This window comes from Nicotiana sylvestris, chromosome 8 (assembly GCF_000393655.2).
Source record: "Nicotiana sylvestris chromosome 8, ASM39365v2, whole genome shotgun sequence".
In the NCBI taxonomy this organism is placed as follows: Eukaryota; Viridiplantae; Streptophyta; class Magnoliopsida; order Solanales; family Solanaceae; genus Nicotiana; species Nicotiana sylvestris.
The window spans coordinates 104,239,548-104,383,726 of NC_091064.1; positions in this window are offsets into that span (position 1 = coordinate 104,239,548).

Genomic DNA, 144,179 nt, shown 5'->3' on the forward strand with positions numbered 1-144,179 from the left:
GAAAAATTATAAGTTAGTACATTATGTTAAATTATATTAAAATAATAACCTAAACATAGAACATAATACTTACATTCAAAGTAAATGCTAAATCTATCTTTTTCTTCAATTCCTCCTCTACCCAACAAGAAACATCATAAAAAGTTCTTTCTGGATAATTTCTTCTTTCATAAAACCAACATTGTAGCTTCACTTGAATGAAATCCATCATTCTTACTATAGGCAGCTCCCTTGCTTCTAATAGGACAGAATTCATTGACTCAACTATGTTTGTTGTGAGCATGTCATATCTTCGTCGTGGACTACAAGAACGTGCCCACCTTTCCGGTGGTTCTTCCATCAAGTAGTCATAAGTCTTCTTATCTATTTTTGCTATATCTGACATGTAAAGATCAAATTCTTTACGCTTGTATACTTTTGCAGCAATTTAAAAAAGTTTTATGACCTCACTTTTTACTTTCCTTCGCTTTAGGTTCAGCTCCAAATGATAGATACAAATCCCATGGCGGCTTTCAGGATATACCTTTGTGATGGCATATGCAATAGATTGATGTCTGTCTGATAAAAAAAATTAAATTCTTACGGCTCCCAATTGCATTGCAAAGCTCAATAAAGTACCACTCATAGGAATCGGTATTTTCAGATTCTGCTATTCCAAAGGCTAGTGAGAAAATTTAGTTATTTGCATCCTTTGAAACTGAAATCATTAAAACACCACGAAATTTTTATTTCAAAAAATTTGCATCAAAAACAATCACTGGTCTAATGAATTCAACCAGATATTGATGATACATATGCATAAAACATATAAAGAAACCTGAAAATATAGTATAAAACAAGGTTAACAGAAGTTAAGGACATGTAGTCCTTAACTTAGACTAACAAGGTCAAAAGTTAAGGACAGATAGTCCTGAACTTCAGGTTACAAGACCAAAAGTTAAGGACAAGTTGTCCTAAAGTTAGACTAACAAGGTCAAAAGTTAAGGATAGACAGTCCTTAACTTATAGTTACAAGTTATAAAGTTAAGGACATGCAGTCCTTAACTTAGAGTTATAAGTTATAAAGCTAAGGACATGCAGTCTTTAACTTAGAGTTATAAGTTATAAAGTTAAGGATATGCAGTCCTTAACTTTGAGTTCAAAGTTCAAAAATTAAGGACATGGAGTCCTTAACTTAGACTAACAAGGTCAAAAGTTAAGGTCACCATGTCCTTAATTTTATAACTTGCAATTCTAAGTTAAGGACCAAGTGTCCTTAACTTTTTGACTGCACACATGAAAGTTAAGGACAACACGTCCTTAACTTTTTAACTGGTTAATGATAGTATGTCCTAAATTTTATAAAACAGACTAATAAATTCTTTTTTGATTGTTTACATGTTGTTGTCGTCTATATTTATGTTAGTGTATGTTCCCCGGTTTTTACTTCTCATCATATACAAGTATGAAGACAATAATTTATAATTCTCTTCAGGAGTTCCTCTCATTAAAGCGGAAGCACATTGAATAGCACGCCACGCCTTGTGATACCCAATGTCTAGTCCATAAGATTTTTGCATTTTTGTCGTGACAAAAGCTGGTATAACTTCAAACCTTGGGTCTCGAAGATTGTCGATAATGTAACCACTAATCAACTTTGAAGTTGCATGCCTTTGATCAGCTTTCATAGTGTTAACAGAGCAGTCATGATTTTTTTCAATCTTTGCTATCTTGAACAGTGTTGAATCTTTAATTTTGAAAGCATGCACACATCACCCACACCTATCATCATTGCATTTCAACATTATCTATTGGAATTTGTTTTGATTGTCATGTTGAGTTTCTCTGTTGACATGTTCAAAGGTGTTTGTTGATCCAAAAACGTTTTCCGAAATATCAATAATGAAACGACAGCCCTTGAAGAGTGAATGACTTTTTAGTAACTCTATACATGTATGAAGATCTAAATATCTGGATACAAGCATTCCCTTACTTGTTCCAAGGTTGATATCAAACCATATCACTGCTTCAAACTTGTCTCTATCCAATTCAATAACTCTAAAGATCTATTTAATAAAATCTTCAAACCGAATTGCCTCAGGTACTAGAACAAGCTTTGATTGATGATCAAGATACTTATAGTCTTCAGTCCATCTACCATTAAAAGCAACTATAATGCATATTGTTTCCATCCTACAAGTCAAGAGAATGGAAAACATAGAACATATTTTATAGAGCAATCTTTGTATAATTAAGAACATGTACTATAAGTTCAATACCAATTTAAGGACCAAGTGTCCTTAACTTTTGAACTTGGAATTCAAAGTTAAGGACCAAGTGTCCTTAACTTCAGGACCAAGTGTCCTTAACTTCAGGACCAAGTGTCCTTAACTTTTTAACTTGGAACTCAAAGTTCAGGACCAAGTGTCCTTAACTTATGCACTTGGAACTTAAAGTTCAGGACCAAGTGTCCTTAAGTTATGAACGTGGAACTGTAAGTAAAGGACCAAGTGTCCTTAACTTTTGAACTTGTAAATAAAAGTTCAGGACCAAGTCTCCTTAACTTTTGAACTTGGAATTCAAAGTTAAGGACCAAGTGTCCTTAACTTTTGAACTTGGAACTTGAAGTTAAGGACTGCTTGTCCTTAACTTTTTAACTTGTAACTCTAAGTTAAAGACCAAGTGTCCTTAACTTTTGAACATGAAAGTCAAACTTCAGGACTAAGTGTCCTTAACTTTTCAACTTGAAACTCAAACTTCAGGACCAAGTGTCCTTAACTTTTCAACTTGAAACTCAAACTTCAGGATCAAGTGTCCTTAACTTTTTCAAAATAATTTGCAAATCTATGACAGTATGTCCTTAATATTCAGAAGAACAGCAAAAAAGTTAAGGACATTGTGTCCTTAACTTTTTCAATTCAATTTGCAAAATCAGGACACTATGTTCTTAATATTAGTAAAAACGGTCATGTTAAGGACACCAAATCCTTAACATTACGTGCTCAATTTTTATAGAATTATCACAGGACGCGATGTCCTTAACCTTATCAATCCAGAAATTCAAAAAAAAAAACAAATTCCTAGTAACGAAATAAAAAACAATAGAAACACACAAAAGCATAACTTATTGTAAATTTATGTCGATTTTTTGATGAGAAAGTTGAATTTTATAGTTTCAAATCGGAAGAGAGGCTTCTGCAATTCTAGAGTTTGAAATTCGACGATAACAGTCTGCTGCTGCTACTGCCGCTGATCATCCAGTCAGGTAAAAGTTAATAAAAGCGTAGGTATAAGTTATAGCAGAAGGGTATTTTCGTCCAGTCAGATAAAAATTTATAAACCAGTGGCTCATGACTAAAGATATTTAAAATACTGGCTTTAAAGTAAAGACATGTGCTATTAATGGCTATTTGTGCACATCGCCCGTCAAATTACCTTATACGATCGATGTAGGTATACAAAATTTTAGCCCAATGAACTAATTTGCAAGTATATCATTGCTGGTTGGGCTAAGCCCATGAAGAGCAAAAACTTATAAAACCTAAAGCTTACTCGTTTCAATTTCCACAGTAGTAGACTGGGGTCACTTCTCATCGAGTTAGCTCATACATGCATCACAGATGTTGTACCGTCTGCTTCAATATTCATACTTTACATTAACGAGAACTTAGTATAATATGGTTAATTCCTTTTTTAAATTTTCAAGTATTGATATTACTTTACTACTTTTTCCAAAGTTCCTTCCCCTTTTCATTTCCCCCCAAAAGAAATTACCCCTTGTGTTTCTGGAATTCGGTGCCTTTCTGTGAACTCCTCTTTGGAAGCATTAGTTACTACATTAGTGGGCTGATGGCCGACCCAATTTAGTAGTAAAAATAGCACGATATAGCCAGTTTTCGGACTGGTCATTCAAAAATAGCCAGCGTTGACGAAGTCAATGAAAAATAGCCACTATTTTGCCGCAACAGAGACCGGTCCAGCATAATATACTGGAGTTCGGTGCACCTCTGTATGAACTCCGGCATATTATGCTGGACCGGTATACTGGGCTGACTCCAGTATAATATACTGGATATTGGAGCACCGGTGCTCCAAACTCCAGTATATTATACTGGATAATTATACTTACTGGAACTCCAGTATATTATGCTGGAGTTCTAGTATACTTATGCTGGAACTCCATCATATTATGCTGGAGTTCCAACATACTTATCCTGGAACTCCAGTATAATATGTTGGAGTTCAAGCATACTTATGTTGGAATTCCAGTATAATATACTGGCGTATTTTCCGGGTTTTGAACAATATTTTCGCTCAAATTTATCTTTACATGAAAAGTGGCTAAATTTTGATTACTTTTGAAACTGAGCTATTTTTGAACGACCAGTTGTAAATCTGGCTACTTTTGAATTTCTCCCAATTTAGTGCTTTGGGTTCTCCAGCCCATTGATAGAAAAGGCCCATAACTAATTCTTTCTCCTTTTTCGAATGAGTCGAGAAATCAAGGGTAAAAACTTGCTCGAACTGGATGTTTAACAAATACATGACACATGTCTTTATAAATATGATTGTCACTAAACCATAGTTAATTAATGCACATTCTCACCTTAATTTATCACTTACAATAATACATTGTTATAATTTAATTTAGTTTAAATACCCAATGCGTGTAAGTTTTACTGGAAAGCAAGTCCAGGACGAACAAATCATGAAAGAGGAGAAGTATTAGTTATTAAGATCCTAGGTCTGTTCATCTGTAAAATTAAGGATTGAAAAATTAGGTTTGCTGAAGTAACTATACTTGTGGTTCTCCATTGTGGAAGAGGTAATTGAGACAATTAGAACCTGCAGATCTTTAATCTCCACTTAATTAACATAAATATTTGATTGAAAGAAATGGTCTCGTGAAAGTTAATTAATAGCAGTAGTATTTTACAGTCTTTTTACTTGGAAATTCGAATCTTTTAAGCTCAATTACTCGTTGCTTTTATTCAATCAGTTTCATAAGCTTAATCGATTTTTACTACTTTATAAAAGATTTGTTTACTTGCTAGTTGCTAAAGTATACGTTCCTTTTAACTCAATCAAGTAGAAAATTCAAGGGTTTCTCATTTATATGCACTTTGTTTTCCGGTGCTCAATATCTGAAATTCCTAAAATGCATGCAGTTATAAACAACAGATTACTAGAATATGATATAATTTACAATCATCATTCACCATTAATGTAGAAGTCTTTCTTTTTCTTTTCTCGTTTCCTGGAGAAATGTACAAGAATTATGGAACTGTAACTAAAATGTAACTACTGGAAACAACTTTTTTGGGATATTGAACAAAGATATTGCCGCATGGTTATCTGAATAAATTCTTCTTTTCCTTCCTATTATCTCTCAAATGAAACAAATGAATTAATAAAAATAGATATAACATATCCACATTTATACAACCTTTTATTCTAGCTAATATGGAAAAAAAATTATATTCTTATCTAAGGAAATAAGTTATAAAATTATGCGATCTCCTCACTATCAAACGTCTCTTTAAAACACCAAGTGTTAGTGACCCCAAATGAAAGAGAAGCTACTTTTAGTGAAAAGTTTGTTGCATCAATCGAAGTCAACTTGTAAGTCATGCTTAGACTAAATATTAATTCTAACACCCCCCCCCCTTCCCCCAACTACTCCCCCCGCAAAGAATTCAAAAGAAGAAATATCGGGTTGAAGTTTCCTTAATTAGGTCAATCATGCATGAGCACAAGCTAAGGTGCTGACCTAGTAAAGAAGCTACGGATTCATCCGAACATATGACTAATTTTGCTTAGATCTTCTATATTTTTAAAAATTCTATTAAATAAGCAGAAATAATTTATTCTGAATCCAGTAAATTAAATATGATTTGATAGATTTCCGAATAAAAACCCATAAAATTCAAATCTTAAATTCGCTTTTATAATTGTCACACCCTTTTTTTAACCAAACCTCACTTAACCCTCTTAAAATAATACAAAGATTTAGTAAAGCTCGAAAAGGGTTTTCCAATTAGAACGTGACAAAATTGTATTAAAAAGGAAAATAACTCAGAGTCGTCACCTGACATTTGATTTCGGTGTGTCAGGTCACCATTTTTCTTTAAAATGATTTTTCCTTTTAAAACATTTCAGACTCTAAAACCAAGTCCGCACCGGAGATTCGGGTAAGGGAGTTCATTTGACTCGGGGAGAAGGTGTTAGGCACTCCCCAAGTACCTAAAAGTAAAACAAAAAATGAAAATAAAATAAAAATACTACAAGTTTCTACTTTTGGCCTCCATTTACAAATACTTCGGTGCATACCCCGGATAAAAATATATACAAATTCCTCGAGGCATTCCCCGGATAAATTTAACTAAGGGAACAACTTCTCGCCTCGAAACTAACAAAATCCTAAGGCTTGCCTACCCGGGATGACGGCCTAAACATGTTACTATCGAATAATTAAACAAACAAAAATGAGAGTATGGTAATTTTCTAAACCTACAACAACAACAACAACAACGACCCAGTATAATCCCACAAGTGGGGTCTGGGGAGGGTAATAGGTACGCAGACCTTACCCTTACCCCGAAGGGTAGAGAGGCTGTTTCCAGGAGACCCTCGACTCAAAAAAGCAATAGGAGATGATATATTAGTACCATAAAAATGCGTAATAAAAATAACAACAATATATAAGAGATATGAAATATGAAATACAGGATACGAAATATGAAATACGAAAATAGATGGCTGGTATAGTACAACTAGAAGGTAAAGCCCTGCATCAATAGACGACCAATGACATTCCTAGTCTAACTCCTAACTAGATAGTCTTCATCTATTGTGCTGTAGAAATATTCACACTCTCCCCTAACCTACAACCTTAATGCTCGACCTCCATAATTCCCTATCAAGGCTCATGTCCTCAGTAATCCTAAGTCGCGCCATGTCCTGTCTGATCACCTCTCCCCAATACTTCTTAGGTCTCCCTCTACCTCTCCGCGTGCCCACTACAGTCAGTCGCTCACACCTCCTCACCGGTGCATCAGTGCTCCTCCTCTGAATGTACCCGAACCATCTGAGTCTTACTTCCCGCATCTTGTCCTCCATGAGGGCCACACCCGCCTTCTCTCGAATATCTGCATTCCTAATCTTATCCATCCTTGTATGCCCGCACATCCACCTCAACATCCTCATCTCTGCTACTTTCATCTTTTGGGTGTGTGAGTTCTTTACCGGCCAACATTCAGTTCCATACAACATGGCAGGCCTAACCACTGCTCTATAAAACTTACCTTTTAGTAACGGTGGCACTTTCTTGTCACACAAGACTCCCGACACTAACCTCCACTTCATCCACCCCACCCCTATACGGTGTGTGACATCCTCGTCAATCTCCCCGATCCTCTGAATAACCGATCCAAGGTACTTGAAACTACCTTTCTTGGGAATGACTTGAGAGTCAAGCCTCACTTCAACTCCCGCTTCCGTCGGCTCAACTCCAAATTTGCACTCGAGGTATTCCGTCTTCGTCCTACTCAACTTGAAACCTTTAGACTCAAGAGCATGTCTCCAAATCTCTAGCCTCTCGTTGACGCCGCCTCTTGTCTCGTCAATTAGAATAATGTCATCAGCAAATAGCATGCACCATGGAACCTCCCCTTGAATATGATGAGTCAGTGCATCCATCACCAGGGCAAATAGGAATGGGCTGAGCGCAGACCCTTGGTGCAACCCCGTAATAACTGGAAAGTGTTCAGAGTCGCCTCCTACTGTCCTAACCCGAGTCTTAGCTCCATCATACATGTCTTTAATCACCCTAATATAGTTACTCGGGACCCCTTTATCCTCTAAGCAGCTCCATAAGACCTTCCTAGGAACCTTATCGTACGCTTTCTCCAGATCAATAAACACCATGTGGAGATCCTTCTTCTTATCTCTGTACTGTTCCACCATCCTCCTAATAAGGTGGATAGCTTCTGTGGTAGATCGTCCCGGCATGAACCCGAACTGGTTGTCTGAAATAGCAAAGGAGAAGAAAGGATGACCTCACTGTAGAGCTGAAATCGCAAAACAAGAAACCAACAATTGAGTTAGGACCGAAAATTGAAATCGGCAAATAGGAACTCAACCCGAACCTCGACGGACAGTGACGAACTCAAACCGACCTCAGCTTAGACTCCATTTTTGAGGCAAAATTCAGATTTGAAATGAAGAAGCCGAATATATTTTCTTTTTTATATTTTCGAAATCCGGATCTTAATAACTTAGGAACAGATTTTTTGTTCTGTTTTTCGTATGGTTTTCTTGGTTCAGCAAGTGCGTGTGTGCGTGTGTTGTGGTCAGATTTGGGTGGTGAAGAGGTGACGCTGGCGGGCTCTAATGGCTGAAGAAGAAAAAATCAAAAATGGGGGGGTGGAGATGGGTTGAAGAAGACGACGTGAAAAGGGAGGGGTCTAGGTTTACGGGTGAAGCTCGTTTTTCCGGCGAGCTGCTGGTTCAGTGAAGGTCTGGCGGCGGTTCTGGTGTGGAGGAGGGGCTGGTATGTGGAGTTCTGGCGGCGAGAATGGCGAGAGTGACAGCGGCGGAAATGTGTGTCCAACTAGGGTTTAACTAGTCTAATTTCCATTGTTGTCTTGTTGAAGATGGCTCAAAGTGCTAGGCTCTTTGTTTTTTGATTTTTTCTTGTATATTATCTTAAATAGGTGATTAGGTTTGGGCTTTTGAGTTAATGGGCTAAGGGATTGGTTTAATTGGGCTGCAAGCAAGATTAAATTGGTCCAAAAATTAATTCTATTCTCTCCTCCTTTTTGTATATAAAAAATAATATGACAAACAAGATAGTTATTAAAAATACTATTTAATCTTACTTAAGAAAATAACTATTAGAATAATACTAACCATTTAAAACAAACCTATTTTTTTGGTATTTTTCAAGATTAAAAATGACTACAAAATCTTAATAAAACTATTTTTTTGTAATTTTTATTTATGTGATAAAAAATAATATAAAACAGTCAAAATTAGTTGAAATAACTATATTAGACCTAAACTAAGTATTTAAGTGCTAAATATATAAAATCTTGGGGAGGGTCAAAAATCACATGTCTACAGCTGCCCCTCTTTGACTGGAAATACAAAGTATTTTCAGACAAAGAACGACTAGACAGGTTTTTGACCCGACCCTTATTTAGAAAGACCAAAAACTAAGAGAAAGGAAGAGAATGTGACCGAGCCCTGGTATTTGAGCTGCCTACATATCCTTGGCTATAAAGGAGTCAGGCCATGTGTAGTTCATAAGTGAGAAGGACGATGGAGTACCGAGGTGGAGAGTCGAGTGAAGTGTCGTCGAGGTTCCGGTCCGCTGTTCCTGCCGTCACATCAAAAATAAAAGGAAAAATTACAGCAAAGTAAAAGAAAAATACAAGATCATATCTACTTCTTGTCTTGAATCTTCCTTGAATCTCTACTTATCTTCAACATGAGACTGAAAAATGAACCTTGTTCTTCGAGCAGGATCCTGATGCTTCTTGAACTTGGAAATTAAAAGTTGACCCTGTTCTTTAGGCGGGGCTCCTGGCGCCTCTTGAATTTGAGAATTGAAAGTAACTCTGAAATGAATTCCCTTGTTCTTCTGGTGGGCGCCTGATTGCTAAAACTTTGAATTGTATTCCCTCGTTATCCAGGTGGGCGCCTGATTACTAAAACTAGAATTGTATTCCCTCGTTATCCATATGGGTGCCTAATTGCTGTAAGCACGTGATTTTTACCCTATATGAGAATTACTCCCAAAAAATTCAAAATAAAATGATTTTCCTTGGTGTGCAATTTTGTGACATTTTTGGATAATTATTTGTATTTGTCTATGCATGTTTATTTGTTAAATTAACAAAAAAGTACAAAAATATGTCGCATTTGCATGTAGGATTTAATTCTATAATTGTTACTAATTAAGTTTGTTTTCAAAAAATAAAAATTACAAAAATAGGCATTTTTTGCATTTTTAGCATTTAATGTCCAAATATACAATTTTATGCTTAATTATTACTTAATTGTGCGTTAATTGTTATTGGGAGTTAATTTGCGCTTTTATAACTTAATTTAGTCCTTAATAATATTTTAAGTATTTTTATAATTTAGTTTTAGAAAAAATAAAAGGAGAAAAGAGAACAAAAATACAAAGAAAAATCGGATTGAGCCACTTCTTCAATTTCAAACCACAGGCCCAAATAATTGCCCAACCTTCCCCATGACCCGGTCCACTTCAAACCGGGTCAACCCGGTCCGCCCCAAATACCCAATACCCCTTCTTCATTTTTTGTCCAACACAAAACAAAACAAAAAAATAAAAAAAAAATAAAAAAACCAAAAACCCTAAAAACACAAAACACTCATCCCCCCCCCTCTCATTTTTCATCTTCTTCTCCAAACCTTCCAAACCCCACCTCCCATGGTTGCCCTTCATCCTCACCATGGACGATCGAGCTGCGTCTTCAGCTTCACCAACGTTCATGGCTACTCTTCCTCCTTCGTTCTTCGTCAAGCTCGAGCTTGAGCTCGACGTCCATGGCTGCCCTCCTCATGAAGTCATGTTTTACTAAGTTTCAAACTGGGCTTTGTTCTAGACCTGGCTTACCCGAACGGACAACTCGAGTCGAGGAGGGGGCTACGTACCGGGGACCCGCGGGGTCATCCGGCTTTGTAACTTATCCGAGCCTCTTTCTTATTTCAGGTATTGACACTAGAATAGGGAGTCTCGGCCAGCGAGCTTCTCCCCGGAGGTAAGAAGAGAAGGGTTTCGGCACAGTTTATATACAGTTCACATAATATCAAAGCGGTAAAGGCAATTAATTAGCACATTTAAGTCAAAATATGTAAATTAAATTAAATAAATAAATAGAGCCAAATAATAACAATTATTCTATGCTCGAATTCTTGAACCCTGAACCAGAGATTCTGGGTTCGTATCCCCAGCAGAGTCGCCAGAGCTGTCACACCTCCTTTTTATCGCCCCGCGAGGGGTGAAGGGAGTTTTTCCAATTAAAGGACGATCGAAACGGGATTTATTTATTTATTTCAGAGTCGCCACTTGGGAGTTTTAGGGTGTCCCGAGTCACCAATTTTAATCCCGAATCGAGGAAAAGAATGACTCTGTATTACAGTCCGCGAACCAGAAATCCGGATAAGGAATTCTGTTAACTCGGGAGAAGGTATTAGGCATTCCCGAATTCCGTGGTTTTAGCACGGTCGCTCAATTGTCATATTTGGCTCATTTATCTGATTTTTAAACAATTAAGAACTTATATGCAAATTTAACTTTTAAAACCGCTTTTATCATTATTTATTTTATACAAAATTGCAACGTCGTGAAAACGCATCTCGAACCACGCCACAACCAGTGCACACGTGATTTGTTGACGCATTTTGACTTCGTCAAGATCGTGATTTGGGTTACATAAATGTACACCCGTATTTAAGAAAATAACCTTATTAAATATGCGCTAAAATACTACGCGTTATGATACTATTAGGTAGGACTGTGAATTTTACTAAATCGCCCATCTCGGAATCTAGGTATTTTCTTATAAAAAAAAATAAAAAAAAATAAATAAGATTGGAGGACTGCAATTTTTTGTATTATTTATATTTATTTATTTTTTAGCGAGATCCTCCCTTATTTTATGAATACCCTTTAATGACTACATCTTTATTATTACTAAGTTTGTCTATAATTATGAAGTCAATCTCTACATACTTAAAAATAACATATTAATTACTAATTTAAAACAAATATTAATGGAAAGTAATATTACTAAAATTATAATTACAAACAATATGGAATTGTCAAAAAATAAAAAATAAAAACTAATTATCCCATAGTTGGATTAAAATTCATATTGTTAGTATGACTTAAGCTTATTGAAATTAATTATTTACAAATACTGAAAATTGGAAAAAAAACTTGATTACTAAACCATATTTCTAAAAATTAAACAATTTAACCTTAACTAACCTTGTTTTAATTCACATCATGTCCTAATACTTGATTCGCAAACTAATTCATGTTTTAACTGAAATTAACTACATGATTCCGATTAACTTAACGTTGACAAAAAAAACCTTATGAATAAGGAACTTAGTCAATTTTTGCCAAACTGATTCAATAACGCCATTTTTACGTTATTTCTTCTATTTTGATTATTAAACAGTTTTAATTAGTAATCAGGCTTAAATATATTTCCTAATAATCCGGTTAAGGCGTTATTTAATATATCGCTATAACATGCCTAGTTATGCCAAATGACAGTGATTTACAGAATAATAATACATGAATAATCTAAATACAATACAAAAAAAATTAAAACTAAATTAAAAATTTAACACTCCATTCTTCATTTCAGCTTACAAAATGCCAAAATTACCGTTGTGTACCTGATATTGTCAATATAAGAAGAAGAAAGTCAGCAATGTAATACGTAACACAGCAACAGCAACAATAACCAGCAATAACCAGTCAACGAAAACCTCAGTGACAGATTTGAAAAAATTCAAAATAAAATCCAGGAATGCCGAAAATAACGGACAGAAACCAAGGGAAATTTTCAGATTTTTGAAAGGCTAGTTAATCTTCAACCCTTAATTTATACACCTGTATACCAGAATATTTATCATGTGTGTACTACTCTCTCTTCTAATTTTCAACTTTTTTTTTTCTTTGTATGTTTTTTCTTTTCTTGAGAGTTTCAATGTTTTTTCGGAATAAATGTTCAACTCTTTTTTTCTCTCTAATCTGTTCTCTCTCTATTCTCTGTCTGTCTCTTTTTTAAAATCTGATCAAGCCTTCTATATATATCACATACCCAAACCCTTAAATCAATTAATAAATCAACATTTTCTCCTACCAAACCCATTATCTTCCCACTCATCCCCATTACATTAAATAAATATATCAACCCCACCCCATTATATTTTGTCCCCCATGCCTACCATAAACAATTACCATATTCCCTTCAGCTACATTTTGTCTTGTCCCCCATTTATATTAAACAACTATATCACCTACACCCCATTACCTTTTGTCTCCCATGCTTAACATAAAAATTACAAAATGTATAATTCCTAAACTACCCCTCCGACTTTATTGCAATTACTATTTTACCCCTGGACGTACTGCAATTTACCAAACTACCCCCATCAGCTCTAAACACTCAATTAATCATAACTTAACCAAAATATAGCCAAGATGACCAATTTCTCAACAATCTTCGAACAACAAATCACATGAACACGATGAACAACAAAGAACAACTAAAATTTTGATTGAACAATATTTTTAGCAACAAACAAACCTATTTTCAGATTCAACAACAACAACAACAAACAAGTATATTCAGATTTCTAAATTCAATAATATTGAACTTAAAATCAACTCTAACAACATTACAACCAACAATTCCTATATTAAACTTAAACAAGATTATGAGACAAATTCAAGAAATAATCATAAATGATAAACAAGAAAACAAGAAATCAAACTATACAAATTTCGGATTCAAGATCAACCAAACAAAGTATGAACATGAATGAAAATATTCAATAACAATAACAAACAAACTTTATTCAAACTTCGAATTAAACTTAAACAAAACAAATAAACATATTCAAATCACTAATCTTCAAATAATCAACTAATCTTTCTTAAATTAAATCCAACAAAACTTATAACAAAGATACATGATCCAAAAATTAAAACCAAAACATAACTTCGCATTAAATAACTAAATTAAAAACGAACTTCAAACAAAGATGAACATGAATTAAATCAACTTCAACAACAAAACATGACGGATTCAAATGATTAAACCAACATATTTCCCTATTACAACTAAATTTTTTTTAGATAAATAACAAAACAAAACCGAAGAAGAAACAATTATGAATTTAAACTTGAATCTAACAACATTAACAATTTCTGAAAAATACATAAAACACATGAAACAACTAAAAATAATTAATTAAACTTCAATTTGAATCTGACAAACATTAAACTAACAAATTTTTACCTAAACAACAAAACAAACATGAAATAAACAGGAAAAACAACTAATTAAATTTCCATTTGAAATCTAAAAATTAATTCAACAAAACATATGAACAAACTAAAAATTAATTCAAACGATAGACATGAACAAAACAAACATTTGCCGATTTTAGATTCGAGAATATCAAGACGAAATACGGACAAACATAAAACTCAAAATCTACTAACCAGATCGAAACGAAATATGTACGGACTGTTTTGACGAGCCTCGACCAAAACTCGAACAAACGACGACGAACACGAATTTAAGAAGTTGACGCCGAAGTGAAGCAATAGCAGCAGTTGACACAGCTGAAACGATGAAACAGAAACAGCTGGGGTGCGTTTGGGAGGGTGTTCGCGAAGAAGATGAAAGCAACAACATAGCATGATGGGTCTGTTTGGACACAACAAAAGCAGCAAGAAACAGCTGGTCGTTGGTGAGGCAGAAGGAGATGAAGTGAAGCAGCAGCGCGGCAGCAGCAGCTCGGAGGAAGGCAGCCATGACGATGAGCCTCGATGAAGAACGAAGAAGACGAAGCAGCCATTACTGGTTCCTTTGGCCGTAGCAGAAGCAACAAGAAGCAGAAGGGTCGTTTGGGTCGTAGCAGAAGCAGAAGAAACGAGGTAGAGGAGGGCAGCCATGGACGTCGAGCTCAAGCTCGAGCTTGACGAAGAACGAAAGAGGAGGAGTAGCCATGAACGTTGGTGAAGCTGAAGACGCAACTGGGTCGTCCATGGTGAGGATGAAGGGCAGCCATGGGAGGTGGGGTTTGGAAGGTTTGGAGAAGAAGATGAAAAATGAGGGGGGGGGGGATGGTGCGTAGGGCTGGATACTTTGGAGACCCATCAACAATAAATGAGACTCAGCGGTCGACATGTGTATGACCTCATCTATGGGTAGCCACTCAAATGCCCATTCTATCTGGTTTGCTGACACCGACCGCAGCAGCGTGACCCATTCGGTGACCCCTTCTGGCAGTTTGAAACCGTCGACCCTGGTGGGAAACTCTTCTATACAAGTCTTTTGTGATGACCCATATCTCAGCAACTGAGGGCGATGACATAGATGCTCTATCATCCACATTTGCAGTAGTATATTACATCCCTCAAAGAAACCTCCTCTGGTTTTGCAAATAGTGAGTGCGCGGAAAATATCTGCTATTATCATTGGTGCCAGAGTGCTGTTTTCTTGCTTGAGCAAAGTGCTGGCGACCCCAGCGATTTGTATGTTAATTTTCCCATCCTTTCTAGGGAACACCAGAGAACCCAGAAAGGCTATCATAAAAGCAACACATCTATGCCTCTCCCATTTCAACCGGCTTTCCCCGCTGCAAATCTTACTCTCAGGATTGGTGAGCCCTCCCAGATAACCGTACCTGTCGTACAGAAATGCCAAACTACAAAACCCTTTTGATAACTCTGGGTTATGTACAGTTCTGCGGATCTTTACGATGTCCAGGAACTTGTGTATAGTCACGGTCCTTGGTGCAATGAGATACTATTCTTTCATAGGGATTTTAGGACATCCAATGTACCCTGCTAACTCCTCCAGTGTCGGTGTGAGTTCAAAGTTTGAGAAGTGAAATACATTGTGTGCCGAGTCCCAAAATGAAATTAAAGCCCTGATAATCTCCCCTCGCGGATCGATGTCCATCAATCCAACCAAATTTCCCAAGTATATTTTGACTGTATCTCGCCTTGATTCTTCTAAGTCGTTCCACCACATGCGTAAGCCCAAAGGAACTCTGTTTATAATGGCCTCAGATGAACTCTTACTCGTGCTCATTCTGCACATTTATTAAAACATAAATTTCTAGAAAAATTCTTTTAAACAAAGAAATGAAAAGATAGAAAAAAAAGAAAATCATTCTGAACAAATGATTGGGGAAAAAAATGAACTTCTCTGGGTGATATAACCGATTCCAACGATCATGTTGTGCATTCCGTATTAATCAACCCAGTCTATTTGTGTCGATCAATCTTTCTGATGTCTTCACTTGCTGGGGATAAATAGGTGCCCAATTCTTCGTAAAATGTGGATCCTTTCCGCCAATCTATCTTGTCGCCTCATAGTGCCCTTCGCGGGGTTTTCACTAACAATGCTCTCTCATTTCTTACAACTCCCGTCGCCTTATGGTGCCTGTGAAGGTTTTCACCGATAAGACTCTCTCATTTTGTATTTCTCAGCTTACGTCGCCTTATGGCGCCTGTGAAGGTTTTCGCCGATAAGACTCTCTCATCTTATTTTCTCAGCTTGGGATTGGAGTGTTGCCGATAAGATTTTTCTATGCTGGGAATTCTTATGGCTATCAATTCTTTCAACTCATGATCCTCATTCAGTCGAGGATCGGCACATAATAGAAGAAGTGGTCCGACAACTCTTGAGTGTCGGACCACTTGAGTGGATCATGAGTTGCCGATGCTTTGGCCACTTTAGCATCGATGTTGCACCATCCAGACAAAATCCATGTTGACCCGTTGTATATTTCAGGTTCGTGATCAGCATGCCTACTGCAACATAATAGAAGAAGAAATGGATGGCGAGCCATGGTTTTATAATATCAAGGAATACCTCAGGATGGGGATATACCCGGAGCAGGCAACCGGAGATCAAAAGAGAGCCATTCGACGACTGGCAAATGGATTTTTCCTCAGTGGAGGAATGTTGTACAAAAGAACCCCAGATCTGGGATTGCTGAGATGTATTGATGCAGGTCAAGCCACGATAGTGATGACAGAGGTACATGCTGGAGTCTGTGGGCCCCATATGAGCGGATATGTGTTGGCAAAGAAGATTCTGCGAGCGGGATATTATTGGCTCACTATGGAGCATGATTGTATCAGTTTCGTACGAAAATGCCATCAGTGTCAGATACACGGAGATCTGATTCATTCTCCACCAATGGAATTGCACACAATGTCCGCACCATGGCCATTTGTAGCATGGGGCATGGATGTCATTGGGCCTATCGAGCCGGCAGCTTCGAACGGTCACAGGTTCATTCTGGTAGCCATCGATTATTTCACTAAGTGGGTTGAAGCCAAAACTTTCAAGTCTGTAACCAAGAAGGCAGTGGTGGATTTCGTCCATTCCCATATCATTTGTAGATTTGGGATCCCAAAAATAATAATCACGGACAATGGTGCTAATCTTAACAGCAACTTGATGAGAGAAGTATGTGAACAGTTTAAGATTACACACCGTAATTCCACCCCGTATCGGCCCAAGGCGAATGGAGCAGTTGAGGCAGCCAACAAAAATATAAAGAAGATATTGAGGAAAATGATTGAAGGATCCAGACAATGGCATGAAAAGCTACCATTTGCGTTGTTAGGATACCGCACTACTGTTCGTACTTCAATAGGTGCGACTCCTTATTTGTTGGTATACGGAACCGAAGCAGTAATACCAGCAGAAGTTGAAATTCCTTCCCTTCGAATTATCGCTGAGGCCGGGATTGACGATGATGAATGGGTCAAAGCCCGACTAGAGCAGCTGAGTTTAATGGATGAAAAAAGATTGGCAGCAGTATGTCATGGCCAGTTATATCAGAAGAGAATGGCAAGAGCATACAATAAGAAGGTGCGCCCCAGGAAATTTGAAGTAGGGCAACAAGTATTGAAACGGATCCTCCCACATCAGATTGAGGCAAAAGGCAAGTTCGCCCCGAATTGGCAAGGGCCGTATATTGTGACCAGAGTATTATCCAACGGCGCTTTACGTCTGACAGATGTTGAAGGAAGATGCGTCGACATGGCTATCAATTCTGATGCAGTCAAAAGATATTATGTGTAATTTCTTTTGTTGTTTATTTGTTTGTTTGTACTTAGTGCTTATCGGATAATGAAATGACGGAGGCAATTCTTTCTTCTATCCAAACACTTTTAACCTTTGCTTTACCCCTTTGAGCCATACTTATCTTTTTATACCCCTCTCTTGGAATCATTAATGAAAAAAAATATATGAAAAATATATGGAAAAATTGAAGGTCGCGAGAAAACAAAGGAGTCAGTGAACTACGTTTGACCTGATTCCTCAAAGAGGATACGTAGGCGCCTCACGGCTCGGTTATAAGGCGCCAAAAAAAAATTCAAAAGAAAAATCCCTAAGCAAGAAAACTGGGGCAGAAATTATGTTTCTAAATTTTGAAAAAAAAGAGTTTGATTCCAAGAGTTGTAATACTTTACCCATCAAAGTTATTTTGAATTTTATATCATTTTCTTCTAAAACCTATATTAGCCGTTGTTTCAGGCTCACGATACGCAGTACTATCCCCCTGAGCCCACATTCCATGCACCAGAATCCCATACCTACAATCCGCACTTGGAGGTACCGGCAGAGATTGAAAAGCCGGTTAAGGTCCCAAAACAAGATGAGGTAATGAGGAAGTTCAAAAGCCTGGAGCAGTCCTTCAGGAGCCTGCACGGATTGGGCAACCAGGTCAGCGTGGCCTACAAGGATCTATTCCCTTTCCCGGACGTCCAACTCCCGGCTGGGTTCAAGATGCCTAAGTTTGATTTATATAAAGGGCACGGTGATCCCATGGCATATTTGCGGGGCTTTTGTAGCAAGATGAGAGGGGCAGGCAGCAGAGACGAGCTACTGATAGCTTATTTCGGCCAAAGCTAGAGTGGATCGACACTAGAATGGTATACCAGGCAGGATGCCAGCAGATGGTACACTTGGGATGATCTGGCGCAGGCTTTCGCAGGTTACTTTCAATACAACCTCGAGATAGTCCCTGACCGTCTCACGTTGCTGAGGACCGGAAAGAAGCCTGGGGAAAGTTTTCATGAGTTTGGTTTCCGCTGGAGAGAACAAGCAGCCAGAGTTGATCCTCTCATGAGAGAGGGAGAAATGGTGGACTACTTCTTGCAAACACTGGATCCAACTTACTTTGGTCACTTGGTGACGACGGTTGGAAAATCCTTCAATGAAGTAGTGAAGATAGGGGTCATGATAGAAGAGGGTCTGAGGTCTGAGAAAATCTTGAATTACTCGGCACTCAAGGCAATAACCCAGGCTATTCAGAGCGGCACCGGAGGTGCGCTGGGAAGGAGGAAGAAAGAAGAAATTGCCACGATTGAGGCAAGCAGTTGGGCCAGGTCCGGCAAACCATACTACAACCGTCTAGGGAGTTATCAGTAGCTCGTCTCTGCCGCCTGCCCCTCTCATCTTGCTACAAAAGCCCCGCAAATGTGCCATGGGATCACCGTGCCCTTCATATAAATCAAACTTAGGCATCTTGAACCCAGCCGGGAGTTGGACGTCCGGGAAAGGGCATAGATCCTTGTAGGCCACGCTGACCTGGTTGCCCAATCCGTGCAGGTTCCTGAAGGACTGCTCCAGGCTTTTGAACTTCCTCATTACCTCATCTTGTTCTGGGACCTTAACCGGCTTTTCAATCTCTGCCGGTACCTCCAAGTGCGGATTGTAGGTATGGGGTTCTGGTGCATGGAATGTGGGCTCAGGGGGATAGTACTGCGTATCGTGAGCCTGAAACAACGGCTCGCTGGTTTATCTTTACAGGGTGGCTGATGTGGGTCCCATAAAAGTGGGAACATTTGGTGTTGGGAGAGGTTGATGGGGTGGTGGTGCTTGGGAATCATGGGGGCTTCTCTCCTGAAGATAACGGTGATTCGGGAGGCTTGTTGAAGGGCCAGAGTGAGGGTATTCCGGCATATGCCCCAGTGGCTCAGGGCTCTTTTGTGCTTTGGATAGAGCTAACTGCATTGCATTCATCTCTTGTCCCATCCTTTCTATTTTCTCCATCGCTTCTTTTAACAACTGGCTCAACGGCCTTTCTTCCCCGGTACTATTTTCTGAAGTAGTCATGCTCGTTGTCACCGGTCCTTTGGATCTGGTTTGGTAAGGGTGTGTTGCCAGAATGCTTTAACAACTAACTGTCTGATATTATGGAAAATAAAAAACTTGTTAGCGTTAGAGCTTTAACAGATTTGATAACAACACATTGGGGATGCAAATGCTCCTAGGCAGTTAACCGTTTCTAACATGCTTTGCTTCGACAACATGCGTCATCCCGACTTGCTTATTTGTCCTTTTTAAAGTACTTTGGGAACCCCTGTATTTTATTTTATTTTTCTATTTTCTTATCTTTCTTTTTTTTCTTTTTTTTTTCTTTAATGGCGGCCGAATCTTATGTGGATTGCCTACGTATCACGTCCCCGCGTGAATCAGACCGGGCGTAGTTCTGCCACAAAGTAAAGACACACAAAAATTCTTTTGGAATCATTTAATTCGTCAAAATTTTTACTATTACAAATTACTTCAAACAAGGAACAACAATAGTACAGATTCCAAAGTTTTTAAAATGACTTGATTAAAAGAGAAAGACAACAGCATATGGGAGGACAAACAAGACAACTAAACAAGACTCGAAAAAGATTAAAATTCCAACTTAGGGGTCCGCGAGGCATCATTCGGCTTTTCCGCGGCTCTTGGTGCAAGGTCTTTCTGCAAGCTCTTCAACTCATTCATGATCCGGTGGACGCAGCCCATGATGGAAACAAAGAGGGTTTTCCGAGGTATTTGCTCACATGCTAGGCATCTCATGTAGATGTAGTGCCCAATCTCATCAATTCTTCCTCGAATGTTGTCCCTTTCAACGAACAATTGCTCTATTTGCCGGTTCTTTAATCCCAGTGCTTGAGCATTGTCGGCAAGTTGATCCTGGAACATCTCCATTTGTCTTTCCATTCTGGTCATCGCATCGTAACAACGTCTTCTGTCGTCCTGGGCATCTCGTGCTTGTTTGAAGATCCGTTCTTGAAGCGTGGAGTTTGTTTTCCTTAGTATCCCGATGCTCATTTCATAATCCTTTATGACTTGTTGCAGACGCTGCCTCCGGGCCATTGTACCTTTTGCCCATCTGACCTTCATCCTTGCTATGCAAGCTTCTGATCTCTCTAATTCTTCTCGGCTTTGGCCGACCTGATTTCTCAAATCTTCTATCAATCTTTCGTTGGAGCGACGTTTCTATCGGTCGTTGTTACTCTTACTGGCTTGGCGAATGCGGGCTTTTAGTGTCAGGTTTTCTTGGGCTAATTTGTTCTTTTCACCCCGCTCGGAGGCGACTTGCACGTTGTTCTTAAATATAAGCCTTTCGACTTGTTGCTTTAGCCTCCCGATTTCGGCCCGGTAGCCTTCCTCTCTTTTTAACCAGCCCCACTGTGCATGTGACGATTCCGCAAAGTCTTGGATGTGAGCTCTCTTAGTTGGTCTCTGATGCTCAAGCTCTCTTCTGTACCACGTGAGATATTTTGGCGACACTTCGCCCTTGGCCCGATCTTGTACACAAGTATCTTCTTTCAGGGTTTGACATTCATTCCATATTCTCCGGACGACCGCTTCAGGGAACTGCCCACCAGGCCCGATTTCGATTACCTGGCTACTGAGATCCTCTTCCTTCAGGATTATTTGATATTGCCCCAACTGTCTCAACACTCTGCATGGTGCGTAGGGCTGGATACTTTGGAGACCCATCAACAATAAATGAGACTCAGCGGTCGACATGTGTATGACCTCATCTATGGGTAGCCACACAAATGCCCATTCTATCTGGTTTGCTGACACCGAGCGCAACAACGTGACCCATTCGGCGACCCCTTCTGGCAGTTTGAAACCGTCAACCCTGGTGGGAAACTCTTCTATACAAGTCTTTTGTGATGACCCATATCTCAGCAACTGAGGGCGATGACATAAATGCTCTATCATCCACATTTGCAGTAGTATATTACATCCCTCAAAGAAACCTCCTCCGGTTTTGCAAATAGTGAGTGCGCGGAAAATATCTGCTATTATCATTGGTGCCAGAGTGCTGTTTTCTTGCTTGAGCAAAGTGCTGACGACCCCAGCGATTTGTATGTTAATTTTCCTATCCTTTCTAGGGAACACCAGAGAACCCAGAAAGGCTATCATAAAAGCAACACATCTATGCCTCTCCCATTTCAACCGACTTTCCCCACTACAAATCTTACTCTCGGGATTGGTGAGCCCTCCCAGATGACCGTACCTGTCGTACAGAAATGCCAAACTACAAAACCACCCGAAGACACGAGGGGTTTTCGCGCAAAGATAAAGCGAGCGATTTTTGCCCATCCGAGTACTCCGTGTGAAGCATTTTTTGAAAGATTTTGACCGAACCTTTGCTTCAGAGGTTTCCTACATATCCTGGGCTGAACAGGAATCAGGTCAATGTAGTTCGGGAAGTCTTGGTAGCTGGGACTACCATGGGACTGCAATGTTACTGTTGTTGCATGCTACTTTTACTGTTTGCTGACCTCCTTATTACACCATGCTTAAAAAATAAGAAGCTAGACTAAGCTAAAAATTACAGAATCTTATCTGTCTTCCCCCTTTGCTCTGGTTGCCTTGCTTTTTTGTCGGCTTGTGTTTCCTCCGGTGCCTTTCTACCAAGATTTCTGGCCCTTCGCTTTTCTGAATACTAGTTTTCATCATTTTTGTTTGGTCCGCTGGGGACAGGGCTTTCTTCATTAAGCTTTTTGGCGGTTCCTCTGGGGATACGATTCTCTTCATCAGATTTGTTATGTTGGGCATGATTTAATGTTCACACGCCATTTTTCAAGACGCGCCTTTTCTTTCTTTTGACTCATGCGCTTGAATTTGCGCTGGGACTTTTTGTTGCCACCTTCTGCCTTCCGGTGCTGGGATTTTTATTGTTTCCTGCTGGGGATTCTTGTTGTAACCTTCTGCCTTCCGGTGGGGTTACTGACTTCAAAATCTGCAGTATAAGACTGAAAAGTATTCCTCTCGTTATACAGGTGGGCGCCTGGATGCAACAATATGAAATGTATTCCCTCGTTATACTGGTGGGCGACCTAGGACATGAAATGAAAATGTATACCCGCATTATACTGGTGGGCGACCTAGAAATGAAAAACTGAAATGTATGCCCGCATTATACTGGTGGGCGACCTAGCACATGAAATGAAAAACAGAAATGTATTCCCGCATTATACTGGTGGGCGACCTAGAACAGAAATGAAAAGACAGAAATGTATTCCCGCATTATACTGGTGGGCGACCTAGAACAGAAATGAAAAGACAGAAATGTATTCCCGCATTATACTGGTGGGCGACCGAGAAATGAACAACTGAAATGTATGCCCGCATTATACTGGTGGGCGACCTAGAACATGAAATGAAAAGAGAAATGTATACCCGCATTATACTGGTGGGCGACTTAGAACATGAAATGAAAAGAGAAATACATACCCGCATTATACTGGTGGGCGACCTAGAACATAAAATGAAAACATAAATGCATACCCGCATTATACTGGTGGGCGACCTAGAACATGAAATGAAAACATAAATGCATACCCGCATTATACTGGTGGGCGACCTAGAACATGAAATGAAAACATAAATGCATACCCGCATTATACTGGTGGGCGACCTAGAACATGAAATGAAAACATAAATGCATACCCGCATTATACTGGTGGGCGACCTAGAACATGAAATGAAAACATAAATGCATACCCGCATTATACTGGTGGGCGACCTAGAACATGAAATGAAAACATAAATGCATACCCGCATTATACTGGTGGGCGACCTAGAACATGAAATGAAAAGAGAAATGTATACCCGCATTATACTGGTGGGCGACCTAGAACATGAAATGAAAAGACAAAAATGTATTCCCGCATTATATTGGTGGACGCCTAATTGGTAAAGAATAATTTGAATTTGTTTCCTCGATTCTCCGAGAAAATTTTCACTTGTGGCAGAAAATTTTCTGCCCCAATTCTGGCGATCTTTCTTATGGCATATCTTTAGGCCATCATCAACACTTTATTTTCCTGTTCAAATCAAAGAAAATTTAGTTAGTTTTTTTTTCTTGAAATATGGCGAGTGGTCATGTCACTCCTGACGGGGATGATTGTTCCCTTTCCCTTATTCCTGTTTGGCGTTCTCAAAACTTGTTGGGGATGATGTTATTTGCTGGGGATAACATTCTGCTGGGGATGGTTTTTCCATTTATCCCTTCCCCATTTTGTATCTCAAAAATTTCTGGAGGTTATTTTGCCGAAGATGGATTTTCCTTTCTTCCCTTCCCATTCTGTGTTGTCCGACCACCTCGGAGCTTGGTCGATATTCGGTCGGAGTCCTCTGGGGATCGTGTTGGAACTTGGCCCACAATTTCCTCAACATGTTTTTTTCCGGCTCTTCCCCGTACTTTCCTTGCCATTTTAGGACAGTATTATTCGGCCTGGCAACCAACGTCTTTTGTCTTATTGCCTTGTCTTTGGCCTGCCCTTTTCACATTTTATGTTGTACCATTTTGGCAACTGGTAGTAAGCTCTGAAAGACCTTCCTTAAAACATAAATTTCTAGAAAAATTCTTTTAAACAAAGAAATGAAAAGATAGAAAAATGAGAAAATCTTTCTGAACAAATGATGGGGAAAAAAATGAACTTATCTGGGTGATATAACCGATTCCAACGATCATGTTGTGCATTCCGGATTAATCAACCCAGTCTATTTGTGTCGATCAATCTTTCTGATGTCTTCACTTGCTGGGGATAAATAGGTGCCCAATTCTTCGCAAAATGCGGATCCTTTCCGCCAATCTATCTTGTCGCCTCATAGTGCCCTTCGCGGGGTTTTCACTAACAAGGCTACGCGAAAACCCTTCGTGTCTTCGGGCAAAGAGGGGCAGCTGTAAGCACGTGATTTTTACCCTATATGAGAATTACTCCCAAAAAATTCAAAATAAAATAATTTTCCTTGGTGTGCAATTTTGAGAATTTTGTGACATTTTTGGATAATTATTTGTATTTGTCTGTGCATGTTTATTTGTTAAATTAACAAAAAAGTACAAAAATATGTCGCATTTGCATGTAGGATTTAATTCTATAATTGTTACTAATTAAGTTTGTTTTCAAAAAATGAAAATTACAAAAATAGGCATTTTTTGCATTTTTAGCATTTAATGTCCAAATATACAATTTTATGCTTAATTATTACTTAATTGTGCGTTAATTGTTATTGGGAGTTAATTTGCGCTTTTATAACTTAATTTAGTCCTTAATAATATTTTAAGTATTTTTATAATTTAGTTTTAGAAAAAATAAAAGGAGAAAAGAGAACAAAAATACAAAGAAAAATCGGATTGGGCCACTTCTTCAATTTCAAACCACAGGCCCAAATAATTGCCCAACCTTCCCCATGACCCGGTCCACTTCAAACCGGGTCGACCCGGTCTGCCCCATTAACCCAAATACCCAATACCCCTTCTTCATTTTTTGTCCAACACAAAACAAAACAAAAAAATAAAAAAAAAACCCCAAAAACCCTAAAAACACAAAACACTCATCCGCCCCCCCCCCCCTCATTTTTCATCTTCTTCTCCAAACCTTCCAAACCCCACCTCCCATGGCTGCCCTTCATCCTCACCATGGACGACCCAGCTGCGTCTTCAGCTTCACCAACGTTCATGGCTACTCCTCCTCCTTCGTTCTTCGTCAAGCTCGAGCTTGAGCTCGACGTCCATGGCTGCCCTCCTCCACCTCGTTTCTTCTGCTTCTGCTATGACCCAAACGACCCTTCTGCTTCTTGTTGCTTCTGCTACGGCCAAAGGAACCAGTAATGGCTGCTTCGTCTTCTTCGTTCTTCATCGAGGCTCATCGCCATGGCTGCCTTCCTCCGAGCTGCTGCTGCCGCGCTGCTGCTTCACTTCATCTCCTTCGGCCTCGCCAACGACCAGTTGTTTCTTGCTGCTTTTGTTGTGTCCAAATAGACCCATCACACTATGTTGCTGCTTTCATCTTCTTCGCGAACACCCTCCCAAACGCACCCCAGCTGTTTCTGTTTCATCTTTTCAGCTGCGTCAACTGCTGCTATTGCTTCACTTCGGCGTCAACTTCTTAAATTCGTGTTCGTCGTCGTTTGTTCGAGTTTTGGTCGAGGCTCGTCAAAACAGTCCGTACATATTTTGTTTCGATCCGATTAGTAGATTTTGAGTTTTATGTTTGTCCGTATCTCGTCTTGATATTCTCGAATCTAAAATCGGCAAATGTTTGTTTTGTTCATGTCTATCGTTTGAATTAATTTTTAGTTTGTTCATATGTTTTGTTGAATTAATTTTTAGATTTCAAATGGAAATTTAATTAGTTGTTTTTCCTGATTATTTCATGTTTGTTTTTTTGTTTAGGTAAAAATTTGTTAGTTTAATGTTTGTCAGATTCAAATTGAAGTTTAATTAAATATTTTTAATTGTTTCATGTGTTTTATGTATTTTTCAAAAATTGTTAATGTTGTTAGATTCAAGTTTAAATTCATAATTGTTTCTTCTTCGGTTTTGTTTTGTTATTTATCTAAAAAAACATTTTAGTTGTAATAGGGAAATATGTTGGTTTAATCATTTGAATCCGTCATGTTTTGTTGTTGAAGTTGATTTAATTCATGTTCATCTTTGTTTGAAGTTCGTTTTTAATTTAGTTATTTAATGCGAAGTTATGTTTTGGTTTTAATTTTTGGATCATGTATCTTTGTTATAAGTTTTGTTGGATTTAATTTAAGAAAGATTAGTTGATTATTTGAAGATTAGTGATTTGAATATGTTTATTTGTTTTGTTTAAGTTTAATTCGAAGTTTGAATAAAGTTTGTTTGTTATTGTTATTGAATATTTTCATTCATGTTCATACTTTGTTTGGTTGATCTTGAATCCGAAATTTGTATAGTTTGATTTCTTGTTTATCATTTATGATTATTTCTTGAATTTGTCTCATAATCTTGTTTAAGTTTAATATAGGAATTGTTGGTTGTAATGTTGTTAGAGTTGATTTTAAGTTCAATATTATTGAATTTAGAAATCTGAATATACTTGTTTGTTGTTGTTGTTGTTGAATCTGAAAATAGGTTTGTTTGTTGCTAAAAATATTGTTCAATCAAAATTTTAGTTGTTCTTTGTTGTTCATCGTGTTCATGTGATTTGTTGTTCGAAGACTGTTGAGAAATTGGTCATCTTGGCTATATTTTGGTTAAGTTATGATTAATTGAGTGTTTAGAGCTGATGGGGGTAGTTTGGTAAATTGCAGTACGTCCAGGGGTAAAATAGTAATTGCAATAAAGTCGGAGGGGTAGTTTAGGAATTGTACATTTTGTAATTTTTATGTTAAGCATGGGAGACAAAAGGTAATGGGGTGTAGGTGATATAGTTGTTTAATATAAATGAGGGACAAGACAAAATGTAGTGGAGGGGAATATGGTAATTGTTTATGGTAGGCATGAGGGACAAAATATAATGGGGTGGGGTTGATATATTTATTTAATTTAATGGGGATGAGTGGGAAGATAATGGGTTTGGTAGGAGAAAATGTTGATTTATTAATTGATTTAAGGGTTTGGGTATGTGATATATATAGAAGGCTTGATCAGATTTTAAAAAAGAGACAGACAGAGAATAGAGAGAGAACAGATTAGAGAGAAAAAAAGAGCTGAACATTTATTCCGAAAAAACATTGAAACTCTCAAGAAAAGAAAAAACATACAAAGAAAATAAAAAAAAGTTGAAAATTAGAAGAGAGAGTAGTACACACCTGATAAATATTCTGGTATACAGGTGTAGAAATTAAGGGTTGAAGATTAACTAGCCTTTCAAAAATCTGAAAATTTCCCTTGGTTTCTATCCGTTATTTTCGGCATTCCTGGATTTTATTTTGAATTTTTTCAAATCTGTCACTGAGGTTTTCGTTGACTGGTTATTGCTGGTTATTGTTGTTGTTGCTGTATTACGTATTACGTTGCTGACTTTCTTCTTCTTATATTGACAATATCAGGTACACAACGGTAATTTTGGCATTTTGTAAGCTGAAATGAAGAATGGAGTGTTAAATTTTTAATTTAGTTTTAATTTTTTTTGTATTGTATTTAGATTATTCATGTATTATTATTCTGTAAATCACTGTCATTTGGCATAACTAGGCATGTTATAGCGATATATTAAATAACGCCTTAACCGAATTATTAGGAAATATATTTAAGCCTGATTACTAATTAAAACTGTTTAATAATCAAAATAGAAGAAATAACGTAAAAATGGCGTTATTGAATCAGTTTGGCAAAAATTGACTAAGTTCCTTATTCATAAGGTTTTTTGTCAACGTTAAGTTAATCGGAATCATGTAGTTAATTTCAGTTAAAACATGAATTAGTTTGCGAATCAAGTATTAGGACATGATGTGAATTAAAACAAGGTTAGTTAAGGTTAAATTGTTTAATTTTTAGAAATATGGTTTAGTAATCAAGTTTTTTTTCTCCAATTTTCAGTATTTGTAAATAATTAATTTCAATAAGCTTAAGTCATACTAACAATATGAATTTTAATCCAACTATGGGATAATTAGTTTTTTTTTATTTTTTGACAATTCCATGTTGTTTGTAATTATAATTTTAGTAATATTACTTTCCATTAATATTTGTTTTAAATTAGTAATTAATATGTTATTTTTAAGTATGTAGAGATTGACTTCATAATTATAGACAAACTTAGTAATAATAAAGATGTAGTCATTAAAGGGTATTCATAAAATAAGGGAGGATCTCGCTAAAAATAAATAAATATAAATAATACAAAAAATTGCAGTCCTCCAATCTTATTTATTTATTTTTTTTTATAAGAAAATACCTAGATTCCGAGATGGGCGATTTAGTAAAATTCACAGTCCTACCTAATAGTATCATAACGCGTAGTATTTTGGCGCATATTTAATAAGGTTATTTTCTTAAATACGGGTGTACATTTATGTAACCCAAATCACGATCTTGACGAAGTCAAAATGCGTCAACAAATCACGTGTGCACTGGTTGTGGCGTGGTTCGAGATGCGTTTTCACGACGTTGCAATTTTGTATAAAATAAATAATGATAAAAGCGGGTTTAAAAGTTAAATTTGCATATAAGTTCTTAATTGTTTAAAAATCAGATAAATGAGCCAAATATGACAATTGAGCGACCGTGCTAAAACCACGGAATTCGGGAATGCCTAATACCTTCTCCCGGGTTAACAGAATTCCTTATCCGGATTTCTGGTTCGCGGACTGTAATACAGAGTCATTCTTTTCCTCGATTCGGGATTAAAATTGGTGACTTGGGACACCCTAAATCTCCCAAGTGGCGACTCTGAAATAAATAAATAAATCCCGTTTCGATCGTCCTTTAATTGGAAAAAACTCTCTTCACCCCTCGCGGGGCGATAAAAAGGAGGTGTGACAATTGCTAAAACTTAAATTGTATTGCCTCGTTATCCAGGTGGGCGCCTGATTACTAAAACATGAATTGTATTCCTTCGTTATCCAGGTGGGTGCCTGATTGCTAAAACTTAAATTGTATTCCCTCGTTATCCAGGTGGGCGCCTGATTACCAAAAACTTGAAACTGTATTCCCTAGTTATCCAGGTGGGCGCCTGATTGCCAAAACTTGAAACTGTATTCCCTCGTTATCCAGGTGGGCGCCTGATTGCTAAAACTTGAAACTGTATTCCCTCGTTATCCAGGTGGGTGCCTGATTGCTAAAACTTTGAATTGTATTCCCTTGTTCTCTAGGTGGGCGCCTGATTGCCAAAACTTGAATTGTATTTCCTTGTTCTCCAGGTGGGCGCCTGATTACCAAAAACTTGAAACTGTATTCCCTCGTTATCCAGGTGGGTACCTCATTGCCAAACTGTATTCCCTCGTTATCTAGGTGGGCGCCTGATTGATAAAACTTGAAGCTGTATTCCCTCGTTATCCAGGTGGGCGCCTGATTGATAAAACTTGAAGCTGTATTCCCTCGTTATCCAGGTGGGCGCCTGATTGCTAAAACTTTGAATGGTATTCTCTTGTTCTCCAGGTGGGCGCCTGATTGCCAAAACTTGAACTGTATTCTCTTGTTCTCTAGGTGGGCGCCTGCCATTACAACAAAACAGACAAAACAAAAGAAATTTTTTTGCCCCAGTTTGGAATCTGGGCACATCTGTGAGTGTTAATCGAATCATGTTACCTAAAAGAGCTTTAATAATTTAAAAGCTAAATCCCATTATCCAGGAGGGCCTTGAAAAATTTTAAAACTAAAAACTATTATCCAGGAGGATCCTAAAAATTTAAAAACTAAATCCCATTATCCAAGAGAGTCCTGAAAACTTTTAAAATTAAGTCCCATTATCCAGGAGGGCTTTGAAAGCTTAAAAACCTAAATCCCATTATCCAGGAGGGTCTTGAAAATTTGAAAACTAAATCTCATTATCCAGGAGGGTCCTGAAAACTTAAAATTAAATCCCATTATCCAGGAGGGTCCTGAAAACTTAAAATTAAGTCCCATTATCCAGGAGGGTCCTAAAAACTTAAAATTAAGTCCCATTATCCAGGAGGGTCCTGAAAACTTAAAATTAAATCCCATTATCCAGGAGGGTCCTGAAAACTTAAAATTAAGTCCTATTATCCAGGAGGGTCCTAAAAATTTGAAAACTAAATCTCATTATCCAGGAGGGTCCTGAAAACTTAAAATTAAATCTCATTATCCAGGAGGGTCCTAAAAACTTAAAATTAAGTCCCATTATCCAGGAGGGTCCTAAAAACTTAAAATTAAGTCCCATTATCCAGGAGAGTCCTGAAAACTTAAAATTAAATCCCATTATCCAGGAGGGTCCTGAAAACTTAAAATTAAGTCCATTATCCAGGAGGGTCCTAAGAACTTATAATGAACTTACCTGAACTATGCTCTCATCTTGGAGGATTCTGAACATAATTTCTTGCTCTCTGAACCATGCTTTTCCATGGGAAGTCCTTGTGGATTAAAAAAAAATTCTGCCCCTGTTTCAGAAAAATCTTGTTAGTTTGAAAACGTGGTGGTTAGTTTGTGGCATCATTGCTGAGCGTCTGCTTCCGCCACTGCCATGCTTCATTCTGATTAGTTATTTCGGGCTAGCAAGGAGTTGTTTGACCTTTTGATTGGAACTGGGCCACAAAACCTCTGCAGGACCTGAATCTTTCACCCTCACTTGTTGCATTGTGTTTTCATTTTGAAAGTTGATGAATCCTTGTATTTTCTCAAAAATCAAGATTCACTTGATTGTCTGAACCTCAGTTATCACCATACTGCTTATTCTAAATCAAGTCAATTGTGATGTGCCTGGCCGGACTCCGCTTTGTGCATTTAGAAGCTGGTAGTAGGCTTTGAAATCCTTTCCTGCTTGTTCAACAAGGGCTGACTCAAAAGAGACCCATAAAAATAGACTCAAAGAGCAAAGTGAAATGATTTTTGACAAAAGGAACAAAGGAAAATTTTGAGCACAGATGACTATATGAAGAAGATTGAGAAAAAGAAAACTTATCTAAGGGAAGCAGCCAACTCCAATGATCATGACATGCATTTCAGACTGATTAGCCTAATCCACCCAACCAATCATATTTTCAGTTTATGTCATGTCTTCATACCTCAAAAACCGGGCTTTCACTTATCCAATTCCCCTGTGAAGTCACAAGCCTCATTCGACTTGCAGTGCCCCGAAGGGTTTTCACCAACAAGCCTCTCTCATTTGTTCATCTCTCAACTCACTATCACCTTACGGTGCCCGCGAGGGTTTTCACCAATAAGACTCTCTCATTTTAAATTTTCTCTCAGCTCACCATCGCCTTACGGTGCCCATGAGGGTTTTCACCAATAAGACTCTCTCATTTTAAATTTTTTCTCTTGCGCCCATGAACAAAGTGTTACCCATGATGTAAATCATACATCTATCTCGCTTGACCTGGCATCCTCGAAGATTAATCAGAAGGTCTTTCTTTGGACCGTAATGCAGGCTTTTGGACAGGGTTGGAAAGAAAGGATGGCATGAAAGCTCAAACTAATTTAAGATGAAAGGGGTCAAAATTACAACTTTTGGAATCAGATCTTTTCAAAACCAAAACTCCTGCCCCAGTTTCTTTAGGTTTGGGGATTTTTGATTTTTATTTTGATGGGATCGAACCGTAAGGCTGCCTACGTATCCTTAAAAGGAATCAGGTCGAACGTAATTCAAAAGAAAGTTTTTTGTTTTTGTTGCTTTTCTTTTCTTCTTTTTTCTTCTTTTCATTTTCTTTTCTTTTTTCTTTTTTTTTTCTTTTTTTCCTTCTTTTTTTTTCTTCTTCTTCATTTTTCTTATTTTCACTCATTCATCATCATTTTTTTTCATTCTTTACTTCTACTACTGATTCCAAAAGAGGGGTATGAAAGAAAATAAATAAGGCTCAAAAAGGGTGGCAAGGGATGAAAGTGTTTGGGTAGTGGAACAAAATGCCCTCATTATTTCAACTTTGAACATGCCAAGTACAAAATACAACTGAAGGTAAGCAAACAAATCATACATAGTACCTCTTAACTGCATCAGAATTGATAGCCATATCTACACATTTACATTCTATGTCCGTTAAATACAAAGCACCATTGGGCAACACTCTTGTCACTATGAATGTCCCCTGCCAGTTTGGGGCGAACTTGCCTTTAGCTTCAACCTGATGAGGGAGGATGCGTTTCAATACCATCTGGCACACTTTGAATTTCCGAGGACGCACCTTTTTGTTGTATGTTCTTGCCATTCTCTTCTGATATAATTGACCATGACATACTACAACCAATCTTTCCTCATCAATCAAACTCAACTACTCGAGCCGGGTTTTGACCCACTCATCATCATCAATTTCAGCTTCTGCAACGATCCGAAGGGATGGAATCTCAACTTCTACAGGTATAACTGCCTCAGTTCCATATGCCAGCAAATAAGGAGTTGCACTTACTGAAGTGCGAACAGTAGTGCGATAACCCAGTAAGGCAAACGACAACTTTTCATGCCACTGTGTAGAACCTTGAACCATATTACGAAGTATCTTCTTTATGTTCTTGTTAGCAGCCTCAACAACCCCATTTGCCTTGAGGCGATACGGAGTGGAGTTCCGATGCATGATCTTTAACTGTTGGCATACCTCTTTCATCAAATAATGTTGAGATTAGCAGCACTGTCTGTGATGATCACCTTGGGAATTCCAAATCGACAAATGATATTTGAATGAACAAAATCCACCACTACCTTCTTGGTCACGGACTTGAAAGTTACAGCTTCGACCCACTTGGTAAAGTAATCAATGGTTACCAGAATAAACCTATGCCCATTTGATGCTGCCAACTCAATTGGTCCAATGACATCCATGCCCCAAGCAACAAAGGGCCAAGGTGCAGACATTGTGTGTAACTCAAATGGGGGAGAATGAATCAAATCACCATGTACCTGGCATTGATAACACTTGCAAACAAAACTGATACAATCCCGTTCCATGGTGAGCCAATAATAACCTGCTCGAAGTATCTTCTTTGCCAGGACATACCCGTTCATATGCGGACCGCAAACTCCAGAATGTACTTTGTCCATGATGGTGGAAGCTTCTTTAGCATCTATGCACCTCAGTAGTCCTAAATCTGGAGTCCTCTTGTACAAGATTCCTCCACTCAAGAAAAATCCACTAGCTAGACGTCGAATGGTTCTCTTTTGGTCGCCTGTAGCATGTACTAGATATACCCCCGACCTGATGTATTCCTTGATATCACGGAACCAAGGTTCGCCATCGATTTCCTCTTCAACCACATTACAATAAGCATGTTGATCACGAACTTGGATATGCACAGGGTCGACATAAGCCTTGTCCGGGTGATGTAACATTGATGCCAGAGTAGCTAAGGCATCGGCAATCTCATTATGAATCCTGGGAATATGTCTAAATTCAACCCACCTAAATCGTTGACAAAGATCATGCAGACACTGTCGGTACAGTATGAGCTTCAAATCTCGAGTCTCCCATTCTCCTTGAATTTGATGAACCAACAAATTTGAATCTACCAGAACCAGTATTTCCTGGACTCCCATGTCTACAACTAACCTCAAACCCAGAATGCAGGCTTCGTACTCAGCCATGTTGTTGGTGCAACAAAATCGAAGTTGGGTTGTTACAGGGTAGTGTTGCCTTGTTTCAGAGATAAGTACAGCCCTTATTCCGACACCTATCATGTTAGCAGCTCCATCAAAAAAGAGTTTCCAACCTGGCTTTTCATCGTGGCCATCCTCGTCAACACACATGACCTCTTCATCAGGAAAATAAGTCTTCAATGGCTCATATTCATCATCCACCGGATTCTCGGCCAAGTGGTAGGCCAAGGCTTGGGCTTTTATCACGATCTGAGTCACATAGATGATGTCAAACTTTGTAAGTAAAATCTGCCACTTTGCCAGTCTTCCCGTGGGCATAGGCTTCTGAAAGATATACTTTAGTGGATCCATGCGGGAAATGAGGTAAGTAGTGTATGACGACAGATAATGCTTCAACTTTTGTGCCACCTAAGTCAGGGCGCAACATGTCCTCTCAAGAAGAGTGTACTTAACCTCATAGGGAGTGAACTTCTTACTGAGATAATAGATTGCTTGCTCCTTCTTTCCTGTGATGTCATGTTGACCCAATACACAGCCAAAAGAATTATCCAAGACTGTCAAATAGAGAATTAAAGGTCTTTTAGGCTCTGGTAGGACCAGCGCAGGTGGATTCGACAGGTACCTCTTAATCTTATCAAATGCTTCTTGACATTTGTCAGTCCACTTGACCGCAACATTCTTCTTCATCAGCTTAAAGATGGGCTCACAGGTTGTCGTGAGCTGAGCAATGAACCTGTTGATGTAATTTAACCTTCCAAGCAAACTCATCACCTCTGTTTTGTTCTTTGGCGGCGGTAACTCTTGAATGGCTTTGATCTTCGACGGATCTAACTCAATGCCGTGTCTACTAACCACGAATCCCAGCAGTTTCCCAGACGGGACACCAAATGCACATTTCACTGGATTGAGCTTGAGGTTGTACCTGCGGAGCCTTTGGAAAAACTTCCTCAAGTCCTTGACGTGGTTAGACTGCTTCTTTGACTTTAAGATCACATCATCTACATAAACCCCGATCTCCTTGTGTATCATGTCATGAAATATGGTGGTCATCGCCCTCATGTAAGTTGCCCCAGCATTCTTCAAACCAAATGGCATTACCCGATAACAGTATGTTCCCCATGGCGTGATGAATGCTGTCTTTTCTGCATCTTCCTCATCCATCAAGATCTGGTGATATCCTGCGTAACAGTCTACAAAAGACCCAATCTCGTGCTTGGCACAATTATCGATCAGAATGTGAATGTTCGACAATGGAAAATCATCCTTTGGGCTTGCTTTGTTAAGATCACGATAATCAACACAGACCCTAGTCTTACCATCCTTCTTTGGTACTGGCACAACATTGGCTAACCAAGTGGGATATCGAGTGACTCGAATGACCTTTGCAGTAAGCTGCTTTGTGATTTCTTCTTTGATCTTCACACTCATATCAGTCTTGAACTTTTGCAACTTTTGCTTGACAGGAGGGAATGCTGGATCAGTTGGCAATTTATGAACTACCGGATCGGTGCTCGGGCCCGGCATATCGTCATATGACCATGCAAAGACATCTTTGTACTCAAACAATGTTTTGATTATTTCCTCCTTAACTTGCGGTTCTAAATGCACACTTATCTTGGTTTCCCTAACATCATCCTGGTCCCCTAAATTGATTGCTTCAGTCTCACTCAAATTAGGCTTTGGTTTTTCTTCAAATTGTTTTAGCTCTTTACTGATTTCCTCAAATGCTGATTCTTCATCATATTCTATTTCATCATCATATTCTACTTCTTGGATTGTTATTTCAGAATTAGATTGGCTTTTAAGACTCGGCTGAAAACTCTTCATGCATGTCATGTCACTACAACCAGCATAAAAAGAACTGTACAAAAAAAAGAACAAAATAAAACACTATTAAGAATAACGAAAAACGGAAAATTGCATTTCATTGAAAATAAAAGGATAGAAGGGTTTGAACATCAAAACAAGCAAAAACTAAAAATCTGGATTACAACCCTGGAATAACCAGATAACATAAAGGAAAACAAAGCAAACTACCAAAACTTCTTCCTGGTGGGGAGAGGAGTAGCTTCCCAATTGCTAAGCTTCACGTTTGGGCCAACGAGCTGCACATTTGCTTTACTAGAGCCTTCACCAACTTCTACCATATTGACTTATTCGAACAGACTTTGGAACCTCTTGATCAGCTCTTCATCAACACCGACCACAGGTTTTGGGATTGAGGAGGTTGGAGGTTTTTCGGTCCTTGGCTTGACAAAAGACTTAGAGATGTGTGGGATGGGCTTGGAGAGCGACCATACCTTCTGTTTTAGATTTTTAACCCTTTTCATGTCCTTCTCTGTGGGCATGAATCCCAAACCAAATGTACCAGGATTGCCACTAGGGCGCACTGGATGCACAATACCCTACAGAGATGATCCCAAACCCTTGCCCGGCACAAAACCATTCTTCAACATTTCATTCGCAACCATGACGGACGCGGAGGATAGCTTAGGACCTGAATGCATTTTCCTTTAGAAATTTTCTCAACAGACACTGTTTTGAAAGTTTGATAGACCCAAGGTCCCTTATCATCTTCAACTTCGATAAACGGAACAATTGTGTCATTACAAGCTGACAAGTCCTCATCACCGTGCACAACTATTTCCTGCCTCTCTCATTCGAACTTCACCATTTGGTGCAGAGAAGATGGAACTACCTTAGCAGCATGTATCCAGGGCCTGCCCAACAACAGATTGTAGGAGACAGCCACATCTAACACTTGTAATTCCATGGTAAACTCAACTAGCCCTATCGACAATTCGAGCATTATATCTCCAATAGAATCTTTACCTCCCCCATCAAAGCCTCGGACACATACACTGTTCAAGTGGATTCTTTCGGTGCCAATCTTCAGTTTTTTCAGGGTAGACAAGGTACAAATATTCGCACTAGAGCCATTATCAACCAAAACCCTTGAGACAACAGAATCTTCGCACTTCACCGTGAGATAAAGAGCTCGGTTGTGTTTTGTACCCTCCATAGGAAGTTCATCGTCCGAGAAAGTGATCCTATTTGCTTCGAAGATCTTGCTAGCTATCTTTTCCAAGTGGTTCACTGTGATCTTATCAGGAACATGTGCCTCATTCAAAATCTTCATCAAGACCTTGCGATGTTCATCTGAATGTATCAACAAAGACAAAAGAGAAATCTGAGCTGGTGTTTTCCTTAACTGCTCCACAATGGAATAATCCTGCACTTTTATCTTTTTCAGGAACTCCTCAGCCTCTTCCTCGGTGATCGATTTCTTTACTGGCATTTGGCTATCCTTGAATGGCTTGGCTTTCCTTAATTCTTCTGGGGTGAAACATCTCCCAGAACGAGTCAATCCTCCAGTTTCATTAACTTCTTCCTCTATTTCTTTTCCTTTATATGTCAATATCACTTATTTATAATTCCACGGAACAGCCTTGGCATCCACCACTGGCAGCTGGGTTACTAGTTTAATGAGGGGGGGGGTAATAGGAGCCCCCTTCACAACTATGACAGGCTTACTTGGAATCCCTATTACTACCACTTTTGAACTTTCCGGTCTTGCCCCGATATCTTTCGATAGCCCTTTCACGACCAACACTGGTGGTTTCGAATTGAGTGAGCTTGGCTTCTCTGTCACCCCTTCGACTGTCAAGGGCGTTTCTTTGGTAGAGTCCAAAGCTTTAACCAAATTGCTTTCACTAGCCCAAATCATCATGACGGACTTAGAAGACTTCTTGGGCTCCCCATCCTTATGAACTATTTCAATCATATGCGTCTCTGCATGGGCTGGCAAAGGGTTTTGGTTGATGTTTGGCGCGTCTGGGCTTTGGACTACAATTTGGTTTGTACCAATGAGCTCCTGGATTGCCCGTTTCAAATGCCAACACTTCTCTGCGTTGTGCCCTGGAGCATCAGAACAATAGGCGCACCTTAGGGAATAATCGAGGTTCTTTAGAGGGGGATTTGGTATCTTTGACTCAATTGGCCTCAAGACGTCCAACTGCCTTAACCTTTGAAACAGACTAGCATAGGATTCTCCAAGCGGGGTGAAAGATTGTTTCTGCTGCTGCCTCTCTTTCCTATACTCTGGCCTTGATCGAAAATTTGAACCAGTGGGGTTTTGATAGGGTTGTGGGGGTGGATAGGTATTTTGTGGAGTTGGGTGTCACACCTCCTTTTTCCGGCACCGCGAGGTGCGTAGGGAGTTTTTTCCAATTAAAGGACAGTCGAAATGGGATTGGTTTAATTATTTCAGAGTCGCCACTTGGGAGATTTAGGGTGTCCCAAGTCACCAATTTTAATCCCGAATCGAGGAAAAGAATGACTCTATATTACAGTCTGCGTACCAGAAATCCGGATAAGGAATTCTGTTAACCCGGGAGAAGGTGTTAGGCATTCCCGAGTTCCGTGGTTCTAGCACGGTCGCTCAACTGTTATATTCGGCTTATTTATCTGATTTTTAATACAATTATGAACCATGTGCAAATTTTATCTTTTACCGCTTTATTATTATAATTATTATTTTTTAGGAATGTGAACATCGCTTAAAACATATCTTTGGATTGTGTCACATGAAATGCACCCACAATACGAAACATATTTTATTTGATGTTTTAGGATTTAGATTTGGGTCGCATGAAATGCGCATCCGAGTTTAAGAAGGTAAAATTAATTAAATCGCGCCTAAAGAGTCTAACGCGTCATTATCTTTGGGGAAGGAAGTGAAATTCACTAAACAATCCATCCCAAATTCTAAGTAATTTTTTTTTAATAAATAATTAAATAAATAAATGAGATTGGAGAATCCTATACATTTGTATTATTTACATCTATTTATTTTTAGCGAAATCCTTTAATAATATCCTTTAATGACTACCTTTTTATTATTACTAAGTTTTTTATAAATATAAAATCAATATCTACATTCTTGAAAATGACATATTAAATAGAAGAGAAAAACAAATATTAGCAGAAAGTAATAAAATTATAATCATAGATACAACATGGAATTATCGAAAAGTAAAAAATAAAAATAAAAAAAAACTAATTATCCCATAGTTGGATTAAAATTCAAATTATTAGTAAGACTTAAGCTTATTGAAACTAATTATTTACAAATACTGAAAATTGAAAGAAATAAAAATAAAAACTTGAGTACTAAATCATATTTCTAAAAATTTAAACAATTTAACATTAACTAACTTTGTTTTAATTCATCATGTCCTAATACTTGTTTGCAAACTAATTCATGTTATAACTGAAATTGACTACATGATTCGGATTAACTTATCGTTGACGAAAAACCTTATGAATAAGGAACTTAGTTAATTTTTGCCAAACTGATTCAATAACGCCATTTTTACGTTATTTCTTCTATTTTTTTTATTTAAACAATTTTAATTAATAATCAGGTTTAAATATATTTCCTAATAATCTGGTAAAGACGTTATTTAATATGTCGCTATAATATGCCTAGTTATGCCGATGACAGTGATTTACGGAATAATAATACATGAATAACCTAAATACAATACAAAAAATTAAATTAAACTAAATTAAAAATTTAACACTCCATTCTTCATTTCAGCTTACAAAATGCCAAAATTACAGTTGTGTACCTGATATTGTCAATATAAGAAGAAGAAAGTCAGCAACGTAATACGTAACACAGCAACAGCAACAATAACCAGCAATAACCAGTCAACGAAAATCCCAGTGACAGCTTTGAAAAATTCAAAATAAAATCCAGGAATGCCGAAAATAACGGACAGAAACCAAGGGAAATTTTCAGATTTTTGACAGGCTAGTTAATCTTCAACCCTTAATTTCTACACCTGTATACCAGAATATTTATCAGGTGTGTACTACTTTCTCTTCTAATTTTCAATTTTTTTTTCTTTGTATGTTTTTCTTTTCTTGAGAGTTTCAATTTTTTTTTTTCGAAATAAATGTTCAGCTCTTTTTTTTTTTCAATCTCTTTTTTTTCTGTCTGTATTTCTTCTTCCTCTTGTGTCCAGACTTCACATATATATATATCCCATCCCTTTAATCAATTAAAATCAATCCCTTTCTCTACCAAACCCATTATCTTCCCACTCATCCCCATTACATTAAATAAATATATCACACCACCCCATTATATTTTGTCCCCCATGCTTTATTTAAAATAATGCAAGATTCCCCTTTAATTTAAATCTTGTCCCCCCTTTATATTAAATAATCATATCACAACCCACCCCATTTCATTTTGTCCCCCATGCTTCAAATAAACAATTTCAAAATGTACAATTCCTAAACTACCCCTTCCGACCTTACTGAAATTACCAAACTACCCCTGAACGTATTACAAATTTACCAAACTACCCATCAGCTATAACACATCAATTAATCAAACTTAACCAAAATATAGACAATATGATCAATTTCTAACAATGTTCAAACAACAATATGAACATGGATGAACATCATAACAACAATATCACATGAACATGATTTTAACAACATTTCAACAACAAATCACATGAACACAAATTGAACAACCAAGAACAACTAAAATTTGATTGAACAATATTTTAGCAACAAACAATCCTATTTTCGGATTCAACAACACAACAACAATCAAAGTATGAAGATTTCTAAATTCAATCATATTGAACTTAAAATCAACTCTAACAACATTACAACAAACAATTCTTATATTAAACTTAAAACAAGATTATGAGAACAATTCAAGCAATAATCATAAATGGTAAACAAGAAATCAAACTATACAAAATTCGGATTCAAGATCATCCAAACAAAGTATGAACATGAATGAATCTATTTTAAGACAACAAACATGACGGATTAAACGATTAAAACAATATATTCCTTTAATACAACTAAATTCTTTAAATAAATAACAAGATCGACGAAGAAACAATTATGAACTTAAACTTGAACTTAACAATATTAACAATTTCTAACAATACATAAACACATGAAACAAATTGAAGAAATATTTAATTAAATTTCAATTTGAATCTGACAAACATCAAACTAACAAATATTCACTTAAACAATAATACAAACATGAAATGAATATGAAAACAATTAATTAAACTTCTATTTTAAAATCTGAAAATTAATTTTAACAAAGCACATGAACATGAACAAACTAGAAAAATGATTTTAACGATGAACAACGAACAAAACAAGAATTGAATTCTTTAACGATTTTGGATCCGGAAAATACCAAACAAAAATATGGACGATAAATGAAATTCAAAAATCAACTAACCGGAAATGAAACGACGAACGACGATTGTAAACAAATCCGTCCGGGCTTCGACTCAACGAAAAACCCTCGACCTTTGACAAATCGAAGAAGACGAAGCAACAACGAAACAATAGCAACTGCTGCGACGAGCAGCAGTCCGTCGAGAAGCAGCAGAAACAGACGTCCTGGCAGCAGCGCGACGGAGGAAGAAGAAACTGCATGAAGCAGTAGCAGTCCGTCGAGAAGCAGCAGAAACAGACGTCCTGGCAGCAGCGCGACGGAGGAAGAAGAAACTGCATGAAGCAGTAGCAGCTGGGAGCCGAACGCAGCAGTAATGATGGAAACGGGCAGCAGTGGCGCGAGCAACATCCATGGCTGGAGCTCGGATCTTCGACCACCCAATTTGAAGTCGACGAAACAAAGAAGATGAAACAGTAGCAGTAGCGCGAGAAGCATCCATGGCTGGACTGTTAGGACGTGAAGTTGAGGACTGATTCTGCAGTGGAAACGATGATGGTGAAAGGGAGTCGACGGACTGGTCGTCGATGATGAAGACACAGCAATAGCGACCATGGTTGTCGAGTTCGAGCTTGAAGGTGGTTATGTGGTTTTAATGGATGACGGGGGGGTCGTTTGGACGCGAGGGTGTTTGTGCGGACGAAGAAGAAAGTAAAGGGAAGCCATGGGAGGTGTTTTTGAGTTTTGGGGAAGAAGAAGGAGAAATGGGGGGGGGGCGGATGCTTAGGCATTTTTAGGGTTTTTTCTTTCTTTTTTTTTTTGTTTTATTTTGTTTGTAAAATAATAGGGGTGTTGGGTTATGGACTGGGTCGACCCAGTTCGGAATGGACTGGGTCGTAGGGAAGATTGGGCCATTTTTGGGCCTGCGGCTTGAAGTTGAAGAAGAGGCCTAATTCCGATTTTCTTTATATTTTCGCTCTCTTTTCTTCTTTTATTTTTTAAAAACTAAATTATAAAAATACTTAAACTATTATTAAGAACTAAATTAAGCGCAAATTAACTCCTAATAACAATTAACGCACAATTAAGTATTAATTAAGCATAAAATTGTATATTTGGTCATTAAATGCTAAAAATGCAAACGATGCCTATTTTTGTAATTTTTAATTTTTGTAAAACAATTTTAATTACTAACAATTGTAGAATTAAATCCTATATGCAAAATGCGACATATTTTTTGTATTTTTTATTAATTTAGCAAATAAACATGCACAAACAAATACAAATAATTATTCAAAATGTCACAAAATATCACAAAAATGGCACACCAAGAAAAATTATTTTATTTTTGAATTTTTTGGGAGTAATTCTCATATAGGGCAAAAATCACGTGCTTACAGCTGCCCCTCTTTGCCCGAAGACACGAAGGGTTTTTCGTGCAAAGATAAAGCGAGCGATTTTTGCCCATCCGAGTACTCCGTTGAAGCATTTTTTGAAAAGGATTTGACCGAACCTTTGCTTCAAAGGTTTCCTACATATCCTGGGCTAAACAGGAATCAGGTCAATGTAGTTCGAGAAATTTTGGTAGCTGGGACTACCGTTGGACTGCAATGTTACTGTTGTTGCATGCTATTATTATTGCTTACCGATCTCCTTGTTACACCGTGCTTAAAAAAACAAGAAGCTAGGCTAGAGTACAATTTATTTTTGTTGCCTTGCTTCCTTGTCTGCTTGCATTTCTTTCGGTGCTTTTCTTCCGATGCTTTTCTTCCTTTTGACACATGGACTTGAGTTTATGCTGGGACCTCTTGTTGCAACCTTCTGCTTCCCGGTGCTGGGGGATTTTATTGTTTATTGCTGGGGATTCCTGTTGTAACCTTCCGCCTTCTGGTGGGGTTACTGATTCCAAACTCTGTAATACAAGACTAAAAAGTTACTTCAATGCAAAATTATGAAATGTATGCCCGCATTATACTGGTGGATGACCTAGAACTGAAATGTATTCTCGCATTTTACTGGTGGGCGACCTAGAACAGAAAAATATTCCCGCATTATACTGGTGGGTGACCTAGAACTTAAAAGTATTCCCGCATTATACTGGTGGGCGACTTAGAACCTAAATGTATTCCCGCATTATACTGGTGGGCGACCTAGAACTGAAATGTATTCCCGCATTATACTGGTGGGCGACCTAGAACATGAAATGAAAAGATAAATGCATACCCGTATTATACTGGTGGGCGACCTAGAACATGAAATGAAAACATAAATGTATACCCGCATTATACTGGTGGGTGACCTAGAAATGGAAAACTGAAATGTATGCCCGCATTATACTGGTGGGCGACCTAGAATATGGAATGAACAGACAAAATGTATTCCCTCATTATACTAGTGGGCGACCTAGAACTGAAATGTATTCCCGCATTATACTGGTGGGCGACCTAGAACTGAAATGTATTCCCGCATTTTACTGGTGGGCGACCTAGAACTTAAATATATTCCCGCATTTTACTGGTGGGCGACCTAGAACTTAAATGTATTCCCGCATTTTACTGGTGGGCGACCTAGAACATGAAATGAAAAGATAAATGCATACCCGCATTATACTGGTGGGCGACCTAGAACATGAAATGAAAACATAAATGTATACCCGCATTATACTGGTGGGTGACCTAGAAATGGAAAACTGAAATGTATGCCCGCATTATACTGGTGGGCGACCTAGAACAGAAAAGTATTCCCGCATTATACTGGTGGGTGACCTAGAACTTAAAAGTATTCCCGCATTATACTGGTGGGCGACCTAGAACCTAAATGTATTCCCGCATTATACTGGTGGGCGACCTAGAGCATGAAATGAAAACATAAATGCATACCCGCATTATACTGGTGGGTGACCTAGAACATGAAATGAAAAGACAGAAATGTATTCCCGCATTATACTGGTGGGTGACCTAGAACATGAAATGAAAAGACAGAAATGTATTCCCGCATTATACTGGTGGGCGCCTAATTGGTAAAGAATAATTTGAATTTGTTTCCTCGATTCTCCGAGAAAATTTCCACTTGTGGCAGAAAATTTTCTGCCCCAATTCTGGCGATCTTTCTTATGGCGTATCTTTAGGCCATCATCAACACTTTATTTTCCTGTTCAAATCAAAGAAAATTTAGTTAGTTTTTTTTTTTTTTTTTTTTTTTGAAATATGGCGAGTGGTCATGTCACTCCTGATGGGGATGATTGTTCCCTTTCCCTTATTCTTGTTCGGCGTTCTCAAAACTTGTTGGGGATGATGTTATTTGCTGGGGATAACATTCTGCTGGGGATGGTTTTTCCATTTATCCCTTCACCATTTTGTATCTCAAAAATTTCTGGAGGTTATTTTGCCGAAGATGAATTTTCCTTTCTTCCCTTCCCCTTCTGTGTTGTCCGACCACCTCGTAGCTTGGTCGATATTCGGTCGGAGTACTCTGGGGATCGTCTTGGAACTTGGCTTACAATTTCCTCAACATGTTTTTTTTTTTTTCCGGCTCTTCCCCGTACTTTCCTTGCCATTTTAGGACAATATTATTCGGCCTAGCAACCAACGTCTTTTGCCTTATTGCCTTGTCTCTTGCCTGCCCTTTTCACTTTTTATGTTGTACCATTTTGGCAACTGGTAGTAAGCTCTGAAAGACCTTCCTTAAAACATAAATTTCTAGAAAAATTCTTTTAAACAACAGAAATGAAAAGATAGAAAAATGAGAAAATCTTTCTGAACAAAAAAATGAACTTATCTGGGTGATACAACCGATTCCAATGATCATGTTGTGCATTCCGGATTAATCAACCCAGTCTATTTGTGTCGATCAAACTTTCTGATGTCTTCACTTGCTGGGGATAAATAGGTGCCCAATTCTTCGCAAAATACGGATCTTTTCCGTCAATCTATCTTGTCGCCTTATAGTGCCCTTCACGGGGTTTTCACTAACAAGGCTCTCTCATTTCTCACAACTCCCGTCGCCTTATGGTGCCTGTGAAGGTTTTCACCGATAAGACTCTCTCATTTTGTATTTCTCAGCTTACGTCGCCTTATGGCGCCTGTGAAGGTTTTCGCCGATAAGACTCTCTCATCTTATTTTCTCAGCTTGGGATTGGAGTGTTGCCGATAAGATTTATCTCTGCCGGGAATTCTTTTGGCTATAAATTCTTTCAATTCATGATCCTCATTCAGTCAGGGACCGATGTTTTATTCTTGGTTTTCATTTGCCTATCTTAACACCTCTCGGATACTGATCGGGAGGTCTTTTTTGGATATCAATATAGGTTTTAGAAGAAAAGGATATAAAATTCAAAATAACTTTGATGGGTAAAGTATTACAACTCTTGGAATCAAACTCTTTTTTTTCTTTTTTTCAAAATTTAGAAACATAATTTCTGCCCCAGTTTTCTTACTTGGGGATTTTTCTTTTGATTTTTTTTTATTACTTTATGACCGAGCCGTGAGGCGCCTACGTATCCTCTTTGAGGAATCAGGTCGAACGTAGTTCACTGACTCCTTTGTTTTCTTGCGACCTTCAAAAAGTTTTTTTTTCATACATTTTTTCATTAATGATTCCAAGAGAGGGGTATAAAAAGATAAGTATGGCTCAAAGGGGTAAAGCAAAGGTTAAAAGTGTTTGGATAGAAGAAAGAATTGCCTCCGTCATTTCATTATCCGATAAGCACTAAGTATAAACAAACAAATAAACAACAAAAGAAATTACACATAATATCTTTTGACTGCATCAGAATTGATAGCCATGTCGACGCATCTTCCTTCAACATCCGTCAGACGTAAAGCGCCATTGGATAATACTCTGGTCACAATATACGGCCCTTGCCAATTCGGGGCGAACTTGCCTTTTGCCTCAATCTGATGTGGGAGGATCCGTTTCAATACTTGTTGCCCTACTTCAAATTTTCTGGGGCGCACCTTCTTATTGTATGCTCTTGCCATTCTCTTTTGATACAACTGGCCATGACATACTGCTGCCAATCTTTTTTCATCCATTAAACTCAGCTGCTCTAGTCGGGTTTTGACCCATTCATCATCGTCAATCCCGGCCTCAGCGATAATTCGAAGGGAAGGAATTTCAACTTCTGCTGGTATTACTGCTTCGGTTCCGTATACCAACAAATAAGGAGTCGCACCTATTGAAGTACGAACAGTAGTGCGGTATCCTAACAACGCAAATGGTAGCTTTTCATGCCATTGTCTGGATCCTTCAATCATTTTCCTCAATATCTTCTTTATATTTTTGTTGGCTGCCTCAACTGCTCCATTCGCCTTGGGCCGATACGGAGTGGAATTACGGTGTGTAATCTTAAACTGTTCACATACTTCTCTCATCAAGTTGCTGTTAAGATTAGCACCATTGTCCGTGATTATTATATTTGGGATCCCAAATCTACAAATGATATGGGAATGGACGAAATCCACCACTGCCTTCTTGGTTACAGACTTAAAAGTTTTGGCTTCAACCCACTTAGTGAAATAATCGATGGCTACCAGAATGAACCTGTGACCGTTCGAAGCTGCCGGCTCGATAGGCCCAATGACATCCATGCCCCATGCTACAAATGGCCATGGTGCGGACATTGTGTGCAATTCCATTGGTGGAGAATGAATCAGATCTCCGTGTATCTGACACTGATGGCATTTTCGTACGAAACTGATACAATCATGCTCCATAGTGAGCCAATAATATCCCGCTCGCAGAATCTTCTTTGCCAACACATATCCGCTCATATGGGGCCCACAGACTCCAGCATGTACCTCTGTCATCACTATCGTGGCTTGACCTGCATCAATACATCTCAGCAATCCCAGATCTGGGGTTCTTTTGTACAACATTCCTCCACTGAGGAAAAATCCATTTGCCAGTCGTCGAATGGCTCTCTTTTGATCTCCGGTTGCCTGCTCCGGGTATATCCCCATCCTGAGGTATTCCTTGATATCATAAAACCATGGCTCGCCATCCATTTCTTCTTCTATTATGTTGCAGTAGGCATGCTGATCACGAACCTGAATATACAATGGGTCAACATGGATTTTGTCTGGATGGTGCAACATCGATGCTAAAGTGGCCAAAGCATCGGCAACCTCATTGTGAACTCTCGGGATGTGTCTGAACTCCACTGATCGAAATCGCTTGCTCAAATCGTGCAAACATTGTCGGTATGGTATAAGCTTCAAATCCCGTGTTTCCCATTCACCCTGGATCTGATGTACTAGGAGGTCCGAGTCTCCCAAGACCAAGACGTCCTGAACATCCATGTCTGCAGCCAATCGTAGGCCCAAAATACATGCCTCATATTCAGCCATGTTGTTGGTACAATAGAAACGTAGCTGAGCTGTAACAGGATAGTGATGTCCTGTTTCTGAAATAAGTACTGCTCCTACTCCAACTCCTTTTGCATTAGCAGCCCCGTCAAAGAAAAGCTTCCACCCTGGTTTCTCATTCAGTTCTAACTCCTCTATATGTATCACTTCTTCATCTGGAAAATACGTCCTCAAAGGCTCGTATTCTTCATCAATAGGATTCTCAGCCAAGTGATCGGCCAATGCTTGAGCTTTCATGGCCGTCCTCGTCACATAGACAATGTCGAACTCTGTGAGTAATATCTGCCATTTTGCCAATCTTCCTGTGGGCATAGGCTTCTGGAAAATATACTTTAATGGATCCAGACGTGAAATAAGGTAAGTAGTATGTGACGACAGATAATGCTTAAACTTCTGTGCTACCCAAGTTAGAGCACAACATGTTTTCTCAAGTTGAGTGTACTTATTCTCATAGACTGTAAACTTCTTGCTGAGATAATAGATGGCTTGCTCTTTTCTTCCTGTGATGTCGTGTTGACCCAACACGCAACCAAACGAATGATCCAGGACCGTTAGATAAAGGATTAATGGCCTCCCCGACTCAGGTGGAACCAATACAGGTGGATTGGATAAATAACCTTTGATCTGGTCAAATGCCTCCTGACATTCTGCCGTCCATTCTATCGCGGCATCTTTCCTCAGCAATCGAAAGATGGGTTCACAAGTTGTTGTGAGCTGAGCGATGAATCTGCTGATATAGTTCAATCTTCCCAACAGACTCATTACTTCTGTTTTATTCCTTGGTGGCGGCAATTCCTGGATGGATTTGATCTTTGACGGATCCAACTCAATGCCTCGCCGACTGACGATAAATCCTAACAGCTTTCCAGATGGAACACCAAATGCACATTTGGCTGGGTTGAGCTTAATGTCGTACCTTCGAAGTCTTTGGAAAAACTTCCTAAGGTCTGCTACGTGGTCTTCCTGACGCTTGGATTTGATGATCACATCATCTACGTACACTTCGATCTCTTTGTGTATCATATCATGGAACACAGTAGTCATTGCTCTCATGTATGTTGCCCCAGCGTTCTTCAAACCGAATGGCATTACCCGATAACAATAAGTCCCCCATGGCGTAATGAAAGCTGTTTTCTCTGCATCTTCTTCATCCATCAAAATCTGATGATACCCAGCGTAGCAATCCACAAAGGAGCCGATTTCTCGCCCGGCGCAATTGTCGATCAAGATATGGATATTGGGCAATGGAAAGTTATCCTTTGGGCTTGCCCTGTTCAGATTACGGTAGTCGACGCATACCCTGATCTTCCCATCTTTCTTTGGTACTGGCACTACATTAGCCAACCAATCAGGATATCGAGAGACCCGAATAACCTTTGCTTGCAGTTGCTTGGTTACTTCTTCTTTAATCTTCACACTCATATCTGTCTTGAACTTCCTCAGTTTCTGCTTGACGGGGAGGCATGTCGGGTCAATGGGTAATTTGTGAACCACTAGCTTGGTGCTTAAACCCGGCATGTCGTCATACGACCATGCAAAAACATCTTTAAACTCAATGAGTGCTTTGATTAATTCTTCCCTGATGCTAGGCTCAATGTGGATGCTGATTTTGGTTTCTCGGACATTATCCGCATCCCCTAGATTTACAGCCTCGGTGTCATTCATATTAGGCTTGGGTTTCTCTTCAAATTGGCATAGTTCTCGGTTTATTTCTTCGAAGGCTTTATCCTCATCATATTCAGACTCATAATCGATCTCTTGTATCATTAAATCAGAGCCAGATTGATTTATTAGACTAGGTCGAAGATCCGTCGTGCATGCCATGTCATTAGAACCAGTAAAAAGAGAACTGTTCAGAAAGAGAAAAGAATAAAACAAAATTAAAATGAGACAAGAAAAGAATTTTATTAAAATGCGGGATAACAGGGTTCACACTTTTACAAGATAAAATGAGATTTGGATTACACCCTGAATAATCCGAAAAATAAAAAAGCAAAAATCAAAGCCTACTACCAGGACTCTCCCCGAGTAGGAAGAGGAGTAACCGTCCAATTGTTGGTTTTGGCCTCAGGCCCCATAAACTGTATGTCTGTTCCACTGGAACCCTCTCCGACTTCTACCATATTGACATTAGTGAACAATCTTTCGAAACTCTGATTCAGATCCCCGTCAATCCCAATCAATCGCCCGAGAACTTTCGGGACTGGTGACCCCTTGGCGCTTGCTCTAACAAAAGATCTTGAGAGACGTGGCACAGGTTTGGGAAGAAACCAAACTTTCTTCTTCATTTTCCGAGCTCGTTTTACATCTGCCGCAGTCGGTTTGAACCCCAACCCAAAGGTCTCCAAATTCTTGGGCAAGGAAACAGGTTGAACAATTCCCTGAAGTTCAGCTCCCAAGCCTTTTCCTGGCATAAACCCATTACCCAGCATTTCTGAAACCATCATAACCGTTGCGGAAGCTATCCTAGGATGCTGAATGATTTCACCCTCGGGGATCTTGTTTGCCGACACTGCATCAAAAATCTGGTAGACCCAGGGACCTTTGTCATCATTAGTCTCTATGAAGGGTACAATGGCGCCTCCTACGGTGCACGCAGTGTCCTCGCCGTGCAATACGACCTCTTGTCTATCCCACTCGAACTTGACCATCTGATGCAAGGTGGATGGCACTGCTTTGGCTGCATGGATCCACGGACGTCCCAACAGAAAGTTATAAGATACCGTAGCATCTAATACCTGGAATTCCATGGTAAACTGGACTGGACCGATGGTCAACTCAAGTACAATATCCCCCATGGTGGCTGTTCCATTTCCGTCAAATCCTCGGACGCAAATGCTATTCTTTTGGATTCTTCCGTGGTCGATCTTCAATTGGTTCAGGGTGGATAATGGACAAATATTGGCACTTGAGCCGTTATCCACTAATGCCCGAGTAACTGCCGAATCTTCACATTTGACAGTTAGGTAGAGAGCTTTATTATGCTCCGTGCCCTCCACTGGCAAATCATCATCTGAAAATGTTACCCTGTTCACCTCGAAAATTTTGTTGGCAATTGTTTCCAGGTGATTTACAGAAATCTCATTGGGCACATGAGCTTCATTCAGTATCTTCATCAGGGCCCGACGATGTTCATCCGAATGGATTAGTAATGATAGCAGTGAGATCTGGGCCGGTGTTTTCTTCAATTGTTCGACCACGGAGTAATCCTGCACTTTCATCTTCTTTAAGAAATCCTCAGCTTCTTCTTCTGACACAGGTTTCTTTATTGCAGCTGGATTGGGTCTTCTCAACTCCGCCGGAGCAAAACACCGTCCTGATCGAGTCAGTCCCTGCGCCTCACAACTATTCTCCTCCACTTGTTGTCCCTTGTACATCACCACTGCCTTCTCATATTTCCAAGGCACAGCCTTGCTATCAATCATTGGTGTTTGGACTACTGGTTTTATGATGACCGGTTCCCTGCAGACCCCTTTCACAACAACCACGGGTGCAGATGATGCTCCCGTTATTACCAACTTGGCTGGTTCTGGTTTCCTTGTAGCGGCAGATGGATTCTTCCCCAATATCACCACTGGCTTGACATCTTCCCCCTTCAACTGTACCCCTGCTTCCTCATTGATCGATTTTTCTTTTGGAGTGGCACGGATCATCATCACTGTCTGTGGGGGTTTCTTCGTCTCCCCTCCTTCGTGCACAAGCTCGATCATGTGGGCTTCAGGGTGCTTTGGCAATGGGTTCTGGTTAATGTTGGGTGCCTCTGGTGCCTGTACCTCGATCTTGTTGGTATCAATAAGATCTTGTATTGCATGTTTCAGCCTCCAACATTTTTCGGTATCATGTCCGGGAGCTCCCGAACAATACTCACATCTTACCGAGTGATCCATATTTTGGGGTAAGGGATTTGGTAATCTAGGCTCAACAGTATTTAATAAACCCAACTGCCTCAATTTGTGGAACAAGGCAATATAAGTTTCCCCCAACTCAGTAAAAGTTCTTTGCCTCTGCAATCTTTCATTTCTGGCGGCCGGATTTCCCCTGAAACCCATCCCTGGAGGGTTCCTGTAGGCTCTTGGTGGTGGATAGGTGTTTTGTGGTGGTGGGTATGTGTTATGTGGAGGTGGGTATGTATTGTGGGGAACCGGCGCGCGCCATTGTGGGCGAACCGGAGGTTGGGTGTATGTCTGGGCTTGATGGACGGTGAAATGTTGTTCTTGTGGTTGGTAGTAGGGTTGTGGAGGGTAATTTGGAATGTGTGGGTAGTTTAGACGATGGGGTCTGGGTTGGTAATGAGGGGAAGGACCTCTAGATCTGGACCAATTGTCGGCCTCTAATGTCGTGACCTCCTCTCTCCTTTTCTTCCCTAGCGCACCTCCCGTGCCGCTCTGAATGGCCTGAGTTGTTGCCTTAATTGCCGAATAACTCAGGATCTTATTGGACTTAAGTCCCTCTTCTATCATACCTCCCATTTTCACAACTTCATTAAATGATTTGCCAACTGACGTCACCAAGTGACCAAAGTAAGTTGGCTCGAGAGTTTGTAAGAAGTAATCCACCATTTCTCCTTCTCTCATTGGGGGATCAACTCTGGCTGCCTGTTCTCTCCATCGGAACCCAAATTCCCGGAAGCTCTCTCCGGGTTTCTTCTCGAGCTTTAGCAATGTGAGACGGTCTGGGACTATCTCAAGGTTGTATTGGAAATGTCCTGCGAAAGCCTGTGCCAAGTCATCCCAGGTGTACCACCTGCTCGGATCTTGTCTTGTATACCACTCTAACGCCGACCCGCTCAAACTCTGGCCAAAGTAAGCTATTAATAGCTCATCTTTGCCCCCTGCTCCCCTCATTTTGCTACAAAAACCTCGTAGATGTGCCATAGGATCACCATGCCCTTCGTATAAATCGAACTTGGGCATTTTGAACCCTGCTGGTAATTGAACGTCAGGGAAAGGGCATAGATCCTTGTAAGCCACGCTGACTTGGTTACCTAACCCGTGTATGTTCCTGAAGGATTGCTCCAGGCTTTTAAATTTCCGCATCACCTCGTCCTGCTCTGGGCTCTTAGCCGGCTTTTCAATCTCCGCCGGGACCTCAAAGTGGGGATTATAGGTATGTGGCTCGGGTGCTTTGAATGTGAGTTCAGGGGGGTAGTATTGTGTATCGTGAGCCTGAAACAGTGGCTCACTAGATGATCTGTGCAATGGGGCTGGGGGAGGTGCCACAAAGACGGGAACATTTGGTGGAGGAGGGTTTTGAGTGGGTGGTGGAGCTTGGGAATCATAAGCCTCTCTTCCCTGATAATAGTGATGGCTTGGGAAACTTGTTGAAGGACCGGGAGAAGGGTATTCCGGCGTGTGTGTTGGTTGGAGGGTAGGAGTAACGGGTAGTTCTTGCCCCTTCTGGGCTCTAGCTAAGGCTATCTGCATTTCATTCATTTCTAGCCTCATTTTTTCCATTTTCTCCAGGGCTTCTTTCAGCATCTGATTGGCCGTTTTTTCTGACTCAACGCTGTTGTCTGACCCAGTCATGCTTTCTGGTATAGGACCTTTTGATCTTGTCTGATAATGGTACGGTGCCAGTACGCTCTAACAACTAACTGATATTGATTGGAAAAACAACAAACTTGTCAGTGTTAGAGTCTTAACAGATATTGTAATTGCACGTTAGGGGGATGCAATGCTCCTAGGCAGTTAATCATTTCTAACATGCTTTTGCTCCGACCGTATGCATCATCCCGACTTATTTTTGCTCTGACAAATATATATTCTTCCTTTTTTTTTCTTTTTAATTACGGTCGAATCCTATAGAGATTGCCTACGTATCGTGACCCCGCACGAATCAGACCAAGCGTAGTTCGGGCCATAAGACCAAATATTTTTTTTTTATTTGCTCAAAAATAATGCTATTACAAGCCATCAAAAACAAAAAATACAGACTTTATATATATATATATATATATATATATATATTTTTTTTTTTTGAGAATGTTTGAAGAAAAGGAAAAAAAACATATGGGTAGACAACAGACTCGAAAAACAAACAAGTGCAAGATTGAACTAGGGATACATTAAAGCTTTGAATTTTGGTGCCCGCGAGGCATCATTCGGCCTTTCCGCGGGCTTGGGGGCCAGGCTTCTTTGCAAGCTTTTTAGTTCCTCCATGATCTGATGGACATAACCCATGATTGAGGCAAATAGGACATCACGAGGCATCTCTTCACATGTTAGGCACTTTGTGGTGATATAGCGCCCTATATCATTGATCCTACCCCTGATTCTATCCCTCTCTATGCACAGCTGTTCTATCCGTTGATTCTTTAGTCCCAATATTCGAGTATTGTCAATGAGCTGCTCTTGGAACCTCTCCATTTGTTCTTCCATCCGGGCTATCGACTCATGGTAGTGTTCTCTATATGTTCTAGCATCCTGGGCTTGTTTGAGGACCCGATTATTGAGAATGGAGTTTATCTCTCTCAATGTCGCAACACTCATTTCGTAGTCCCTTTTTACTTGCCATAGGTGCTCTCTCCGTGATGTTGTAACTGTAGCCCATCTGACCCGCATTCTTGTTATACAAGCCTGGGATCTCTCCAAGTCTTCTCGGCTTTGGCTGACTTGATTTCTCAATTCCGCTATCAACCTTTCATCAGATAGACGTTTCTGTCGGTCGCTATCACTCTTACTGACTCGGCGAATTCGGGCTTTCAGTGCCTGGTTTTCTTTGGCTAATTTGTTCTTCTCACCCTGCTCTGAGGCTACTTGAACGTTGTTTTCAAACATAAGCCTTTCAATTTGTCGCTTCAGCTTCCCGATTTCAACCCGGTAGCCTTCCTCTCTCACTAACCAGCCCCACTGTTCCTGCGAATCATCCGTAAATTGTTGGACGTGAGCTCTTTTGGCAGGCCTCTGACGAATCTGGAACCTTTTCCCGAACCAAACATCGTATTTTGGGTCTACCTCACCCTTAGCCAGCTCTCGAACCATAGTCTTGGGTTCAAGGAATCTACATTCGTGCCACAACTTTCTAATTTTTCCTTCGGGGAACACGACTCCTGGACTCAACTCAATGGCGTGCTTGCTTAGATCCTCATCAGTGGGAATTACCTGAAATCTTCCTAGTTGGCGCAGTACCCGATGAGGAGCATATGGTTGGATGCTACGAAGTCCCATCAAAAGAACATGACATTCCTCGGCCGCCATGTATATTACCTCAGTATCATTCAACCACCCAAATGCCCATTCAACTTGGTCGGCTGTTGTTGACCTCAATTGTGCAAGCCATGCTTCGACGCCTTCGGGAAATATGACGCCTGTCATTCGTTTCTCAAAGCCGCTAATGCAGTTTTTCTCAGTCAACCCGTGGTTCATGTATCCCACTCGGTGATGGAGGTGTTCTTGCATCCACAGCTGGAGTAACAGATTGCATCCCTGAAAGAACTTGCCTCCTTCTCGGCATATAGTTAAAGCTCGGTAGATTTCAGACAAAATCAAAGGAACCACAGTACTGTCGGTTCTTTTGATTGCAACATCGGCCATCCCTACAAGGCCTATCTCTATTTTTTTATCTTTGCGGGGACAGACCACAACTCCCAGAAATGCTGTGATAAATGCCAAAGTACGTCTTGCTTCCCACTTGATTCTGTTCCCAGTGTGAATTAATCTGAGGTTTGGTTCTTCCAAACCCTGAGGAATTCCGTACCGTTGATACAAGAATTGGAGAGTACAACATCCCTTCGACAAATCATCATTCTGTACCTTCCGACTAATGCTTAGCAAATCCAAGAACGCGTGCGGAGATACTGGTCTTGGTGAAAGTAAATACTGCCCTCTTAGTTTCCCATTCAACCCCGCATATCCGGCGACTTCCTCTAGTGTAGGTGAAAGTTCAAAGTCAGCAAAACGAAACACGTTGCGTGTTGGATCCCAGAACGGTATTAGAGCCTCGATGATATCTGTCCTTGGCTTGATATTCAACAGATCGACAAAACCTCCCAAAACTCTTTCCACTATCTTTATACTATCCTTTCCCATATCATTCCACCACATGTGGAGTTGCGAAGGGACCTCGCTACACACTGAGAATGGTTCATTTTGACTTGTGCTCATCCTGCACATTTATTATAGTGATTAAAGAAGGAAAAACTTTTATTTGACTTAAAAACTATCTATATTCTAAAGAAATATTTTTTGGATTTTAATAAATTTTTTTTTCTTGAAAAAAACTTTTAAGGAGAAAGGAAATATTTTTGAACCAATATTCTGAATTTATGAAAGAAATACTACAAAAAAAATATTTTTGAATTTTATTTTGAATATCTTTTAAACAAATAATTGGGATTTTGAGATTAAAAGGAAATATATTGTTTTTAAAAAAAAAAATTGGGGTCTAAAAGAAAAACTTCCTAAAGAAGTGAGTAATGTTAAATATTTTTGGATTTTTTTTTTGAATATGGTGAGCCGAAACCAAAGATGTTTGCCTCTGATCTCACATCCGGTGAGAATCATACCCGCGTAGTTCAGGCTATAAACTAACTAATTTTTTTTTTTGAAAACAAACAAATTTTTCCTTTTCCTTTTATATCAAAAAAAAAAACTATTTTCCCTTTTCATTTTTTTTTTAATAAAGCAAATTAAAATAAAAGACTTACTCCTACACACTTTCTGCTTTCTAGGCAAACCAACAATTCTAAAAGTAAAAATATATATGTTTTTTTTTAAAAAAAAATTCGGCAGCACTTCGACAGTACTTGGACACTGATTTTTCTAAATTAATCAACTAACTTTTCACTTGCTATTTTTATTTTATTTTATTTTTTACACTCCCGAGACTCAGAAGCCGGTCAACATGCAAGACCGAGCAAATAAATGCACATAAAACAAATAAGATGCATCAGGATGGTCATTTTCATTTTTGGTGCACCTGTCCTAGACAGACCCAACCCCTGTGTTGAGCCTCCAAAGTCAGATGCACGTGATGCAAACAAACGTTCCTACTAGGGATCCGACATGTGGTTTTGTTATACTAGGTTCAGAACCTGGGTGTTTGTTCTAGACCTGGCTTACCCGAGCGGACAGCTCGAGCCGAGGGGGGGTAGCGTACCGGGAATACAGAAGCTTCACCGGCTTAGCAACTTGTCCGAACCTCGTTCTAAATTGGGATTTTACACTATACAGAAAAGAAGTCGTACGAAGTACACCCTTCTTCATGATTTAGAAGACTCAGAGAGGAGATGGGTTTCGGCACAGTTTATACACAGTTCATGTAATATCAAAGCGGTAAAAGCAGCATTTAGCATATTAGGCTCAAACATGTAAAAATCAGATAAAACCAAATATAACAATTTATATGAGCTCGAATTTCTAACCCTGAACCAGAGATTCTGGGTTAAGAATTCCCCAGCGGAGTCGCCAGAGCTGTCACACCTCCTTTTTCCGGCACCGCGAGGTGCGTAGGGAGTTTTTTCCAATTAAAGGACAGTCGAAACGGGATTGGTTTAATTATTTCAGAGTCGCCACTTGGGAGATTTAGGGTGTCCCAAGTCACCAATTTTAATCCCGAATCGAGGAAAAGAATGACTCTATATTACAGTCTGCGTACCAGAAATCCGGATAAGGAATTCTGTTAACCCGGGAGAAGGTGTTAGGCATTCCCGAGTTCCGTGGTTCTAGCACGGTCGCTCAACTGTTATATTCGGCTTATTTATCTGATTTTTAATACAATTATGAACCATGTGCAAATTTTATCTTTTACCGCTTTATTATTATAATTATTATTTTTTAGGAATGTGAACATCGCTTAAAACATATCTTTGGATTGTGTCACATGAAATGCACCCACAATACGAAACATATTTTATTTGATGTTTTAGGATTTAGATTTGGGTCGCATGAAATGCGCATCCGAGTTTAAGAAGGTAAAATTAATTAAATCGCGCCTAAAGAGTCTAACGCGTCATTATCTTTGGGGAAGGAAGTGAAATTCACTAAACAATCCATCCCAAATTCTAAGTAATTTTTTTTTAAAAATAATTAAATAAATAAATGAGATTGGAGAATCCTATACATTTGTATTATTTACATCTATTTATTTTTAGCGAAATCCTTTAATAATATCCTTTAATGACTACCTTTTTATTATTACTAAGTTTTTTATAAATATAAAATCAATATCTACATTCTTGAAAATGACATATTAAATAGAAGAGAAAAACAAATATTAGCAGAAAGTAATAAAATTATAATCATAGATACAACATGGAATTATCGAAAAGTAAAAAATAAAAATAAAAAAAAACTAATTATCCCATAGTTGGATTAAAATTCAAATTATTAGTAAGACTTAAGCTTATTGAAACTAATTATTTACAAATACTGAAAATTGAAAGAAATAAAAATAAAAACTTGAGTACTAAATCATATTTCTAAAAATTTAAACAATTTAACATTAACTAACTTTGTTTTAATTCATCATGTCCTAATACTTGTTTGCAAACTAATTCATGTTATAACTGAAATTGACTACATGATTCGGATTAACTTATCGTTGACGAAAAACCTTATGAATAAGGAACTTAGTTAATTTTTGCCAAACTGATTCAATAACGCCATTTTTACGTTATTTCTTCTATTTTTTTATTTAAACAATTTTAATTAATAATCAGGTTTAAATATATTTCCTAATAATCTGGTAAAGACGTTATTTAATATGTCGCTATAATATGCCTAGTTATGCCGATGACAGTGATTTACGGAATAATAATACATGAATAACCTAAATACAATACAAAAAATTAAATTAAACTAAATTAAAAATTTAACACTCCATTCTTCATTTCAGCTTACAAAATGCCAAAATTACAGTTGTGTACCTGATATTGTCAATATAAGAAGAAGAAAGTCAGCAACGTAATACGTAACACAGCAACAGCAACAATAACCAGCAATAACCAGTCAACGAAAATCCCAGTGACAGCTTTGAAAAATTCAAAATAAAATCCAGGAATGCCGAAAATAACGGACAGAAACCAAGGGAAATTTTCAGATTTTTGACAGGCTAGTTAATCTTCAACCCTTAATTTCTACACCTGTATACCAGAATATTTATCAGGTGTGTACTACTTTCTCTTCTAATTTTCAATTTTTTTTTTGTATGTTTTTCTTTTCTTGAGAGTTTCAATTTTTTTTTTTCGAAATAAATGTTCAGCTCTTTTTTTTTTTCAATCTCTTTTTTTTCTGTCTGTATTTCTTCTTCCTCTTGTGTCCAGACTTCACATATATAACACATCTCATAAACCTTTTAATCAATTAAATCAATACTTTTTCTCTACCCAACCCATTATCTTTCCACTCATCCCCATTACATTAAATAAACATATCACACCACCCCATTATATTTTGTCCCCCATGCTTTATTTAAAATAATGCAAGATTCCCCTTTAATTTAAATCTTGTCCCCCCTTTATATTAAATAATCATATCACAACCCACCCCATTTCATTTTGTCCCCCATGCTTCAAATAAACAATTTCAAAATGTACAATTCCTAAACTACCCCTTCCGACCTTACTGAAATTACCAAACTACCCCTGAACGTATTACAAATTTACCAAACTACCCATCAGCTATAACACATCAATTAATCAAACTTAACCAAAATATAGACAATATGATCAATTTCTAACAATGTTCAAACAACAATATGAACATGGATGAACATCATAACAACAATATCACATGAACATGATTTTAACAACATTTCAACAACAAATCACATGAACACAAATTGAACAACCAAGAACAACTAAAATTTGATTGAACAATATTTTAGCAACAAACAATCCTATTTTCGGATTCAACAACACAACAACAATCAAAGTATGAAGATTTCTAAATTCAATCATATTGAACTTAAAATCAACTCTAACAACATTACAACAAACAATTCTTATATTAAACTTAAAACAAGATTATGAGAACAATTCAAGCAATAATCATAAATGGTAAACAAGAAATCAAACTATACAAAATTCGGATTCAAGATCATCCAAACAAAGTATGAACATGAATGAATCTATTTTAAGACAACAAACATGACGGATTAAACGATTAAAACAATATATTCCTTTAATACAACTAAATTCTTTAAATAAATAACAAGATCGACGAAGAAACAATTATGAACTTAAACTTGAACTTAACAATATTAACAATTTCTAACAATACATAAACACATGAAACAAATTGAAGAAATATTTAATTAAATTTCAATTTGAATCTGACAAACATCAAACTAACAAATATTCACTTAAACAATAATACAAACATGAAATGAATATGAAAACAATTAATTAAACTTCTATTTTAAAATCTGAAAATTAATTTTAACAAAGCACATGAACATGAACAAACTAGAAAAATGATTTTAACGATGAACAACGAACAAAACAAGAATTGAATTCTTTAACGATTTTGGATCCGGAAAATACCAAACAAAAATATGGACGATAAATGAAATTCAAAAATCAACTAACCGGAAATGAAACGACGAACGACGATTGTAAACAAATCCGTCCGGGCTTCGACTCAACGAAAAACCCTCGACCTTTGACAAATCGAAGAAGACGAAGCAACAACGAAACAATAGCAACTGCTGCGACGAGCAGCAGTCCGTCGAGAAGCAGCAGAAACAGACGTCCTGGCAGCAGCGCGACGGAGGAAGAAGAAACTGCATGAAGCAGTAGCAGTCCGTCGAGAAGCAGCAGAAACAGACGTCCTGGCAGCAGCGCGACGGAGGAAGAAGAAACTGCATGAAGCAGTAGCAGCTGGGAGCCGAACGCAGCAGTAATGATGGAAACGGGCAGCAGTGGCGCGAGCAACATCCATGGCTGGAGCTCGGATCTTCGACCACCCAATTCGAAGTCGACGAAACAAAGAAGATGAAACAGTAGCAGTAGCGCGAGAAGCATCCATGGCTGGACTGTTAGGACGTGAAGTTGAGGACTGATTCTGCAGTGGAAACGATGATGGTGAAAGGGAGTCGACGGACTGGTCGTCGATGATGAAGACACAGCAATAGCGACCATGGTTGTCGAGTTCGAGCTTGAAGGTGGTTATGTGGTTTTAATGGATGACGGGGGGGTCGTTTGGACGCGAGGGTGTTTGTGCGGACGAAGAAGAAAGTAAAGGGAAGCCATGGGAGGTGTTTTTGAGTTTTGGGGAAGAAGAAGGAGAAATGGGTGGGGGGGCGGATGCTTAGGCATTTTTAGGGTTTTTTTTTTTTTTGTTTTATTTTGTTTGTAAAATAATAGGGGTGTTGGGTTATGGACTGGGTCGACCCAGTTCGGAATGGACTGGGTCGTAGGGAAGATTGGGCCATTTTTGGGCCTGCGGCTTGAAGTTGAAGAAGAGGCCTAATTCCGATTTTCTTTATATTTTCGCTCTCTTTTCTTCTTTTATTTTTTAAAAACTAAATTATAAAAATACTTAAACTATTATTAAGAACTAAATTAAGCGCAAATTAACTCCTAATAACAATTAACGCACAATTAAGTATTAATTAAGCATAAAATTGTATATTTGGTCATTAAATGCTAAAAATGCAAACGATGCCTATTTTTGTAATTTTTAATTTTTGTAAAACAATTTTAATTACTAACAATTGTAGAATTAAATCCTATATGCAAAATGCGACATATTTTTTGTATTTTTTATTAATTTAGCAAATAAACATGCACAAACAAATACAAATAATTATTCAAAATGTCACAAAATATCACAAAAATGGCACACCAAGAAAAATTATTTTATTTTTGAATTTTTTGGGAGTAATTCTCATATAGGGCAAAAATAACGTGCTTACATTGGGTAGATATTCTGCGGAGCTGGAGCATGCCATTGCAGGTAAGGAGGGGGTTGAGCATATGACTGTGCATGGTGAACAAGGTATTTGGATGGCCTGGCTGAGTATTGGGGGTTTTGCGGGAAAAGTAGTAATGTTGAGGTGGATTATATAGAGCTTGGGCGTAGGTTTGAGGTCGGGGTCGAGGATGTGTGTATTGATGAGGTGAATCCCTCTGGCCATGCCATGATCCGGAGACAACCATAGCGACATCTTCCTTCTTCTTCTTGCCTAGCAGACTTCCGGTACCACTCTGGATTGCCTGGGTGGTTGCTTTTATAGCAGAATAGCTCATGATCTTACTCGACTTGAGCCCCTCTTCCACCATTTCTCCCATCTTCACCACATCATTGAAAGACTTACCAATGGTTGAGATCAAGTGGCCATAGTAAGTGGGCTCCAGGGCTTGAAGAAAGTATTTAACCATCTCGTCTTCTTCCATCGGAGGATTGACTTGTGTAGCTTGCTTCCTCCATCGGAACCCATATTCTCTAAAGCTTTCACTGGGTTTCTTTTCAACCTTGGTCAGAGATAGGCAGTCTGGAACAATGTCTATATTGTACTAAAAGTACCGGGCAAAGGCCTGAGCCATATCGTCCCAAGTGTACCACCTGCTGGCGTCCTGGCGAGTGTACCATTCTAAAGCTGCCCCACTCAGACTTTGGCTGAAGTATGCCATCAGTAATTTGTCTTTTCCCCCGGCGCCTCTCATTTTATTGCAATAACCTCTCAGATGAGCTACAGGATCCCCATGTCCGTCATACAAGTCAAACTTGGGCATCTTAAACTCGACAGGCAGTTGGACATCGGGGAACAAACACAAATCCTTTTAGGCCACACTCACTTGGTTTCCTAACCCTTGAATATTTCTCAATGATTGCTCCAGACTCTGTACCTTCCTAAACATCTCTTCTTGCTCTGCATTCTTAGGTGGTTTGTCAGTTTTAACATGAGGCTCAAATTGGGGAGTGTAAGAGTAAGGATCTGGGACTTTGAAGGTGGGCTCCGATGCATAGTAGTGGGCATCTGTAGCGGGGAATGCGGGCTCACTAGAGGATCGATGGAGGGCAGCTTGTGGAGGGGGTACAAAAATAAGAGCAGATGTCGGAGCAGGGTACGAGGTTGTTTTGGCTGGCGGAGCATGAACAGTTTGGGCTGAAGTGCCGGGGTAGTTGTGGTAAGGGGTAAAGCCAGGTGCGTGTTGTGGGGAAAGATCAATGGTATTGGGCATTTGGGATTGAGAGAGTGGTGGGATGGAAGCATGGTTTTCTGTGTAGTTGGTAGGGAACGAGGGTGGAGGGTGTCCCTTAATCCAGGCTTGATACATTTCTGCCATCTGATGCTTCAACCTCCGGACCTCCTCTTGCAGTTCCGATTCCGATTCAACAATCTCCCTTGGTGGGTCTACAACTCCAGTGTCTGTTTCCTTGCTAGCCATGACTGTTTGACGCTTTGATTGTGTATTGTATGGATGACTTGCCAGGATGCCAACAAACTAACCACCTTCCTGAAACTTAATAGAGATAACAGAGGACAACAACACAAAACCACCATGTTAGCGTTAAAGCATTTATCAAATAATAATATCACATTACGTGAAATGCACCTAGCAACGATTAACGGTTCTAAAATGGCTTTGAGGGTCGCAGGGTCATATGGTATCATCCCAATTTTCTCATTTCAATCCTTCCTTCTCTTTCTTTTCCAACACCTCTTATCACTCCTTTCTTTTTATTTCTCTTTCTTATTCTGAACCAAAAATGATTTGATCGAACCCGATGTAGGTTGCCTACGTATCATGTCCCTCATGAATCAGACCAAGCGTAGTTCTGGAGAAGTGATGGAAAATAAACTGAAAACAAAATCTTTTTGGGATTTTTCATTTAAAACTTTTTGATATTAAAATACAAAGGGAAATACGATAATAAAAGACATGACAGACTCGACTACACTATGACAGACTCTAACACTACCTAAAGGACTCAGTACTCCTAGACAAGACGCGAAAGTAAAAGACAACATAAGACAATCTCAAAACATCTAAATAGAATGACTCCTCAAGCTGCTCCTGAATGCAACGATCCTGGCCGGGACGGGTCCAATGTAGATCCGGATGGCCCCGTCAATCTTGTCGAATCTAAGCTCTGTATTATACCCTGCAAGGACACCTCGAAGCTGGGAATGAGAATCCTGGAATGCACGCCTGCATCTGGAAGGCTGACTCTAGTAAGGTACTCACGGTGCTGTCCCATGTTCTCTACCAACCCTACCAACTGTGATCTCAGTGACTGGAGTGTAGCTCAGACCCCAACCCTTTCTGCTGCATGGGCCTCCTCTGCCTGGGTAAATCGATCCATCAACTGTCTAAGCAATATTCGTGAGGTGGCCTCCTCGTCAAATACTCCTCTAACACATCGGGGCAACGGCATGCTAACCCCTCGCTGAGTAGACTGTATCCATATGAAGTACTCATGGGTATACCCAGGTGAATGTGGGTCAGCTGCTAAAGTATCCCTACCCATCTTCATTGCATGACGCCAATAGGTCTGGATGTCGACCTCCCTGTGTGGCATAGTGTCAAATTCCCTGATAAAGTCACGAGAATTAGGAATGTAGGGGACTTCTTGCCGCCTCCCTAACTGACGCATCACTCTAGCAGGGGTATATGGTCTAGTACACTAAAGTCCAATCAGTACCAAGAAGTCTTGCACGCGAGATCCTACTAAGATCACGTCCAAATCAATCCATAGGTATGACCACAAAATCATCTCTTCAGTCAAGGATCCTAAATAATCAACGCAATCCTGAACTCCGAGTGGTAAGGCAAACCTATCGAATGTCATCCTATGCTCGATGCACTTCACTCGATCTCTCAGACAACGGTCAATCACATCTTTCTCAAACATGGTGGCGGGATGTAAGTGTTCCATCATCCACAGCTGTAGAAAAAGGTTGTTTCCCTCAAAGAACCTCCCACCTTCTCGAATCCTGGCCAAAGCACGATAGATCTCTGCCAAAATTGTCGGAACCAATGTGACCTTACTACTGTGTTTATCATGGAAGAGTGCAAAGGCTATTAACCCCAGACGCATGCTAATATGTCTACCCTCCAAAAGAAATACCAGGAGACCCAACAATGCAATAGTGAAGACCATAGGGCGCCTCTTCTTCCAAGAATCATATGATATGGAAAATTCATCTACGAAGGTCTCATATCCAGTAGGACGAGCAAACCTCTCGAATAAAAAGTCCAAAGGTACCCAAGATTTCTAGACACCCCATGTGATTTTCCAAATCCATCCCTATGATCTTAAGGAACTTGGTGCTTGAATGAGCCCTTGTGTAAATCAAATCCTTGTCTAGGTATGGCAGGCGGGTTAACCCGGCTATCTCAGCTAAGGTGGGTGTCATCTCAAGATCCCCAAACTTGAATACCATTCCCTGCGGGTCCCAAAATGTCAACATTGCTTCTACAAGGTCGGGACGGGGAGTGATGTCCATCAAAGAAATAAGAGTCCCTAATTTTCCCATCAAATCATGCTGCTCAAGTAATGTGAACATGTTCCACCATTTTACTAGCCTTCTAGGGACTTTGACCACCATTGATACTCTAGCATTGGTGAGTGGATCCATACCTGAATGGGAAAAACATGGTTAATGACTCAAGACATTATGTGACACCACAACATTTCCTAGGGGACGACTGGGCTATTTCTGCAAAATGGCCTGAGGGGCCAAAAGTGGCTAAAAATGCAAACTCAAGAAAGGTGACCTCAAAGACATGGGAATACCTCACTAAAGCTTATATTAATTCTAACTCCTAATAATCATGGCCCAAAATTAATTTGCAGAAATGACCTATTTTGCAAAAACGGCCGATATGGCCAGAAGTGGCTAAATATGCAAACTTGAAAAGGACGGACCTTAAAATAATATGACACCTATTTGTGGACTCAAGATCCTAAGACATGGGTTATTGAACCACTTTTGCGAAAATGACCCCAATTTGCAAGAATGGCCGATGTGGCCGAAAGTGGCTAGAAATGCAAGATATGGCTAAGACCCCGCAAAGCCAAGAACCTAAGACACTAGGAAGACCGGACCCTATGTGGGTTGCCTACGTATCATGTCTCGAAAGACGAGAATCAGGTTCGCGTAGTTCGGGATGATCGGACATGGAGGAAAGCTTTTTAAAAAAAAAGGCAACTAATTTGGGGAAAACCATTTTTTGTCTTTTTGGATTTCTTTTCCTCCCTTTTTTGAATTTTTGAAAAATGATAAAAGATGTAAAATGTTTTGGATTTTCTTTGTCTCTTTTTTTTGTTTGAATTTTTTGGAAAATAATGGAAAAGTGTAAAATCTTTTTGGATTTTCGAAAATAACGGAAAAGTGTAAAATCACCTACTTCATTTTATATTTCACCCTCAAATATTCTTGGTCCGTCAAATGACCTTTTTACCCCCTAAAGAGATGCAACATGTAGCACATAGGGATGATCAAATGTCTTTTTAGGCCATAAGCCCACTTTGACATAATTTGGATAGGCCTTCTACAACGGGACACAGTGCCTGGGACCTAAACCTAGCCAATGCACATAAGTATGACCTAAAGGCTGACCTACGGTTGAGGTTCACTAGACAAGGCAATTCGGGGCGGCACGTGGTCGATGACGGCTGCTCTAGCTGTCCGCCCACTCCACGCTCCCACGCCACCCCCCTAAAGACACGAGTGACTCACAAAAAGGCCGTGTACGCTCAAACGTACTCCGGAAGACTTGTTGCAGAAAGAAGACTCGGGGTTATGCAAATGATGACAGTTATAAAGCAGTAAACACATAAAGTAAAAATTGTAAACACGTAAGCAATTAGTAAATAATAACAAAAATATAAAAACATAATAAAAGTCAAGTAAAGCTAATGTAAAAGCATAAAAACCTCAACCAAATATTCTAAAAGCCAACAAAATCAAGTACTAGCTCGAACGTGCAGGTCCCCAGCAGAGTCGCCAGAGATGTCACATCCTTTTTTTAACCAAACCTCACTTAACCCTCTTAAAATAATAAAAAGATTTAGTAAAGCTCGAAAAGGGTTTTCCAATTAGAACGTGACAAAATTGTATTAAAAAGGAAAATAACTCAGAGTCGCCACCTGACATTTGATTTCGGTGTGTCAGGTCACCGTTTTTCTTTAAAATGATTTTTCCTTTTAAAACATTTTAGACTCTAAAACCAAGTCTGCACCAGAGATTCGGGTAAGGGGGTTCATTTGACTCGGGGAGAAGGTGTTAGGCACTCCCCAAGTCCCATGAAAATTACGGTTGCGTACTCGATCTAGTTTGCTTTTAAAACATTCAATTGAGGTAGAAAACACAGAAAAAGAAAAATAAACACACAAGAGGCTCGAGGTCGTCCCCGCCTAAATAAAAGTAAAACAAAAAATGAAAATAAAATAAAAATACTACAAGTTTCTACTTTTGGCCTCCACTTACAAATACTTCAGGGCATACACCGGATAAAAATATATACAAATTCCTCGGGGCATTCCCCGGATAAATTTAACTAAGGGAACGACCTCTCGCCTCGAAACTAACAAAATCCTAAGGCTTGCCAACCCGGGTCGATGGCCTAAACATGTTACTATCGAATAATTAAACAAACAAAAATGAGAGTATGGTAATTTTCTAAACCTAATAGCAAAAATATTGTCAAACACTACAAATCTGCTTTCAAAATCCAATCTCGTGACCCAAGATGGCTTAAACCTTAATTAACTTTCACTGCCCTTTTAGTCGCTCAAATCAATTCAGACCCAATTCATATTTCTAGCCACCTAATACCACATTAATGTTTGTGTAAGCTATAAGGATTTATCGTTAATTAAAAGTCCTTAAAATAAACCCAACAACGGAATACTCTAATGCTATTATCCAAGTATGTTTAAGCTAATAAAGAAAATCAAGCACATTCTTCACATGGAATACCAAGAACATGAAAACAATCAAAGACAAGCATTTGTTATTATCAACTGAAGCAAAGGAGAAGAAAGGATGACCTCACTGTAGAGCTGAAATCGCAAAACAAGAAACCAACAGTCGAGTTAGGACCGGAAATTGAAATCGGCAAATAGGAACTCAACCCGAACCTCGACGGACAGTGACGAACTCAAACTGACCTCAGCTTCGACTCCATTTTTGAGGCAAAATTCAGATTTGAAATGAAGAAGCCGAATATATTTTCTTTTTTATATTTTCGAAATCCGGATCTTAATAACTTAGGAACAGATTTTTTGTTTTGTTTTTCGTATGGTTTTCTTGGTTCAGCAAGTGCGTGTGTGCATGTGTTGTGGTCAGATTTGGGTGGTGAAGAGGTGAGGCTGGCGGGTTCTAATGGCTGAAGAAGAAAAAATAAAAAATGGGGGGGTGGAGATGGGTTGAAGAAGACGACGTGAAAAGGGAGGGGTCTAGGTTTACGGGTGAAGCTCGTTTTTCCGGCGAGCTGCTGGTTCAGTGAAGGTCTGGCGGCGGTTCTGGTGTGGAGTTCTGGCGGCGAGAATGGCGAGAGTGGCAGCGGCGGAAGTGTGTGTCCAACTAGGGTTCAACTAGTCTAATTTCCATTGTTGTCTTGTTGAAGATGGCTGAAAGTGCTAGGCTCTTTGTTTTTTATTTTTTCTTGTATATTATCTGACTAAGTTTGGGCTTTTGAGTTAATGGGCTAAGGGATTGGTTTAGTTGGGCTGCAAGCAAGACTAAATTGGTCCAAAAACTAATTCTATTCTCTCCTCCTTTTTGTATATAAAAAATAATTTGACAAACAAGATAACTATTAAAAATACTATTTAATTTTACTTAAGAAAATAACTATTAGAATAATACTAACTGTTTAAAACAAACCTATTTTTTTTTTGTATTTTTCAAGATTAAAAATGACTACAAAATCTTAATGAAATTATTTTTTTGTAATTTTTATTTATGTGATAAAAAATAATATAAAAGAGTCAAAATTAGAAAATAACTATATTAGGCCTAAACTAAGTATTTAAGTGCTAAAATATGTAAAATCTTGGGGAGGGTCAAAAACCACATGTCTGCAATAATACACTTATATGTATGAGCTAAGGGTAGAGTTTTAATAAGCTTGAAAGCAATGACATTAATGAGCTCATGAGGCAAGAATTCTTTAATATATATCATACTTCTAATATACAAAATATTATAATTCTTTCTTTTTAAATTGTATTTACTTAACGCTCTCTCTTAACTTCTCAAAGTCCACTCTAGCCACATTAAATCTCTAATTGACTTTATAACGAGTCAATTTTAGACACCTACTAGCATAATCATTAATTAACATTTAGTATGAGATTAAAGAACTAGAAATACAAAATAGTTAAGCTAAGCATGATCGCTTATGACTTGTTTAAAGTGGTTTACAGATGCATTCAGGGCCAACTGGCATTTATTTGGATTTGACTTCTCTCTTTTATCTATTTTTTTTCATATGTTTATTTATTTTTGTTATTTTTTATGTTAGCATTAAGTTGCTCCCTTGAGTCATCCTGGTTTAAGCTGTAAATTAATCTCCCTTGAGAATGTTGGTATTTTCATTCCATTTACAAATGAATTTTCCTTAACTTTTCTAATAACAAAATCTACATGGAAAATAAAAGAAAATGTTGAAAATAATAATTAATGATCATACACTATATATGATACAGTATATACAAGTTGTACACAGTACACTCAAAACATTTTGTCGATACGTAAAACATCTTTAACAAATAAAATAGTCATTGAGTTAATAGAGATAATCCGTTGACTACGAAGAAGAAAAAAAGAAAATCATAGCCCATTTCCTCACAAACATTTTTGGCCATTAGCGATGAATTTTTCAAATTTATGACTAAAATTTTAGAAATTATAGAGTATGGACAAACCTATAGCGTGACTAATTAGGCCTATTACGATATAAAAAATTGGGAAATTTTCGTTCCTATACCATATAGGAAACTATATTACCAAATATGTTCATAATTTGCATATTACCCTTCATGCTAATAGTATTTCTACGTAATATAGACAATGCATTAAATAAGGAATCATTGTAGCTGTAGGCTTCCTTATTTAGGCCCGCTAAAATTGGGGGATTAAATATTCTTCCAGATCTTCCACAACGCAAATCACGCACATTAATCTTCTTCGTCAGTTTCGTTTCAAATTTAGCGTCTCTACTTTTTCAATACACTGTGTTTCAAACTTTTTTCTGATTTCACAAATCAAGAACGACTAAATTTTCTACAATTCTTCTACATCAAATGCAATTATGACCAAATTTCAGTAATACAAAGCAAAGGAAAATAGAGCAACAATTCCACCATTGACAGCCATTAAAAAGCTTTGAAACTTTGAATTCAAATTTGGGTTTTCAAAAATCATTATTTGTTTGGATTGGGTGTTGTTGCAAATAATTGGGAATATGGTTTGGAATTTAATTCTCAATTTTGAGGGATTTTGGTGAATATTAGACTTGGTTTTGGCTGAATTTCGGATTGAAACTCGAAGAAGAAGAAGAAGACATGCCATACATTATATTGCAGAAATTGTAGATAAATTGTAGAAAAATTGTATTCAGTTGTTTGTTTATTTTTCTTTTATTCATTTAACTATTGTACTATTGTATGAAAGTTGAACAACATTGTATAAAAATTATATTTAAGTGGTATTATATTGTAGTTGTATAGTAGAAATAATGTACGAAAATTGTAAATAATTTGTATATAAGTTGTATAATATATAATTAGTTGTATAAAAATTGTTTTTACTATGTATAAATCAGATACAAAATATACAAAAGACATATTGTATAAATTTTGTATAAAATTTGTATGTAAGTTTTATGTTATTGTAGTTGTATTTCACTGAGTGGAAATAATGTGTGAAAGTTGTAGAAAATTGTAGATAAGTTGTATTCCTTTATAACGGGAGATGTTGGCATATCAAGTAACTTTAGTGTTGCAGACGAACATGCATGAAAATAAAGATAAATTCTATTATGAATAGTTTGTAGAAATTTGTAGAAATATTGAAATTCTGTATTTTCATATTAATTTTTCAAATGATATGCAGTTTTATTGTAGAATAAATGTAGAAAATAAGCCACTGTGAGTCTTATTTGACTCATTCCTCACATTCAATCTATTCTACAAATTCACGCATCTTTAAATACAATACAACCATATTTCTTGAATTTAAAGGTATAACAATATATATAACTTAAAAAACATCTTCTCCACTGCACAAGTTAGCTCCAAAATAGACGAAGTGGAATAACAAGCTCCCATCAAAACTTTTAACACAAAAACACAAAGCTCAAATTTTATGTTATTGTATTTATATTTAACTGGGTGAAAATAATGTGTGAAAGTTGTAGAAAATTATAGATAAGTTGTATTCCTCTATAACGGGAGATGTTGGCATATCAAGTAACTTTAGTGTTACAGACGAACATGCATGAAAATAAAGATAAATTCTGTTATGAACAGTTTGTAGAAATTTTGTAGATAATTTGTAGAAACATTGAAATTCTGTATTTTCATATTAATTTTTCAAATGATATGTATTTTTGTTGTAGATTAAATGTAGAAAACAAGCCATTGTGAGTCTTATTTGACTCATTACTCACATTCAACCTATTCGATAAATTTACGCCTCTTTTAATACAATACAACCATACTTTCTTGAATTTAAAGGTATAGTAATATATATAACTTAAAAAACATCTTCTCCACTGCACAAGTTAGCTCCAAAACAGACAAAGTAGAATAACAAGCTCTCATCAAAACTTTTAACACAAAAACACAAAAGCTCAAAAATAAATAAACAACAGTCTACAATTTTTCTACAATTTATCTACAATTGCTGCAATATAATGTATGTCATGTCTTCTTCTTCTTCTTCTTCTTCTTCTTCTTCTTCTTCTTCTTCTTTTTCTTCTTCTTCGAGTTTCAATCTGAAATTCAGCCAAAACTAAGTCTAATCTTCATCAAAACCCCTCAAAATTGAGATATAAACTCCAAATCATATTCTCAATTATTTACAACAACACCCATTCCAAACAAATAATGATTCTTGAAAACCCAAATTTGAATTCAAAGCTTCAAAGCTTTTTAATGGCTGTCAATGGTGGAATTGCTGCTCTCTTTTCCTTTCCTCTTATATTACTGAAGGAACCCGAAATCATAACCATCAAATCGACCAGGCTTGTGCTCATCTTCCCCTTGCACAAAAATATTGGGACAAGATTGCAGAGGTGCCGACAGTGCCTTGGCTATGGAAGAAATAATGGGATTTTGATACAGAAATCAAGGGTGTGGGAGGGAAACGTGGGTGAAGCTGTGGGAATTGGAGAGAAACATGGAGGGAGTGGTATTAGAAGGAATATATGGTGCCATTAAATTAGGAGTGTAATTAATACCCTTAAAAACCACTAATGATATATAAATGGTAATTAGGTATACTAAATATAATTATATCAAACCTTAAACATTGACGTTAATATAGTTTCCTATATGGCATAGGAATGTAAAAATTCCTAAAAAAATTGATTCAATCCAACATAGCCAACTGGCTAATCTGTTGGATTTGACTCATCTTCAGTACTAACTTAGTAAGGTGTTTCCATGAATACTCCTAGTATATATATAGTATGATATAATTTTTTAATGCTAATCTTATGATAAATTAATTAAAGGATGCTTCATGAGTTTTGACATTAATTGCTCAATAATCTATATGTACGTAATACGTACATGCATGAGTACTGGATACAAGAGAACGTGTCCACGGCTGCATCGATTCGACGTCTTAATTAAACTAAATCTATCGCCTTCCTTCAAAATTAAATAAATGATGAAGTAGTGTTAGAGGACAAACTTTAGGACAAACTTTATTCATTTTCCGTTTGATTTCAGGTATTGATTATTTTTCCTTTGACTTTAATTAAATTTATATACTTGAAAACTATAAAAACTTATTAGCCACTACTTGTATAATGTTACATGTATTCAAAAATATGTTGAAAAAGCTGTCATCAAAAAAATATTAGCACGACTATCAATTATGCAATATAAAATAGAGCAAAGAAAAAATACATAACGCGTGCCTCAAACATGACTGGTTACACATCATTTTTGAAACCAAAAGGATATGTTGATACTTTTTAAAGGGTCCGACTTTTTATTGACCTTCATCTTAACTAACTATTTATTTTACACAAAATAATGTAAAATTAGGAAAAGCTAGAGTGCCCTATGACACTACAATAACAGGTAAAAATGAAAGTGATAGCATCGAAATAATCATAACTCTTTTATAGGATTCTCTTAATTGTGTGAAACATGTTGCGAAAAAAAAATACATGCATAACTAAAACGAACAATATCAATTCATATCAATAAGCATATATAGAATATATTAAGACTAACTTAGCACAACCCTCTACCACTACATGACCTACCATAAACATACACATTATATATACATCTCTAAGTCTACATATATATTTTATGCTTTGAGAGTCAAAATTGATTAAAATGAACTCTTGCTTGTTACCTACGGACAAGTTCCCGGTGATGAAGTAAATCATGAAAGAACTTAAAGAAAGAAAATAAATAAATAAATGAACACTGTTTCAATGGATTTGATAACATCATCTTATAAAAGGTGTTTCTGGAGTGATTTCCACTCCCACAAGTTGTAAGAAAGAAAAAAAAATTACAAGAAAAGAATAATGAGAGTATTAATTACTACTAATAACAATGTGGGACCAAGAAAAGAAGAAAATCCAGTTTGATATGCGTATAATTTTTTCATTACTTTCTCTATACATATTGTGCATGCATGGAGCATGAATTCAAATCCCATCCCATCTTTCATTGTCTCGTTCCAATAATTAAACTAAATAAACCAAGAGAGAGCATATCATTTTCTTTTATTACGAGTATTGTATTATGGTCAGATATGGGGGTTGGAAGAAGGGGGGTTGAACATTTATATTCACAAAGACGGATCCGGAATTTGAATTTTATAGGTTCAAAATTCTAAGATAGTGATCAAAAGTTCTAATATTAGCTTTTGAATTTAATTTTTAAAAATATTTAGTGAGTTTATTAATATTTATGTAGAATTTTGGACCGCAATTAATGAGTTCTGCCGAACGCATAATTAAAGTTTACATTCACCCCTGATATTTAATTCATAAATGTGTGAGCTAAGTAAGTTTGTGGCAAGCCAAGGTGTATCACAGAATGAGTTCTCCGAGTTCAACGGAAATTAAAATACTAATTTCGTCTCGAATTATGTATAAATATGTTTAAAAAAAGATATTTAAAAACATCGCATTCGTCTTGAATCCATTGATTTAACATTATGGTGATAAAATAAGGGAAAATAATGGTATCGCGTTGAAATATTTTGGGCCATATCATAAAAAGAAATAACGAAATAATTGACTCATAACTTTCTGATCAACTTGCAAATAATCAAGGTATAGATGGTTTTCTAGAAACTTAGGATATAAGTCAGAACACTGGTTTTCTCTGGCACATAGGAAACCTTTTTCTTTGTTTTGTATTCTTTTTTAGGGTATAGTCCAAGTCTTATTACATGCATTCATGTACAACAGAATTGAAATCTTGCCAGGATGAAAATTTTATTTTGTCGCTCATACAACTGATACTAGTTAGATAATTTTTTTATCTCATAGTTTTATAAACCCGGATTTTTATGGACCCAAAAGTATAAGATTGGGGTCAACAAATTTGTGAGATAAAAAGGAGCTCCATACAATAGTATCAATTGTATGAGACACAAAATAAAACTTGTCGGACCATGACTTCAACAGAAGAATTGTACTAGCTTGTATGCCTCAGTGTTAGGGTCAAGTACTTATGAGTTATTATTTCCACATCATAATGATTGGTTTAATTTTCCCAAAAATGATCAACGGGTGCCTCTTTTTTCACTTTTAAATTTTATATCCCAAAATCAGCTCCCTCTTAATTATTGTTCTGATTAATGCTGTATTTTGTCCCGGGCCCGGGCCTTAGTGGGCCTAACGGGCCGGGCCTCGCGGTCCCGGGCTTCGTGGTCCGGGGCTCTGGCGGTCCCGGTCTTCGTGGGCTCAATGGGTGGAACCGGCCCGTGACGGGCCTAAGCCCACATGGTCCTGTGCTTAACGTGCCGGGCTCGTGGGCTTCGCGGGCCTAGCGGGTTTTTTTTTTTTTTTTTTAAGACAAATTCTTGTAGTATCATGGCTATATTAAAAATATATATGTAGTATATATGTATATCTAATTATTAAAGTGCTTGACGAAAAAGAAAATAACAAAACAATAGTAAAACACTAAATTGTCATGCATAATATATTTTCTTGTAGTATATTATATTGTATCTTATGTATATATATTCTCTTATATATTTTCTTTTAGTATATGTATTGTATCTTATGTATATATATTCGCATAATATATTTTCTTGTAGTATATATATTGTATCTTATGTATATATGTTCGCATAATATATTTTCTTGTAGTATATATATTGTATATTATGTATATATATTCGCATAATATATTTTCTTGTAGTATATATATTGTATCTTATGTATATATATTCGCATAATATATTTTCTTGTAGTATATTATATTGTATCTTATGTATATATATTCTCTTATATATTTTCTTGTAGTATATATATTGTATATTATGTATATATTGTAGCATAATATATTGTCTTGTAGTATATATATTGTATCTTATGTATATATATTCTCTTATATATTTTCTTGTAGTATATTATATTGTATCTTATGTATATATATTCTCTTATATATTTTCTTGTAGTATATATATTGTATATTATGTATATATTGTAGCATAATATATTGTCTTGTTATATTATGTATATATTTTCGCATAATATATTTTCTTGTAGTATATTATATTGTATCTTATGTATATATATTCTCTTATATATTTTCTTGTAGTATATATATTGTATATTATGTATATATTGTAGCATAATATATTGTCTTGTAGTATATATATTGTATCTTATGTATATATATTCTCTTATATATTTTCTTGTAGTATATATATTGTATATTATGTATATATTGTAGCTCATAAATAATTCTAAGTATAGACAAAGAAATATTGCGAAAAGAAGCTCATGGGTAGAAGCAATAAATTTTATTACCAAAAAATGGCATATCTTTCTTAGTCATCCTTCCCCCAATGGAATGAGCACAACAAGGTACTAATACCACCATTAGAAGGAAAAAAACTAAGGAAGATGTGCCAAAATACAAGTTACATATTATTCTATGTATTATCTCTAACAAATCTCATAAATCCTTCAAGGTTCGGAGGAGGTTGCGTTGGTGGTGGTGGAAAAGAAGCTTGTTCATCACCACTTCCGGGCGAAGCCGAATCCTCCGCAAGTTCCGCTATCATTTCTTCATAAGCTTCATCTATCGCCGGTTGTGCTTCTGCAATTCCAAAGTTTCTTCTTTCCGAGCGGATCCAATCTCTAAACAATACTGATTTTTCCAAGCTATCCCTCATAGACGCTCTATGATCACCTATTTGCAGTCTTGCTTGACTGAAAGCGCTCTCTGATGCAACAGTTGAAGCTTGAATTGATAAAATATCCCGAGCCATCCTTGCAAGAACAGGAAAATGTTTTTCCCTTGCCTTCCACCATTCCAAAAGATCAAAAGAGCCGTCTGGATTCTCCTTTTCAAGTCCCTGAGACAAATAAACTTGAAGCTCATTTAGATGTGAAGTTTCATCATAATTTTCACCTTGAGACCCCCTGAACTCCGTCCAAGATTTAAGAGCTTTTAAGCCCGCAACTCTTTTAGAGGATTGTGAGCTAGACGAAGTAGGGGTTGGAATAGTTGGCCTAGCATGCTCTAAGGCAAGTTGATAAGCATTATAAACTGTTTGAGCGTTAATCTTAATTGAAGCTTTTGCATCTGCAAGTGTCGCAATTTCCTCATTTGAAAGATCTAAAGCCTTATAAATATTTGAATACCAAAAATGAGGACCTCCCAATTTCATTGTAGGATTTAGCATTGCAGCAAGACCATAAATAGGAGGGATAGGAAAAAAATATTTTTTAAACTTTTGTTTCATTTCATTTATAGCAAGTTCATAAATATCCCCACCCTCACTAAATTCAACAAACAAATCAGATAGTGCTGCAATATAAACTAAACAGTTTGAAATAGTAGGATAATATTGCCCAGAAAATGCATTTGTAGCAATTTGAAAATGTTCTAAAAAATCTAAAAGAATTTTAACATTAGTCCAATCTTGAGTGGTAAGCATTTCATCATCATCCTCACCACCTACCCGAGAATTAAACGTTGCATTAATTGGGTTTCTATATTCATATGCTACTACTAAACTTTCGTACATACAATTCCATCTAGTCGGGCAAGGTTTAGGAACCTTTCTTTCTCTAAGGCCATATTCATCACATTTTTTAAAATACTCTCTAAGTCTACTTCTACGGTTTGAATAAAAAAGCCAATTAAGAGCCATTCTAACCTTTTCAATTTCTATGTTTAATATTCGCATACCATCACCGACAATTAAATGATAAATATGACAAATACATCTAACATGGAAAATATTAGTAAATGCAGGATTTAGTGTTGTTGTAAGCATGCCTATAGCACTGGTGTTACTAGAAGCATTATCCATTGAAATTGCCATTATTTTATCGCTAAAGCAAAAATATCTACAAATATCTGCAACAGTGTTAGCTATAAACTTACCTGTGTGACGCGAATTAATTATTCTATATGCAATTATGCGTTTTTGCATTATCCATTCCTCATCTATCCAATGACTTGTAACAGTTAGGTAATCACAATCATTACCACTTCTACCAATATCAGTAGTAATAGAAATCTGATTAGGTATATGAGTAAATAAATACCGCAAATATTGTTCATATTCATGTTTGAATTTATAAATATCACTCTTAACTGTTGCGCGAGGCCAACCTTTATAAGTAGGATTAAACACTCTTCTAATATAATGAACCCAATTAGGATTAGAAGCAAAAGTATAAGGTAAGCACATAACAGTAATCATCTTTGCTAATTCTTCACGATCTCTATTTGGATCGTAATATAAAATACCTCCGGTGACAGTGTTAATTCCTGGTTGAACTAGATTTGAACCTGTACTAGGGTTAACCGCAGAATCTACACTTGTCCCCTCTAGCTGCGCTTTCATTTGAAAAAATCTAGCCTTATCTCTAGGGTGTGTTTTTATGTGCCTAGTCAAACTACCTGTGCCGCTACGGTCTCCAGTATATTTATGCGACATTAATTTCCCACAAGTTTTACACTTAGCCTTATTTTTTTCTCTTACTTGAGTAAAAAAATTCCAAACTAATGATGTTTCTAGGCGTTTAGCAGGTTCTCTATTAAAAGTAGGAGTTTCTACAGGTGGGTCGACCGGTGCATCACTTGGGTTATTAAGAGGACTAGTAGGTGTATCATCTAAATCCGGTGCTTGGGTTTCATCATCATCCTCATTTTCCTCATTATTTTCTAAGATGGTTTCATTAGGATAAAGAGCATTCATAATTTCATCATCTAATCTATCACCTGGTGCAACATTATGATAAAATTCACTATCGGTAAATTGAAAACAAGGGTGATCACTATCAAGAATTACGGAAGGAGGAGGACGTCTAGGTTGGCGACTACTTTCAACTTGCTTATCTTTTCTAGGTCGGGGAGCCGGGGGAAGGGTAGTTGGTTGGCCACTACTTTCACCGGTTTTATCTTTTCCTTTACCAAACATTTTTTTCAAAGTAAATGCCATATTAATTATAATTATGCAAACTAAACCACACAAAAATATATTCTAAAAACGTAAGAGTTGAAACGAGTTTACCGGATTGCCGAACAACTTCTTGAAAATTGAAAATCGTTGAACACTTGAAAACTTCAATTCAACAACTTCACAATTTTTCACGAAATTTCAACAATAAATTAAGTAATTGTAGTAGAGAGATTGAGAGAGATTGAGAGATATTGATGAATTGGTGAATAAAAATGAAAGAATGAGGGGGTATTTATAGTTGAGAAATGGGGAAAAGTGTAATTATATAAAGTTTGGGGTTAAAATAAAGTTTGGGGGCCAAATGACCATTTTTTAAAATTTAAAAACGGTCATAGTTTCAGCCCAAACGGCTAGATTTTAAATATGGCCGTTGGAGAATTTAAAATTTTTTTTTTAAAAAAAAAAAAAAAAAGTCGTTGGGCCCGCCAGGACCGGCCCAGGCCCGCCTGCCGGTCCCGGGCTAAACGGTCCCGGGCTCGTGGGCTCAACCTTGAAGACCAGCCCGTGACGGGCTCAGGAGGCCCACCAAGACCGGCCTACCCAGGACCGGCCCACCAGGCCCGTTAGGACCGCGGGCTCGGTCCGGTCCGGTTCAGGCCCGGCCCACCGAGCAGCCCTAGTTCTGATGAACCTATAATACTACTTAGTGTACTCAGAATTTACCTTTATCCTCCAATATAATACTCAGTTGCTGAGGGTGCCTCCTTTTTCTTGGTTACATATAATTTTTGCTACTCTAGCGTCTGGAATGAAGATTAATGTGTGTGCACACACACCCCACACAAGAGATTAGTAAATAAAATACTTTTTTTTCATTGTAAGTGGTCAAGAAAATCATTTCAATTATGAAAGATAAATAAAGGGAATAGCTAGGGGACTTTTCGATCCAACAATGAGAAAGAATTAATTGTTTCAAGACCAACTCAAATAATTATACTTTTATCTTTTCCTTTTTTTTTTTGGATGAATTGATCCCACCAAAACAAAATTCACTTGCTCTTTATATACATATATAAACATATGTAATGATCCCACCGGTCGTTTTGAGCATTTGCATTCTGTTCAGCTATTTGAAGTCTTGAGCAGCATCGTATGATGCATTATAACTTGTGTGAATCGTCGGTTTTGGTTTTTAGGTGTTTCTGAATTAGTTTGGAAGAATGAATTTCATGTTTGAGGCTTTAAGTTGGAAGAGTTGACAAAGTTTGCCTTTTTAGTATTTGACCTCAGATCGGAGTTTTGATGGTTTCGTTAGATCCTGATGGTGATTTGGATGCGGGCATATGCCCGGATTTGCATTTGGATATTTCTAAAAGGTTTCGGTACTAGTTGGCGAAAGTTGAAAATTTGAAGGTTTGGAATGTTCATAAGTTTGGCCGAGAGTTGATTTTGATGAAATCGAGTTTGGATTGTGGTTCCGGGAATTAAAATAGTTTCGTTATATCATTTGGGACTTGTGCGCAAAATTTAAGTTCATTCCGGGGTTATTTGATATGTTTCGGCGCGAGTTTTGAAAGTTGAAAGTTCAAAAGTTCATTATATTCGATTTGATGTGCGATTCGTCGTTTCGTTGTTATGCATGATTTGAGGCCTCAAGTAGGTTCGTGATATGTTATGGGACTTGTAGGAATGTTCGGACGGGGTCCCGAGGGGCTCGGGCGTGATTCAGATCGATTTCGAACCATTTTTTTCATAATTTCATTGTTGGATCCTGCTGATATCTGGTGCACTCACACGTTCTTCGCGATCGCGAATATAGGGATGCGATCACGCAGGGGAAAGATCTGGAGTTGAGTATTTCTTCTTTGCGTTCGCGAATGATAGTCTGCGTTCGCATAGGTTGCTGCAGATTGAGCATCCCGTTTGCAGGCGTGCACGCGTTCACAGTGTAGAGCTAAACTGGGCAGGTCTTCATGGCTTCTTCATCGCGTTCGCAATCCTGGGGCCGCGTTCACGATCCTGGGGCCACGTTCGCATAGAGACTTTTTGAGGCTGAGCATTTTGTGCTTCGCGATCGCAAAGCTTGTTCCGCGATCGCGTAGGGTATTTCTAGGCAATGTATTTTTTTTCTTCTTTACGATCGCGATTCATTAATTCGTCCAGTGATTATAAGAACTCTATTTTCGGGGGTTTTCGCCATATTTGCATATTTGGAGCTATGGAGCTCGGATTGAGACGATTTTTGGAGCAATTTTTACCATATGGATTGGGATAAGTGTTCTCTACTCGGTTTTGATTTTATTTCATGAATCTATCTTCGTTTTTGGCATTTGATTGAGGATTTCAAGAGAGAAATTGGGAATCTTTGAGTTTTGAACGTCGGATTTGAGTTAAACTAGTATGGTTGGATGCGTAATTGACTGGGTTATCGGATTTTGTGAGTTTTGTCGGGTTCCGAGGTACGGGTCCGGGTTTGACTCTTTTGTTGACTTTGGGGCTTTTGATTAAAGATTCGATCTTTATCGATTGGGTTTGTTTCCTTTGGTATTATTTGATGGTCTTGAGTTGCTTTTGGCTAGTTTTGAGCCGTTCGGAGGTCGGTACGCACAGAATGGCATTTTGGAGCATCGTTTGGCTTGCTCGGTATTGGATTTGGGTTTTTCGAGGTAAGTAACACTTTTAAACTTGGTGCTGATGGTATGAACCTTGAATATATGTGTTATGTGTTTGGTGTCGAGGTGACGCACATGCTAGGTGACAGGCGTGTGGGGGTGCACCATGTGAAATATGAATCGGTTGACTTTGTGGTACTATGTAGTTACCTAATCTTATTTGTATCCATGAAATTTATACGTGCTAGCATAATTAAGATGTGATCCACTTTAGAAACTATGTTTAGGCTATATGCTTATTCTGTTGGGACCCACTTAGATCATTTCTGTTGTTGAGTTATTTGCTTAGATTGCATTTACATACTCAGTCACATTCATTCATTTGCATATCATATCTCAGTCTTTGTCACCATTTTTTTTCACATTATGTTAACAATAACAACATACCCAGCATTATCCACACCATTGGGTCTAGGAAGAGTAGTGTGTATGCAGACCTTACCCTACCTTTAAAAGATAGAGAGGTTATTCCCAATAGACCCTCGACTCAGGAAAGCATAAGAACCACATTAACGAAAATATTGACAATAATGGACAATATCAAAAAGCCATATAAAAGCAGAATAAAAATAACAAGACAGTAAGGTGATCAACAATGAACGAAAACAACGGTTAGTCATAAAAACCTACCACTGACTGAAAGCGAGAATGCGTGCCAATACTACTGTTATGAAAACTCTAGACTACCTACTCTACTACCTTAATCCTCAACCTCCATACCTTCCTATCAAGGGTCATGTCCTCAGTCAGCTGAAGCTGCACCATGTCTTGCCTAATCACCTCTCCTCACCTCTTCTTTAGCCTGCCTCTACCTCTCTGTAGGCCCTCCAATGTCAACCTCTCATACCTCCTCACCGGTGCATCCATGCTCCTCATCCTCACATGACCAAACCACCTAAGTCGCGCTTCCCGCATCTTGTCTTCAATTGGGGCCACACCCACGTTGTCGCGAATAATGTCATTTATGATCCTATCTAACCTGGTGTGCTCGCACATCTATCTCAACATCCTTATCTCTTCTACCTTTATCTTCTAGAAATGAGCGATCTTGACAAGCCAACACTCAGCCCTATACAACATCGCTGGTCTGACCACCACTCTGTTGAACTTACCCTTAAGTTTCGGTGATACCTTCTTGTCACATAAAACACCAGAAGCGAGTCTCCATTTCATCCATCCCACCCCAATATTGTTACACCCCATATTTTCGTACGTGAGTGTATTCGTAAGTCAATTGATGTAAGCTAAAAAATGAGATCATCCTTGAAAGTAAATAATGTAAGGTAATCATGTTTCCTTGGGGGTTACAAATATTTAAGATCATGAATAACAAGTACCAAGAGTGTTGTAAGGCTTAAAAGCTAAACGAATTGAAGAAAATAAGTTTCGTCGAAAGTCGACAAGTGGGGAAAGTTATAACAAATACTTTTAGGGTGAGACTAGGGTTCTTAATATGATAAGGAGGTTATGTTATGAGTTATTTTAGTCATATGAAAGTCGTGTGTTACGTTTTGAAGTCAAGCAAGTCGTGAAACAAAAGTTGACAAAGGTCATCACAAGTTACATTCATAAATATGCTGAAAATTAGGTCAAATGTAGCGGAGGGTTTCTCCCAATATACATAGAATTACGGGATGATCCACATATAAAATTGAAGATCTATGAGTCTAGCTTTTAACGCATTAAATTTTTTGTAGATACAACATTGGAGTAAAGAGATATTTTCAGTTTTGCGAGACTGCACAGACTGCATAGCTGACAAGTAGGTGTATCACTAAAGCTTTTTGAGCAATACATTTCGTGTGTTACATGAGGTCTTTTTGGGACATATTATATACCAAATTTAAGGTCTTGGAATCTAGTTTCTAACGCACTTAACTGTTCTCTCATACGATACCCGGATGAAAAGTTATAAGCTTGGGAAGAAGGACCAATGCTAGGGTGCCAAGTAGCACCTTTTTGACTTTTCAACAAAATGGGATATTTACATCCCTTATCTCGTCTCTTTCCCCATTTTTCTAGAGATCACGACCAAATAACATCTCTAACCTTCCCCTCAAGCTCTCCACAAGTAATTCCAACAAGATTATCATCCGGGGCACGAGATCAAGTAGCGATAACATTAAAACGATCCCTACGATGTAAGTATCGCTATACCGCCTCTCTTTTTTCTTTGTAGTTTGATTTTTGCAAGGTACTTTATAATTAAGAAATGTATAATTTCTTTAATTAATTGTTTAAATATCAAGAAAGGTTGATAAATAGGTTTCCTAATATTAAAACTCACGGGACGATGATTGAAAGTTGTGAGTTCGATTCTTTTCCACTTTTAGTGGGCTATTTTGTAGTCCATTTATGTTGGCCTATTTTGCTGCTAATATATGGAGTTTGTAAGGATAAAAGGGCATGGAGAAAAGTCACATGTGGTAGGGTAGTAGGTTGGTCGATCGTTGTTGTAATTTCAGGCTAATTGACAACTTGTTAATTGGGTGTGTTATGGTATATTTGGGGTTTTTGTTGTATTGAAGGTCCCAAAGTGTAATTATGTTGGTTTTGAGTTGCTGATTGTATTGTGTTTGTATCTCGCCTATAGTAGGCTTGAGGGAGCAGTAAAATCAGGGGAAATTCTGCCCGTTTTATTTTAGAAACGAGTTATCATTTGAGATAAATACACTAGCGCCATCTAAGTCGTACATGTATTTCTTTGTTATGGGTTGGCGTGCTAGTTATCATAAGCTTGTTGTGGAGTTACATTGATGACTTGAGGTATGTTAAGCCTATCCCTCCTTTCCTTTTGGCATGATCCATATGATACAATGAAACGAGCAAGCACGCAACTTTCACAAATAATTCTATTCTTAGAAGTACTAGGGTTGCCTATGTTCTGGATTTCCCATATGTCCTACTATCGTATCGTCTGTTCATGGGTCTTCTGACGTTCCGAGAAATCATACTAACTTATTTCATTATGCATTGCATTCATTTATACATTTGCATTGGCCCATGACCAGATGACGTTATATACGCATATATTATATGGATATGGGATATGGGAAAAGGTTATGGCGTTATATATGCATCACCACCTGATCAGCTGGTATTCATTGATGATTTTGCCCACAGTGGCTGAGATGATATTATGGGATTCCCTCAGAGGCTTGATGATGTTATGTACGCATATACCGATGCATGATATGATATTTATACGCACATACATGACATTATAAATGTTTCATTATTCATAGAGCTATTCAGACTTACAAATTGAGTCCTTTACTTTATGTTTACATACTGCTTTGATGCCTTACATACTCGGTACTTTATTTGTACTAACGTCCCTTTTGCCCGGGGACACTGCGTTTCATGCCCACAGGTCCCGATAGACAAGTTGAAAGTCCTCTTAGTAGGCTATCAGTTCAGCGGAAGGTGTTGTTGCACTCCATTTGCTCCGGAGTTGCCTATTTGGTCAGTATGATTTGGACATGTATTGATTGGTATGGCGGAGCCCTGTCCCGACCTTTATGACGTTTATGTACTCCTTAAGGCTTGTAGACAAATGTCATGTATATGGATACTTGTATTATCATGTCGGCCTTATAAGCCCATATGTCCCATACATAAGCATCTATATCATGTTGGATCGTCCTATGTCGAGTATTCTCTTACGTTTATTCTAGTTATCTCAAGACAGCCTTTCCGGCTCATTTACCTATGATAGTATGATACGAAAGATATGTTACATTGGTACTCGGTTGAGTAAGGTACCGGGGGCCCGTCGTGGCCCATCAGTTTGGGTTGTGATAGAAGTGGTATCAGAGTAGTTCTGTCCTAGTGAATCTACAAGCCGTGTCTCGTAGAGTCTTATTTATGGGTGTGTTGTGCACCACACTTATAAGCGGGAGGCTATATGGCATTTAGGACTGTCATTCTTTCTTCTTACCCTAGATCATGTGGTAGAGCTCAGTTGTAAGAATTCAAACTCCTAAGTTTTATTTTATTCGTAATACAATGATACCTACATCTAGAAAGACAGTTGGTAAGAGATTAAATATGGCTGTGGAAGAGTTGAGTCCGAGGAACTCAATTTTGCATCATGCTTATGATGAGTAAATGTGAGGTCTTCAGTAGATCATGTGTGTACTAAGATATGTAAGCTTCTTGATAAAGAGCCCTAAGGCAAGAATATCTATCCACTCGTATGGTAAAAAGGAATGAGAGAATCGGAAGGTAGACACAAGTTTTAGCAAGTAAATGAAGCAAAATGAAGAAAGGTACGAGGTACCTAGCTAATGAAGATTATCAGTATTTACAATTCAGGCAGATATATACATGCATTCTGATTTACTTTCAACAGTAACAAAGTTATATACAATTGACCACACCCATCTCAATTATGCCCTATGGGAGCTGACAGATATAGTTTAAGAGAATGATATAATATCAGGATCAAGGTGGGGTTAGAGTAACTAAAAATTATGGATGGATTGTTATCATTAGGTAATATTTCCGAAGGATAGTGCAAATGTGGTAATAGATCTCCTTGTGATACACCCAGATGGTGAACTCTAGAATAGTGCAATCAGATATGAATACTAGAATATTCAAAAATTTCAGAAGATAGGCAGTGAAATCCTAAAAGGGATAAATATTTACCTTAGTATGACTCCCACCCCTAGTAAGAGAGAGAGAGAGAGAATTTTAGGCGTCCTGAAGAGCCAGTGAGATGAAGCAAGGGGAGCTAAAAGTGAAAGGATGTTCTGTTGAAGTTTTCAGAATAAAGTGATAGATAGAAATATTAGTCGGAGAATAAGAAGAGAGTAAATAAAGTATTATGAGTAAGATGTGATAAATGGGTGATAACGGTAAATCAAAATATGACACGACGATAGAGTCTATAGTCAATTTAAGGAAAAGACGAGAGGTCACAGGCCTTGAGACAATAATAAAGTATAGGCCAAAGGTCATAGCCTCATTTCGAGAAATGAGTTGGTGAGTCCAACGCCATTACCAGAAGGCTAAGTTAGACCCCATGTAGTAACAGAAATTAGTATGGTCTAGTAAATAAGATAAAATCGAACATGAATTAGGGACCGGAGGATTTGATAATGGTCGACATCGTGAGAATTTCAGAGATCGTGTTCCAACAATAATAGAATAGACGACAGAAAAATAACCTTTAAAGGTCATTTAGGAAGTCGCTTACCTAAAGCAAGCACTCTGAGCAGAGTTAATCTTAAGGGACTAAGTGTGTCAGTTACACTAGGTGTCACCTTCGTGCGTAAGAAATTTAGTTATCCCTGGTACAGAAGGTTACCATAAGGCTATTAAGGTTCATTGATGATGTGAAAAGACGCCAAAGAGAAGAGGTAAAACATATATAGGTAGATCGTTATAGTACTAAATCTTAGTACTCCCTTAAAGGGGGAATATGGTGTGATATGGTATTAAGTCAGACTTAAGCAGTTCAGGTAACTATGGAATGGTAAAGGAAGAATGTGGTAAAAAGGAGAAAGGGATGATGTTGCATTTATTCAGTTACTACAAATATGTTGCAACTTCAGAACATTATACAAGTACGACACCGGGGAGAGACAGTAAAAGTTTCCGGCCAGGATGTTATTGATAAATAAGTGTGAATGGACACTTGATACATCAGGAGCTAGTGGGGAGAGGTAAGTTAAGACAAAGGATATATCCCAAGAGAGATTATGTAGAATATATATATATATATATGAGAATGGACCAATGAGTAATTAGTAGTTGATTCAGGAAGAGCCCGATTATGGATAGACAAGAGGGCACAGATAAATCAATAGATCATGCAAGATAAATGTAGTGAACCGCAACATAGGGAATTCAGTCTCGCAGATATGAGATCGTAATCATCTTAAAATTTTTAGATAAGAGTTGAGGCAGTTAAAGGTACCATTTAAGCTTTATGAAAATAAGAGGGAGTGTCACTAAGGAGACAATCAATAATTGATCTTAGAAGTAACCCTACGAGTACAGAGCATGAAGTTATGTAACTAAGGATTATTATAGGCGAGTAAGAACAACGAAAATTTCCTTCGGTGTACGATATAACAAGCTAGCAACTTTACAAGAGCCAGAAGGTCTCCCTAAGTACTACAACGAAAGAATAAGGAAAAAGGTTTCCACCTAAGCATAATGAGTTAAAGAGTAAATGATCTTGTAATAATAGTCTCACTACAATATTGTATGCACTACATAAGAAAGTGGCACCTATTGTGGCTAATGAACGGGAAGAAGAAAAACTCAAAAGGTGATACTAGAGATCATATGAGTTACAGGAAATTCAAGTATTTGTGGGCAATAAGATAAGCCAAGTATTCATGCAACAAGTGATAGAACGACCAGGAAAAGTAATTGCTTACATTTAAAGACAACTGAGAAGGCACAAAAGGAAATTTATGGTGCTAGAAAGTTAAAGGAAGGTTGCGAGTAGTATAAATAGATATGTGTAGGTCGCAAGATAAAGTATCGTAGAGAGATAAGGTTTTAGGTAGATAGGAGTAAGGATAAGAAAAGGTGAGTGAGAAGGTGAGAAAAAAATAGGTAAGGCTTTGGGATTAAGCCCATCAAAACAAGAGAGTTGATGGTTTCTGTAAGTTATAGAAAACTCAGAATAGCATGAATGAACTCAGAGGAGTCTGAGACTAGGAGCATTTAGAAGAGATGGAATGCTGCCCTGGTAGTAGAATAAGGGTGTAATTGTGATAGATAAGAAGATGACGTTTAGGCATTTGACTGAGTTATGATCTAAAGAAAAGGGATTTCATGAATTTCAAGGGATTAGAATACCCCCATAAGATGAATCACATTGGGATGCTATGAAATACAGTTATTGAAGTATAGTATCGTCCCTAGGTGGATTGGGAAAATAACTTCAAATGTTCCTCGATGCAATGTGAGCCTAGTGACAATGTATTACGTAAGAGGTTTCAAGTCATTAGTGATAAATTATAGATCAACATTAAGGTGAATCAACAATGGTTGGATAAAAGTTACAAAGTATGAGATGAGATTAGGCCGTCATTATTAAGATGAATAGTAATGAGGAAGCATTAAAGGACTTAGATTTATACATATAGGATAAACAGTGAGAGAGTAACCTGGAGTTGGGTAGAAGACCTCGGTAATCATAAATCGAAGTAAGAGTTATGGTAAGATATGACCTACCTAGATGCACTAAAGCCATAAGGACAAATAACTAAGGCTAGGAAACAAAATATAGCAATATTGGTACATTCGACAATGTACCGAGCGAAGAACTTCAGTACACCTATAGATTCTCGGAGGGATATCTTGTCATAGTTCTGTATATGTTTGCAAAGTGAGGCTAAGAGATTGGCTAAAAGTTGGAGAAAAAAGGAGAGAAGAGTCGCGCATAAAAGGATAGAGTCATACAGGCTGCATCACAGAAGGTAGCAACAGTTACGAGATTGGAAGGATTCAGACCATAAGTCATGGTGTGAGAAAGAGTCTTAAAAGGGGGAATGCCCTGTCCTTTGAATTTATTCACAGAACAGTTGCCTATATGGCAAGTACAATATTAAAGTATTCATAAAAGCTATAGGTTATGAGACTGATGTATGTAACAGCCAACATTTGAGTATGAATGTTCCAACGGGGGGAAATATGTTACACCCCATATTTTTGTACGTGAGAGTATTCGTAAGTCAATTGATGTAAGCTCAAAAATGAGATCATCCTTGAAAGTACATAATGTAAGTTAATCATGTTACCTTGAGGGTTACAAATATTTAATATCATGAATAACAAGTACCAAGAGTGTTGGAAGGCTTAGAAGCTAAACGAATTGAAGAAAATAAGTTTCATCGAATGTCGACAAGTGGGGAAAGTTATAACAAATACTTTTGGGGTAAGACTAGGGTTCTTAATATGATAAAGAGGTTATGTTATGAGTTATTTTAGTCATATGAAAGTCATGTGTTATGTTTTGAAGTCAAGCAAGTCGTGAAACAAAAGTTGGCAAAGGTCATCACAAGTTACATTCATAAATATGCTGAAAATTAGGTGAAATATAGCGGAGCGTTTCTCCCAATATACTTAGAATTACGGGATGATCCATATATAAAATTGAAGATCTATGAGTCTAGCTTTTAACAAATTAAAAGGTTTGTCGATATGACATCGGGGTAGAGAGATATTTGCAGTTTTGCAAGACTGCACAGACTGCATAGCTGACATTGGAAGAAGGACCAATGCTAGGGTGCCAAGTAGCACCTTTTTGACTTTTCAACAAAATGGGATATTTACATCCCTTATCTCGTCTCTTTACCCATTTTTCCAGAGAGCACGACCAAATAACATCTCTAACCTTCCCCTCAAGCTCTCCACAAGGAATTCCAATAAGATTATCATCCGGGGCACGAGATCAAGTAGCGATAACATTAAAACGATCCCTACGATGTAAGTATCGCTATACTACCTCTCTTTTTTCTTTGTAGTTTGATTTTTGAAAGGTACTTTATAATTAAGAAATGTATAATTTATTTAATTAATTGTCTAAATATCAAAGAAGGTTGATAAATAGGTTTTCTAATAGTTAGAACTCACGGGACGGTGATTGGAAGCCATGAGTTCGATTTTTTTTCACTTTTAGTCGGCTGTTTTGTAATCCATTTATGTTGGCCTATTTTGCTGCTAATTTATGGAGTTTGGAAGGATAAAAGGGCGTGGATAAACATCACATGTGGTAGGGTAGTAGGTTGTTTGCTCGTTGTTGTAATTTCAGGCTAATTGACAACTGGTTGATTGGGTGTGTTATGGTATATTTGGGGTTTTTGTTGTATTGAAGGTCCCGAAGTGTAATTATATTGGTTTTGAGTTTTTGATTGTATTTTATTTGTATCTCGCCTATAGTAGGCTTGAGGGAGCAGTAAAATCAGGGGAAATACTACCCGTTTTATTTTAGAATGGAGTTATTGTTTGAGATACGTAATACACTAGCGCTATCTAAGTCGTACATGTATTTATTTGTTATAGGGTTGGCGCGCTAGTTATCATTAGCTTGTGTTGGAGTTGCATTGACGACTTGAGGTATGTTAAGGCTATCCCTCCTTTCCTTTTGGCATGATCCATATGATACAACGAAACGAGTAAGCACGCAACTTTCACAAATGATTCTATTCTTAGAAGTACTAGGGTTGCCTATATTTTAGATTTCCCATATGTCCTACTATCATATCGTATGTTCATGGGTCTCATGACATTCCGAGAAATCTTATTGACTTACTTCATTATGTATTTCATTCATTTATACATGTACATTGACCCATGACCAGATGACGTTATATCCATATGATACATGTACATATACGTATATTATATGTATATGGGATATGGAAAAAAGGTTATGGCGTTATATATGCACCACCACCTGATCAGCTTGTTTACGTTGATAATTTTGCCCACAGTGGTTGAGATGATATTATGGGATGCCTTCAAAGGCTTGATGATATTATGTACGCATATACCTATGCATGATATGACATTTATACGCACATGCATGACATTATAAATGTTTCATGATTGATAGAGCTATTCAGACCACAGGTTGAGTCGTTTACTTTATGTTTCATTCATGTCTTTTACATACTGCTTCCATGCCTTACATACTCGGTAATTTATTTGTACTGTCGTCTCTTTTGCCTGGGGACGCTGTGTTTCATGCCTGCAGGTCCCGATAGACAGGTTGACAGTCCTCCTAGTAGGCTATCAGCTCAGCGAAAGTTGTTGCACTCCATTTGCTCCGGAGTTACCTATTTGGTTATTATGATTTGGACATGTATTGATTGGTATGGCGGGGCCCTGTCCCGACCTTTATGACGTTTATGTACTCATAGAGGCTTGTAGACAGATGTCATGTATATGGATACTTGTATTATCATGTCGGCCTTATAGGCCCGTATGTCGCATGCATAAGCTTCTATATCATGTTGGTCATCCCATGTCGAGTATTCTCTTATGTTTTATTCTAGTTATCTCACGACAGCCTTTCCGGCTCATTTACCTATGATAGTATGATACGAAAGATATGTTATGTTGGTACTCGGTTGAGTAAGTTACCGGGTGCCCATCGCGACCCATCGGTTTGGGTTGTGAAATATATGATCTGTGACAACTTCATCAATCTCCCTTTCCCCCTGAATAGTAAACCCAATGTACTTAAAACTCCCTCTCCTAGAGAAGACCTGCAAGTTAAGTCTCACCTCCCCTTCCCCTTTATGAGTCTCACCACTGAACTTATACTCCAAGTATTCTGTCTTGGTCCTGCTCAACTTGAAACCTTTAGATTCCAGGGTCTGCCTCCATAACCTCTAATTGCGCGTTCACACCGTCTCACATCTCATCAATCAATACAATATCATCTGCAAATAGCATGCACCACGGCACCCCCTTGGATGTGGCGCGTCAGTACGCCCATCACCAAAGCAAACAAAAAAGGGTTGAGTGTCGACCCTTGATGCAACCCCATCATAACCGAAAAAATGGTCCGAGTCCCCACCCACCATATTGTTATCATTATTTCTGTTGATTGGCATGAGATTTATGAGCCCGAGGGACTGGAGAGATTGATGACTGAGTTGGGTCCTGATGGCCGGATTTTGAGTGATATTGATGGGATCAAGTTGCACGCCGCAACAAGTGTTATTGATTCATGATGGGATCAGGCTGCACGCCACAACAGGTGTTACTGATTCATGATGGGATCAGTCTAAATGTCGTAGCAGACACTATTGATTCATGATGGGATCAGGCTGCACGCCACAACAGGTGTTACTGATTCATGATGGGATCGGTCTAAATGCCGCAGCAGACACTATTGATTCATGATGGGATTGGGCTGCACGCCGCAACAGGTTATATTAGCACATGGGTTGGATCCGCCCTTCCGGAGTCTACACACCCACAGTGGGCGCATTTACTGTTGATTTGTAATGGGATTGGGCTGCGCGTCGCAGCATGTATCGTATAGCTGTGAGAGACTAAGTGTGCTGAGTGATTGAGCGTGATGAGTGAGGGTTTGAGACAGTGATGTTGCATACTCTGAGAGTGTGAGTATATGAGTTCTTCACTGTGATGCATTTCATTTGATATGCATATATATTTGACATACATGCATAGAGATGCATTTCCTCTGCTATACGGTATTGTGACATTCATGATTTGACATGTACATTTGACATGTAGGAATTGAGATGTACATTCCTCATGCTAGATGGCATATGATAATTGATGACTTCATATACACATTTACATATAGGCATAGATATGTACTTTCCTCATACCATTTTATAATGAAACATCTTATCTGTTATTGAAAGTTTTTGAGAAAAATCACAGTTTTTAGAATTTCTCAAATTTTGGTGATTTCGGCAAAAGATTTGGATTTTACTGTCATACTTGAAAAACATGTCTATTTTCCGGAACTGTGAACGAGCTGAGTATTTTATTTTTGAGTTATTACTTGTACTGCTTTAGTTATATTGTTATGAGTTGTTACTAGCTGTTGGTGTTGGACTTTGACCTTTGTCCCAGCTCGTCGCTACTTTCAACCTAAGGTTGAGTTTGTTACTTATTGAGTACATGAGGTCGGTTGTACTTGTCACACCTCCTTTTTCCGCCCCCGCGAGGGTACAAGGAGTTTTTTCCAATTAAAGGACAATCGAAACGGGATTTATTTATTTATTTCAGAGTCGCCACTTGGGAGATTTAGGGTGTCCCAAGTCACCAATTTAATCCCGAATCGAGGAAAAGAATGACTCCATATTACAGTCTGCGTACCAGAAATCCGGATAAGGAATTCTGTTAACCCGGGAGAAGGTGTTAGGCATTCCCGAGTTCCGTGGTTCTAGCACGGTCGCTCAACTGTTATATTCGGCTTGATTATCTGATTTTATACAAATATGAACTTATGTGCAAATTTTATCTTTTTACCGCTTTCATAATTGTTATTATTATTTTTACAAGAATGTGAACATCGTTTAAAAACATGTCTTTGGATTGCGTCACATAAAATGCACCCGCGATCCGGAACGTATTTTTATTCAATGTTTTAGGATTTGGATTTGGGTCGCATAAATGCGCACCCATGTTTAAGAATGTATTATTATTAAATCGTGCCTAAAGCGATTAACATATTATTATTTATGGGTAAGACTGTGGAATTCACTAAACAGTCCATCCCGAATTCTAAATACTCAATTAAATATTTATTGAGGGCCCCGCAATTAGTGCATTTTATTGGGCGAGGCTCATCTCATTTTATTTTTAAAAGGACAGTCCTAAAATGCCTACATTTTTTATTGAAATTTGTCTCTACAAAATAAAGGAGAAATATCTTAATTTATTTACATGTTATTACCTAGTTACATTATACTAGGCATGTTCTCAGTTTGTCAAATTAAAAAAAACATAGCAATTCTAATTTTAATCCTAGACCATTTATATGCTGAAATTAACCAATATTATTTAACTAAATAAATTTCTACCAACTTCCTACTAGATGGCCTATTCGTTTGATTTTTTATTCAACGGAATTACTACACCATTTATTTATTTTTAGGCAATAGATGTAGATAGTTCATTTGTTAAGCTATCGTCGAATGTTCCACTATATGTATTAAATATCTACATGATTCTGATTTTTTGCAAACTACATAATTTATACATACAAATAAAATTCAGAATATAATTAAATATAATTCAAAATTTCAACTCTTCATTTTTTCGTATTCATGCTTCATATTTCGGATTACAATAACCAGCGTGTCAGTTGTGTACCTGATATTGGAAGCAAAAGAAAATGAAGATGAGAATCAGCAGCAGCAGTAAAATCAGTACAACACAGCAACAATAGCCCAACAACAGTAACAACCCAGTAACAGACCGGTGGAGTAGTAATCCAAAAAAAACAAAAGCTTCAGCTTTTATGAAACAACAATCAATTCTGATTTCAAACAACAAAAGAAAGCAGAATATTTTTTTTAGTTTTTTTATTTGAAAGCTTAAATATTTTTCGGAATTTTCTATCTCTTAAATGTTCAGCCCTTTTCTCTCTTATTTTCAGATTTGTTTCTCTCTCCCGTTTTTTTCTGTTTGTGTATTTTTTTTATCTGTCTTCAAGACTTCTCTTTTTATAACCCATCCCATAAACCTTTCAATTAATTAAAATCCATACTTTTTCTCTACCCAACCCATTATCTTTCCACTCATCCCCATTACATTAAATAAACATATCACACCACCCCATTTCATTTTGTCCCCCATGCTTCATTTAAAATAATGCAAGATTCCCCTTTAAATTAAATCTTGTCCCCCCTTTATATTAAATAATCATATCACAACCCACCCCATTTCATTTTGTCCCCCATGCTTCAAATAAACAATTACAAAATGTACAATTCCTAAACTACCCCTTCCGACCTTACTGAAATTACCAAACTACCCCTGAACGTATTACAAATTTACCAAACTACCCATCAGCTATAACACATCAATTAATCAAACTTAACCAAAATATAGACAATATGATCAATTTCTAACAATGTTCAAACAACAATATGAACACGGATGAACATCATAACAACAATATCACATGAACATGATTTTAACAACATTTCAACAACAAATCACATGAACACAAATTGAACAACCAAGAACAACTAAAATTTGATTGAACAATATTTTAGCAACAAACAATCCTATTTTCGGATTCAACACCAACAACAAACAAAGTATGAAGATTTCTAAATTCAATCATATTGAACTTAAAATCAACTCTAACAACATTACAACAAACAATTCTTATATTAAACTTTAAACAAGATTATGAGAACAATTCAAGAAATAATCATAAATGGTAAACAAGAAATCAAACTATACAAAATTCGGATTCAAGATCATCCAAACAAAGTATGAACATGAATTAAATCTATATTAAACAACAAGCATGACGGATTCAAACGATTAAATCAATATATTTCCTTCAACACAACTAAATTTTTTTAGACAAATAACAAGATTTGTTGTTAGAAACAATTATGAACTTAAACTTGAACTTAACAATATTAAAAATTTCTAAAAATACATAAACACATGAAACAAATTGAAGAAATAATCAATTAAATTTCAATTTGAATCTAACAAACATCAAACTAACAAATATTTATTCTAACAACAATACAATCATGAAATAAACATGAAAAACAAACTAATTAATTTTACATTTGAAATCTGAAAATTAATTCAACAAAACATATGAACATGAACAAAATCAAAAATCAAATATCTACCGATTTTAGATTCGAGAAATATCAAAACGAAATACGGACAAACATAAAACTCAAAATCTACTAACCGGATCGAAAGAAATATGTACGGACTGTTTTGACGAACCTCGAATGGGAATGAATCTGTCCGGACTCAACGACGAACTCAACGACGAGCTCAACTCCCTTTTAAACTTGACGAACTCAAAACGACGCTCGACGACCTCGACTAAAACTCAACCAAACGAAAAGGTGGCAGCAGCTCGTCTGAAGATACAGCAGCTGGAACGAAGGAGAAGAAATAACCATTGACGTTGCAAGCAGAAGCAGGAGCGTCTGGTCATGGAGCTTCCATGACTGTTTGGAGCTGCTTTGAGATCATCCAAACCATGGACTGCTTTGTGTTCCAGTCGGAGGCGATGTAGGCAACCACAGTTGTGTGATGGGTCTGTTTGGACACAACAAAAGCAGTGAGAAGCAGCCGGTCGTTGGCGAGGTCGAAGGCAGCCATGGAACGCGGACTGGTTCGTTGGTGCAGTGACAGCATCCATGGCGGACCGTTTGGGCCATAACTGGTCGTCGACTGTAGTCGACGGAAATGGGTGTTGACGAAGCAGAAAGAGTCGCGCTTGACGAGCAAAATGCAGCCAAAGCAGCGGCGAAAGCGACGGGGAGGTCGACGACGGACGTCGGGGGACTATTTTGGTTTAGCGAGATGGTGGAGCTTGTGTGTGGTTGATGTGTGTGTGTTGGTGTTTGGGCGTGGATGCAGAATAAGCCATGGGAGGCAGCCATGGATGGCTTGGGATGAAGGTTTTGGGAGAGGAAGAAGATGGAGGGGGGCGGGTAGTTTTTTTAGGTTTTTTAGGGTTTTTTTCGTTTTACTATTTTTTTGTTTTGTTTTGTGTTTTGCCAAAATGAAGAAGGGGTGTTGGGTATTTGGGTTAATGGGGCGGACCGGGTCGACCCAGTTCGAAATGGACTGGGTTGTAGGGAAGATTGGGCCATTTTTTGGGCCTGTGGCTTGAAATCGAAGAAGAGGCCCAATTCCGACTTTCTTTATATTTTCGCTCTCTTTTATTCTTTTATTTCTCTAAAACTAAATTATAAAAATACTTAAACTATTATTAAGAACTAAATTGAGTTATAAAAGCGCAAATTAACTCCCAATAACAATTAACGCACAATTAAATAATAATTAAGCATAAAATTGTATATTTGGACATTAAATGCTAAAAATGCAAACGATGCCTATTTTTGTAATTTTTAATTTTTGTAAAACAAATTTAATTACTAACAATTGTAGAATTAAATCCTACATGCAAAATGCGACATATTTTTGTATTTTTATTAATTTAACAAATAAACATGCACAGACAAATACAAATAATTATTCAAAATATCACAAAATTGCACACCAAGAAAAATTACTTTATTTTTGAATTTTTTGGGAGTAATTCTCATATTGGGCAAAAATCACGTGCTTACAGCTGCCCCTCTTTGCCCGAAGACACGAAGGGTTTTCGTGCAAAGATAAAGCGAGCGATTTTTGCCCATCCGAGTACTCCGTGTGAAGCATTTTTTGAAAAAGATTTGACCGAACCTTTGCTTCAAAGGTTTCCTACATATCCTGGGCTAAACAGGAATCAGGTCAATGTAGTTCGGGAAGTCTTGGTAGCTGGGACTACCATGGGACTGCAATGTTACTGTTGTTGCATGCTACTTTTACTGTTTGCTGACCTCCTTATTACACCATGCTTAAAAAAAACAAGAAGCTAGGCTAGAGTACACTTTGTTTTTTGTTGCCTTGCTTCCTTGTCTGCTTGCATTTCTTTCGGTGCTTTTCTTCTTTTGACACATGTACTTGAGTTTGTACTGTGATCTCTTGTTGCAACCTTCTGTTTCCCGGTGCCGGGGAATTTTATTTTTTCCTGCTGGGGATTCCTATTGTAACCCTCTGTTTTATTGTCCTCTGACTTGATCTTGAAATGTATGCCTCTGTTCTATGGGCGGGCTCCCAACTTCAATATTTGAAAATTAAAGACTTGAAATGTATGCCTCTGTTATCTGGGCGGGCTCCCAACTTCAATGCTTGAAATGTAAAGACTGAAATGTATGCCTCTGTTATCTGGGCGGGCTCCCAATTTCAACACTTGAAAATTAAAGACTGAAATGTATGCCTCTGTTATATGGGCGGGCTCCCAACTTCAATGCTTGAAATGTAAAGACTGAATGTATGCCTCTGTTCTATGGGCAGGCTCCCAACTTCAACAACTGAAATGTAAAGACTGAAATGTATGCCTCTGTTATCTGGGCGGGCTCCCAACTTCAATGCTTGAAATGTAAAGACTGAATGTATGCCTCTGTTCTATGGGCGGGCTCCCAACTTCAACAACTGAAATGTAAAGACTGAAATGTATGCCTCTGTTATCTGGGCGGGCTCCCAACATCAACAACAACTTTTAAAAATAAGCGCAATTCCTCTCTTCAGGCGGGCTCCTGACTTCAAATACACAACTTTTAAAATAAATGCCTTTCCTCTCTTCAGGCGGGCTCCTGACTTCAACAACAACTTTGAAAATAAATCGTCATTCCTCTCTTCAGGCGGGCCCCTGACTTCAACCAATACATCGCCATTCCTTTCTTTAGGTTGGCAAGATTTCAACAACATTTAAAAACGCCTTTCCTCTCTTCAGGCGGGCTCCTGACTTCAACAACAACTTTGAAAATAATCGTCATTCCTCTCTTCAGGCGTCAAAGTAAACTTAGGAGGAAATGCATCTCATATGGGTAAAACTAAACTTAGGAGGAAATGCCTCTCCTATGAGTCAAAGTAAACTTAGGAGGAAATGTGTCTCCTATGGGTAAAACTAAACTTAGGAGGAAATGCCTCTCCTATGGGTAAAAACTAAACTTAGGAGGAAATGCCTCTCCTATGGGTGAAACTAAACTTAGGAGGAAATATTTCTCCTATGGGTGAAACTAAACTTAGGAGGAAATGCCTCTCCTATGGGTGAAACTAAACTTAGGAGGAAATGCCTCTCCTATGGGTAAAACTAAACTTAGGAGGAAATGCCTCTCCTATGGGTGAAACTAAACTTAGGAGGAAATGCCTCTCCTATGGGTAAAACTAAACTTAGGAGGAAATGCCTCTCCTATGGGTAAAACTAAACTTAGGAGGAAATGCGTCTCCTATTAATGAAATCTTCACTTAGGAAGTGCGTCTCCTATGCGTGAACCATTTCCTTCTTCCTGAATTATTTACTTACCTGTGTTGTCTTCCCTCGAAACTGCTGGGGATTATTTTGCTGGGGATGGACTTTTCCTTTTCTTCCTTACCCACTCTGGGTTGTCCGACCCTCTTGAAACTTGGTCGAGGATGCTTCTACATCTCGATGATCCACTAGGGATAACACTGCTGTGGATAACTCTGCTGAGTAAATATGTTATCTTACTCCTTCCAAAATTACTTCCTTTTGAGTATGATGTTTCATTCCTCTGCAAACTACTTCCCCCTTTTTTTTCGTTTTTTTTTTAAAATAAAAATAAAAATGACAAGACTGAATGTATTCCTCTGTTATATGGGCGGGCTCCCAACTTCAACCAACAAATCGCCATTCTGTTCTTCAGGGGGCTCCTGACTTCAACCAATAATGTCAAAAATAAAATTCTATTTTTCAGGGGGGCTCGTGATTACTTAAAATTTGAATTGTATTCCCTTATTCTCCAGGTGGGCTCCTGACTGTTGATACTTCCATTGTATTCCCTTATTCTCCAGGTGGGCTCCTGATTGCTGATACTTCAACTGCTCTTCCTTGTTCTCCAGGTAGACGCCTGATTGCTAATACTCCAACTGCTCTTCCTTGTTTTCCAGGTGGATTCCTGATTGCTAATACTCCAACTGCTTTTCCTTGTTTTCCAGGTGGATGCCTGATTGCTGGGGATAATACCACTGGGGAAGTCTCCTTTCTTCCCCTCCTTCAAATTCAAATTTTTTTTTCAACACTGCTGGGGATAAAAGTGTTATCTTCTCGGGATAACGTTGTTGAGGATAACGCTGCTGGGGAATTTTATCCCTTCAAGTCGATGATTCATTCTTCTGGAAGCTGCTCGGGATGATAATGGCTTTTTGCTTTTCTGAGCACAAGTGTCATCCCTTTATTCTGTCTGCTGGGGAATACTTCCTCCATTTAAACTTATTATGTTGGGGCAACACTGGTTCAAACACCACTTCCCTTGAGACTGGTGCTATCTTTATTCTTCCTCGAATGGGTACCTGACTTCCAGAAAATTTTCCAAATGAAAGGAAAATTTTCTGCCCCAGTTTGACAGTCTCCCTTATGGCATGCATTTCTGTCATCAATGCCATTTCCTTTACCTGTTTCAAATCAAACAAAATTTGTTAGTTTAAAACGTGGTGGTTGGTTGTGATACTCCTACTGGGATGGCTTTTCCTTTTCTCCTTCCTTGCTCTGCGCTCCACAACTTGTTGGGGATGATATTATTTGCTGGGGATAATCCCTTTCTGCTGGGGATATCCCTCTTCTTTTGTGGCATAGCTCGGAAACTGGCATTTCCCCGACCTTTTAGTCTAGTATGAATTTCCCCAAATCATGCTCACTGCTCTCCTTGCTTTGTTCAACGGGCCTTGGCCTTGAGGTTTATAACCTTTGATTTCGGCAAGGGTATCCCTCTTGACACTTGTCAATCCTTTTGTCAATTCCCTTTTGCTGGGGATATCTTTTTTTGACACTGGCCTCGCGTTTGTTCCTCGCTGACTATACCACTTGGATGTACTAGTCAGATCTTATCTTGCATAATTGGAAAGCTGATGGCATATTTTGAAGTCAATTCACACTTGTTTTGACCAGACAGACTCTATTGGGGAGTTTTTCTATGAAAGGAAAAAGATAAAAAGGGAACAGAATAAAAGACAAATGAAAAAGATGACTCTGTAACAAAAGAAACTATAAATAAAAACCTATCAAACGCAGACACCGACTCTAATGGTCATGGCATGCATTTGTGGCCTATCTTCCGTCGTCAATCGTCTTTCAAGACCTTCAATTGGCAATTCCCCATCTGATTCTCAATCTTATTCGACTTGTAGTGCCCGAAGGGTTTTCACTATCAAGTCTCTCTCATTTTGGTTTTTCTCTCAGCTTTCATCGCCTTATGGTGTCCGTGAAGATTTTCACCGATAAGACTCTCTCATTTGTGTCACTTTCCAGCTGGGGATTTGGAGTGTTGCCGGTATGACTCTTTCTGCTGGAGATTAGAGTCCTTTCTGCTGTGGAACAGAATGTTACGTTCGCAGGTAAGACTCTCATTTGTCTGACTTGGCATCTTTTGCAGACTGGTCAGAAGGTCTTTCTTTGGACCGTAATGTGGGTTTTTGGACAGGCTAGAAAGAAAGGGTATTAAAGGCTAAAAAACAAATCAAATTTGGGGTTCAAAATTACAACCTTCGAAATCATATTTGTTTACAACAAGCGCAACCCTTGACCCAGTTTCTTGCTTGGGGATTATTTACTTATTTTTTATTATTTTTATTACACCATGTACACTATGACCATTGTGGCCATTAAGCACCCTATGACCGAGCCGTGAAGCGCCTACGTATCCTCTTTGAGGAATCAGGTCAAACGTAGTTCCCAATTCCTCTTTTTTCATTTGACTTTTTTTTTTGTTATCATTTTTCTTTTCTTTTCTTTTTCGTTTTGTTGTTTTCTTTTTTCTTTCTTTTTTTTTCTTCATGTTTTCATGCCATGCTCGCGTTTTCTAGTCGTTTTTTTTACTGATTCCGAACGAGGGGTATGAAAGAAAAATAAGTAAGGCTCAAAAGGGGTAACAAAGGATAAAGTGTTTAGGTAGCAGAACAAAATGCCTTCGTCATTCCAGTCTTCAAAACATGCCAAATGCAAACAACACAACAAACAATAGATTTATAGTCTCTTCCGACGGTGTTGGGCTTGACAATTATGTTAAACATTTGCTTTTCCCTTTGTTATTTCTAAAACATCGTTGGGCGACACTCTCATTATCATGAATGACCCTCACGCCAATTTGGAGAATCTTGATTTTAACGGTTTTCTTTGTGTTTAACTTGCCCCAATTCCACATGACTCGGGCTTCAAATAATCCCAAACCGTTCTTATTTCCTTTAAATGGTCTGATCGCCTTTCCAGGGTTTTACGATTAACTTTTAAGGTTGGGCCCAAACTGTTGTGCGCATGTCATGTCACTAGAATCGGCACTGAACAAAAATGATAAAAGGACCAAACAAAGAGATGACTGGAAATAAAGAAAGACCGGATTTTGTATTAGACTACCGGTGAAATGGTTTAAATAACAAAACAAACAAAACAATCCAGAACAAAATCCTAAAACAAACTGGACAAGACAATATCCGACTTATAACCCTAATAATCCGAACAACATAAATGTCAACAAAATAAGCCACCACAAGCTTCTCTCTTGTTAACCAAGGAACAGAGCGTCCTTCCACTTTATCAAGACTGGCATCTTAGCCACTGAGCTTTGCATCGATACTGCCAAGACCATTACCAGCTTCAATATCATCAACATCCGTTGGCAAGTTCTCGAGGGGGCTCGAGTGCACCATGTCACTGTTATTAATCACAACCCGCCCTTCTTGGATCATTTTCTCTACTTCCCTTCTCCAACTATGACAACTCTCAATGTTGTGCCCTATGACATTGGAGTGGTAGGCGCATCGCGCTGCCGGATCAAAGCTCCTTGCAAGTGGATTTGGAGTACATGCGGGGAGTGGCTCAATAGAGCCAGCATGCTTTAGCCTTTCAAACAGACTTGCATAAGATACTCCGATAGGGGTGAGAGCCTTTCCTCGTTTCAGCAACCTTTCGTTCCTAAATGCTTGATTGGGCCGGAAACCTGATCCAGGGGGCTTCTGGTAGGCTTGTGAGGGTGGATAGGCCTTCTGTGGAGCTGGGTATTTGGAAAGTGAAGCCCGTCTTTGGGAATCTCGTGGAGAGAAGTAGCATTGGGGAAGGGAGTAGCGTGGACGAGTGATGGAGCTACTCGGGTAGCTAGGAAAGCTGTCATAAGTGGGCTGGGATGGAGAGTATGGGGGATGGGTAATGCCAGAGTTTGAAAAGCTTGGCGGTGGTGGGGGTGGTGCTTTCCCAGTTATCCATGCCTGATACATGTCTGCCACATGTTGTCTCAGCATTTTCACTTCTTCTACCAACCCGTTGTTCTGTTCGACCAATTGTTGTCGGTCATCAGTACCGACCCACCCTGTTCTGAGGTTCTGTGTCATTTGCTTTGCAGGGAGGAGTTACCACAACCAACCACTTTTCTATATATGAACACAGCAAAGGGAAGCCATCACGTTAGTGTCAGGGCATTTGACAGATAATCATATATTAGAGATGCAATGCACCTAAGCAGTTAAACCGTTCTATCAGAGATGCGATGCACTTGCGCTTTCCTTTATTTTTCTTTCTTCCCTTTTTTTTTCTTTTTCAGTGGTGGTCGAATCTTATGGAGATTGCCTACGTATCATGACCCCGCATGAATCAGACCTTGCGTAGTTCGGACCAATAAAGATAAATAATACTCAATATTTTTTTTTAATTTTCATATTAAAACAAACTGGGTTTCAAAGGTTTAAAGATGACCTACAAACTTGAAAATCAAACAACCCGCATATTCTAATCAAAAGATTTACAAACTCAAAAACAAACGGCCAGCTTCCTTTCCCCGTTTATCAAATGCAACCAAATGACTATTTTTGCAAATGTGGCCCCTTCCAATTCTCACATGAATTTTGAGGCTGGGGAGGATTATTTTATGACACTTCACCAACTTGTCCATTCTTTTACGAAAATAACCTTTCGACAACTGAAAGATACTCTAAGGCTATTTCGGCAAGAACGGTTTAAGACGCGGCCGAAGCTGGCTCGGCTTATTATGACAAAATTCAAACGGTATTCACCTGACCGCCGACTCTTTGTTTTTTTCTCTTTTAAAATTATAATAAAAACCTGGTGTTGCAAACACGGCCCTTCAGCGCCTCGGGGACGAAGATTTATAGGGCTGTGTGGGTCAACTAGACCAAAAATCCTAAACATGACCCAAAAGTGGCTGTTTATGCAAAGTCAGCCTTCCGGCGTTCCTTTCGGGAACATTCGGCTATTTATGACATAACAACATCACCTGACTTATTTATGACTCTTTTTATCGTTTTTCAAATTAGAAAACTCAATATTGCAAACACAGCCTTTCAACGTCTTGGGGACGAAGATTTTTAAGGCTGTGTGGGTCAACTGGACCAAATCTTAAATATGACCCAAAAGTGGCTGTTTATGCAAAGTTAGCCTTCCGGCGTCCCCTTCGGGAACATTCGGCTATGTCTTGATAAAACAGCGTCACCCGACTTCTTAGAAATTTGACATATATATATTTTTGCTATTTTTTTTTGTAAAAGAGGAAGTTGGACATCACCCGACTTATTTATGACAAAATTAAAAATCTTGACATGTTTTTTTTTTATTTGTTTTTGGCTTTTTTAGCAAAAGGGGGATTGGACCCGATGAGGGTTGCCTACGTATCTCACATCCGGTGAGAATCAAACCCACGTAGTTCGGGCCTCGTGAATAAGTAAATGAACTAATATTTTTTTTTATTGGAACCGTGAAAGAACTGCTCAAAGGAAGTATATATTTTTTTTGATTGATTTCTTTTAGAAAGAAAAACTTGTAAAAATTCCTTTTCTTTTGATTTGAACTTTGAGAATTTCAAAAGTAAAAGGAAGTTTTTTTTTTCGAATTTCCATTTGTTTTTTTATTCTAAAGAAAAAAAAATATTTTTGGAATTTTACTTTTGATAAAAGAAATGCTTCTAAAATTTTTTTTTTGAATTTTGAATTTTCTTTTCAATTTTGAAAGAAGAATCAAAATATTTTCGGAATTTTTTTTCTTAAAAGAATTTTTTTTTATTTTTTGTTTTATCAACAATGGAAAATAAAGATATTTATATTATTTTTTGCAAGACATATCTTTTGGAATTTTATTTTGAATTTTCTTGGCAAGACAAATATTCTTTGCAACAAATAAAGATATATATATCTTTTGGAAATAAAAAAAACTTTTCGGATTTATATATATATATATATTTGCGACAAATAATGAAAGACCTTTTTTTTTATATATATATATTTGCGACAAATAATGAAAGACTTTTTTTTTATTTTTTTATTTTTTGCATTTTCATAAGCAAATAAATAAAAAAACCATTTTAAAAATAAGACTCTTTTTTATTTTCATTTTCATGGCAAGACAAACTATATATTTTTTCTTTTTATTTTTTATTTTTTTGAAAAACAAAAACAGAACAACGATTTTTTTTTTCTTAGCTTTTAATAAAACAAACTAAAAAGACATTTTCTTTTCATTTTCTTAAAATTTCGGCAGAGTTTTGACAGTATTTGGGCATTTGTTTTCTTTTCAAAAATAAACAATCAATTCCCTAACCGCTATTTCGTTTTTTTTTTCAATTTTAAAATATTATTCCTGATATTCACAAGTCAGTCAGCACACAAGTCCGAATCAAATAAATGCGCAAGTAGTAGCAAGTAAGATGCATCAGGATGGTCAGTTTCATTTTTGGTACACCTGTCCTAGACAGACCCAACCCCTGTGTTGGGCCTCCAAAGTCAAATGCACGTGATGCAAACAAACGTTCCTACTAGGGATCCGGCATGTGGCTTTGTTATACTAGGTTCAGAACCTGGGTGTTTGTTCTAGACCTGGCTTACCCGAGCGGACAGCTCGAGCCGAGGAGGAGGCGGCAGTCCGGGAATACAGAAGCTTCACCGGCTTTGCGACTTATCCAAACCTCGTTCTAAATTGGGACTTGACACTATACAGAAAAGAAGTCGTACGAAGTACACCCTTCTTCATGATTCAGAAGACTCAGAGAGAAGATGGGTTTCGGCACAATTTATATACAGTTCACATAATATCAAAGCGGTAAAAGCATCATTTAGCACATTAGGCTCAAACACATGTAAAAATCAGATAAAGCCAAATATAACAATTTATCTAAGCTCGAATTTCTAACCCTGAACCAGTGGTTCTGGGTTACAATTTATCCCCAGCAGAGTCGCCAGAGCTGTCACACCTCCTTTTTCCGCCCCCGCGAGGGTACAGGGAGTTTTTTTCCAATTAAAGGACAATCGAAACGGGATTTATTTATTTATTTCAGAGTCGCCACTTGGGAGATTTAGGGTGTCCCAAGTCACCAATTTTAATCCCGAATCGAGGAAAAGAATGACTCCATATTACAGTCTGCGTACCAGAAATCCGGATAAGGAATTCTGTTAACCCGGGAGAAGGTGTTAGGCATTCCCGAGTTCCGTGGTTCTAGCACGGTCGCTCAACTGTTATATTCGGCTTGATTATCTGATTTTATACAAATATGAACTTATGTGCAAATTTTATCTTTTTACCGCTTTCATAATTGTTATTATTATTTTTACAAGAATGTGAACATCGTTTAAAAACATGTCTTTGGATTGCGTCACATAAAATGCACCCGCGATCCGGAACGTATTTTTATTCAATGTTTTAGGATTTGGATTTGGGTCGCATAAATGCGCACCCATGTTTAAGAATGTATTATTATTAAATCGTGCCTAAAGCGATTAGCATATTATTATTTATGGGTAAGACTGTGGAATTCACTAAACAGTCCATCCCGAATTCTAAATACTCAATTAAATATTTATTGAGGGCCCCGCAATTAGTGCATTTTATTGGGCGAGGCTCATCTCATTTTATTTTTAAAAGGACAGTCCTAAAATGCCTACATTTTTTATTGAAATTTGTCTCTACAAAATAAAGGAGAAATATCTTAATTTATTTACATGTTATTACCTAGTTACATTATACTAGGCATGTTCTCAGTTTGTCAAATTAAAAAAAACATAGCAATTCTAATTTTAATCCTAGACCATTTATATGCTGAAATTAACCAATATTATTTAACTAAATAAATTTCTACCAACTTCCTACTAGATGGCCTATTCGTTTGATTTTTTATTCAACGGAATTACTACACCATTTATTTATTTTTAGGCAATAGATGTAGATAGTTCATTTGTTAAGCTATCGTCGAATGTTCCACTATATGTATTAAATATCTACATGATTCTGATTTTTTGCAAACTACATAATTTATACATACAAATAAAATTCAGAATATAATTAAATATAATTCAAAATTTCAACTCTTCATTTTTTCGTATTCATGCTTCATATTTCGGATTACAATAACCAGCGTGTCAGTTGTGTACCTGATATTGGAAGCAAAAGAAAATGAAGATGAGAATCAGCAGCAGCAGTAAAATCAGTACAACACAGCAACAATAGCCCAACAACAGTAACAACCCAGTAACAGACCGGTGGAGTAGTAATCCAAAAAAAACAAAAGCTTCAGCTTTTATGAAACAACAATCAATTCTGATTTCAAACAACAAAAGAAAGCAGAATATTTTTTTTAGTTTTTTTTATTTGAAAGCTTAAATATTTTTCGGAATTTTCTATCTCTTAAATGTTCAGCCCTTTTCTCTCTAATTTTCAGATTTGTTTCTCTCTCCCGTTTTTTTCTGTCTGTGTATTTTTTTTATCTGTCTTCAAGACTTCTCTTTTTATAACCCATCCCATAAACCTTTCAATTAATTAAAATCCATACTTTTTCTCTACCCAACCCATTATCTTTCCACTCATCCCCATTACATTAAATAAACATATCACACCACCCCATTTCATTTTGTCCCCCATGCTTCATTTAAAATAATGCAAGATTCCCCTTTAAATTAAATCTTGTCCCCCCTTTATATTAAATAATCATATCACAACCCACCCCATTTCATTTTGTCCCCCATGCTTCAAATAAACAATTACAAAATGTACAATTCCTAAACTACCCCTTCCGACCTTACTGAAATTACCAAACTACCCCTGAACGTATTACAAATTTACCAAACTACCCATCAGCTATAACACATCAATTAATCAAACTTAACCAAAATATAGACAATATGATCAATTTCTAACAATGTTCAAACAACAATATGAACACGGATGAACATCATAACAACAATATCACATGAACATGATTTTAACAACATTTCAACAACAAATCACATGAACACAAATTGAACAACCAAGAACAACTAAAATTTGATTGAACAATATTTTAGCAACAAACAATCCTATTTTCGGATTCAACACCAACAACAAACAAAGTATGAAGATTTCTAAATTCAATCATATTGAACTTAAAATCAACTCTAACAACATTACAACAAACAATTCTTATATTAAACTTTAAACAAGATTATGAGAACAATTCAAGAAATAATCATAAATGGTAAACAAGAAATCAAACTATACAAAATTCGGATTCAAGATCATCCAAACAAAGTATGAACATGAATTAAATCTATATTAAACAACAAGCATGACGGATTCAAACGATTAAATCAATATATTTCCTTCAACACAACTAAAATTTTTTTAGACAAATAACAAGATTTGTTGTTAGAAACAATTATGAACTTAAACTTGAACTTAACAATATTAAAAATTTCTAAAAATACATAAACACATGAAACAAATTGAAGAAATAATCAATTAAATTTCAATTTGAATCTAACAAACATCAAACTAACAAATATTTATTCTAACAACAATACAATCATGAAATAAACATGAAAAACAAACTAATTAATTTTACATTTGAAATCTGAAAATTAATTCAACAAAACATATGAACATGAACAAAACCAAAAATCAAATATCTACCGATTTTAGATTCGAGAAATATCAAAACGAAATACGGACAAACATAAAACTCAAAATCTACTAACCGGATCGAAAGAAATATGTACGGACTATTTTGACGAACCTCGAATGGGAATGAATCTGTCCGGACTCAACGACGAACTCAACGACGAGCTCAACTCCCTTTTAAACTTGACGAACTCAAAACGACGCTCGACGACCTCGACTAAAACTCAACCGAACGAAAAGGTGGCAGCAGCTCGTCTGAAGATACAACAGCTAGAACGAAGGAGAAGAAATAACCATTGACGTTGCAAGCAGAAGCAGGAGCGTCTGGTCATGGAGCTTCCATGACTGTTTGGAGCTGCTTTGAGATCGTCCAAACCATGGACTGCTTTGTGTTCCAGTCGGAGGCGATGTAGGCAACCACAATTGTGTGATGGGTCTGTTTGGACACAACAAAAGCAGTGAGAAGCAGCCGGTCGTTGGCGAGGTCGAAGGCAGCCATGGAACGCGGACTGGTTCGTTGGTGCAGTGACAGCATCCATGGCGGACCGTTTGGGCCATGACTGGTCGTCGACTGTAGTCGATGGAAATGGGTGTTGACGAAGCAGAAACAGTCGCGCTTGACGAGCAAAACGCAGCCAAAGCAGCGGCGAAAGCGACGGGGAGGTCGACGACGGACGTCGGGGGACTATTTTGGTTTAGCGAGATGGTGGAGCTTGTGTGTGGTTGATGTGTGTGTGTTGGTGTTTGGGCGTGGATGTAGAAGAAGCCATGGGAGGCAGCCATGGATGGCTTGGGATGAAGGTTTTGGGAGAGGAATAAGATGGAGGGGGGCGGGTAGTTTTTTTAGGTTTTTTAGGGTTTTTTTCGTTTTACTATTTTTTTGTTTTGTTTTGTGTTTTGCCAAAATGAAGAAGGGGTGTTGGGTATTTGGGTTAATGGGGCGGACCGGGTCGACCCAGTTCGAAATGGACTGGGTCGTAGGGAAGATTGGGCCATTTTTTGGGCCTGTGGCTTGAAATCGAAGAAGAGGCCCAATTCCGACTTTCTTTATATATTCGCTCTCTTTTCTTCTTTTATTTCTCTAAAACTAAATTATAAAAATACTTAAACTATTATTAAGAACTAAATTGAGTTATAAAAGCGCAAATTAACTCCCAATAACAATTAACGCACAATTAAATAATAATTAAGCATAAAATTGTATATTTGGACATTAAATGCTAAAAATGCAAACGATGCCTATTTTTGTAATTTTTAATTTTTGTAAAACAAATTTAATTACTAACAATTGTAGAATTAAATCCTACATGCAAAATGCGACATATTTTTGTATTTTTATTAATTTAACAAATAAACATGCACAGACAAATACAAATAATTATTCAAAATATCACAAAATATCACAAAATTGCACACCAAGAAAAATTACTTTATTTTTGAATTTTTTGGGAGTAATTCTCATATTGGGCAAAAATCACGTGCTTACAGCTGCCCCTCTTTGCCCGAAGACACGAAGGGTTTTCGTGCAAAGATAAAGCGAGCGATTTTTGCCCATCCGAGTACTCCGTGTGAAGCATTTTTTTGAAAAAGATTTGACCGAACCTTTGCTTCAAAGGTTTCCTACATATCCTGGGCTAAACAGGAATCAGGTCAATGTAGTTCGGGAAATTTTGGTAGCTGGGACTACCGTTGGACTGCAATGTTACTGTTGTTGCATGCTATTATTATTGCTTACCGATCTCCTTGTTACACCGTGCTTAAAAAAAACAAGAAGCTAGGCTAGAGTACAATTTATTAATATATACAACATAAAATTTCTCGTACTTACTCGTACATATTAATATATACAACATAAAATTTAAGATAGTTTATCACAAATATTTCTTTTAGTAAAGGGGAAGGAGCAAATTTCTCGTACTTACTAAGTGTGCTGACTACGTACTTCAGACATCCCTACCAAAAGTTGCAGGACGACGACAATTCCTTATTTTGTTGAGACATATAAAAAGTGTGTAAGTGCAATCTACAGAAAAGAAAAAGGCATATAAGCTTTTCTCAGACTATTTGTCTCTTCCTTTTGGCAAATATTACACAAAATTCTCAACCATGTCCAATAAGGAAAGTGGAGAATCATGCCTGATCACTATCCTTTTTCTTCGTTGAAAAGGTCACATTAGGACTTAAGTTAGATATGTATTGATATTCGAGGGAAAAAAAAAGAAAGATATGTATTGATATTCTAACAATTTTTTAGATCACTAGTGTAATTTAGTGTCATAACATGTTATCATTTACCGTTTATTTCAAATTACTAATCAATATTATTAACTAAAATTATCTGCATATTACAATTAGTGGCTTGATCATATAGGTATCATTACAGCGTCTGTGTATCGAAATTACACATTATATAATATTATGCAAATATATAGTGGTGGAGCTTGTCTTTCCACATACAAAAGCACGTCAGATAATAGCTGTAACCAAGTAGTTCTTCAAAGTAATGGTGCCATGTGTATATAACAAAAAATTAAGACTGTTGATATTTGACTCCACTAATCCACTTAATTCTTACTATATTGACCGCTTATTTTTGTAATCTTATTGTGTCTATATGCTATAGCAACTAAACCAACTTCTTATTGCATAACATATATTAATTTTAACTTACTAACATCTTACCAACTTGCTGAGTAAAATATAGTATAATGTAAAATATGTTTTTATAAGTTGAATTAGATTTGGTTTCATAGGCCACACTAGTATAATAATTAAAGGGGTGCAGTTTGCCAGTTGCACGATCTGAATCAATAAGGATATTTGGGAAGATCAAAGATCTAAATAAATCCAAATTGAGAATACAGCTAGTCCATCAAATCTTGAAAGCATTTCTCAAAATCACCATTTGTATAGGATAAGCTTTGAGGGTGTAAGATCTTTTATATATGAATAAAAATTGTGATCTTCCTGAAAAGGGTTATTTAAGCAAAAAGTTTTGTTAAGAGAATATATGTTAATTAAATTCATGCATTAAAAGAGAGATTCACCATGATATGATGCAACATTTCATGAAATACAAAAAAAAAAGGAAATATTAAAAGAGACAATTAGAGGGCAGTTTGTAATAATGGTTGGCATGCTGCATGCATGCAAAGGTTTGTTTACAATGCACTCTCCTTCTTCTCTTTCTGTTGTCTTAGTTTTTCTTACTACACCTTTTATTTATATGATCCAAACTGATGGTAGTAAAGCTTGCTATCATTCTCCTTTTTAAAAGAATTGGTACTTACAATGCTCCTGTCCTTGTTATTTGTTGAGCTCATTTTCATTCAGCAGTTAAATTTGATAGATTTAATCTTTAAAGTTTTTAGCAATGAATTTGCTGCACTATAAAAGTATAGGTTAGGAAATCTACTAGTATTAATTTAAAATTTGTGATTTCTTAACATTTATATATCTATATCCAGTGTACCATAGATCACTGGTTTAGCTTGTTCTTAAAGTAGAATAAGTGACCAGTTCAATTCTCCAAAATTAATAATCTTTCAACAAATAACAGAGGCATATTCAATTAAAAAAGAAAAAGAAATAGCGCAATAAGTACGCAGGTAGATTCGAACACATGACCTTAAGCAAGGATATAGGCGCACACCCAACCGGCCCAGAAATCACAATGGATCACTTCCTTATATAGTTAACTAAGATTTGAAATTTGGTAAAATTTTCTAAGAGATATAGATACATGGGAATTTACCTGAAAAATTATCAATTGCGGCATTGCCTGGAAATTTAGGTGGGGTAAGTTTTACTTGGGGATTTACCTGAAAATTAGTTAGTTGCAGATTTACATAGGGATGTATTCTTGCAAATTTCGTTGGAGATTATTTACACAGGAGCTTTGTTAGTTGCAAATTTACCTACAACAACAACGACGACGACCCAGTAAAATCTCACAAGTGGGATCTGGGGAGGGTAATGTGTATGCAGACCTTACCTCTACTCCGATAGGGTAGAGATGTTGTTTCCGATAGACCCTGGCTCAAGAAGACGATAAGACGAAAAGAGACAATATATCAGTACCATCAACAAAAAAATCATAGAAATAATAACAATATCACAAGAACCAATGAATAGATGGAAAGCAGAAATAATAACCAGTAAATAAGGCCTGACACTATGAAAACGGAAGAGTAGTGTAAACACAACACTGACCACTAGCAGTCTAAGACTAAATCCTATCAGTCTAGCCTCACACTGGTAAACTAAATATGCTCAACTACCTCCTAACCTACAACCTTAATGCTTGACCTCCACAACTTCCTATCGAGTGCCATGTCCTCGGAGATCTGAAGCCTCGGCATATCCCACCTGATCACCTGTCCCCATACATCTTAGGCCGCCCTCTATCTCTCCTTGTACCCACCAACGCCAACCGCTCGCAGTTCCTTACCAGGGCATCCAAGCTCCTCCTCTATACGTGCCTGAACCATCTGAGCCTCGCTTTCCTCATCTTGTCATCAATAGGAGCCACACCCACCTTCTCCCGAATATCTTCATTTCTAATCTTATCCATCCTAGTGTGTCCGCACATCCACCCCAACATCCTCATTTCTGCTACTTTCATCTTCTAGATATGTGAGTTCTTAACTGGCCAACAGTCAGCTCCATACAACATGGCCGGTCTAACCACCGCTCTATAAAACCTACCTTTGAGTAGCGGTGACACTTTCTTGTCACACAAGACTCCAAATGCTAATTTCCTTCAAATTGATTTGTAGTTGTGATTTCTTTATCATGATATATGTGCTTATGGATTTTTTTATACATAACAAAATCTTTAATAGAAAAATAAGAAGTAAATTAAATTGATAAATAAGTTAAAATTTAAACTGTAAATAAAAGCTAGAACTCGTAGTTATCTCTATCTATCTCTATCTATTTATATTATATTAAAAGCACGAAGCACGTAGCGAAATATTGTTAGTCTTTTTTACCCTTTAAAAATAGATTTCACATGGGACAAAATCGCAATCTAATAATTTTTCCTAATAATTAGGACTCCTAAATCAGCTGATATTTTACTTATAAAATATTTTCTTATTTGAACTATGTGAAATAACCTAATATTTAGTACTTTAAAATAAATTAAAACATTACCTTATATAACTCATTCTTTTATTTTAGTAATGTAACATCTCATGTAACATATTAATTATTTCCATGTTAGCAACAACAATGTTCACAAGTTATTCATATACTTTTACTAAGAATCTCGAAGGAAGTTTGAGATTTGTTTGCCAAGAAAATAACAAAAAGATTTGAGATTTATCAGATAGAACCTTTTATTTTCATAAATTAAATAGCAAATTTTTGATGTTCAATGCATTAACATGTACTATTTCTCAACAAAAGAAATAAAAATATGAGCATATACTGAGCCATGCGTGCACAGGAGCGATGCATACTTTTTGGAATACCACCACTTTTTGCTATGCCTTCTTACCAACAAGATCAACAAGGCACATTACAAAGAAGGTTAATTAGGAATGACTCTAGGACTTCAACACAATCACTCTCTCGTTCAAATATTTTGTATAATAGTAGTGCTTTACCTACGAGTGAGCCAACTATTAATAGTAGTGTGTTGTCTACTTTTAACTCTAGTACTAGTCATGGTTCCCATACGGAAAACCTGGTAACAAACTCTAGTTTTGTACAAGCGATGCCTCTTATGCATCTACTTAACAGTTATGATGTACTTGTTTAAGCTTCTATAATATAACTTATCTTTTAGACCATAAAAAAACTTACCATTTATAATATCAAAATGCTAAGAGTAACCATAAATCATAAACTATTAAGGATCTTTGTTGATTGCAAAAGATAATTTGGACAATACCATGATAATAACCCATTTCCTAAAAATGATTTAATAAAAGAAATTATGTAGGAAGTTAAATCGAATACGATTTTACCTTACAGAAATCGTTTTCTCATTTGAGTTATGTAACATTATAAGAATTTTTTGCAAGTTACTTTTTCTAATATTTAGGATATTAAATTAACTAAATTTTATTTATTAAATCCAAGTTGCTTGGAATATGCTTCCATCCAATTTAAGTTTGTTTATCAATTTAATTATTTATATATATATTAGTTACTTATTATTAACACTACATATACCTAAAATATTAACAATATTAACGAGTGCATTGCGCATACAATGTCACAATCCAAAATTCCGATTTAGGTATCGTGATGTCACCTAGTCTCTAAGGCTAGGTAAGCCTATTATGTACAACAGTTAAATTAGTTAAGCATGATATTTTAAAATTGAGTTTAATATAAATACCAAAATAAATGTGACACAAGCCTACACAGTAATAATCAAAATAATCCTCTCAAGATTAGTAGTACAAGGTCACGAACTCTAGATGAATACATAGAAATGTCTCAAAATTTAAAATACAATACTGTTCGGATAACGAAGTGTCAGTACAATTAAAAGGAAAAGGTGTGATGACCTGATAGGTCATTTTGAGTTTTAGCCCTTATTTTCGTATTTCGAAACCTCGATTAGCTCCGTTTTGCATTTCTTGATTTGCATGCGTAGCCCGTATCTTTTTTCAGAATTTTTTATGTGAAAAATTAAAGAAAATATGAATTTTAGCTTTAAAAGACTTGAGTTGACTACGATCAACATTTTGCGTAAACGATCCCGGATCGGTATTTTGACAATCCCTATGGGTCTATGTCGTGATTTTGACTTGGGCATATGCCCGAAATTTAATTCGAAAGTCCCCAACTTGATTTAATATAATTTGTTGAAAACTAGTAATTTGAAGGTTTAAAGAATACCTAAGTTTGACCGTAGGTTGACCTTATGGCTATAGGGTTTGGATTTCGGTTTTGGGACTAGGTATAGATTCATTTTACTATTCAAGACTAGTCTGCAAAATTTAGCCAAAACGGAGTTGATTTGATTGGATTCGGACGCTCAGTTGTGAATATGGAAGTTCTTGAGTTTCTTTGAAAATTTCATGCATTTTGATGTCCGATTCGTAGTTCTAGGTGTTATTTTGGTATTTTAATCACGCACAGAGAGTTCCTATGATGTTATTACACTTGTGTGCATATTTGGTTTGTAACCCGAGGGGCTCGGGTGAGTTTCGGATAGGCTACAGACTATTTTGAACTTGAAAAGCTACTGGTTTTTGCTACTGCTGGTGTCTGAAGCTTTGTGCTTCGCGATCGTGAAGGTACTCTCGTTATTGCAAAGGGGAATCTGGGATGGGGAGGAATTCCTTCATCGCGAATGCGAGGAGCTAGTCACAACCGCGAAGTAGTGGGGGTTTACCCTTCGCGCGCCCTTCCTTTCGCGAACGCGTAGTGTTATGTAGTCTCGGAAGGGAGCTGTGTGAAGTTCTACGTGAACGCGATCCTAGGATCACAAACAGGATCCTAGGACCACAAACAAGAAGGCCAGGGAGGAGAGGCCATTGCGAATGTGAAGAGCATCTCACGAACACGAAGGCCAGTTGGGCCGCAGTGCTTCGCGATTATGTCAGGTCCTTCGCAAACGAAAAGAAAACCTGACGCCAGTGATGTAAAATAGTCCAAAGTCGGGATTTATCCCGTTTCTCACCATTTTCAAGTTTGAGCTCTGCCTAGAGGTGTTTTTAAAGAAGTTTTTCATCCCAACTTCATAGGTTAATAGATTTTAACTTGTTTATTTACATTTCCATAAATACCCATTGATTTTTAACCTATAATCTATGCTTTTTCATGGTAAAAATTTTGGATTTAGATAGAAATTGGGGATTTCGAAAAATTGGGATTTAGACCTTAAATTAAGGGCGGATTTTGAAACTAATCACATAACCGAGTTCGTGGGTGAATGGGCAATTGAGTTTTGGTCTGGATATCGGGTTTTGACCAAGCAAAACCCGGGGTTAATTTTTGTTGACTTTTTTCAAAAACATTAAAGATTGAATCTTTTTCACTCGTGGGTAGTTTCTAAAGCTTATTTTGAATTATTTGAACTATATTTTGTTAGATTTGATTGGTTTGGAAGCTAATTCTAGAGGAAAAGTCGCGGTTGAGCATTGATTTGTTGCGGAGTGAGGTAAGTAACGTGGTTAACCTTGACTTGAGGGAATAGGTCTTGTTGGTCTATTTGCTATGTGTTTTATGTGTGAGGACAACATATATGTTAGCTGAAGAGTATTTATGTGTTGTTATCGAGTTAAAGCATGCAGGTAGAACTTGTTTCTTTGTATTATCTGTTACATCCGGTATTTTAATATTAGGATGAGTGGTAGTAGTTTATATGAGTTCAAAGAAATTATGTCTATTTTGGAGGTTATAGAGGATTTAAGACATTATTATTATGAGACCTTGTAAGTTTACAACCTTAATATCATTAGATATTATGTTAATTTGGTATTTTCTATTAAGTGGAGTATTTTAGTAAAAGTTAAAAAGTATAATTTTTGATAATTATCATTATTACTACTTTCGAATATATTTTAAATTGTACACACGATATGAGAAAGTTTATGAGGTTTTCTTTATTGTAAAGATAGAAATTATTTTCTCACATGAAAAGAAGGTTATCTCTTTTCCATTTCAAAAATTAAATGTACGAAAATTTGTACTCTTTATATGAGATTAGAAAAATTATAAGTTAAGAAAATATATGTATTTTTACATGGATATTTTACTGAAATAATAGTGTATGTATATATTTTATTTGGTACCACATGACCATGATAGTAGGGTATATAAAGTGTGTTACAAGCAAGAAGTATTTTAACTAATTTGAGATAATTCTTAATTATGTGGATAATTCGTTAATGGGAAAATTAACTAGTTAATAAAACTTAGTGTCACGACCCCCAAACCCGAACCCGGTCGTGATGGTGCCTCTCGTGAAGACAAGGCCAGCCGACACTTCTCATTTTCTAATTTTTAATAGTTAAGCATTAAGAAACAGTCTAAACATGATAAAATAATCCAAAGTAGCCAATAATATCATAAATACGCAGAAGAACAACCCAACATAGCCCTGTCGCACCCCCTTTTTCTCGCGAAATCAGGTTTATGACATTTGGGAGACAACTCGTTCCCTTTCGGGAATTGGGTTTGAATTGAAGAGTCACCACCTAATGATTTAAGTGCATTAGGACACTAAGAAAGGTTTGATTTGAACAACCAGAGATTGGGTAAGGGCTTGAAATTATCCCAAAGGGAAGGTATTAGGTACCCCATAGGATCCACTAGTGTGGTTCCCGACCAAGCTATTGTTGTGACTTAAGTGCAAATAACACATAGGAAAATAAAGACTTCAAATAAGAGAGTATTTTCACGTAATGGTTACAAATAAACAAAAGTAAGAAAAAAGAACTAAAAGGAGTTGATTTTCTTAAAAGAAATGGTTTAAAAAAAGATTTAAAGAAACAAAGAAAACAAAGGGAAGGGGGTCCTAGGTTTATTAATAATATGGATCACCCCACACAACATCCGGTAATCACTCCTCAATGAGGGACTACACGAGATGTTATCGCGTGGTCATCATATCCATATCTACCCTTTCCCACCCCGTTGAGGTATTAAAGCGCGGAATGGTCTCGTTTACTTATTGCATGCTATTACCTGTCCCCATCTTATCAGCCCCGGAGGCACTTGGGACTACTAATCCTAAAGGGAGGAGGTATTGAGCTTATTTCTGGTTTCAAAAGGTAAAACACTAAGGCGACAATCAAAACACGTATGGCAAGTATGGGGAAGCATATAAACAAATGAAAAGGCTCAAACAGACCTCCTTTAAGCAGAGAAAAGCAAGTAGTTAGCATGATTTACACATACTGTTTAGGGTCTGATTAAACTTAAAGGATCGAGGTAGTCTGTTTTATTACATAGTTCAGATAAGAAGCCTGAATCGGGCCTACCTACTGGTTGTATCATATAAAATCTGATTCAGTTTATAAACTTTCACCCTATGGCTTGCCTAAGTGTTAGACGAAGACCCCTATAGGCATGATATCTACTAATTCCAGAAACAATGAAACAAACATGGATACATACTGATTTAAGAAAATCGTCTGTTATTAAAGAAAGACGAGTTTTAGCAAAAGAGCATGCGTCATTGTTACTGGTTTTAGAACCATAAGCGAGTGAAACGATTCAGATTTGATTAAAGTTCTTATAGGCATGCTTTATATGTGTTGTCGATTTTGGACACTTTTATAAACGTAGTAAAAAAATGCAGAAATCCTATAGGCATGACATCTAGATGCTGAATTTCGTTTAAAGCCTATGAACATGATATCTAATTGCAGTTGATTATTTAAGACCTACGAACATATTTGCCTGATGAGGAATGAATATGCAAGATTCAGAAAGAACCTATAGGCAGGATATCTACATGATGTACAGAAATTCAAAAATTCCTATAGGCAGGATATCTATACTATGCAGAAGTTCAGAAATAACCTATAGGCATGGTACCTATATGAGAATGCAAGATTCCTATAGACATGGTATCTATGCATGAGAATGCAGAAATTCTTATAGACATGGTACCTATATGAGAAATGCATGATTCCTATAGACATGGTATCTATACATGAAAAATGTAGAAATTCGTGAACTCATATAGGTAGGTTATCTACCCCTTTTGCATACATAGTTACCCCTCCCTTTTCGTTAGCCATCCCTGAGAGTTTTATTACAACTTAGAAAAAGTAAAGTAAAGGAAAAATACATCAGAAATTAAAAAGTACAACCAAGGAGAGCCTGATTCAGACTTCCTGTCTGAAGTATGAAGTAAATCAACTCCAAGAGATCATGTTTCAAAGCCTTTCTCCCATTTGGGTGTGTCAGAGTTCCCTAAGAGTTTCATAAGAACTCCAGGCAGTGCTTTTACCCAAATGTATCACCATATTAAGCCATAGTGCAGTGTGGAAGGGCCAGCCCTCAGGTGTCCAAGTTCAGAGGGAACTCAAGGTCCCAAGGAAAGGCTCACAAGAGGGGGGCAGAACTTATGAACTAAGAGAGAGTGCAAGTGCAAAATTCTGAAAGGGAGAAAGGGGAAGGGAAACAGTACACATAGGGATATAGGGAATGGGGAGTTGCAAGAGGTAAAAAGCAGGTTAGTGGGCATAACCCAACAATGGGAGATGCTGGCACACCCATAAGCCTACTGGAACACATTGTTTAGAGGTTAGGATCCCCTAAGGGATCAAGTTCAAACCATAGACAATAACTTGCATATTGCCATGTTTTAAACTGTAACTCAAAGCACATAAAGGGAAATATGGAATAGGGATTCATAGCAGAAACAAGCAAAAGGAAATCAACATGCTAGTTTAAGTATTGAACTCTGCTGAAGTAGTAAAGTAGACATAGATACAGAAAGATGTAAGTAAACACATTGTGGTGATGCTGAAGTTAAATTAGGACATACCAGTTTCAAAGAAACAAATAGGGAAAAGCAGTAGTCTTGTGAAAGTTAGAATGCAGACAAGAAGGAAGAATTCTATTATGTGAGAGTGATAATTCAGAAGAGATTGTGAATTGTGAAGTCCGTTTGTGAAGAAAGGTCGTGCCTTTTATAGTGTGAAAGTCATGAGGAAACAAGGTAAGAAAATATTTGAAGAACTGATTGTCAATCAATTACACAAGACCTCCCATAATTAAGGGATTCAGATTCAAATGGGTATAAACCAATTAAGGAAAGAAATTAATCAAACACTTTGTGAAAAGTAGGCAATTAGGGGTGAATACATAAAAGTTATTTAAGGACAGGGTTTTAAAATACACGGTTTGTGCAAATAAGGTAAGAAGATCAGTTAACAACCAGTAAATCAAAAGGGTCTGAGTATTTGTATGAATGAACCAAGTCAGAAAAGATGAAGAAGGGTTTCACTTAGGTCGCGTCACAGAGAAAATCAGTAAACAATGGAAAGAAATCAATCAGGCTATATTCAGAAGGAAGCTTGAACTAATTGCAAATTTGAAAACCATTTAGACGGAAATTCATCATATATAAAGAGCATGTGAGCATGTTAAGTATGAAAGAAAACTTTCATGTCACTGTAAAATCAATAGGAAAAACCAGTGTAGAAGAGTTTTAGTAAAAAGGTCAGAATCATATGAAAACAAAAAAGTCCAAACTCAATTCAAAGACTCGAAGAGTTAGGGGTTCTAAAATAAAACTCCAGTTCAATCAAATATATGATCAAACCTGGCAGAACCCCCAAATTTTAGGGTTTCCGCCTTGAATCAAGTACAGAGATCAGAAGATAAGTGGTCGAAGTAGGCTCAGAGGTTTCAGAGAAGAACTGAAACCTCTTGCATGCTTCTATCAACAGCAAAACTCATGAGAAAGCATGATATCAAGGTGACAAGCAGAACATATTAGAAGCACTCAAAGAAAAAATAGAGGAGAAACACTGATAAGAACAATGAACATGCTTAAGAAGTTTTTCAGAAGAAACTTAAACAGGGCTTAGTAGAAGGAAAGTAAGGAAGCTTAAGAACTTAGAAGGAAAGTACAGTAGGAGAAACATGCTAGAACATAGTAGAAGAAAAATACAATAACATAATAGAAAAGCATATGAGAACACAGTACGAAAAACATGGTAGAAGAACTACAAGCATGAAGTATATAAAATACAGTAAAAGAACATACAAAAACGGAACACAGTAGGAGAACATATGAGAACGTGGTAGATAAAAACATAGGAGCATAGTAGAGGCAAATACACAAAAGAAAAAGGAAAGAAAGTCAGAGAAACACTTAAACATTTTTTCAGAAAACTCTAAATCGTAAAAGAAAAGCTTTGAAAAGTAATTTTCGAAAGAAAAGTTAGGGAGATCGTTTGAAAACTCAAAGAGGGCACATATACACAACAGATCTAAAGAGATCGGAGAAACCTCAAAGGGTTAGAGTTTCAGAAGAACCCTAGAAATGAGAAAGGCTTTGAAAATGTCACCGATTTGAGTCGGAGAGGTCAGAACCAGGCTCAAACACTATAGTATGCCGGAGTAAGGCCGACAATGACTCTAGAACCTTGAATCGACAAAGGTCTGGGTGCAAACCTTCGAGGCCTGGCCTCGAATCTTCAGGTATCAGGTGTGTAAGAGTAAGAGGAGGTGAGTATAGGGCCCTCACAGCTTGGGAAGCCATGGTTTCTGGTGGGTTTCGAGGTGGAAGATGATGAGAGGCGGCTAGGGTTAGAGAAGGTTCGAGAGTGTTTTGAGAGAGGGGAGGGTTTCAGAGGCGGCTGGTTAGGTGAATTGATTTAGGGTTAAGTGGTGTTGGTGGATTAAAAAAAGAAAGGAGGGATTGTGGCTGTTGATCATTTTGATCAACGACCTGGATTTAATGGGGGGCCGGGTGGGTTGAACTTAATTGGATCAGGGGCGTGTAGTTTAGGAATTGGGCCGGTCCATTTGAAATTGAAATTGGGGTTAATTGGGGGGGTCGATTTGGGCTAAAATTTAAATAGGTAGGGCTAGTATTAAATAGCCACTTTTCCCTCTTTATTTTTTTATAAATAATAGCAAAATGATTTCTGGAAACAAATTGAAGGTACTAAATTAATTAATAATACAAAATATTTAATTAAAAATACTGGGATCAATTTTGTAATTATAAACGCAATTAAATCTTAAAGTAGGCTAAAATTGCAATTATATGCAATTTAGCTTTAAAAATACTAAATAAATTTGTAAACATGTGTAACAATTACCTTAACTATATTTTGGTATAAATATGAGAATAAAATAAGTTAATCACCAAAATAATAATTTGAGGAATAATTATTGGTTTTTTGTACTGCTAAAATAAGGCAATAAATTGATTTAAAAATCTTTAAAAAATTAGGAAAAATACTAAAATATTTGGACACACTTATATATACATACATATGCTATTTTGAAAGTATTTTTCATTTATAAAAACAAAAATATACAGAAAAAAATTGGGTATCAACAACTGCCCCTCTTTACCCGGGAAGGATAGAAGAGTTATCGGGGTAAGATATGATGGCCAATTTTGACCGAATGGAATGGTTTGAAGAATTTTCCCAAGCTCTGGCTCCTGAGTTGCCTACATACCCATGGTCTTACAAGAATCAGGCCATATGTAGTTCAGGATCCGTTAGCGGAATATGCCGATGGAGATTTTCCAAGACGGACGCGATATTTGGGTTAGGATGGATGGTTAAAGTCTAATAGGGCTGCGGGAACTGGAGCGGGATTGCTCCTGCTGAGACGGTCGTTGCTTGCCGGTTAACCTGCAAATGAACAATATGTTGTGCGGAAATTTAAACATGATGCAAGTTCCCGTCGGACCATGAAATGTTGTCTTTGGACGGTTAGGATGACGTCCTCAGACCATGACGTCCTGGGACATGAAGCATATAATAAGGATTCGCAGGCCATGAAATGGTGCTCTCGGGCTTTGAGAATGATGCCTCCGAACTATGACGCCTTTGAATGATGATATACAAAAGATAAAAGGGGTCCTCAGGCCATGGCATGGCGTTCTCGGGCTATGAAAATGGTGCCTCCGAACAATGATGCCTTTGGATGATTTGGCGATCTTTCAGCCCATGAGATGTAGTAGGTGGCGATCTTTCAGCCCATGAGATGCAAGGTATAAATGCAGCGACGATCTTTCAGCCGATGCAAGATGTAAATAAAGTGGCGATCTTTCAGCCGATATAAGATGTAAATAAAGTGGCGATCTTTCAACCGATACAAGATGTAAATGAAGTGGCGATCTTTCAGCCGGTGCAAGATGTAAATGAAGTGGCTATCTTTCAGCCATGCAAGATGTAAGTAAAGTGGCGATCTTTCAGCCATGCAAGATGGAGGTAGAGCTTAACCTCGGAAGGTAGAATGGTAGCCTTATGCCATGCAGGGAATGCAGATGGAGACAGAGCTTAGTCTCGGAAGGCAGAATGGTAGCCTTATGCAATGCAGAGAATGTAGATGGAGACAGATCTTAGTCTTGGAAGGCAGAATGGTAGCCTTATGCAATGCATAGAATGCAGATGGAGACAAAGCTTAGTCTCGAAAGGCAGAATGGTAGCCTTACACAATGCAGAGAATGCAGATGGAGACAGAGCTTTGTCTCGGAAGGCAGAATAGTAGCCTTATGAAATGTAGAGAATGCAGATGGAGACAAAGCTTAGTCTCGGAAGGCAGAATGGTAGCCTTATGCAATGCAGAGAATGCAGATGGAGACAAAGCTTAGTCTCGAAAGGTAGAATCGTAACCTTATGCAATGCAGAGAATGCATTTGGAGACAGAGTTTAGTCTCGGAAGGCAGAATGGTAGCCTTGTGCAATGCAGAGAATGCAGATGGAGACAGAGCTTAGTCTCGGAAGATAGAATGGTAGCCATATGCAGGAAGTAAAAATGGCAAATGGCAATAGAGTTTTCTTAGTTGATAGCGGATTGCGGTATCGTGATTGCTGGGGATACTGTGTTTGCTGGGACACTGTGGTGCGGATAGCAGTTGCGAGCAAGTGCAACGGTTCAGAGAGTTGTATTCCTGGACTTTGTGAGTGAGCGTATAGTATATTTGATGATTTTGCAACTCAAGTGCCTGCATCCAAAGAAAAATCGTGAGTTTGTAAAAGGGGAAAAGTTAGTTAGAATCCCCGCTGGCTTTTCTTGACCTGCTCGGCTTTGATTAGGTGATATTGTACGTATCATTGGGGTAGCATTGCTAAACAAGGCAATTCATGCATGATTTAGTAAAAGCATAACATAAGTGCATAATTAAGAATAATTTTCTTTAGATGAACCGACGACTGCGACGTGGTTCAAGACATTGCAACTTTGCTTGCTCCGGAAATTTGAGGGTCCTCCTCAAAATTCTACCCCAATTTACTAGGCTGCTGCTCCTGAAGGCTATTAATGATAAATGGTTGGAATCGACTGCGGAATTTTGAGGGTCCTCCTCAAAATTCTGCCCCAATTTCCGATAGCGGGAGAAATGGAAATTTTATTGAATTTTGACCGAACCCATAGGGCTGCCTACGTATCCCCTCTTAAACGGGAATCAGGTCAGGCGTAGTTCAAATTACATCATAAAAGAAAGCATAAATGTTACATATAGTATCGCTTGACTGCGTCTGAATTGATCGGCTTTGGCCAAACTTCTCCGTCCATTTATGCAAGTATGAGGGCTCCTCCTGTCAGAACCCGGTGAACCATGTACGGACCCTGCCACATGGGAGAGAATTTCCCTTTGGCTTCATCTTGACGAGGAAAACTTTTCTTTAACACCAGCTGCCCCGGTGTGAATTGTCTCGGCTTGACTCTTTTGTTGAAGGCTCTGGACATTCTATTTTGATAGAGCTGACAGTGGAAAACTACATTCATTCTCTTTCCATTTATAAGAGTTAGTTTCTCGTAACGAATCTTCACCCATTCTGCGTCGTCGAGCTCTACTTCCTGTATGATCCTTAAGGAGGAATTTCCACCTCGGTGGGAATGTTTGCCTCTGTACCGTAAACCAGCATATAGGGGGTTGCTCCTGTCGAGGTGCGGACTGTGGTACGGTATCCCAATAAAGTAAATGAGAGCTTCTCGTGCCACTGCTTATGCTTCTCTACCATTTTCCTTAGTATCTTCATTATATTCTTGTTGGCGGCCTCTACGGCTCCTTTCATCTGAGGTATGTAAGCTGTACAGTTCTTGTGTTTGATCTTGAAGGTTTCACATATGGATTTCATCAAATCACTGTTGAGATTGGAGCCATTATCAGTAATGATTGACTCTGGAATTCCGAACTGACACATGATACGGTCGCGGACGAAATCTGCCATGACTTTCTTAGTCACTGCCCTGTAAGATGCTACTTCAACCCATTTGGTGAAATAATCAATTGCTACTAGGATAAACCTGTGCCCGTTTGATGCGGTGGGTTCGATTGGTCCGATAACATCCATTCCCCAGGCGGCGAACAGCCACAGCGAGCTTGTTGCAAAAAGCTCATTTAGAGGCACCATTATCATGTCTGCATGTATCTGGTAGCGGTGGCACTTTCGGACATACTGGATGTAGTCTGTTTCCATAGTCATCCAAAAGTAACTGGCTCAGAGTATTTTCTTTGCTAAAACAAAGCCATTCATATGTGGACCGCAGGTCCCTGAATGAATTTCCTCTAATAGCTTGGATGCTTCCTTTGCGTCGACACACCTTAATAATCCCAAATTGGGAGTCCTCCTGTACAAGATTCCTCTGCTGTGAAAGAAATTGTTGGATAACTTCTGAAGTATGCACTTCTGAATAGCATTTGCGAGCTCTGGGTATTCTCCTTTTGCCAAGTATTCCTTGATATCATGAAACCAAGGCTTTCCGTTTGCTTCTTCTTCGACATGAGCACAGTAAGCGGGCTGATCATGGATCTTTACCGGAATGGGATCAATGAAATTCTTGTCTAGATATTGTATCATGGATGATATGGTAGTCAGTGCATAGGCAAATTCATTCTAGACCCTAGGAACATGCTGGAATTCTGTCTTTGTGAACCTCTTTCTCAACTCCTGCACATGATGCAGATAAGGAAGTATCTTGGAGTTCTTGGTCGCCCATTCTTCTCGGACCTGATGTATAAGCAAGTCTGAATCCCCAATTACTAGCAACTCTTGGATGTTCATGTCAATGGCCATCTTGAGTCCTAAGATACAGGCTTCATACTCGGCCATATTGTTGGTACAGTGAAACCTGAGTTTGGTAGACACTGGATAATGCTGACTGGTTTCTGATACTAGGACCGCTCCTACACTAACTCCTTTGAAATTTGTTGCTCTATCGAAAAACATTCTCCAACCGTCATAGGATTCTGCAATGTCTTCTCCTATGAATGATACCTCTTCATTAGGAAAATACGTTTTCAGGGGTTTGTATTCTCTATCCACGTGATTTTCAGCAAGGTGATCTACTAGTGCCTATCCTTTGATTGCTTTCTGAGTTACGTAGACAATGTCAAATTCACTCAATAGGATTTGCCACTTGGCCAGCTTGCCAGTGGGCATGGGCTTCTGAAAGATGTACTTCAAGGGATTCATTCTTGATATGAGATATGTAGTATAGGCACAAAAGTAGTGCCTCAACTTCTGAGCTACCCAAGTCAAAGCACAACAGGTGCGTTCTAATAGAGAATACCAAGCCTCGTATATGGTGAACTTCTTACTGAGGTAATAGATGGCCTGCTCCTTCCTCCCCGTTTCATCATGCTGCCCCAGAACACAACCGAACACTCTATCCAATAACGCAAGGTAGAGTAATAGAGGTCTACTCGGCTCAGGCGGAACTAAGACTGGTGGTGTTGATAGGTATTCCTTGATTATGTTGAAAGCTTTTTGGCAATCATCAGTCTATGTGGTAGTGGTGTCCTTCTTCAACATATTAAAGATCGGCTCACAGATGACCGTAGATTGTGCTATGAACCAGCTGATGTAGTTAAGTTTCCCCAGGAAGCTCATTACGTCCTTTTTGTTCTTTGGCAGTGTAGTTCTTGAATAGCTTTGACCTTAGATGGATCCAGTTCTATCCCTCGACGACTCACAATGAACCCAAGTAGCTTTCCAGAAGGAACCCCGAATGCACACTTTGCAGGATTCAGTTTCAGGTTGTATCTTCTCAGTCTGTTGAAGAACTTTCTCAAATCTTCCATGTGGTCAGTGGCTTTCTTGGACTTTATGATGATATCATCTACATACACCTCGATCTCCTTGTGTATCATATTATGGAAAATAGTAGTCATGGCCCTCATGTAGGTGGCCCCTGCATTCTTTAACCCGAATGGCATCATCTTGTAGTAGTACATTCCCTATGGCATAATGAAGGCCGTTTTCTCAGCATCTTTTTCATCCATCCAGATCTGATGATACCCAGCGAAACAATCTACAAATGATTGCAACTCATGCTTGGCGCAATAGTCAATCAGGATGTGTATGTTCGGCAAGGGGAAGTCATCCTTTGGACTGGCCCGATTGAGATCCCTGTAGTCGACACAGACTCTGACCTTTCCATCCTACCGGCACAATATTGGCTAACCATGTCAGATATTCTACTGCCCTGAGGACCTTATCTTTGACCTGCTTAGTGACTTCTTCCTTGATTTTCAGACTCATGTCGGGTTTAAACCTTCTGAGCTTCTATTTTATCGGTGGACATGTCAGATCAGTTGGCAGTTTGTGGGCCACAATAGATGTTCTCAAACCAGTCATGTCATCATATGACCAGGCGAATATGTCCTCATATTCCTTCAAAAAATTTATGTATTCTTCCTTTTCTGACGTTGACAAATGAATGCTGATCCGAGTTTCTTTGACATTTTCTGCATCTCCCAGGTTAACAATCTCAGTCTCGTCCAGGTTGGACTTAACTCTGTTCTCAAAATTTTCAACCTCTTTAACAATCTCTTCCGGTATATCATCTTCCTCTGAATCTATGTCTGTTTGTTGCGTTGTCTCGTTGCATGTCACAACCATTGGTTCATCAAGATAGGTGATAGTAATGATGTATAAATAAAGTAATGAGAGAAAATAATAAGAGTAAGATTTGTAAGGAAACCGAAATTCTTTGATAAATTTCATAACTGTTTTGAACATTGGAAGATCTTATTGCGAAAATTCAAAATGCGAAAGGAAAATCAACTAGTAAAAATAAAAGATAGTGCATGATGCTTTGTTCAGCCTTGCTACCCCGAGGATTTCGTGCTTTGGTGGTTCTAATGGTCCAATTGCTGAGGCATGATCCTCTGCTCACTATCTGTATGGAAGGGCCTTCCTCCCCCTCCTTCTCGAAAATGACACAACAATCCATGTCATCTTCTTCTAGGAACAAATTCCTCACTACTGCCAGTGCTTCCTTTTCTTCCGACCTAAAGATAACATTGGCCGGCTGGAAAGTCTGCTCCAAATGTGGTATTGGCTGCTCCAGCGGGTAGTATGGGCCGCGCCATGGTGGCGACCAGTTGTTGAATTCCTCCCAAGTATACTCGTATCCCTGACCGAAAGTGGTGCCATGTTTCTTCAGTTTGATCAGCTTGGCGATTCCTTGGAGGTTCTTACCAAGCCCCTTGCCAGGCTCATATCCTCTCCAGTTCAATATGCTTTCAATTTTGTTGTCCCACCATTTGTCTTTGTCAACAGCATTGACTCGCTTGATGTGGTGATAGGTTTCCCCGCCTATCTTTCTCCTTCCTCCAATCGCTGGGATGGTTTGGCAACTGTATATGGCATTGCTACCGTTTCTGTGAATGATCACCTCTTGGTGGTTCCACTCAAATTTCACCGCCTGATGTAGTGTTGACGCTACAGCCCCAGCGACATGAATCCACGGCCGTCCTAACAACAAGTTGTCAGATGCCGGCATGTCTATAACTTGAAAATCAACGTAGAACCAAGTAGGCCCCATTTGCAAACACAGGCTGATTTCCCCAATGGTGGATCTTTAGGAACCGTCGAAAGCTTTGACATTGATGGCCCCGTCCATGATCTCATGCATCCCCTTCCCCAATGTTCTGAGTGTTACCAACGGACAAATATTGAGGCTGGACCCTCCATCAATCAGGATCCTAGTGATAAAATAATCTTCGCATTGCATGGTGATGTGCAACGCTTTGTTGTGACTCAATGCTTCTGGTGGCAGCTCATCTTCATGAAAAGTGATCTTGTGACTTTCCAATACCTGCCCTACCATTTTTGCCATTTCTCTTCCGGCGATGTTGCTTGGTACATATGCCTCACTTAGCACCTTCAACAAGGCATTCTTATATGCATCAAAACTCTGCAGCAAAGATAGAATAGAAATATGTGCCGGTGTTTTGTTCAGCTGATCAATGACTGAGTATTCCTTAGCTTGTATCTTTCTCCAGAGATCATCGGGCCCAATTTCAGTGATGGTCGGCCGATCAGAGGCCTGCTTAATCGACTCACCTAAATGCTCCGGAGTATAAACCCTGCCGGTTCTTGTCATACCATGTGCCACAACTATTTCCCCGAATTTGGCTTTCCCTTTCCTTCTTTCCTCGGTTGTGTAATCCCAAGGTATGGCATTTGTATGGAACGATGTTACGTCCGACATTGCTACTGGAATGGGCACCTTTACTACGAACGGAGCACATGTTTTGGAGGGTAAAACTACAACTTCAAACGGTACATGTGCGTTTGGTAGAGACCCATACTCGACCTCAATTGGTGTTGGCGTCTTTGTAGGGGGTGGTGCTTCAAAATCAAATGGTGCAAATATGTTTACCTCGGCATCCCCAGAAGGCTGAGTCTGGACTACATTCGGATTGAGGGTGACTATTGGCTTCTTTGGTTCGTCACCTTCTGTGATTAAATCGATCCATCCTTTGGGATCCCAATCATCCTCTATTTCAATCATGTGAACTCCTCCACCCTTATGGTCCGACAGAGGGTTGTTGCGGACGTTCGGAGTAGGCTCCTTTTCTACAATGATCTTATTATCGATCAGAGTCTGGATCTTATCTTTCAGAGAGCGGCATTCATCAATGGTATGTCCCTTCATGATGGAATGGTGCGCACATGATTTATTTGGATTGACCCACTGAGAAGGGTTTTCAGGGGTTATAGCAGGGATATGGGTGACATAACTAGCAGCTTTGAGCCTTTCATACAGCTGGTCAATCGGTTCAACAATGGTGGTATACTGTTTGGGGGGTTTGCGATCGAAATTTGGTCGAGGTCTAGGAAAGTTTTGACGTGCGGGAGGTGATTAATAGTGGGATAGATGAGCATTGTAGGCTTGGTGGACATGTGAGAGTTGGGAATATCTAGGTGAGGTAGGTTGATATGTAGGAGGTGGGGATGATTGGTAAGTAGGTGGTGGAGTTTGGTAAGAGGGTGAGGGTGCTTGGTAATTCGGGGTAGGCTGATATGTGAGTGAAGGCATCGGATAGGATTTGTATTTGATAGGGGATTTGGCTCTTTGTGAAACCATTATGGCACCTACGTCCCTTTTCTTGGACGTACCACCAGACTGTAAAGCCTTATTGGTAGCTTGCAACGCTTCAAAGTTCGTAACCATACCACTTTTGATGCCTTCTTCAATCCTTTCACCCAGCTTGATAATGTCGGAAAATTTCTGGCTCTCAATCAACATCAGCCTTTCATAGTACTGTAGGTCTTGAGCCTGGACGAAAAACTTGTTCATTTGTTCTTCTTCTAAAAGCAGGTCTGACCTTAGCAACTTCTGATCTCCAGCGAGTGGCATACTCGCAGAATGTTTATGTGGGCTTCTTCTTTAAGTTCTGAATGTAGAACACATCTGGTGCATTTTCTGTGTTGAACCTGAACCTGTCCATAAAATCGGATGCCATTCTCACCTAGTTGGACCATTTCTTTGGGCTAATGCACCAAGACGGAACATCTCCCTTCAGACTCCTCATGAAAAGCTTCATGCGAATCCTTTCGTCTTTCCCTACTCCGACAAGCTTGTCGCAGTATGTTCTCAAGTGGACTCTCGGATCCCCTGTACCATAAAAAATTTCTAACTTAGGAGGTTTGTACCCCTCTAGGAGTTCGACATCCGGTTGTATGCAAAGATCTTCGTAGTTCAACCCTTCAATCCCCTTACTTCCTTCGACACCCTGAATTCGACTAATCAATTTCTTGAGTTCCGCAGTCAGGTTCCTGATGAGTGAGTCTTTATCATCAGACTCAGGTGTGCTTGAGATAGGTTGGGTGGAGTGTGGCATGGTTTCCATATAGATGGGGGTGTTATGGTGGAAATGGTCATTTGTGGAATTTAGAGGTTCTGCGATGAGCAATGGAGTATTGCTGGATGTGTGGCAAGTATTACAGTGGTGGTGGGGAGCGGGGTGGTTTTGTGGTTTTGGGATGTTTTGTGGAGGCGTGGGGTTCTGAGCGTTTGGAAAATTAATATCTGGAGTGGTGAGGGAAAATGACAAGTTTGCCAGATTCCGAACCTGATCAAGTTCCTCCTGAAATTTCAACAGTTTCTGCTCGAGTTGGTATGCACTTTCTTTGGAGACCTAAGCACCATGAGTGACCTCTACTTGTTCAATTGAGTTTTCCTTTCTGGTGTTGTTCAAATCTTCCATCTTTCCTTTGTTCCTGCTTCTGATAGGACTAGGAGGAGGAGCGGGTAGAGGGCCCTTTGATCTTGTGGAATATGATGACGATGACAGAGTGCACGAACTAACCTTTGGGGAAGGGAGTAAATAACAAAAAGTAAAAACAAAAAGGTAACAAGTCAGTGAGGATTATAAGAAAATATTGCGATATTTAAACACATAGTGCAAGAATGTAAATCGTGTCCTATTTGGGAACCTCTTTGTACCCGAGGTAGGCCTAGCGACAAATTGATTTGGAGAACTTAGAATGCTAAATTCCTCATTTTATTGATAAAAAGCAGACGAATCCCAAAACGACACTAAAGAACAAGGAAATAAAATGTCACTAGTGGCCATGGGCCTTATTACATTCATAAAGTGAAAAAACAAATTCCTATCAATTTGGTCCCAGCAGGACCTTCCTCAGGTTGAATGCTCTCGTTAATCAAATCTTCCAGCACGCGTAGGTTCACCAGTAGAAATGCCTTTGCCATGTGTTCTCCTTCATTTACTTTAGCGTTCTGGTAGTTGGTGACTCTCTTCCTCACTTTCCCTTCCAATTCTAGCAGACTGTACTCCAGATATTCCAACTTTTCGCTAGCTTTGGAGGTCCTCTCTTTCCACTCGTTGATTTGGTCATTTGATGGAAGACTCCTCCACCAGTCTAGCAAGAGTGGGGGTGTGCTAACCATACCAAATTTGGGGACCTCGTTCTTTATTTTCTGCAAAACAAAATGGTTAAGACCCTACCCCCACCAGACTCGACTATTAAATATCAATAATTGGCATAAAAACATTTAGTTCTCCAAATAAATGCACAAAACGTGGTAGTGTCCGTTTGTGTTTTGGAAAAACCCAGTGGACTTTGGACAAGGCTATCTTAAAGAGTCATTATGTGGACCGCATAACTGACTCGGCTAGGTTTGACCATGATGCATGCACAATTAAATAGAGTAAGGTTTCTATAGGGGTTTTTAGACTGGTACCCTTGAGCGTAAAACTCAAGAGGGAAAGGCACGGAACCATCGACTACACCGTTGATCGACTGGTTTTACTGCAAATACGCCTTTGCCGGATTTAAAGGGTGATAATATCGGAAGAGCGTAACCACTCATTATAAGCGTTGCTATGGTATTTGTTTGGCACGAGTGGAATATGATGTTGGAAACATGCATATGCAATTAAAACAAGTTGTCACGTATTTGCACGTTCATAAAGTAATAATTACAATAATTTAACAGTAATAAAAGAGTGCAATAAAGGAAAGCAGTGAAAGAAACAAGGGAAAGAAACAAGAGACAAGTTAGTTTTTTGCAGTAGAAGAGGGAATTAAATGCTTAAAGGTATTAAACAAATAAGGCACATAAGAAATGTAAAGTCACAGTAATAGCTTGAAATGGTAGAAGCCTAAAAGATATCCCTAGCAGAGTCGCCACGCTGTCGCGCCCCCTTTTTCTTGCGAAATTAGGTTTATGACATTTGGGAGACAACTCGTTCTCTTTCGGGAATTGGGTTTGAATTGAAGAGTCGCCACCTAATGATTTAAGTGCATTAGGACACTAAGAAAGGTTTGATTTGAACAACCAGAGATTGGGTAAGGGCTTGAAATTATCCTAAGGGGAAGGTGTTAGGCACCTCTCAGGATCCACTAGTGTGGTTTCCGGCCAAGCTATTGTTGTGACTTAAGTGCAAATAAAGACTTCAAATAAGAGGGGATTTTACATAATGATTACAAATAAACAAAAGTAAGAAAAAGGAACTAAAATGAGTTGATTTTCTTAAAAGAAATGGTTTAAAAAAAGACTTAAAAGAAACAAAGAAAACAAAGGGAAGGGGGGTCCTAGGTTTATTAATAATATGGATCACCCCACATAACATCCGATAATCACTCCTCAATGAGGGGCTACACGAGATGTTATCGTGTGGTCATCATATCCATATCTACCCTTTCCCACCCCGTTGAGGTATTAAAGCGCAGAATGGTCTCGTTTACTTATTGCATGCTATTACCCGTCCCCATCTTATCAGCCCCGGAGGCACTTGGGACTACTAATCCTAAAGGGAGGAGGTATTGGGCTTATTTTTGGTTTCAAAAGGTAAAATACTAAGGCCACAATCAAAACACGTATGGCAAGTATGGGGGAAGCATATAAACAAATGAAAAGGCTCAAACAGACCTCCTTTAAGCAGAGAAAAGCAAGTAGTTAGCATGACTTACATATACTGTTTAGGGTCTGACTGAACTTAAAGGATCAAGGTAGTCTGTTTTATTACATAGTTCAGATAAGAAGCCTGAGTCAGGCCTACCTGCTAGTTGTATCATATAAAATCTGATTTAGTTTATAAACTTTCACCCTATGGCTTGCCTAAGTGTTAGACGAAGACCCCTATATGCATGATATCTACTGATTCCAGAAACAATGAAACAAACATGAATACATACTGATTTAAGAAAATTGTCTGTTATTAAAGAAAGGCGAGTTTTAGCAAAAGAGCATGTGTCATTTTTACTGGTTTTAGACCCATAAGCGAGTGAAACGATTCAGATTCGATTAAATCTCCTATAGGCATGCTTTCTATGTGTTGTCAATTATGGACACTTTTATAAACGTAGTAAAAAATGCAGAAATCCTATAGGCATGACATCTAGATGCTGAATTTTGTTTAAAGCCTATGAACATGATATATAATTGCAGTTGATTATTTAAGACCTATGAACATATTTGCCCGATGAGGAATGCATATGCATGATTCAGAAAGAACATATAGGCAGGATATCTACATAATGTGCAGAAATTCCTATAGGCAGGATATCTATGCTATGCAGAAGTTTAGAAATAACCTATAGGCATGGTACCTATATGAGAATGCAAGATTCCTATAGACATGGTATCTATGCATGAGAATGCAAAAATTCTTATAGACATGGTACCTATATGAGAAATGCAAGATTCCTATAGACATGGTATCTATACATGAAAAATACAGAAATTCGTAAACTCCTATAGGCAGATTATCTACCCCTTTTGCATACATAGTTACCCCTCCTTTTTCACTAGCCATCCCCGAGAGTTTTATTACAAAGTTATTATAGCCCAAAAAAGTAAAGTAAAGGAAAAATACATCAGAAATTAAAAAGTACAACCAAAGAGAGCCTGATTCAGACTTCCTGTCTGAAGTATGAAGTAAATCAACTCCAAGAGATCATGTTTCAAAGCCTTTCTCCCATTTGGGTGTGTCAGAGTTCCCTAAGAGTTTCATAAGAACTCAGGGCAGTGCTTTCACCCAAATGTATCACCATATTAAGCCATAGTGCAGTGTGGAAGGGCCAACCCTCAGGTGTCCAAGTTCAGAGGGAACTCAAGGTCCCAAGGCAAGGCTCACAAGAGGGGGGTAGAACTTAGGAACTAATAGAGAGTGCAAGTGCAGAATTCTGAAAGGGGGAAAGGGGAAGGGAAACAGTACACATAGGGATATAGGGAATGAGGAGTTACAAGAGGTAAAAAGCAGGTTAGTGGGCATAACCCAACAATGGGAGATGCTGGCACACCCATAAGCCTACTGGAACACATTGTTTAGAGGTTAGGATCCCCTAAGGGATCAAGTTCAAACCATAGACAATAACTTGCATATTGTTATGTTTTAAACTGTAGCTCAAAGCACATAAAAGGAAATATGGAATGGGGATTCATAGCAGAAACAAGCAAGAGGAAATCAACTTGCTAGTTTAAGTATTTAACTCTGAAAAGTAGTAAAGTAGACATGGATGCAGAAAGCTGTAAGTAAACACATTGGGGTGATGGTGAAGTTAAATTAGGACATACCAGTTTCAAAGAAACAAATAGGGAAAATCAGTAGTCTTGTGAAAGTCAGAATGCATACAAGAAGGAAGAATTCTATTATGTGAGAGTGAGAATTCAGAAGAGATTGTGAATTGTGAAGTCCGTTTGTGAAGAAAGGTCGTGCCTTTTATAATGTGAAAGTTATGAGGAAAAAAGGTAAGAAAATATATGAAGAACTGATTGTCAATCAATTACACAAGACCTCCCTTAATTAAGGGATTCAGATTCTAACGGGTATAAACCAATTAAGGAAAGAAATTAATCAAACACTTTGTGCAAAGTAGGCAATTAGGGGTGAATACATAAAAGTTATTTGAGGATAGGGTTTTAAAATACACGGTTTATGCAAATAAGGTAAGAAGCTCAGTTAACAACCAATAAATCAAAAGGGTCTGAGATTTTGTATGAATGAACCAAGTCAGAAAAGATGAAAAAGGGTTTCACTTAGGTCGTGTCACCGAGAAAATCAGTAAACAATGGAAAGAAATCAATCAGGCTATATTCAGAAGGAAGCTTGAACTAATTGCAAATTTGAAAACCATTTAGAAGGAAATTCATCATATATAAAGAGCATATGAGCATGTTAAGTATGAAAGAAAACTTTCATGTCACTGTAAAATCAATTGGAAAAACCAGTATAGAAGTGTTTTAGTAAAAAGATCAGAATCATATGAAAACATAGAAGTCCAAACTCAATTCAAAGACTCGAAGAGTTAGGAATTCTAAAATAAAACCCTAGTTCAATCAAATATATGATCAAACCTGGCAGAACCCCCAAATTTTAGGGTTTCCGCCTTGAATCAAGTACAGAGATGAGAAGACAAGTGGTCGAAGCAGGCTCAAAGGTTTCAGAGAAGAACTGAAACCTCTTGCATGCTTCTATCAACAACAAAACTCATGAGAAAGCATGATATCAAGGTAACAGGCAGAACACAGTAGAAGCACTCAAAAAAAAAAATAGAGGAGAAACACTGATAGGAACAGTGAACATGCTTAAGAAGTTTTTCAGAAGAAACTTAAACAGGGCATAGTAGAAGGAAAGTAAGGAAGCTTAAGAACTTAAAAGGAATGTACAGTAGGAGAAACATGCTGGAACATAGTAGAAGAAAAATACAAGAACATAATAGAAAAGCATATGAGAACACAGTACGGAAAACATGGTAGAAGAACATACAAGCATGGATTATATAAAACACAGTAAAAGAACATACAAGAACGGAACACAGTAGGAGAACATACGAGAATATGGTAGATAAAAAACATAGGAGCACAGTAGAGGCAAATACACAAAAGAAAAGGGAAAGAAAGTCAGAGAAACACTTAAACATTTTTTCAGAAAACCCTAAATCGTAAAAGAAAGACTTTGAAAAGTAATTTTCGAAAGAAGAGTTAGGGAGATCATTTGAAAACTCAAAGAGGGCACAGATACACAACGGATCTAAAGAGATCGGAGAAAACATCGAAGGGTTAGGGTTTCAGAAGAACCCTAGAAATGAGCAAGGCTTTGAAAAGGTCACCGATCTGAGTCGGAGAGATCAGAACCAGGCTCAAAACACCACGGTACGCCGGAGCAAGGCCGGCGATGACTCTGGAACCTTGAATAGGCAGAGGTCTGTAAGAGCAAGGGGAGGTGAGTATAGGGCCCTCACAGTTTAGGAAGCCATGGTTTCCGGTGGGTTTCGAGGTGGAAGATGATGAGAGGCGGCTAGGGTGAAAGAAGGTTCGAGAGTGTTTTGAGAGAGGGGAGGGCTTCAGAAGCGGCTGGTTAGGTGAAATGATTTAGGGTTAAGGGGTGTTGGTGGATTAAAAAAGGAAAGGAGGGATTGTGGTCGTTGATCATTTTGATCAACGACCTGGATTTAATGGAGGGCCGGGCGGGTTGAACTTAATTGGATCAGGGTTGGGTAGTTTAGGAATTGGGCCAGTCCATTTGAGATTGAAATTCGGGTTAATTGGGGGGTCGATTTGGGATAAAATTTAAATAGGTATGGCTAGTATTTAATAGCCACTTTTCCCTCTTTATTTTTTATAAAAAATAGCAAAATGATTTCTGGAAATAAATTGAAGGTACTAAATTAATTAATAATACACAAATATTAAATTAAAAATACTGGGATCAATTTTGTAATTATAAACGCAAATAAATCTTAAAATAGGCTAAAATTGCAATTATATGCAATTTAGCTTTACAAATACTAAATAAATTTGAAAAAATGTGTAACAATTACCTTAACTATATTTTGGTATAACTATGAGAATAAAATAAGTTAATCACCAAAATGATAATTTGAGGAATAATTATTGGTTTTTTGTACTGCTAAAATAGGGCAACAAATTGATTTAAAAATCTTTTAAAAATTGGGAAAAATACTAAAACATTTGAACATACTTATATATGCATACATATGCTATTTTGAAAGTATTTTGCATTTATAAAAAAAATGTACAGGGAAAAATTGGGTATCAACAAGCCCAATACCGGGGTGTCACTAGTCATGAGCATCTATAAGTCATAATACAAGTCTGCTAAGTCTATAAGCTAGTACAAATGTCTAAAAAGAGATAGAGATGATAAAGGAGGAGAAACACGAGACTGCGGACGTCAAGCAGCTACCTCGTGGACTTCGATATCTGCCTGGAGCTCTCAACTCGCACTAGCAGAATCCGCAACGCCTGAATCTGCATATAGGGGTGCAGGGAGTAAAGTGAGTACTCCAACTCAGTGAGTAACAAATGTAAATAAAGACTGAAAGCAAAAAATCACGTAAGGCACAAAGCATTCTATAATGAAATAGTAAAACAATTAAAACAGTAAACCAGTGAAAGATAGGTAAAATTCTTTAACTCAAGCATAGTTTCATGAAAAGCCTTTTTCAATAATCGAGCAGGAAATTGACAGTCAATTATGAAAAGTAAACACATAAAGGCTTGCCCCTCAGGCACAGTATCAACAAAACCGCCTCTCGGGTAACATCTCAGAACAGTACCAGCCCTTCGGGCAAGCACATAGAACAATACCAGCCCCTCAGGCTCAATCTCATATCATAATGGGTACCCGCACTCACTGGGGTGTACAGACTCCTGGAGGGGCCTCTTACGGTCCAAGCGCAATATCAAGCCACCTCGTGGTATCATCACTATGTCCTCGGCCTCAAATCAAATACAGCCACCTCATGGCGTACATATCTCAGGACCTCAGTCTCATAATCAGTATCAAATATTTCCTCACAACATAGGCCCTCGGCCTTACTCAGTCAAAAATCATCACAAGCCACTCGGGCAGTAGTAAAACATATTTCTCATTCCAAAATATCATTTAAAAGATCATTTAAGTGTTAAAATAGAGTAAACATGGCTGAGTACGAAAATAGTAAAATATAACATGACTGAGTTCAAGTATAAAGTCAAAACAGTAAGGAAATACTAGTAAAAATCCCCGAAGGGTTTAAATAGTTGGCACAAGGCCCAAATATGGCATTCAGCCCAAATAATAATGATAGCAAATAGATTTCAGTCAAATACGCGGTAAAATAATCATTCGGGATGGACTAAGTAAAAATCCCCAACAGTGCATGACCCCACGCTCGTCATCAAGTGTGTGCTTCACCTCAATATAGAACAACGATATGCAAGTCCGGGGTTTCATACCCTCAGAACATCATTTACAATCATTACTCACCTCGAACCGGTCAAATCTCTAGCTCGCAATGCCTTTGCCCCTCCAATCGGCCTCCACTCGCGTCAAATCTATCCAAAAATCAGAAAGAGGACGTCAAAATATGCTAAGGGAACGAAGTCCAAGTGAAAACAATCAAAATATGGCATAAATCCCGAAATTACCAAAACCCGATCCCCGGGCCCACGTCTCCGAATTCAAAATTTTTTATATCAATAGATTCCTTATCTCCCCATGAGTTTATACATATCAAAAGTTCTGAAATCCGACCTTAAATGGTCCTTCAAATCCTCAATCAAAGGTCTAAATTTCCAAGCCCTAGTTCTTCAATTTTTGGCTTATTTTCCATAATTATTTAGGTGGAATTCACATTAGAATCTAGTTTTAAGTCCTAGAATCTTACCTCCAAGTGATTCTCCTTGAATCCCTCTTCAATCCCCTTTAAAAATCTCCAAAAATGACCAACAATGGAAGGAAATAACACTACATTCGCGGACAAGATGACCTTTTAAACCTTCTGCCCAGGCCTAAATTCCGTCTTCGCGAACACGATCAAAGCCTCGCGTTCGCGAAGCACAAATTAACTTTGACCATTTTTCCTCTTATACGATCACGACTATACCCTCGCGAACACGATGCTTTACCCAGACAGACCTTCGCGAACTCGATGAGTTAGTTCCACTGAAGCTCAACCTCTCATTTCCTTCTACGCGAATGCGACTACACACCCGTGAACGCGATGCACCTACGCGCAGCCCTTCGTGAACGCGGAGACCTCATCGCGAATGCGAAGGCTTAATTCCCACCTTCCTCGACTGACTCTTCGCGAATGCGAGGACCTTCTCGTGAACGCAAAGGTCAGTTTTCTGCAGCACTGACCTGCAATTTTCTACAGGTTCCAACTTCATGAATTGGCCCGATTGACCACCCGAAACTCACCCGAGGCCCCCGGGACCTCAACCAAAGGCATCAACACATCCCAAAACCTTATTCAAACTTGTTTCAATATTCAAAATACCTCAAACAACATCAAATCAACTAAAACACATCGGATTCAACCCTAAATTTCTAAAAATCTTTCGAATTCTGCTTTTGATAAAAAACCCAACCAAACCATGTCCGAATGACCTAAAATTTTGCACACACATCCCAAATGACACAACGGAACTACTGTAACTCTCGGAATTCCATTCCAACCCTTAGATCAAAATCTTGCCTACCAACCGGAAATCGCCAAAATATCAACTTCGCTAATTCAAGCCTAAATCTACTCCGAACCTCCAAAACTCATTCCAATCGTGCTCCTAATTCCCAAATAACCTCCCGAAGCTATCCAAACCATCGGAACTCACATCCGACCCCTCTAACACATAAGTCAATATCTGGTTGACTTTTCCAACTTAAGTTTCCTCAAAAGAGACTAAGTGTCTCAAACCTTACCAAAATCATTCCAGATTCGATCCGACCAACCCGATACCACATGAAAGGGATAACAAAGCATAAAGAAGCAGAAATGGGGGAAACGGAGCGGTAACTCATGAGACGACTGACCGGGTCATCACATCCTCCCCAACTTAAACAAATGTTCATCCTCGAATGAGTCAAGAAAAATACCTGAAGCCTCAAACAGGTGAGGATATCTGCTCTGCATCTCCCGTTCGGTCTCCCAGTTAGCCTCTTCCACGGGCTGACCTCTCCACTGCACTTTCACTGAAGCTATATCCTTTGACCTCAACTTTCGAACCTGACGACCCAAAATAACTACTGGCTCCACATCATAAGTCAAATCATCATCCAACTGAACCGTGCTGAAATCTAGAACATGAGACAGATCCCCAATATACTTCCGGAGCATAGAAACATGAAATACCGAATGCACACTCGACAAGCTGGGTGGCAAAGCAAGCTCATAAGCCACCTCCCCAATCCTCAGAAGCACCTCAAAAGGCCCAATGAACCGAGGACTCAATTTCCCTTTCTTTCCAAATCTCACAACACCGTTGATGGGTGAAATTTTCAACAGAACCTTTTTACCAACCATGTAGGACACATCCCAAACCTTCCTGTCAGCATAACTCTTTTGCCTCGACTACACTGTACGAAGCTCCTGAATCACCTTCACCTTTTCTAAAGCATCCTGCACCAATAATGTCCCCAATAGCTTAGCCTCACCGGGCTCGAACCAACCAACTGGAGATCTACACTGCCTTCCATACAAAGCCTTATATGGAGCCATCTGAATACTCCACTGGTAGCTGTTGTTAAAAGCAAACTCTGCAAGCGGTAGAAACTGATCCCATGACCCTCCGAAATCAGTGACACATGCACGCAACATGTCCTCCAATATCTGAATAGTGTGCTCGGACTGCCCGTCCATCTGAGGGTGAAAAGTTATGCTCAACTCAACCTGAGTACCCAACTCTCACTGCATAGACCTCCAAAACTGCGAAGTAAACTGAGTGCCCCTATCTGAAATGATGGAAACTGGGACACCATGCAAACGAACAATCTCCCGGATATATATCTCTGCCAACCACTCTGAAGAATAGGTAGTACATACAGGAATGAAGTGCGCGGACTTGGTCAGCCGATCCATAATCTCCCAAATAGCATTGAACTTTCTCAAAGTTTGTGGAAGTCGAACTACAAAGTCCATAGTGATCCTCTCCCACTTCCACTCTGGAATATCTATCTGTTGAAGCAAGCCACCCGGTCTCTGATGCTCATATTTCACCTGCTGGCAATTGAGACACGGAGCTACAAATCCCAAAATATCTTTCTTCATTCTCCTCCACCAATAGTGCTGCCTGAAATCCTGATACATCTTCGCGGCACCCGGATGAATGGAATACCGCGAGCTATGGGCATCCTCCAGAATCAACTCCAGAAGCCCATCTACATTGGGTACACAAATCCGGCCCTACATCCTCAACACCCCATCATCACCTATAGTCACATCTCTGGCATCATCGTGCTAAACTCTATCCTTAAGGACAAGCAAATGCGAATCATTATACTGGCGCTCTCTGATGCAATCATATAAAAAAGACCGAGAAACCACACAAGCCAATACCCGACTGGGCTTCGAAATATCTAACCTCACGAACCGATTGGCCAAGGCCTAAACATCAACTGCAAGAGGTCTCTCCCCAACTGGAATATATGCCAAACTCCCCATACTCACTGCCTTTCGGCTCAAAGCATCGGCCACCACATTGGCCTTTCCCAGATGGTACAATCTAGTGATATCATAATCCTTAAACAACTCCAACCATCTCCACTGCCTCAAATTAAGATCCTTCTATTTGAATAAGTGCTGGAGGCTACGATGATCAGTAAACACCTCACAAGACATACCATACAAGTAATGCCTCCAAATCTTCAATGCGTGAACTATGGCAGCCAACTCCAAATCATGAACGGGGTAGTTCTTCTCACGGGGCTTCAAATGACAAGAAGTATAAGCAATAACTCTACCCTCCTACAACAATACACAACCAATACCAACTCTCAAAACATCACAATACACGGTATATGAACCTGAAGCTAATGGCAAAACTAACATTGGAGCTGTGGTCAAAGCTGTCTTGAGCTTCCGAAAGCTCTCCTCACACTCGTCCAACCATACAAATGAAGCACCATTCTGAGTCAACTTGGTCAAGGGCGATGCAATAGATGAGAATCCCTGAACAAAATAGCGATAATAACCCGCCAAACCAAGAAAGCTGCGAATCTCTATGGCTGAGGACGGTCTAGGCCAACTCTGAACCGCATCTATCTTCTTCGGATCAACCTGAATACCCTCGCTGGACACCACGTGTCCCAAGAAAGCCACTGAACTGAGCCAAAACTCACACTTGGAGAATTTTGCATAAATCTTCTCCTCCCTCAATCTCTGCAACACAACTCTCATCCTCCTGACTACGCGAATATACCAAAATATGATCAATGAAGACTATGACAAACGAGTCAAGATAAGGCCGGAACACACTGTTCATCAAATGCATGAACGTTGCTGGGGCATTGGTCAGCCCAAAAGACATTACCAAGAACTCATAATGACTATATCGGGTCCTGAAAGCTATCTTAAGAATATCCGAGTCCCTGATCTTCAACTGGTGATAACCTGGACGAAGATTAATCTTGGAGAACACCCTCACTCCCTGAAGCTGGTCGAATAAATCATCAATGTGAGGCAATGGATACTTATTCTTAATTGTCACCTTGTTCAATTACCTATAATCAATACACATCCTCATAGTGCCATCCTTCTTCTTCACAAATAGAACCGGCACACCCCAAAGTGACACACTAGGATGAATGAATCCTTTATCAAGGAGTTCCTGAAGCTGCTCCTTTAATTCCTTCAACTCCGCTGGTGCCATACGATACGACGGAATAGAAATGGGCTGAGTGCCCGGCACTAGGTCAATACCAAAATCAATATCCCTATCCGGTAGCATGCCCGACAGGTCTACAGGAAAAACATCGGGAAAATCCCTCACAACTGGAACATAATCAATACTGGGAGTCTCCACACCGACATCCCTCACAAAGGCCAGATACGAAAGACAACCCTTCCCAACCATATGCTGGGCTTTCAAGAATGAGATCACTCTACTAGGAACATAATCAGTCACACCTCGCCACTCGATCCGTGGCACACCCGGTATAGCCAATGTGACTGTCTTAGCATGACATTCCAGAATAGCACGACACATAGATAACCAATCCATGCCCAAAATGACATGGAAATCTACCATACATAATAATAAAAGATCCACACGGGTCTCCAGATTCCCAATAGTCACCACACAGGATCGGTACACATGGTCTACAACAGTATCGTCCACCGAGGTAGATATATGAACAGGTGAAGCAAGAAACTCACGGGGTATCCCCAAATAATGAGCAAAGTATGATGACACATAATAAAAGATGGAACCGGGATCAAATAATACAGAGGCATCTTTGTGGCAGATTGAAACAATACCTGTAATAATAGAATCTGAAGCAATAACATTGGGTCTGCCTGGAAGTGCATAGAAATGGGCCTGACCGCCACCTGATCGACCTCCCCCTCTGGGGCGACCCCTAGTTGACTGACCTCTACCCCTATCTAGGTGGGCGGGTGGTAGTAAAGTAACAGGAACTGAAGCCGATGACTGACCCCTCTGCTGAGATGAACTCGCAAGACGATGAGGACACTGCCTCCACATATGACCCATCTTACCACACTCATAACAACTCCCAAGTGCTAGAGAAGGGTACTGAAGGGAACCCCTCACA